Raw genomic sequence first — 144,179 nt, 5'->3', positions numbered from 1 at the left:
CGCTCTTAACCACTACACCACACTGGCTCTTTAAGATACCAGTATCTTAAAGTTAACTAACTAAAATATGTGAAATTGTTTTAATTTTAATTTAATAATTAAATTGTTTTAATTATTTTCATGTTTGAAATGGTTTCCTGTAGGCTTCTTTGGTCACCATTGCTGCTTCCATTGTTAAATCGCTTTCAGGTGTTCCTTAGGAAGCGATTCATAAACGGGACGAGGGTAAGGAAGGGGCTACATTGGGACGTGTTGCACACACCACTGCCGTGTCCTGTCTTTGCCTCTGAGCCCGCAAAGTGCCCTCTTGGCATAAATTGCATTCCTTGGTGTGAGTCCTCTTATGCCACAAAGAACCCTTTGAAGGCAAATGTGCCAGTTTCCAAATATTCGATGCATCCGAGTATTCGGTGCAAATAATTCAATAAACCGAGAGCTCCTGATCTGGACTTCCATTTACACACACACACACACAGAGAGAGAGAGAGAGAGAGAGAGAGAGAGAGAGAGAGAGAGAGAGAGAGAGAGCTCGAATTCCTGTTCTCTTTTGAAGCCCCAATGAGAACATGCTGCAAAAATTCAAAGACATCTCAGTGTTCGCCCTCTGAAAAGCACACACACACACACACAATCCCTCCACACAAGGGTCCTTCCACCTCTTCGGGAAGTCGCTCTCTTGGCTCCCGGCTAACAGAGACCGTCATGGGAACTGTTCCTACAGCAGACTAGGTAAACAAACGGATATAGAACAGATTTACTCTGCAGAACAGCTGGGAAGGAAAGCTGTAACACCAGCCGCCGTGTTGCCATTTACACAAAAATAGCCAATTCGGAACCTCCTGAGCAGCTCACGGGCTCCTGTGAGTTGCTGGCATGAGTTTTTTTTTTAAAAAAAACCCAGAATGCATGCTTATGGCGCTTCTCATTTTAACTCAACTACTGTCTGAGCCACAGAGAGTCATATCTCAAAGTGAAAGCATATAGGGGCATAGGATGCTGTCAGATCCTTGGTCCATCTAGCACAGTACTTGTCTACACTGACTGGCAGTGATTCGCCAGGGTTTGGGGCTGGAGGTTTCTCCCAACCGCTACGTGGAGGTGTTGGGCGTTGAACCTGGGAAATCCTGCTTGCCGTCTACGTGCTCAGTCCCTGAGCCACGTCACGGCCCTTAAATAATAATAATGAGGTCCTGGCCCTCATGGTTCTGAACAAAGGGCTGATTTAAATAGGCAGACGGGGAGCTGTATTGTTGAAATTGATTGGCAGCAGCACACCCCACCTGCTCTGTCACAACCCTGCCTATTTCCAGGAGAGACAGTGTGGTAGGCTGGTTCAAACATTGGAGCAGGACCTGGGAGACAAGGGTTCAAATCTCCACTTGTGCAAAAAAACTCGCTGTGTAATAATAATAATAATAATAATAATAATAATAATAATAATTTATTTTTTATACCCCTCCCATCTGGCTGGGTTTCCCCAGCCACTCTGGGCGGCTCCCAACAGAATATTTAAAACACGATAAAAACATCAAAAATTAAAAACTTCCCTAAACAGGGCTGCCTTCAGATGTCTTCTAAAAGTCAGATAGTTGTTTATTTCCTTGACATCTGGTGGGAGGACGTTCCACAGGGAGGGGGCCACTACCGAGAAGGCCCTCTGCCTGGTTCCCTGTAACCTCACTTCTCGCAGTGAGGGAACCGCCAGAAGGCTCTCATAGCTGGACCTCATTGTCCAGGCTGAACGATGGGGGTGGAGACGATCCTTAGATCTGCCATTGCCTCTCAGCCTTACCTACCACCCAAGGGATGTCGTGGGATTTAAATGAGAAGGGGGAGAACCAAATACATCAGCTTGAGTTCCTCAGAGAATTAATTAATTAATTAATTAATTAAATAGGCTAAGCTACTACCTCACCTTACCCCATGAAACCTCTGGCAGGAGAGAAACCAAGCCTTATGAGGAACGGTTGAAGGAGCTGAGCATGCTTAGCCTGGAAAAGAGGAGACTGAGAGGAGATATGGTAGCCATCTTCAAAGATCTCAAGGGCTGTCACACGGAAGATGGAACAAACTTGGACTGGAGGGTAGGACTTGAACCAGTGGCTTCAAGTTACAAGAAAGCAGATTCTGACTCAACATCAGGAAGAATTTGCAGACAGTAAGAGCTGTTCGACGGCAGAATGGTCTCCCTCTGGAAGTGGTGGGATCTCCTTCCTTGGAGATGTTTAAGCAGAAGTCGGATGGCCATCTCTTCACGGAGGTTTCTGCATTGGAATATACAACCATTGGCTCCCTTCCAAGTCTACAATTCCATTATTCTACGACTCTCGCAATGCAGGATACTGCAGCTTTAAAAGGCTGGCAACGTAGATTGCTATATTGTATATTTTATTACATTGCATGGCACTACGTCTTAGAGCCGGGCTGTCCAATGTAAGGTCCACTTCACAGGCGCACGGGAGCCTGTTTTTGCACAGCGCAAGCCCACACGGTGCGACTCTAAGGTGCATGGAAACATGATGCGAAAGCATGATAGGGGCTGACTATCGCTGCTCTTTTCCACGCTGCAATTGCAGATGAAGGGAAGTGGGGGCTGAGGCAGTGGTATTTTGGGAGAAGGGGAGCATTAGGGACCAGAAAATATTCGTCAGGGGAAAGGAATTTTTCTTTTATTTTTAGATTGCCTGCCTCTTTTGGTTCTTCAAGCCATCCATGCTCATTACATGCATAAAGACATATTTTAAAAGAAGATTTGCTCGTCCGTCTGCCCCCTTTGAGTCCAGCTGCCCCTTCTCTTCACAACGCATCTGAGAGATGCACCAACCATACATTTAAATGCTGATTCAGTTGTACTTCTTGAACCTTCCACGTTACTTCGAGGCCTTTGAACGTTGTTTTAAAGTGCTGCTTATCGCTTTATTTGAGAACTTTATTCCCTTCACTCCCATAATTTAATTTTGAAATAAAGTTAAAAATTAAGGCAAAACGAATACAGAAAGTCATATTTTGAAATCATTTTTCGACAGTTTCAAAGTGGCTCCAGGGACGGTGTGTGTGTGATGCACAGATGCTAGCCAGCCAACCCTGTGCACAGTTGATTTCTGATGTCAAAATGCAAATGGTTTTGGCCTGAGCTTGATGCTGGAGATCATTTTGAGCAAGACAAGGCGAGTTTGCTGACACAGAACCCCCCTCCCCCCCACTCAAAATGATGTACTGTATTTTCCCCTGTATAAGACAACATTTTTTGCTAAAAAAATAAATAATTAGTCAAAAATTGCGGGTTGGATGGTGAATGCACTTGGGTTCCGATTTAGCCAACTTCCTTCAAAAAAACTGAACAACTTTGGGCAACATCTTCCTTAAAAAGCTCAGAGTTGTTCTGTTTGATGTTTAAAATATTGATTTCTTAATATTTTGGGGGTTTAAAAATATAGGGGTCATCTTATACATGGGAGTGTCTTTTACACGGAAAAACACGGTACATTCACTCTTGGAACTGCCACGCAAATCTAGAGCTGGTTGGTTTGGAGGGATCCAATCCATGACGAATCCCGTGCAAATCCTCTTAGCTCCCAGTCTGCCATCAAGAGCAGCAGGAATAAGATGGTGCCACCACAATGATTGTACATTGGTACCTTGGCGTGCTGGTCCTGGGGGGGGGGGGTTACTGTGTGGCGTGGTCTAAGTCCAGTCCTAGGTTGAGGGTATGGAGGCTGTCCATCAGGGGCGAAGCGAGGTCCAAAGCGAGGAGTCGAGCGTGGTCAGGAACTCTGGCAGGAGAGCAGGACAGGGTGCAGGCAGGAACAGGTTACCAATGATGTTGCTCCCGCAGCCTGGGATTGGGCTGGCTGGCTTTTATCTGCCCCAAGGCATAGGGCAGCCCTGGTCCACAGGTGACTTGCCTCTCCTGGCCTGAAGGCGAGCACTCCTCCTGGGAGAACTTAGTTCCCTCCGCCTCTCAGCTCAGGAGAGGCCGGAGGGTTACTAGACCCAGAGGCAACCTCACCTTCCCCCTGACAGGGCTGAGAGTGGAGCACCTGCAGGCAATGGGTCCTTCACCCCCTCAGGAGCCAGAGCGGATTCAGCTGGTGTCTGCTCCTGAGGATCTGGCACAGGTGAGGGCACTTCAGGTTCAAGCCGCAGCCCCGGCTCAGCCGGCCCTGAAGGCGGGGACTCCTGTGCAGGCTGGGATTCCTCAGGTTCAGCCTCTGAATCCGATTCCCAGGCCATCACACTTGGTTCTCGAACGTAATCTGTTCCAGAAGTCCGTTTGACTTCCAAAAAGTTCGAAAATCAAGGCACGGTTTCCGTTTGGTTGCAGGAGCTTCCTGCACTCAAGCAGAAGTTGCATCGGATGTTCGCCTTCTGGAAAACGTTTGAAAACCACTTCTGGGTTTTTGGTGTTTGGGAGCCAAAACATACGAGTACCAAGGCGTGACTGTATTGGCTGACCGCGACATGCACACTGAATTGATGTGCTTGCTGCTTGGAAAAACCTGGCCAGGTGTCACGGCCTGTCCCATATAAGGAAGGCACACGTCTGATAGTTAACTCTTTATTATCAAAAGAAACACAGCAGCTTCCACGGTGCTCCAAATACACATGCCCATACACTTCCCACCTCTAGGCAGGTATCCATAGGTCTGGGTCAGTTGCAACAACAGGGAGACCCCATCCCTCTTCCCGCTTACAAACCCTCCTCTGATAGGTTGTGCGCCCATAACCTGAGACTTCTCCTGCACGGAAGTCACTGCTGTTCCACTTCGAGCCCCCCTGGTTCAGCGGGGCAGGGAAAGGTGGAGAGTCTACTGACCCACCTGTCAGCTGAACAGCCTCTTTTTCTTCCACCACTGGAGGACCTTGCTGTGTCCATGCCTTCTGCCTTGCACCCCATAAATCACTGGTCCCTTCTCCTTGGTCACTCACCTGGTCCTCTGCCTCCACCACAAGCTCTCCTGAGAATTGCCCATGACATCAGGCAACACTTCCATATCGGGAAAAGTGAGGATCACTCAGAGGAGGGGTGAAGGTGAGCAGCCCGTGGCTCTCCAGGTCCTTGACTCCAACTCCCATCATCCCGGACCATTGGCTAGGCTAGCTGGGGCTGATGGGAGCTGGAGTCCAGCAAGAGTTGCAGGGCAGCAGGTTCCTCAGTCCTGTGCTAGAGAAATTGGGAAATGATGCCAGCTGGGAACTGAACCAAGGAGACCTGCCCCAGAACTTAGTGGAAGGTGGAATGCCATGACTGGGAAGTCATGACTTCTTTTGCTTTGGGGGGGATGGGACGGATTGTGTCCCAGTGCAAGAAATGTATATTACTGGTATATAGTATGCTAATTTCTACACACATGTCTCTGGTCTTCATTCAAGCAAGTAAGAGGCAGGACCAGGTGCTGAGAATCCAGCTAATCAGAAACACAGATGGAGGGTGCAAAGCAGGGTTCATGAGAGGGGTGGCCCAGGGATGGGAGGTGGTGTGAGTACTGAGGGTCAGATGGGGGAGGTTTGGAGGGCTGTATTTGCCTTGCAGGAACCACCCCGTGCACTGGACCATGGTAGAAAACAGTGGTTTTTTTGTAGAAAAATAGGTACTGGTAGGCACCATGAAGTTGTTACAGAGGTGCCAGAACAGTGTATGGTTGAGTACCCCCTGAAGAAAAGCATTGCCTAATCTTAACCCTGACCCTAGCTCTAATCCTAATGCTAACCCTAACCTTAAACAGACTTCCAAACCTAACCCAACCTTAGCCTGAAACGTAGGTGTAACACAAACACAAACACAAACACTAACCCTAAACCCAATCCTAAAGCTAAGCCTAAACCTAGGCCTAACCCCACCTCCAAACCTAACTGTAACCCTGCCCCTGCCCCTGCCCCTGCCCATAACCCTAACTCAACCCTATAACCCTAACCCTAGCCCTAGCACTAAATCCAACTCTAACCTTAACCCTGAACACAACCCTAACCCTAACCCTACCTCCAACCCTTGCCCTAAGCCTTGTCCTAGCTCTAGATCTAGCCCTAATCACTTTGGTCAAAACTAAAGAAAGGAAGAAAAGAAGCTCAACAGCTTTTCCAGAAAAATCTCAATAACTTTTCAGTCCAGATTTTTACTTTTTGAAATATGGCAAACCTACCCTGAGAGTCATCTAGTCCAACCCAATGTGGGGCTTGAACCCACAAACTTGAGATTAGGAGTCTCATGCTCTACCAACCGAGCTATCCCAGCTAAATCTAGCACCCTGTTCTCACAGTGGCCAACTAGATATCTCTAGGAAGTCCATGAGCAGGACCTGAGCAGGACCTCGCCCCACCTGTGAGCCCCAGCCAGCGGTATTGAGAGAGGTAGCACGCCATCACCATAGCTGGGAGCTGTTGATAGTCTTGTCCTCCGCAAGCTCTGATCTTGGGACGCGAGGGCAGCCTGGGCTGCCCCAGCTGTTGTGGGCTGAGTTTCTTTGAAATGAAATATTCTTGGCGCTGCGGTTAATAGCCGTCATGTTTCTTTTGTTCCTCTGAGCCGACGATACTCTTGTCACTCCCAAGTCTGAGGGAGACAACCGAGGCACAAGCTATTCTTAGTTGCTGTGCACCCTGTTATCAGAGTGGGTGGGACGTGTCCCCATATCTTAGGGGAACTGACAAATTCCTGGGTTTGGTGAGAGAACCCAAAGGATGGGGGGGAGAAGAGACAGAGCGTGATTGACACAGCAGAATGTTCTCGTCGCAAGCATTGGGATCTCCCAGCAAAGCATTTTGCGCTAAGATGATATCAGGTCCTGGGATGGATCTGCAGCTGTGGCATGCTTGTTAGCTGGGAAGAGGGAATATGAAAACACCATGACAGTCTATGCCAGCTTCCAGACTACAGCTCCCATCAGCCCCAGCCAGCAAGGGAGCTTGTATAGAAAGTAGCTGTCATGCATTGGTTGGACGCAGAGAAATGGTGGGAGGAGCCAGCTGGGGAACTCCCAAGGGAAGAAGGTTTAGAGCCTAGGGATTGGTGGCCTTCGTTCTTCTTCTACTTTGGCGATCGCTTGTAGCCGCGTAAGATTGTCTTTCATGAACACGGTTTTGACAGTGAGTCCGTAGGTGACCGTGGAGGCCAATACTGCATCCACATGTCCTTCCACAGTGGGGACATAAGTTTCCGGGCAGGAGTTGATCACGTTGAGGGTTTGCCAAATGTGCCTTCTTCTTAGCTCGTTTCTCTCTCGCAGGCCAAGGTTTCCCAACTGTCAGTGTTTATACTACATTTTTAAGATTTTCCTTGAGTGAGTCTTTAATAATAATACAGTGGTACCTCAGGTTACATACGCTTCAGGTTACAGACTCTGCTATCCCAGAAATAGTGCTTCAGGTTAAGAACTTTGCTTCAGGATGAGAACAGAAATTGTGCTCCGGTGGTGCGGCGGCAGCAGGAGGCCCCATTAGCTAAAGTGGTGCTTCAGGTTAAAAACAGTTTCAGGATAAGAACAGACCTCCAGAACGAATTAAGTACTTAACCCGAGGTACCACTGTAATAATTTGTTTATACCCCGCCCATCTGGCTGGGTTTCCCCAGCCACTCTGGGTGGCTCCCAACTAATATTAAAAATAGAATCAAACATTACAAACTTCCCTAAACAGGGCTGCCTTCAGATGTCTTCTAAAAACCTCTTTTGTTTACCACTAACATTACACTTTCCATTTTAAAGTTTGGAATAGGGTAGTTGCTTTGGAAAACTATAATCAGGCATCAGAACAACCTCACCAGTCCAATGAAGTTGATGTTGAAGAATCATTGCTTTGACACTGGTGATCTTTGCTTCTTCCAGTACACTGACATTAGTTTGCCTGTCTTCCCAAGTGATACGTAAAAATTTTCAGAGATACCATTGATGGAGTCCTTCGAGGAGTTGGAGATGGTGTTTATAAGTGCTGCATTGGTGGTGGGATGGTGGTGGGCGGTCAGAGGGAGAAGACTGGAAAGAGGAGGTGTGGGAAGCTGAAGAGGTAACAAGGCTTAGTGAGCTGGGAGAGTCTGTGGCAGAGAGAAGTCCAGAATCAGAGGCAGAAGCTGGAGAAGGAGAGTGCGAAGAGGGAGGCCAAGAGGCAGAGATGATCCAGGTTGGGGAAGAGTCATGGGTGTCTCCCCCTCCTGCTTAGATTAATCTCCCCTGTCACTAGTCTCCCAGAACCAGAAGAGGCATTAAGTGATAGGAGCAAAGGCAGGCATGCAGGCAGAGTCTCAGATTGCTTGGGGAAAACCCTGAAGAGGAGAGGTCTTAGTAAACTGTGGGGAGGTGGGGCCCTTCAGTCTTGCCAACTGCTTCATAAGCGCAAGACCTACCAAATAAGAGTTGCTATTCTCCTTGTGCCTGGCACTCCTGTGCAGATCATGTTTTCCCTACTAAAGAGTTAATTCCACTTGCTTTTGTGTGATTGGCTGCTGGCTCGCTCCTGGCAGTATCTATTTGTGCTTTTACCTTGTATTTTGTATCTCTGCCCTGAGATGTTTTGATAGAGGGCAGTACAGTGGTACCTCGGGTTAAGTACTTAATTCGTTCCAGAGGTCTGTTCTTAACCTGAAATTGTTCTTAACCTGAAGCACCACTTTAGCTAATGGGGCCTGCTGCTGCCACGGCACCCCTGGAGCATGATTTCTGTTCTCATCCTGAAGCAAAGTTCTTAACCCGAGGTGATATTTCTGGGTTAGCGGAGTCTGTAACCTGAAGCGTATGTAACCTGAAGCATATGTAACCCGAGGTACCACTGTATAGAAATCTTATTTATTTATTAGATTGTGAACATCTGATGTTCCCTTTGCTTTTGCCTCCAGCATGTGGCCTCTGAAAGGCTGCCCAGAAGGAAGTCTGGCCCTTGGTCAGGAAAAGGTTTCCTACCGCTGCTTCTAAGGTAGAGATGTGTGTCAGTGCTCGGACGGGGGGGGGGAGGGGGGAGGGTGATGGCAGGGAACGGCAGAGGAACATTTAGAGGAGCTCCAGGTTTGAAGGGCTCCTGGCTCAAAGGCGCTTTGGCGGGCCTTTCCCTCTGTTTAGTGGACCTTTTTGGCTTACATGGTTGTGTGTTTGAGGGCTGCCATTTTAATGGTAGCACCAATGTGTCCTAAAGAGTGTTGGGCCACTGGGAGCTGTCCAAGGTTGCCAGGTGCTGATCCCCAGAATTGTTCAGGGACGGAGATAAGCTTGCTGGTGTTTACTGGTTTCTGCTACCTGAGATACGAAAACCTTAAGGCTTTCTGTAGCATGCCTAAATGACGATAAGTGCCTAACATACAATAAGTAGAAATTACTTGAAAGTACCAAATGGGCTTAGGATTATAGTAAGAATAAATTGTAAAATATTATGGATTTGGATAGTTATGAAAAGAAAAGAACATTGTAAATTAAAGGAATATAATTTGATTAGAAAGAAGATATTGGAAAGATGTTAAAAACGTGTTTCAATGAAATTCAGTAAGGAGGGAGTCGAGGAAGTTAGCTAATAATGAAAATTAAATTAGGTTTTAAAGTATTAAGTAATTATATGTTTGTTTTTGTTGTTTTCCGTTTTAGTATTGTAATGTTGTTTTTTCTTTTCTATTTGTGTGTTTTATTTCTTATAAATTTGGAAAATGTAATTAAAAAAATTGAAAATAAAAATGACGATGGTGCCGATCATCCAGGTTGAGACCAGGCAATGATAATGCGTCTAGTTTGTGCGTCCAGGAGTTATCCCTCTGTGCTTAGATCATTGGACCCGCTAGCCAGCACTGCTTTGCATCACCAAAAATGAAGCCCTTCTGAGCGTTCCACCTTCAAGGTTTTCTACAACGGTCACCTTGGAAACAGCTGTCATTTCATCTTTATCAGAGCAATTGATGAAGGAGGAAGCAGAAATGTTCTGCCACGTAAACAAACAAACAAACAAACAAAACTCCTCTGCTCTGTTAAACACAGCAACTTATTTATTTATTTGTTTGTGGTGGCGTAGAAATCCTGAAGCATTGATGAGTTAGATGCATTCCCAGCTGAGTATTGCAACTTTGCATACCTTGTGGAATGTTTTTTTCCTAGAGTGGCCCTAAGGTTCCCTGGGATCTGTTGCCTTCTACCGTTCACCTTGATCTTTTGGCCTTCAGAGCTGTTTTCGATTCTCTTTGGAGCTGAGCCCCCGCCCCCTTTCCTCCTGAAATTTTGGCTGCTTGTCAGCTTGTCATTCAATCAACACCTTCGAAGGTGTGATCTTCCACATCTGCCCCCCTAAAAGAGATGATTAGTGATCTGTCAGTTGCTGCAGAAGAATTATGCAGCATCTGTTGAGGAAAACCCATTGGTGGAAAAGAGAAAGGAAAGGAAAGAAATCAAATGCAAAATTGCCAAGAGAATCACTCCATGTTGTTGTTTTTCTGGTTCTTCTTCTGTGCTTTCTTGCTTTTTAAAAATAATAATAAAAATAAGTCTAGGATTAGGATGAATAGAATCAAGTGGTGACAGAAACAGAAATGAAATACACAACACATACAAAAACCTCAACAACAAAAGTACTGTTAATCTTTCTGACAAATGTTAAAAATCAGCATGTGAGTTTCTTTTGGTGACTCGAGTGCCTAGAGTCGGCTGGGGTCCAAAAGATGATCCATGGCAATTTGGGTTTTCTCTGGATTGATGTTCGTTCCAGTTTAGCACTAATGGGAGGGTTTTTCATGATGGGAAAGGAGCAGGTCTTGGGCCCATTCCTAAAAAGCAAGGGTCAAGTGGAAAACTGCTTACACCTATGCTTTCTAGGTATAGGAGAAACAGAAGTGTGGATGAGCTCTGTATCTCACAGGTACTAGCCAATAGGCACCTTCCAGATGTTGTTTGACTCCCAACTCACATCAGTCCCAGCCACATGGCCAATGTTCCACCGATGATGGGAGTTTTAGTCCAACAACAACCAAGAGCTCTAAAGGCAACTATTCCAGGTTCAAGATTTGAGAACCTGCAATCCTGTCTTTTTAGAGCTCTCCCCTGGATAGAAAAAGGCTATATTTGTATTGAATTTGACAAGACTGCGGTCAAATGGGACCCCACAGCTCTTAAAATAGCACATCTTTCTTCACGTTGCCCTATAATTCCCAGACCTAACTAACACCTTGGTCCGCGGTTGGAGAAAACAACCAGCTTTGTCCTCTTAATACTGCAAAGTGCTTTGTTTTATTACTACTCAGAGATGTGCCTAAACCCACCCTTTTATATCTAATTTGTTTGGAATGACAGGCATGTTCCAACTAAAAAAATAATAATTCTGCAGGGTGATATAACTTGTTTTATTATGCAGGAATTTGCCGTTTGAGGGAGGAGTGGGGGAGGGTGAATAGGGAAGAAAGACAGAAGAAAAACACTTAATTAGGCCTGTATCTTAAAGAACTAAATTTGATCTTCCAGTAGGGGAAAAAATTACAGGTTAAAGTGAAGATTATATGCTCTGTACAGGGACCACGCTCGTTTTTATAGTTGCTCCTTCAAAGCTTTGATGGAAATTCTTCCTTTGCTAGAAAAAGGGGGGGGGGGTTGAGAATCTTTTTAAACATAAGAATACTCTTAAAGAGAAGCTGGTAGGTTTTAATTTACTACTTGGGGGCTTCTTCATTCAGGAAATGGAAGTATTTGGAAGAAGGGTCACTTAAGGCCCGTATGATCATTTTCAGTCCCTACGTTGGGGCCAGTTCCGAGTTTGACAGGGCTGTGGCCAAAGCAGAATATGGTGGGGTCCCTTCTCTGGGCTTACCTGGCACGGAAGGGGGCAGTACCCCAGTCAGAGCTGGGTTTAAAGGTAAAGGGACCCCTGACCGTTAGGTCCAGTCGCGGACGACTCTGGGGTTGCGGCGCTCATCTCACTTTACTGGCCGAGGGAGCCGGCGTACAGCTTCTGGGTCATGTGGCCAGCATGACTAAGCCGCTTCTGGCAAAACCAGAGCAGCACACAGAAATGCTGTTTACCTTCCCGCCGGAGCGGTACCTATTTATCTACTTGCACTTTGATGTGCTTTTGAACTGCTAGGTTGGCAGGAGCAGGGACCGAGCAACGGGAGCTCACCCCGTCGCGGGGATTCGAACCGCCAACCTTCTGATCGGCAAGTCCTAGGCTCTGTGGTTTCGACCACAATCCACCACAATTTCTCAGAGAAACCGCACTTGGGCATTGTGGGAAATTGCAGCTAGATCCAGCTCCCTGGGGCTACTTGGGAGCGTCAGGCCAGAAAAAAATAATATTAAGGTGCCTAGTGGCGGGCACTTGCCAAGGTGATGAGGCCAAGGGTACCAGAGGCTAATGCATCTCTGATGCTCTCTGTCTTACCCCAGCAGCTGGCTTTCATGTCCCCCCTCTCCTAGCTCTTCCTGATGTTCATCTCCCTTTCTTGCTCTTCCTAGAATCATAGAATCATAGAATCATAGAGTTGGAAGAGACCACAAGGGCCATCAAGTCCAACCCCCTGCCAAGCAGGAAACACCATCAGAGCACTCCTGACATATGGTTGTCAAGCCTCTGCTTAAAGACCTCCAAAGTAGGAGACTCCACCACACTCCTTGGCAGCAAATTCCACTGTCAAACAGCTCTTACTGTCAGGAAGTTCTTCCTAATGTTTAGGTGGAATCTTCTTTCTTGTAGTTTGGATCCATTGCTCTGTGTCCGCTTCTCTGGAGCAGCAGAAAACAACCTTTCTCCCTCCTCTATGTGACATCCTTTTATATATTTGAACATGGCTATCATATCACCCCTTAACCTCCTCTTCTCCAGGCTAAACATGCCCAGCTCCCTTAGCCGTTCCTCATAAGGCATCGTTTCCAGGCCTTTGACCATTTTGGTTGCCCTCCTCTGGACACGTTCCAGTTTGTCAGTTCCTCCCCTACTCCATCCAAGTGCCATTTCCCTCTCCCTTGTACAAAAGATTTGCAAGCATTCTGGCCATCCCATAGCAGACCCTGTGGCCATCCAGATGTTGTTGGATTCCCAACTCCCATCAGCAGGACCAGCAGGGCCAGTTGTCAGAGCTGAGCTCTAGAACAAGCACATCTAGAGGGTCATACGTTGCCCATCCCAGGCTGCCCATTCCAGTTGGATGCAGGAAAGCTCTGAATTTATGGTCAGTGTTCAGAGTTCTTCTTCTTCTTCTTCTTCTTCTTCTTCTTCTTCTTCTTCTTCTTCACAGTCATACCTTGGTTTTCAAACAGCTTAGTTCTCGAACGCTTTGGCTCTTGAATGCCGCAAACCTGGAATTGACTATTTTTGGAAGCTGAACATCTGGCGCAGCTTCCGATTGAGTGCAGGAAGCTCCTACAGCCAATCAGAAGCTGTGCCTTGGTTTTTGAACATTTTCGGAAGTCGAATGGACTTCCGGAACGGATTCCATTCAAGAACCAAGGTGCGACTATTTTGTGTTTCTATTTGTAAGTTGCCCTGAGATTTCACACATGTGTTGGACCGTCCAGCTGTAACCTGCTCCTTTATCAGTCTTCAGTCAACTTTTATATCTCACTTATTTTCTTTATTTACAGAGTTCCTTAAAAACATGTAGTGTGTTCATTGTCCCAAGGATCCTGCCACCACAGACAAAGACATCTGGGAAAGAGCAATATTTTTAAAATAATTACATTTTCAGTGAAGGTATGTGTACAATATTACTACTACTACTACTAAATTAATTAAATTTGTATAGCACTCTTCATCTGTAAATCTCAGGGCAGTTCACAAGACAAAAACAACACAATATTGATTCCAATAGGATGATAACTGGTAGAAATCAGCAAAGACTGATATTGCAGCCAGCAATATAATTATTGGTTGCTGTTTTCAAAAAGACAAACTCAAAGACATAACAAAGAACAAACTTCGGAAAGAAATATTAAAAAAAGAACAGGAAGGAAAAACAACTTCAATTGTTTGAAATTTTATTTTATTAAATTCAAGTGTCCATCATGGATGCTTTAGCTGAGATTCCTGCATTGCAGGGAGGTCAATGACCCTTGGAGTCCCTTCTTGCTCTATGATTCAGTGATTCTACATCCCTCCCCGCCTCCCAAAGGAGCCCAGGGCGGCGAAAAAACATATGATTAAACAATAAAAGTATCGTAAGAACACCTTTAAAACTATTCTAATGCAGATGCTGACCGGGTAAGATCTCACCTTGAAAGGACTTGTTGAAATAGGAACATGGCAAATAATTTCTAATTGTATGCCTTACAGAAGTCCTTATGGAATCTGCAGCAGCATCAGCAAAAGTCCTTCCAACGGGAAATTATTCATTACATTTTCGACCACAAAAGCCGCATTTTAAGAATTTTGCAGAAGCTGTTTTCAGGGACAACCACTTCCTGATGGGGAGATAGTTGTCTTTTAACAGAATAGCAAAAAGATTAATTATTGACTTGGGGGGGTGGGGGGAAGCGGGGGGAACACAGGAGGGAAGAAAACCATTTATCTCGCTTCTCCTTTTATTACCTCCCTTCCAGCCTGTTTCTTCTGTTCTTTTCTTTCTTTTAATTGCTCATTTGTGGCTTTTACAAGTTGTCTTTCAGGTGAAACAAAGTAATGCCGTGTTACATTCCATGCGTGTAGGGGCTTAGCTGCTGTTTAATTGCGTGTTCAACCCTGTAATTAAGAAGCAAATGGAAGACGCGGTGCCCTGGAACGGCAGAAATTCTAGGTTGCTTGGCAAAGCGCTTGGGCTGAGTGTGCAAACACACGGCCTAGAAGTCTATGCATGCATGTGTGTGCATTTCTATATCTATATCTCTTCTGATGCTAGAGAAGAAAATCACATATCCCAGCCTCAACATCCCCATCTTCTCCTGGACTCTGCTGCCACCGAAATACCTGGCAAGCACCGGCGTTTCCTGTCTCCTTTGAGCCGAGAGCCCTCAGGGTTCTGGCAAGGTCTCCAGAGAAAGAATGTGTAGCACAAGATGGGGGAGAGGCTTATTGTCCTCAGGATTGTGGTTGGACTTCAAGAGCCATTAAGCCAGCCACCATGACCAGAGGATGTTGTCGTCTAACTTTCCCGCCAGGGACAGAAGGATCTGTCAGTTTCAGGTTTCTCAGTTCCTTGGTTTCCTATCCTTAAATTCGGTTCTCCACATTTCTGCAGCAATTTGCATTTTTTAAAAGAAACCTCATGAAAATTCACCAGCATTTTAGTGCAAATTTCGTTATTCACGGTTCTGACCAATGCGCACATTTTAGCAAGCAAGTTACCTTAATTTAACACATTTTCATTTGCCTCTAATATGTGCATACAGTGGTACCTCTACTTACGAACGCGATCCGTTTCGGGGTGCCGTTCGCACCCTGAAAAGTCCATAAGTAGAGCGCCGCTACTGAGTGTGCGCGAAGTGTGATAGAGTGCTTCTGCGCATGTGCAAAGTGTGCAGATCACTTCTGTGTACGCGTGCGTGGTGAACCTGGAAGTAAACATTTGCGTAACCTGAAAAGCCTCAATGTGAAGCAAACGTAACATGAGGTATGACTGTGTTTGCAAACATTGGTTGGCTGAAGAACCGCATCACAAAATTCAGATATGGACACATTTCAAAGGATGTCTGTGGTTCAGTTCTCATCCTGTTTCAAAAAGCGTTTTGCATTCAATGCAAACTGCATTCAATTTCTCCTCCACCCCTGCTTCCCACCCTGACATAGCTGAAAGGGACAATGGCAGCTGATTATTCTGCCTGGCCATAAGCTCAGCTGAGTAATTATATCTCCAAGGAGGCTTTGATGAGGCTTGGAGACATGTCTGTCAGATGACATTGCCAGGAATGGTAAGGGATGATGATCTGGCTTGAAACAACTGTTCGGAGGACTTGAATTGGGTGATTTGGACCAGAATGCATTCGCCACGGGGGAAATGAATGGCCTTGATTGGCCGGCAGGGCTGGCCCACCCCGAGGCAAGGTGAGGTGGCAGGATCCGCAAGAGCAACTGATCTGGCCTCTGAGAAATTGCCCTCCAGAGTGGTCTCTCGGTAAATAAAAGGCACTGGTGGTCTTCACCTACCAGGGAGGAAATGTCAGGAGCTTCCCTCTGGGGTCTCCTTGGCTCTGCACTCACCTGGCGTGGTCTAAAGCAGGCCCCTCCCCGTCCACGGTCTTTGAGTCCCACTTCAACCACCAGTGCAGACACTGCAGAACTAGATGAGTCAGTGGTGCGATTCAGTATAAGCATCTTACGTTCCTGTTTCATGGTGGATGCTTTCTCTTTCTCACAAGCCATGTGTCCTCTCTGGAGAGAAAATAATAATCAGGCACACGAAAAATGCTTCCATTAAAGTATTTTCAGATACTGCAAAAGCTTCCCTGTTTGAACCAGGCTGCAGTCGCAAAAGCAGCAACTGTTAGCAAAAACCCATTGTCTGTTGTTTAATAAATGATGAGGCATTGAGGCTCATCATTAAGTGTCTCCAAGTAAATCGATACTTGGGGCGGACACAGAATTTCATACCATTTCAAAATCTGGCCTTCAGTCTCTCATCTGTGTAGAGGAGAGAACAGAGTACTTTGAAGGCCCCAGCATTGCAGTTTTGCTTAAGAGAACGAAAGAATTCCATGCACAATTTGTCAAGATCTCAAAACTGGAAGCGAAATTCAAAGACGTCTGGTTTCTGAAACGTTGACCTCAAAAGTCCCAATATGCAGTGTTATACATTCATTGTAAGTCCATTTAGTGTCCGGTTGTTGTTGTTGTTGTTGTTGTTGTTGTTGTTGTTGTTGTGTTTATCGGTTGTTGAATATGAAATTCAAGCGGTTAGAGTTTCAGCAAGAGTTGTTAAATACTAAAAAAGCACTATTGGATTTTGACTGTCAAAAACTAACTACTCATAACGCTGTGAACTGCCCGGAAACTTCGAATGAAAGGTGGCATACAAATTTTAATAATAATAATAATAATAATAATATCTCAAGAGCTTAAAACTTTGCACAGGCTGCCCAAATGAGACTAGGGTAAGTTCAAAGTTCTTGTATTAATTTCTGCTCAGGCAACTGGAGTCCTCTCCCCATACACCTCTTAAATCTATTTTGGGGTTCCCAACCTTCATTCTGTTCATGCAACAACTCTGTTGAACCTAAGGCCCTTAATAACTTGGGTCAGGATACTTTAAGGACCACCTGATTCCTTACATACCCACCTGACTGCTGAGGCCTTTGGGAGGGTCATAGTAGTCGCCATGGCTGAAACACATGACTCATATCCACCAGTTTTCCAGCAAAGGAATGCGTGCAAAAATTCATATACTAGGGCAGGGGTCTGCAACCCGCGGCTCCGGAACCGCACGTGGCTCTTTTACACCTTTGCCACGGCTCCAGGGCGGATACTAGCGAGGGGAGGAGGCGCATTGTGCGCCCCGACACTCCCCACTGTGGCGGGCGCTGTACTGGCTGTGACGTCACATAGGGCGGTGCGTGCGTTAGTCATGCACTGTCCCGACGTCACCTTCCCGCCCGCCCGCTACATTGTAAGGGGCATGTACGCTGGTCACTGCATTGAAAGGGGGCATGTACGCTGGTCACTGTTTTGAAGGGGAGTGAAGAACACACACAAAGGTAACTTGTTAATTTAACGTTTATTTCTATGAGGAGGAGTAATTCTGAGGGGTCAAACAAAGAAATAATTTTAAAAAGTGACAAAAAAGTTATTTTTATAATGACGAATTTTGCGGCTCCCAGTTTTTTTTCCTTCGGAAATGGGTCCAAGTGGCTCTTTTTGTCTTAAAGGTTGCAGACCCCTGTACTAGGGCAAAGCATGCATAAAAATGCCTATATCCATGTAATGGCATACCCCCCCAAAAATTCATTATATTAGGAAAGATTGCTTTGCAAAAATGTGAATATTCAGAGAAGCTCACACCAAAATGCTGATGAATTTTCACGAGGTCTTAAAAATATATATGGCAAAGTGATGTGGAAACATGGAGAACTGAACGGAAGACCGGAAAAATGTGCTCTGGGCGGGGGGCTTGGGGGGGGGGAGCACTATAGGAGACATTTGAGGAATCTGAGCATTTTAATGGAAACGATAGGAAGGAACAGGGGAAGCCAGTCCCCGTTACCATGACGACTGTGTTTTTTTGTTACTGAGCATGCAAACAAACAACTGCTTAAGCATTATATGTATGATCTTGTCTTTGGATATAAAATACCGGTGGCTCCAGGGCTCAACTATTTTACACACCCTCCCTTTTTTTGGCGGCGGGGGGTGGGTGGGTTAAAAGAAATGTGTACGTGTTCTAGCTATGAATGCCTCTGTCTTACTTACTCTGGCTGTTTTCCAGTGTGGCATAATGCTCGCTAAAGGAAAAGTGTACAGCCTGACCCTGGGAGCTGGTCTTTCAGCAGACAGTCCATCCCCTTGCCCAGGGCAGGAATTTTGCAACACAGGGTTCAAAAATGATGGGATTGGGTATGGTGGAGGCTTTCATGGGCACAGGAGGCTCCCAGATCAGAGCATAAGACATGCCCCACGGGATCAGGCCCACACCATGTGACCTTTTCTGTAGTAGCTCCCTTTTTAATATTAATTTTATTAGTTTTTTTAATAATAATAATTTTTAAAAACAAAATTCCTTCACATACATTATTCACTTATGTTTTTCTTTTTGACTTCCCACCCCTCCCACGCCGATGTTTATATTCTTATCCTTAAATCCTGCACTATACTTGTTACTAACACCCCCAACTCCATCTTAACATCATTCCCCCCGCTCCGCTCATATCTCAAATCCTGCACGAGATTTCATGTCACTAAAATATTTTGACAGATCCCCAAAAGGCCTCTCCCGTTTTCCATAAACAGTTCATCATTTCAGTCTCTTGGTTTTACAGTCAATTTCGCCATTTCAATATAAATCCATTAATTTGATAAGCTGTTCTTGGGTTGAAGTCTCTTCCTTTTTCCATTTCTGCACATATAAGACCTGGCTGCGGTTGTTGCATAGATAAAAAAGATTAGTCAACCTCTTTGGAACCTCTGTCCCAATTATTGCTTGCAGAAAGACTTCAAGTTTTTTGGGAGAATCACCAATCTGAATACCTTTTCTGTAGTAGCTCCCTGTCTATAAAATGCTTTCCCCAAGGAGGTAACAATTTTATTATCATTCTGGAACCCTTTTTGTTTCCTTGGACATTTGGACACTGCATGTTTTTACTGCATGTTTTTACTCATTTCATATGCTTCTGTATTATTACTCTTGTACTTTATTGCTGGTATAAATGACTCAGGGACTTTTGTTCTGGGCAGTGACACGTAAATTCTGTAAACCAAAATTGACCTAGACTTATAAAAGTGAGAGATAGTCAGGGTTGTCTGCTTCAAATGTGGTAGGGCTATAAAAGTGCCCATTGGCCATTGCTGATCTAGGTAAAGGTAAAGGGCCCCCTGACCATTAGGTCCAGTTGTGACTGACTCTGGGGTTGCGGCGCTCATCTCACTTTATTGGCAGAGCGAGCCGGCATACAGCTTCCGGGTCATGTGACCAGCATAACTAAGCCGCTTCTGGTTAACCAGAGCAGCGCACGGAAACGCCGTTTACCTTCCTGCCAGAGTGGTACCTATTTATCTACTTGCACTTTGACGTGTTTTCGAACTGCTAGGTTGGCAGGAGCAGGGATTGAGCAATGGGAGCTCACCCCGTTGCGGGGATTCAAACCGCCGACCTTCTGATCGGCAAGTCCTAGGCTCTGTGGTTTAACCCACAGCGCCGCCCGCGTCCCTATTGCTGATCTAGACTAAGACTAATTCCTAATTCCCCCCACTCCACCCGCAACACACATTGCAATAGTCCCACTCTCTCTTCCCCACCCAAATACGCTTGCTCGTGGCTGCCGTAAAATTCAGGAGCAAGCATTTTGCAGCCAAAGGAAAACGACACTGAGGAAAATCAAAGGCAAGTTGACCTTGCGTTAGATCTGTCCGCTGTTAATTCCTGCAGCAGTCTGCAGGGCTATGGGAGCAGAAGCATAGGAAGTCAGCTGAAAATGCACAGGGGGATGGCATTGTCACATAAAGTTCTACTGAGAATTGATTCACCCTGAAGTCTTGGAGGGCAGCTCACTGCGTTCAACTCACTTTTCAGCCTTTGCGCCAGAATGACCAACCTGCCACACCCGTCTTTCTCAACCTCAGGTCCCCAGATGTTCTGGAGCTACAGCACCCATCACCCCTGATCCCTGACCATGCTCGCTAGGAATGATGGGAACTGTAGTCCAACAACATATGAGGACCCGAGATTGAGAAAGGCTGGTTTAGATCGTCTCCAGATTGTAGGGTTCACTTTGGTGCAGGAGACTATTTATTTATTTACTGCATTTAGGTCGCAACTGTTTCTCCAAGGCGGCATGCATGGTTCTCCCCTTCCTCTGATAATCCCCAAAGCAACCCTGTGAGGTTAGGCTGAGAGGCAGCAATTGGCCCGGGGTTAGGTTTTGTGGCCAAGTGGGGATTGGGACCTTGGTCTCCCAGGTGCTGGTGATGTGATGAATGAATGAATGAATGAATGAATGAATAATATGTAGATGTGAAAACACCCCACAAGCAGATCAGGATGAATGCTCATGGTTGTATAACTGACCCATAAATACATCAAAACAAATAATCAATAAAGACCAGAAATAATCTAACCTCCACACACAAAAGCTTTGGGTGTGGAAAGTTATTAGTTTTGAGTGGGGTTGTTGAGTGAGGGGCAGGCAGAGGGGTTATTGGTTTGTTTGGCTCTTGTTCTTGCTTTTATTATGCATTTTGTGTTTTTATCTTGTATTTTTATGCTACGAACTGCCCTTAGATCTAGGGGAGAATGGCAGTATCCTACTAATACTACTATTAACTTTGTGCAAGCAAATCAGGATGAGTGCTAATAAACAGGTGATTTGGAAGAACCCTGAGAAGGCACAGATCATTTCACATTTATCTGCTCCCCAAGCACAGCAAAGGGCTGTGTGCCCCCAAAATTCCACCATTCCCATGGGCTCAAGATGTAGAATTCGGCCCATCAATCACCTGGTCGATTCTGAAAGCCTGTCTCCAAAGTACGTTGCTGCAACTGATGATCAGCTCCCCGATGGTGACAGCGACCTCCTTTGACTGGTGCCAATCACCCGATGTCATGATGACACCGGGTGACTGACAGGTGGGTGGTCCTGCCCACCTATCAGAGTTGGCTGGGGTGGGCGATTTAGGAATCCGGATACGGTTCCCCACGCCTGACCTACACGAAGCCCTCGGCGTGGCTCGCTGTGCCTGGGCAGGCTCTCCTGCCCACAGTGCTAACTCAGGACAGAAGATAGATTGACACCAGATTCCGACCTTCCCTCGCTGCTTCCCTTCCCCATCCAGCGCTGGGCAAATGCCACTGGGGGGATCACTCGGTCCAGGAGGCAGCTGGTTTTCTGCTGCAGGGTGGGGTTACACAACCTTCACTGGCACTGGCACAATGCTGCAAAACATTCCCATGCCAGATATTTGATCTCGGTATAACAGAAGCATTCGCTGGGAGCAATTGCTGCTTTTTACTAGCAGGTCTTTTACTTGTGTGCAAGGGCCCATCATCTGGCAGAAGAAATGGTTGAAATGCTCTCTCTCTCTGTGTGTGTGTGTGTGTGTGTGTGAGAGAGAGAGAGAGAGAGAGATGTGTGCAGGAGCCCAACAGCTTCTTTGATTCAACACTTCCAGCCAGGAAGGAGGAGGAGGAGGGGAAGGCTCAGCTTGGACGATCAAAATGGCTGCCTCGCCATCTCAACGCAGCCCCACAAAGATGAGCGTGACAGACATTCCTCCCTCTCCTGTCCTCCCCCCATGTGAGGGGCTCTGCTTTCCAGCTCTCCCCTCTCCTGGTGAGCTCACTTAATAATGCATAACCTGGAGCCGAGGCAGCTCAATCCGCTAGCCCAATAATAACACAGACCGCGTCCCTGCCATCAGGAGTCGGGTTACTGTCATTTGGGAATCCAACAGATGGAAACTCTGGGATTCTTTCCATGTCATTGCCGCTTTGGAGGTCTCCCACTATAGTAAATTACAAGCATGTCATAATCCCAGCGTAAGAGGTCTGGGGAGGGGGCTGGGGCAAAGGGAATAGATCATCTTGATGAGCTATAGCCGGCTGCCTTGCCAGAGCCCAGGGTGTGGTTGGAAAGCAAGCGTTGCAGCAAACCTTGCAGAATAATAGAATTGCAGTGTTGGAAGGGACCACGAGGACTATCTAGTCCAGCCCCCTCCAATGCGGGAATCTTCCACCCAACATGGGGCTCAAACCCACAACCCTGAGATTGAAGAGTCCTGTGCCCTGCCAACTGAGCTATCCTACTGCAGAAGCTAAGCAGGTCTGAGAGGGGTCAGTGCTCCAAGAAGAGGCCACCTGGAGACTTTAAGGCCGTGGTTCCCAATGTGGGGTATATGCCCCACAGGAGGGCGATTTGATTTTTTTTGGGGGGGGGGCAATACAAGAATGAGTTATTAACAGTTCTGATGTTAACATATGAGAGTGCTGGAGGTGAAATAGTTAAATAGGTACCCAATCAGAACCCAGGGGGTGGAGTCAGAGGGACTATAAAACCAGCTCTGGGAGGGGCGAAGGGAAGAGTTTGTTGGGAGTTGGGTGGTTGGTTGGGGTGGGAGTGAATTGGGATAGATTCTGCGGGTAGGTTGAGTTAGTGTAGCGAAATAAGCTGAGTCAGGAACAGTTAGGGGCTAGGAAGACAAGTAAATATCTGAGAGGTGGTTTAGTGAGTGAGAGCAGGTAGCGGACGTTATAGGTCTGGATAGGCAACCCATGAATGTAATTGACTGATACCATTTATGAAACCACTTGCTTGTCAAACTGCAATAAATAAACAGAAGTTTATGTTTCGATTTGACCCTGACTAGACTCAGTATTGTCCCAGGTAGGGCCTGGGTGGTGGCAGCATGAAATTAAGGGGTGGCACAGGGATCAATAGACGGTGAAACGTCCGGGGACCCTGTGTGATCGCCACAACAGTGAATAGCCTTTTAGGCTTCCTCCACGCGAATAATTCACTTTTTGAATAATAAGAACTATATGTCACAGGGGGGCTTCAGGATTTTAGAGATGCTTAGGTGGGGCATGGCCAAAAAAAGGTTGGGAACCACTGCTCTAAGGGCACCATGGAAGAGCTGTGTTAAATATATAAGAGAGACCTGCACAGTGTGTGGTATTTCAGGCCAGTTTACACCCCCAGGACCAAGCCATTCCATTTCCCATCACACCCAGCTTTCCAGTTCGTTGTCTTTAATCAGTCAGATTTTCATGGCCCCTGAGCTTCATGGCCCCTGAGTCAGTCACCATTGGGCTTTGGGGGGCAGCATCTGGTTGGCGCTGTGGGTTAAACCACAGAGCCTAGGGCTTGCTGATCAGAAGGTTGGTGGTTCGAATCCCCACGATGGGGTGAGCTCCCGTTGCTCTGTCCCAGCTCCTGCCAACCTAGCAGTCTGAAAGCACGTCAAAGTGCAAGTAGATAAATAGGTACCGCTCCGGCGGGAAGGTAAACGGCGTTTCCGTGCACTGCTACGCCGGCTCCCTCAGCCAGTAAAGCGAGATGAGCACCACAACCCCAGAGTCGGCCACAACTGGACCTAATGGTCAGCAGTCCCTTTACCTTACCTTTATCTGGTTGGCCACTGTGAGAAGAGGGTGATGGGCAAGGTGGACCACTGGCCTGATGCAACAGGCTCTGATGTTTTTATGTTAGGGAAAGTTAACTGGCTACATGGGGCGATATTGTGGGTTGAGTTGCAACCTGTTGCAGGTATTCCCTCCTCTTGAGATTTCCTTCTCTCTTTTGGAAGCTTTGGAAATGGAGTCCAGAAGGACGTACATGTGGCACCCACCATCCGCAGGTGAAACAGTTTGCAACTGGAGAGAGGGTATTTTGCGCTGTGGCACCACAATTTATAGCTCAGCTGGTAGAGCATGAGATTCTTCATCTCAAGGTTGTGGGTTTCAGCCCCATGTCGAGCGAAGAGATTCCTGCATTGCAGGGAGTCTAGATGACCTGCGTGGTGCCTTCTAATGCTACAGTTCTATGATTCTAACTAGTGAATGCCCTTTCCTGGTGCTAATTTTGGGTTTTTTATATCATCTATCTATCATCTATCTATCTATCTATCTATCTATCTATCTATCTATCTATCTATAGTGGAACCTTGGGTTGTGGACGTAATCCGTGATGGAGGCATGTCCGCAACCCGCAGCGTTTGCAAGCTGAAGCACCGCGTTTGCACCGGCGCCAGCGCAATTTGGCGCTCCTCCACCCCATCTTTAGCCCGGACACTGAGATCCAGCGCCGAGGGCCTTCTGGTGGTTCCCTCATTGCGAGAAGTGAGGTTACAGGGAACCAGACAGAGGGCCTTCTTGGTAGTGGCACCCGCCCTGTGGATCGTCCTCCCTTCAGATGTGAAGGAAATTTGTTATTTTACTTGTTCATTTATAAGATTTCTTACCTGCCCTTCACCAAAGGTCCCAGGGCAGGTCACAACTAGGAATGGACAGATCTCTCCATGTCCTCCACCACGTTTCTCATTTTTCCAGTCTTAAGAATCTATTCTGCACATTTGTGCAGCGATCTGTGGATTCCACCCTCAAAATCCTCACAAGCATTTAAATGTGGCTTCCTCCCAATAAACACATTTTTGGATGAAGTTCTGAGCAATATACACATATTCGCAACACAATTTTCTCATGAAAATTTACCAGTATTTTTGCGCGTTATTGTCACGAATAGATGAGTTCTATGCACAATTTCACCCCAACACAGAGCTTTCCAAATTTTTCACGTTGGTGACACACTTTTTAGACATGCATTCACGTGACACACCTACACACTGCAGCCGACACACGTGTTTGGAAAGCTCTGCCCTAACATATGAAATTTTCTACACACTCGTTTGTTGAAGAACTGCAAAATTTTGATAAGTGTGAATTTCAAAGGATTGCTGGGCTTTAGTTCATATATGGATTTGAGAACTGTGAATTAGGTCGCTTCTCATTATAGTGCAAACAAAATTGGATTTCTGCCCCATCCCCAGTTACAACATAATTACATAAAGGGATCAAAGAGCAAAATATAGAAAAACAAATAAAACAGCTCTGGCGAGAACAGAACAGCGTAAATTCAGCTAAAGTGGTGGGTTCCACAAAGCAGAATACCATAATTGCCAAAGCCCAGGGAACAAAGGTGCTAGCTGCAGCTCTATAGGGAAGCCCCCCTGCAAAATAGGGAGTTTCCTTGATAAATAGGGAGAGTGGGTGTGCAGGATATCGCTAATAGATGGCCATCCACTGGTTGTCTGTTTGTTACAATAACAAATTCTAGGTGATGGTACCTGTCAGGGAACTGACATCGGAGCTAGAGGCGGAGGGAAGGCTCTCAAATGATGCTGGAGAAGGGCCCAGCAGGGAGAGAGGCAGCTCCGCAGATGGGGAAGCAAATCAGCGCAACACCAGGGATATAGAGGGGCTGATGGGGGAATCGGCGAGAGGGCTCCAGGACTCTTCACCGGACACCAGCGGGGAGAGCACGGGTCCTCCACTACCCACACCCTCCCTGCGCAGAAGACTTCCGCGCAGAGAGAGTAGGAGGAGACTGGGTGTCAAACAACTTTTATGTTGGAAAAGATTTAAGAAACACCCACTGATGGATTCTGCTAGCGACTGAAGCAGCCACGAAGTGAAGGGCTGCCCAGACTGAAAGGATTAGCAAGGCAACAAAGCCTGGAGAGGCAACTTACGCACGAGCAACCCATACACATTACAGTACCGTTAATACATAAAGCCCTTGACAGATTGCAATCAATTTAGTTGAAAAACTGCCTTACTCCATATGTGCTCACTAGACAACTTTGATCTGCAGAATTAGCAGTTATTATATTTGTTCTGCACTTGTAAGAAATCAATCTTGTAGCATGTCAACATTGAAGCTTCGGAACTCCCTGCTTATTGACACCCGCAGGCAGATGGCGTCACTATAATCCTGCAAAGAAGCATTTTTGATCAGGCAAACCTATCCAGAAATGCAGAAGTCTAAATGTGTTCTAATCTGTTTTGTTTTTTACAATCCATTTAACATTTCAAAATTTGACTTCCTTCCCCCCTCTTTCTGCGGCTCCTTAAATTTATTTTTTAATATCTTCTGCATATCCAAATTCATTTAACTTGCTCATTTAATTATCTACTGTAAAAATATACTCTTCTACAACTGCAGGTTATGAACAACAATCCTGCTAATGTTTTTATCTGTTTACAACTTATCTGTAAATATTCAATAAACCATTTCCATGGATTGTAAAACTAATGAAATGTATAAATTTGAAAAGTATAAATAAAAAAGTAATCTGTTGTGTTGTTTTTTAGCTCATTGCTTTACTTTGTAAACTTTCTGAGGAGTTCTTTTTAACATAATTTTATGTTTTGTTTCTTCAGGCTGCTTAGAGGGCCTCTTTTCACAATCAAGCGGCATATATTTTTGTTAACTAAATAAAATGTTTGCTTGCTTGTTTTAAAAGGGGGAGGAAATCTCATCCCCAGTTCCTGCACTGATCTGGTGCCTCTGCCGGGACTTTGCTGTGGCCAAAGAGCTTCAGCCAGCCTTCGCTTCTGCTCTGTCAGGTGGTAGAATTACACCGGATGCCAGGATCTCGGCAGGCCCCTGGCTCCTAGCCTTTTTATCCCTCTGGGGCCATGCTTCATCTTTTGTGACCCTCCAGGGATCTGGAGCATCGCAGATGGGAGCCGGCACCTGTTCCCTCGTGTCTCTACTTTGCCGTGTCCAGTGCACAGTTGACGGCTCTCCGTGCAGCTGAGCACAAGGGAAAAGCCACAGCAGCCACACCAAATATGTCACGGCTGGTCGCTTTGGGTGCAGGATAGAGACAAGGGGACTTAAGGGAGGAGATAAAGAGCCCGTCGGGAGGCAAGCCTTTAAACCTGCCACCCAACTTTTGGCCCTAAAATAACTCCTTGCTGACCATTTATAGTTTAGATTGATGGTGGGGGAATGCGAGGATTATTAGATAAGGCCTCGTCCACCCCTAGGACAGTTATAAGCGTGCTCTGGGAAGAGGATCAGGTTAGCCACTGTATAAATGCCCGGGCAGATTGGCAGAGGTGTCGCGAGAGCACCCGCATGAGTGGAATTCCAAGGCACATCCTGCTTTAAGGCTGACATTTCAAGGGGAAGCAGAAAGATAGTCTCTCCGGAAACCTGTGTCTACTTGAAACATGCCTCTCTCTGTGTGTGTGTTAATGTACAAGTCGTAACACAAAGCAGTGCCAGCTAAGCAGCTCACCAAAACCTGGATCAGAATAGCGTTCATTGTGTCAGTCCATAGACTGGAGCAGAAAGCTCACCGGGATCAACGTTGTGTACCAGGCCGATGCCGTCCCTACCATTAGGCACAATGATTTGCTGTGATTTGGGGTCGTCTTTCATGTTTAGTGAGCTGGATGGTGCAATTAACGAGGGCTGTCGCGGCGGAGCAGGGAGTTTCAAACCTCCTGTTTTACCTCAGTTAAACACACGGCCATTTTGCCCTCCCCGTTCTCTCCGCCCCAGAAATGAAACCAAGTTGATCGAGGGACAGCCCAGAATCTGAGAAGGGTGGGGTTAGGGTGATCGAAGGGAGTTTTTGTTTTAATTGCAGATAATTAATTAGAAATTAGAAATTAGAAATACTTCTAATAAAGTATAATAATAATAATAATAATAATAATAATAATAATAATAATAATAATAATATCTGCCCAGAATGCCCTGTAAATTGAAAGCAACAACACAGCAAGCGAAAAGTTGGCCTAGGACCTTTCTATATGGACACAAGCTGCATCCACAAACAGTTGCCAAGGACTCACAGCTGCTGCTGCTGAAGCTACAGCTGCCGGGACATCCTTTACTAGCGCTCTGATGTGTCCTGGGCAGCTGGCAGTGTGGTTGTCCACAATTGCTCACCGCAAGGCACTGAGGGCAGATTCTCCAAGTGTCCCTATTTTCCAGGGACAGTCCTGGATTTACAGAAGCCGCCCCGGTTTCTGGTTTGATCCCAGAATGTCCCAGGGGTAAAGGGACCCCTGACCATTAGGTCCAGTCGTGGCCGACTCTGGGGTTGCAGCGTTCATCTCGCTTTACTGGCCGAGGGAGCTGGCGTACACCTTCCGGGTCATGTGGCCAGCATGACTAAGCCACTTCTGGCGAACCAGAGCAGCACACAGAAATGCCGTTTACCTTCCCACCGGAGCGGTACCTATTTATCTACTTGCACTTTGACGTGCTTCCAACTGCTAGGTTGGCAGGAGCAGGGACCGAGCAACAGGAGCTCACCCCATCGCAGGGATTCGAACCGCTGACCTTCTGATCAGCAAGTCCTAGGCTCTGTGGTTTAACCCACAGCGCCACCCGCGTCCCTCTGCTCTTCCTTAGGACGTCCCTATTTTCACTGGAGAAATGTTGGAGGGAATGGAGTCATTTGACCCCTGAGACGTGGAGATAAGTAACTATACAACCTTTAGAAGACATCTGAAGGCAGCCCTGTATAGGGATGTTTTGTAACATTCAATGGCTGGTGTACAACAACAACAACAATTATTATTACAGTCATACCTCATGTTACATTCACTTCATGTTACGTTCTTTCAGGTTACGTCCCACGGTGACCCAGAAGTACTGGAAAGGGTTACCTCTGGGTTTTGCCGCTCGCCCATGCGCAGAAGTGCAAAATGACGTCACACGCATGCGCAGAAGTGGCAAATCGCAACCCGCGCATGCACAGATGCGCCACCGCAGGTTGCATCCTTTTCATGTTGCGAACGGGCCTCCGTAATGGATCCTGTTCGTAACGAGAGGCACCACTGTATTATTATTAAATAAGACGTGCAATTATGCTAGTGAGCAGAGGAACATAAGCCGAGCTTTGCTGGATTAAGCTGGTGGCCTCCTTATTCTTACAGTGGCTCGTCCAATGTCTCTGTGTGCCTCCCTTATCCTCAACACAGCCCTCCCTCTCTCCTGCATACACTTGAGTCGATCTCCAAGCCTGAGTTAAACTACCTCATGCAGAGCGAGGAAGCCAGATGGGTATGAGGGACGTGCACACAGACCTCTAGCCTTGACCTCCCTGATGACCTGATTTGCCGTTTGTGCAGCAGAGATGCTGGCGGTGCTGAAAGAAGGGAAGGAGCTAAACCGAGCCCTACTGCAAGTCCTCCATGCATGGCTGTTGCCCAAGCACCAGGGGTTGAAGCTTCTAGACCTCCAAATCGTCTAGGGCTATAGCTCAGTGGAAGAGCATCTGCCTCTCATGCAGAACGTCCCAGGTTCAATCCTCGGCGTCTCCAGGTAGGGCTTGGAGAGAGCCCTGCATGAACCCCTGGAGAGCTGCTGTCAGTCAGTGTGGACAATACTGAACTAGATGGGCCCTATCTTCCCAATGATGCTGGGTGATATTTCTATCTATTGTACCTCTTGGCTTCCAGAGTGGGTTAAGAACATAAGAACATAAGATCAGCCTCCTGAGTCATAGAATCATAGAATCATAGAGTTGGAATAGACCACAAGGGCTATCGAGTCCAACCCCCTGCCAAGCAGGAAACACCATCAGAGCACTCCTGACATATGGTTGTCAAGCCTCTGCTTAAAGACCTCCAAAGTAGGAGACTCCACCACACTCCTTGGCAGCAAATTCCACTGTCAAACAGCTCTTACTGTCAGGAAGTTCTTCCTAATGTTTAGGTGGAATCTTCTTTCTTGTAGTTTGGATCCATTGCTCCGTGTCCGCTTCTCTGGAGCAGCAGAAAACAACCTTTCTCCCTCCTCTATGTGACATCCTTTTATATATTTGAACATGGCTATCATATCACCCCTTAACCTCCTCTTCTCCAGGCTAAACATGCCCAGCTCCCTTAGCCGTTCCTCATAAGGCATCGTTTCCAGGCCTTTGACCATTTTGGTTGCCCTCCTCTGGACACGTTCCAGTTTGTCAGTGTCCTTCTTGAACTGTGGTGCCCAGAACTGGACACAGTACTCCAGGTGAGGTCTGACCAGAGCAGAATACAGTGGCACTATTACTTCCCTTGATCTAGATGCTATACTCCTATTGATGCATCCCAGAGTCAGGCCAATGGTCCGTGTAGTCTAGCATCCTGTTCTCACAGTGGCCAACCAGGTACCTATTTGGGAAGCTTGCAAGAAAGTGCCATTCAGATGTGCTGAGAGAGCACAGTTGCATTGACTTCCACCAATCCCACAACACCTCCTTTACCTCTCATGGTGTCTTCCTGTTTTCCTTATCGTCTCTATCCTAACATCTGGATATAAATCCCTCTTTCTTATCCGGAACGGTCCGGATGGTCCAGAATGAAGTCAATGTTTGTTTTTCTTTCTAGTGTTTATATTATTAACTTGTAAGATATGGATTGGGGACGCGGGTGGCGCTGTGGGTTAAACCACAAAGCCTAGGTCTTGCCGATCAGAAGGTCGGCGGCTCGAATCCCCGCGACGGGGTGAGCTCCTGTTGCTCGGTCCCTGCTCCTGCCAACCTAGCAGTTCAAAAGCACGTCAAAGTGCTTCCTCCTGGGCATAGTCGGTCAATTGGTGCCAAAGAAGGATAGAACTTTTTTTATGTACGCTACAACAGCAGCAAGAATACTCACTGCAAAGTATTGGTAGACACAAGATTTACCCACTCTGGAAGAATGGCAGATGAAGCTGATGGACTATATGGAACTGGCAGAAATGACTGGCAGAATCCGAGACCAGGGAGAAGAGTCGGTGGAAGAAGATTGGAAGAAATTTAAAGACTATCTACAGAAATATTGTAAAATTAATGAATGTTAGAATGATGTTGGATAGAAATTAAGTGGTTTCCAGGTGTAATGCTTTAAGGGAATATGAAAAATGGGTTGTTAATAGGGAAAAATCTAATGTTACTATTTTAAGACCAAAGATTAGGATAAACAAAGAGGGTAAGGATTTGCTGAGCCAACAAATTGAATTGGAATACAAAAAAGGGAGGTATGAGGAGGTCCGGGAAACAAGCTAAGGAAAATAAGTAAAAGAAAAATGGAGTGGTTTTTAATCATTTTTATTTTGTATTTTTTTTCTTTTTCATTTTGTATTGTAATATCTTAAAAAAATCTTAATAAATATCTTATATAAAAAAAACAAAAGCACATCAAAGTGCAAGTAGATCAATAGGTACCACTCTGGCAGGAAGGTAAACGGCATTTCCGTGTGCTGCTATGGTTTGCCAGAAGCGGCTTAGTCATGCTGGCCACATGACCTGGAAGCTGTACGCCGGCTCCCTCGGCCAATAAAGCGAGATGAGCACCGCAACCCCAGAGTCGGCCATGACTGGACCTAATGGTCAGGGGTCCTTTTACCTTTACCTTTAAGATATGGATTTGGTTTTTTTGTATGTTGATTTTTGTGTTTTGTCTACAGTGGTACCTCGAGTTACATATGCTTCAGGTTACATACGCTTCAGGTTACAGACTCCGCTAACCCAGAAATAGTGCTTCAGGTTGAGAACTTTGCTTCAGGATAAGAACGGAAATCGTGCTCCGGTGGTGCGGCGGCAGCAGGAGGCCCCATTAGCTAAAGTGGTGCTTCAGGTTAAGAACAGTTTCAGGTTAAGAACGGACCTCCAAAACGAATTAAGTACGTAACCAGAGGTACCACTGTATTGTTATTTTTCGCATTGTTGCTGTTTTGTGGAAGATACTAATAAAATTTAATAAATAAATAAATAAATAAATAAATAAATAAATAAATAAATAATGAAAGAGAGAGAGCACAGTTGCTGGGGCTGATGGTGGCCCTAAACATCCCAATATTCACCTGCTTCCAACCACCCTCCTGCTAACTCAAGCGGGATTCCCCACCCGCAGGTCCAGCCTCCTTGGCCCCCTCTGTTCCGAACACACATCCAGGAAGTTGGCGCATATTCTGAGCACTGGATCGCAGCAACGTGCTGAAGCGAGCAACTGGCACAACCTCCTTTGCTTATTTATTTAGGCGCATTAGGGGTTATCCAGGGTAGACTCTGTTACAGAAGAGGGAAGAAAACAAGCCTTCATTTGCCCAGCAGGGAAGCCGTAGCCCTCAGGAGACCAGTAAGCATAGCAGCACCTCAACGCAGGAGACTGGTGGCATGGCAGCACGAATACACAGGAGGCCGGGGAGCAGGAGGAGCTTCACAGAGGAGCTGAACACTTCAGTGACCCTGGAACAGAGGACACAGGTGGGGCACAGGATGTTCTCGCAAGGCCAGGGCTGATCTGCTTAGATCAGCATCCCCTGAACCTCTGATAGGCTTGGCACATTAGATGCAAACATTTTAAAATCCCAGATGGCTGCTCTCTCTCTCTGCCTCTTTTTAAGAGAAAAAGGAGCCAGGGTGTGTGTGGATTTACAGCAGTGAAACAGCAGGGGTGAGTGTCCTTAACCCATTTCCCTCCCATCGCTTTTCTACTGCAACTCTCCCTCTCTGCTCCTGAGACTCCTTCCCCATAGTAGGAAATGCAAACGGAGGTTTCCCTTGAAGCACATTTTGTTTTCTGAATTGCAATAGGCAAAGAGAGTTACTGCACACGACTCTTCCATCCCAAAAGTTTTGGTGTTGGCAGAAGACATTTTGCTGCCCAAAGCGATGCCTCCCTGCCACTCCAGTTTTGAAAAACATTGCCACTCCCATGAGCTTCTAAGCAAATCCTTTACACTAATGCCAGGGAACCAATGTGGGACCCTTCAGATATTTTGGACTACAAATCCCATCTGCCCCAACAAATATTACCAGCGGTCAGGGATGATGGAAGTTGTAGTCCAGAAACATCTGGAGGGCCAAAGGTTCCCCATCCCTGCCTTATGTTCTTGCGTTCTTCACTCATGTCTTCTTTTTTTGCACCAGCTGAAGATGTTCTGTTCAAATGAAACCTTGGCTGGATCTGGTTTAGTGCTACATCTATTTTTGGGTACCAGGCCTGCTGGCCTGGCCCCGGGACCGGGACCACCCAGGGCCACGCACACCATGGGTACAAGGGTGTCTGACATCAGCACACCTGATGTCGGCACCCCCTGTGGCGTGCTGATGTCACGCACACGTGCCAGCAGGCATGCAATGGCCTGGGCAGAGACATCAGCTTGCCAACAAAGGTCCGTATAGTTAAAGCTATGGTTTTCCCAGTAGTGATGTATGGAAGTGAGAGCTGGACCATAAAGAAGGCTGATCGCCGAAGAATTGATGCTTTGGAATTATGGTGCTGGAAGAGACTCTTGAGAGTCCTATGGACTGCAAGAAGATCCAACCTATCCATTCTTAAGGAAATCAGCCCTGAGTACTCACTGGAAGGACAGATCCTGAAGCTGAGGCTCCAATACTTTGGCCACCTCATGAGATGAGAAGACTCTCTGGAAAAGAGCCTGATGTTGGGAAAGATGGAGGGCACAAGGAGAAGGGGACGACAGAGGACGAGATGGTTGGATGGTGTTTGCGAAGCTACCAGCATGAGTTTGACCAAACTGCGGGAGGCAGTGGAAGACAGGAGTGCCTGGTGTGCTCTGGTCCATGGGGTCACGAAGAGTCGGACACGACTAAACGACTAAACAACAACAACAGCGACCAGGCACACACTCCCACGGCCTCCTTCATTGGAGCCTGGCCCCTCACGCCCAGCGGCAGCTCTGCTCTCAGGTCGGGGCTTTTGCTGCAAAGGGGAAACATGACTTCCCTTCTGACTAAGAGGAGTGGCAGAGGCAACTATGACATTTTGCAAAATTAAGCATTCATTCCTCAGGTACCCTCCCATCGTTTTGTTCCTTGCACGGTTCATTTCCCGTCTCCATCCCGCTTCCATTCTAAGGCCAACGCAGCAGCCAATCAGCAGGCAGCCATCCAGGGAGGGAACAGAACGAACAGGCTTGTATGTTTCAGGCCGAGGTTTCATTCTCCTGCGGGATGCTTTCTGCAGAGTCTATCCAAGGAGGGAAGAGGAATGGAATGTGTGATGACAGCAGCCTGCAGAGAGGCTGTCGGCAGCCATCTAAGTCAAAGGCTGTCATGAGAGCCGTGGGTCTCTGGCCTTCCCGATGAGCTAAAGCTGGTATTCAAAAATGGGAGCCCCAGTAGAGGGGATATTTTCAGAGTGTGCGTCTTGATAAATGCACAGAAGCTGGAATTGAGCCAGAGGAGGACATGAGCCCTGTGGCTTTTCAAGTCTGACATCTTGGGCAGCCAGATGTTAGTGGTCCTCTGGCTGGGGCGGGACGATATGGGATTGAGGGGGCAACTCCCATCTCTTGCGGGGGTGCAATTAGTGCCAGAACCGTCCGTTAAGAGTTTGGGAGTAATCTTCGATACCTCCCTCTCCATGGAGGCGCAGATTGCAGCTATAACAAAGGCGGCATTTTTTCATCTCCGCCAAGCTAAGCAGTTGGCTCCTTACCTCTCTCGCCCTGACCTAGCCACTGTGATCCACGCGACGGTCACCTCCAGACTGGATTATTGTAACTCGCTCTACGTGGGGCTGCCCCTGAGACTGACCCAGAAACTCCAGCGGGTGCAGAATGCCGCAGCGAGACTCCTTATGGGGTCTTCGCTGCGGGATCACATTCCTCCGGTGCTATACCAGCTGCACTGGCTCCCAGTGGAGTACAGGATCAGGTTTAAGGTGCTGGTTTTAACCTTCAAAGCCCTATACGGCCTAGGACCCTCGTACCTACGGGACCGCCTCTCCTGGTATGCCCCACAGAGGAACTTACGGTCCTCAAATAAAAACATCTTGAAGGTCCCAGGCCACAGAGAGGTTAGGCTGGCCTCAACTAGAGCCAGGGCTTTTTCGGCTGTGGCTCTGATCTGGTGGAACGCTCTGTCAGAAGAGATAAGGGCCCTGCAGGACTTGACATCTTTCCGCAGGGCCTGCAAGACAGAGCTGTTCCACCAGGCCTTTGGTCAGGGCACAGCCTGACTCCCTCCTTTGGCAATCTTTACAATACTTTAGTTTATGGTTGCCATCAATTTTGATTTTAATTAATTCTTATGATGTTTTTATAGTGTTGCACTATTTTAGTGTTGTTAGCCGCCCTGAGCCCGGCTTCGGCTGGGGAGGGCGGGATATAAATAAAATTTATTATTATTATTAGTGCAATAGACCTCTCTTGCTGCTGCTTCCCAGCCAGTGGTTTTCAGAGACAGGCTGCGTCCAATCATGGAGGTAGGATATAAAGTAGCAGCTGCTGACAGCCTTATTCTCCATGAATTTGTCTAATCGCCCTTTAAAGGACTGCTGTAAAGCATCTGCTGGAGGAGACTCTTGAGAGTCCCACGGACTGCAAGAAGATCAAACCTCTCCATTCTTAAGGAAATCAGCCCTGAGTGCTCAATGGAAGGATGGATCCTGAAGCTGAGACTCCAATACTCATGAGAAGAGAAGACTCCGTGGGAAAGACCCTGATGTTGGGAAAGATGGAGGGCACAAGGAGAAGGGGATGACAGAGGACGAGATGGTTGGATAGTGTTCTCAAAGCTACAAACATGAGTTTGACCAAACTGCGGGAGACAGTGGAAGACAGGAGTGCCTGGCGTGCTCTGGTCCATGGGGTCACAAAGAGTCAGACACGACTAAGCAACTAAACAACAAAAAGCACCTGCAAATGCAGTGGTAGAGCCAAACTGGTGCTCTTGCTGGTTCCTTTACCCCCCCCCCCCATGCATCCCTCCTCCCTCCTCATGGAAAGCAACAGCAACCCACCTGCTGGGAAACTGCCACAGCAAACCCACCTCACTTGGCAAGCTACTTCCAGAATCATTCCTGGGTGCCTTTGGTCTGCAGCTCAAAGCAAACCTTCTCTTCTCCTGATTGCCTGTTTTCAGATATTATAGATGTCGATATGCTCCTTCTCCTCTAAAGGAAGCCCAAAGACCTAAGTGTTTACAATGTAAGAGGAGTCTGCTGGATCAGGCCCATGGCCCATGTAGTCCAGCATCCTGTTCTCACAGTGGCCAACCAGAAACCCCCGAGCAGGGCCAGAGCACAAGGCATTCTCCTCTGCTGTGGTTTCCAGAAACTCATATTCAGAAGGAGGCAGATCATAGCCATAATGGCTAATAGTCACAGAGCCTTCTCCTCCATGCCCCCCCCCCCCAATTCTCTTTTAAAGATGTCCAAGTTGGTAGCCATCACTGCCACCAGCCATTAAACTAAAGTAAAGGCAAAGGACTCCTGGATGGTTAAGTCCAGTCAAAGGAGACTATGGGGTTGCGACGCTTATCTCGCTTTTCAGGCTGAGGGAGCCAGTGTTTGTGCACAGACAGCTTTCCAAGTCATGTGGCCAGCAGGACTAAACCGCTTCTGGAACAGAACAGAACAGAACACCATGATGGAAACCAGAGCGTGCGGAAACGCCGTTTACCTTCCTGCCACAGTGCTACCTATTTATCTACTTGCACTGGCGTGATTTCGAACTTCGAGGTTGGCAGGAGCTGGGGCAGAACAATGGGAGTTCACTCCATCACGGGGATTCGAACCAACAACCTTCTGATCAGCAAGCCCAAGAGGCTCCGTGGTTTAGACCACAACGCGAAGAAGGGCTCTTATTTTATCTGTCCACAGTGCTCCTGCATTCAGCTTCATTGCGTGTCCACGAGATCTGGGGTTATGAGAGCTGGAGAAAAACCTTTCCTCTAGCCACTTTCTCCATGCCAAGAATAATTTTACAAACTCCTGCCATGTCTCCTCCTACCCACCTCTGAACATAGAAGCCCCAAACATTGCAACCCTTCCTCATCCCTCTCTCCCTGGAATGTCTCGTTGTTCCCAAAGTTGGGCAACTGTTTCCTCCCCATCCTCCCTTTCCTCCTGGTGATTGTGGGGAATTTATGAAATACCAGGAGAAAGTTAATTAAAGGAGTCAGCCGCTGGCACATGGTGGACGTACCAAGCACACACCAAAAGGTAAAGGAGGCCCAATGGGAGCCTGCCTCTTGTAATCCCGCTGAAATGAGATAACCGTCCTCCCTGTTCGCTTAGCTTCATTCTTCTTCTCTAGCACACAAGCTGCCACTACACGGCATTCCTCCCTGGGCAAGCGTGCCTGGTCTGGTCTAGCCCAGGAAGCACTGGGGCAGAGCTGTTCTTTTCTGGAATGCTAACCAGTCTGCCTGATAGATGTGCACAATTCCCTTGAGCTCTTACCTGCTGCCATGCCTCCATGAAGAGATCTTATCTCGTTTATTATAGCCAGCATTCACTCTTGCGAGTGGTATTCGGGTATGTAGCAGGGTTTCAAGCAGAGAGAAAGGGCTTGCTATTTCTCTCTTCTTTTTAAAGGGGTGGGGGTGGGGAATAGCCCTGTTATATTCTTTCTTGTATTTCTTTTTGCCAATCCAATTTTGTGCAAAGAAAGAGGAAAATTCTTGGAACAGGAGTTCCAGCTGCTTAGATTCTTCTCGTCTTCCCTTCCCACTTGGTTCTGGGAGGGAGCTAGAAAAGTCTGAAAAGGCGCATTCCCAGTGTTTGGTGAGAAAAAGCAAAAATGCCTCAAGAGCTAAAGGCTGGTTTGTTTTAATTAAACTTTCTCCCAGTAGCTCAGAAATATTCCATGTCAGCAGAAGACACACTGAGACAATTTCTATATATGAAGGAGGCCCCCTGTTGATATTAGGTAAAGGGACCCCTGACCATTAGGTCCAGTCATGGCCATTCTGGGGTTGCGGTGCTCATCTCGCTTTATTGGCCGAGGGAACCGGCGTACAGCTTCCGGATCATGTGGCCAGCATGACTAAGCCACTTCTGGCAAACCAGAGCAGCGCACGGAAACGCCGTTTACCTTCCCGCTGGAGCGGTACCTATTTATCTACTTGCACTTCATGCTTTCAAACTGCTAGGTTGGCAGGAGCAGGGACCAAGCAACAGGAGCTCACCCTGTTGTGGGGATTCGAACCACCGACCTTCTGATCTGCAAGTCCTAGGCTCTGTGGTTTAACCCACAGCGCCACCCGTGTCCCTTAGCCTGTTGATATCCCTTCACCGCAAAACACCCACACAAAATCATGCTGCATCAATGAGGTAAAGAGCTGTCAATTTTGACCGCTCTCCGTTTCTGACGTTTCCAATCTTCAATTCTGTTCTCCGAATTTCAGAAAGCGAAATCACATTCAGAAAGCGAATATTCAGAAATTTGCTTTCAGAGAAAGTGAATTAGGTTGGTTCACCTTTAAATGGAAACTGAATCCTAATTTTCACCCATTCCTCTTTGCCTCTTCTTGTAGGGGCAACTGTCAAAGGCACATTGAAGTACTATCGGAACAATGCTTCTTGTGATCCTGGGTATCTTTGGAAGAAATCCATTATTTTTAGGAATGTGTGTCCTTCCAAGGTATGTCCCCGATCTTGGCTCTGAATGGCACAGAGGATGCCCATATTCCTTCAAGTACTTAAAAGCACACAAACACATCAAAGAGTTGAAAGTGCTCCAGATGTGTTACTGGAGTGGAATAAAAGAAATGCATGGTTTTTCATTGTGATAACTAGGCTTGGGTCAGGCTTGGTGCATTTGCCTCCTATGGGATAAAGGGAAGAAGAGGCCGCCATTTTGCCAGGGGAGAGTCATTTCAGATCTAGGTCCAGTTACCCACAGTGATCAACATGTCCCCACTAAGGCCAATGGCTGATGCATTTTTTTAAAAAAGTATTTGAAAGAAGTGTGTGCTGATCCATCAGTTCCTATCCACCCTTTAGCTCATGTAGACCTTTAAAGAAAACAACCATACCAGTGTCCTATCGTTCAGCCTGGACACTGAGGTCCACCTCCAAGGAGAGCCAGTGTGGTGTAGTGGTTAAGAGCGGTAGTCACGTAATCTGGGAAACCGGGTTCGTGTCTCCGCTCCTCCACATGCAGCTGCTGGGTGACCTTGGGCCAGTCACACTTCTGTGAAGTCTCTCAGCCCCACTCACCTCACAGAGTGTTTGTTGTGGGGGAGGAAGGGAAAGGAGAATGTTAGCCGCTTTGAGACTCCTGAAGGGGAGTGAAAGGCGGGATATAAAATCCAAACTCTTCTTCTTCTTCTTCTTCTTCAAGGGTCTTCTGGCGGTTCCTTCATTGCAAAATGTGAAGCTACAGGAACCAGATAGAGGGCCTTCTAAGAAGTGCCACTCTCCTGTGAAATGCCCTCCCAGCAGATGTCAAGGAAACAAACAGCTATATGACTTTTAGAAGACATCTGAAGCCCTATATAGGGAAGGTTTTTTTTTTAATGTTTGGTGTTTTATTGTGTTTTTCATATTCTGTTGGGAGCTGCCCAGAGTGGCTGGGGCAATCTGGTCAGATGGGTGGCATATAAATAATAACCTTCTTATTCAGCACCCTTCCTCCCCTAGGAGTGAAATTGAACAGGCCAAAACTTCGTTGCAAACCAGCTTGTGTTTTTCTGAGCTCTATGAAATTTGTCTGGATCTATATAACCTTAAAAAGCAACCGGTTATCTTGGTTGGTGTCACTTTGAGAATTAAGCAAGCAATGGGTCTCGGAGCATCGCAACTCCCCGCCAGAAAGTTTGTAAGAACATGAAAACGTAAGAAGAATCTACTGGATCAGGCCAATGGGTCATCTTGTTCTCACAGTGGCCGACCAGACGCCTGTGGGAAACCCTCAGGCAGAGTCTGGGCAGAAGAGCCCTCTCACTGCCTGTGACATCCAGAACCTGGCATGGAGGAGGAGGAGGAGGAGGAGGAGGAGGAGGAGGAGGAGGAGAAGAAGAAGAAGAAGAAGAAGAAGAAGAAGAAGAAGAAGAAGAAGAAGAGTAGTAGTAGTAGTAGTAGTAGTAGTAGTAGTAGTAGTAGTTTGGATTTCATATGCCGCTTTATCACTACCCAAAGGAGTCTCAAAGCGGCTACCATTCTCCTTCCCCTTCCTCCCCCACAACAAACACTCTGTGGGAGGTGAGTGGGGCTGGGAGACTTCACAGAAGTGTGACTGGCCCAAGGTCACCCAGCAGCTGCATGTGGAGGAGCGGGGAAGCGAACCCGGTTCACCAGATTACGAGTCTGCCACTCTTAACCACTACACCACACCGGCCTCCGACAGTGGAGGCAGACCCTCTACACTTCTCCTCCATGAAACCTTCCAATCCTCTTTTAAAGGCATCCGAGTTGGGGGCCATCACTGCCTCCCGGGGTGAGCAAGTTCCGCAGTTCAACAATGCTGTGTGAGGAAGTATCCCCCGTTCTGTAAGTGGCAGGTTTTCGTTCTGCCTCCTCTCTCCCTTCCTAGGCCCTCTATTGCATTTGTGTGATGATATAACAGAGAGTTCGGGAGGACATTCTGCTGGGGCAATGGTCCTGGGTGCATTTTTTGGTGGTGGTGGGCTGATGCTGCCCTGCCAGCCTTGTTTGGCAAGGTTGGGATCGAAGGGCACATGTCTGTTGTGTCCTTCTCACACTGCCCTGCCAGGCCTGAGCCAATTCCCAGCCTTGCAGAGAAGCTGGGGCATGGCGCCGCTCTGGGGGCGTTGGCGGCAAGGGCAGGGCTCGTGCGGCAGGCTCCGTTCACCCTCCACACCCCACTCCCCTGGTGTGTGCACCTGCCCCGGGCACCAGCAAACCACGCTACGCCACTAGTGGCATGGAAGCGCCACAATGAAGTCACTTTAGAAAAAAAAAGTATATGGGTTATATAGGCCCACTCCAGCGAGGCTAGGTATGGGGGTGTGCTTTGTGTTACGCAGAACCCTTTTCTTGTATACCCAGCACAAAATCCATCCGTTTTCTTTGTGGGTTAAGCAACCTGCTGGAAGGGTGGGCCTCCCCCTCCGCTCTAGGTTTCTTTTAGATATTAAAGCTATTGTAAGCGAAATATTTCACACTCCGTTCCAAAGGCAGACTTAGACAGGGAGCAGGATATGCTGTGGGGTATCTCCACAGCCACACTCTGCAGAGTTGCCTTCCCAGTTCCTTTCCAAGGGATGATCTTGGCAGCAGATCATACAGTTCGATGTAAACTGTGTCCATTGTTAACTTGGCCTAACATTCTTCGTGGCTGGAACAACATTCCCCCCCCCCAGCGCCTTGAGCCGAATTGTTGCTGAATCCCCTGAAGTCTTGTCGGCTATTTTTATTTAGCTATTCTTCCCACACCCCTCTTTTTTCATATTCACCGAAACAAAATAAAGGGTTTTCCTTTCTCAACCTAGCTTTGGACTGAGGGAAAATGAAAAGGCTGTTTAATGTCTAGTAGAGCTGATTGTGATAAAAGGATTTGTTTTTGTTTTTGTTACGCTTAGAAATAATTCAGAGTAACCGGCTGAATTTCCTGGATGCCCGGAAAAGTAAGTCCAGACTCTTGCATTGTTTGTAGATTGATATCTAAGGCCCTGGAGTACGACGATATTTTCCCCCGACACTCCTAGAAGCCAGAAGACATGTTAGATTGTGCAGGCATAGTAATAGAAGGCCAACAGGTGGATGTTGGATTCTAAATGCAGTCCTCAAAGGAGGAAAGGAAGACACCCTGAACTAATTTGGCAAAATATACCCAATCATGATGGATGTGATCCCACTTTGAACATTTCCTCAGGGGTTGCCATTCAAAAAAGGAACAGCCCACCATAGTAACTGGATGTGGACTCAACACTGGAAAAAAGGGATGCGGGTGGCGCTGTGGGTTAAACCACAGAACCTAGGACTTGCCGATCAGAAGGCCGGCAGTTCGAATCCCCACGACGGGGTGAGCTCCTGTTGCTCGGTCCCTGCTCCTGCCAACCTAGCAGTTCGAAAGCACGTCAAAGTGTAAGTAGATAAATAGGTACCACTCCAGTGGGAAGGTAAAGGGTGTTTCCTTGCGCTGCTCTGATTCGCCAGAAGCGGCTTAGTCATGACCCGGAAGCTGTATGCCGGCTCCCTCGGCCAATAAAGCGAGATGAGCGCCGCAACCCCAGAGTCGGCCACGACTGGACCTAACGGTCAGGGGTCCCTTTACCTTACAACACTGGAAGGCTAAGGTAGCCTATTCTGTTTGCCCTTCAACTTGAAATGCTCTGCCCTCTTCAGAGGTCCTCTTCAATTCCCGTTGCCCGCTCTGCTGGGACTCATTTTCCTCCATCAGCACTAATCCATAATAAATGAAGAGCAGTATAATTGGTTGTAAAGTGGAGCCTCCTAAAAGCTTAATGGGGATGGTTTTGTGGGGAACTGAGCATCATCATTTGTAATCTTGCTACACACACACACACACACACACACACACACACACACACACACGGGTTCCGTTCCAAGCGTTCCATGTATATGCAAAAATGCATACACTAGAACCGCGCCCCTCATATGAGCATCCTTATCTTTCTGCAGCTGGCGCACCAAGTGGTCCTGGACCCCCAAGCGAGGCCCGCTCAGTGCATGGGCTCTGGGATGCTCTTGGGAGATTTCACAGAGCCCTCCAAATTCCCATGAGATCCAGGCTTCCAGAGCCGGTGTTCTGAGTGGGCCTTGTCAGGTAAGAGAAGCAGAGTGATTAAAAACTCTTCCCACACTGGGAAAACCCAGAGCAAAAAGAGAGCGCTCTTAAGCTCTCTGCCTTGTGCACATTTTAACTGGTGCAATTTCAGACGGCTGGACTTCAACTGCACAAGTTAAACGAGCGCTAAGATGCTATCATATTCATATTCATATGCATGCGCAAACGCAACATCTACAACTTGAGCTGGGGAACACTTCATCCCATCCTAACTGCTGAGTCAGTTCCTCAAAACTTACTGAGTGGGTATGTTTGCAAATTCCATACTGTATATATCAGGGGCAGTGAGTGCTATGATCTCCAGATGTTGATGGATTCCAAACCCATTGTCCCCGTGGCCAATGGGTGGGGATGATGGGAGTTCTATTTCAGCAACATCGGGAGAGCACCTCATTGGCTGCCCCTGCAACATAGCAATGGAAAGGTTGCTTCTGTAGATTGATGTCCTCAGGAGCCCACCCTGAGGTCCACCTGCAGCTCCAGCCCCCAGCTAGAAGGAAGTCTGTAACTGAAGGCAGAATCGCCAATAGGAGCTAGAAGAGATTGTTGTCCACAAAATATGCACCTAATTGTGCTGTGCCCAGGTCAAGGCCAGCTCAAAACATTCTGCTACTTGAATAAGTTTCAACCACTCTGCATTGCCCAGGCAATCCCAGAATGGGGATTTGGGGGGGGGGCAGAGATACCACCCACTTTGCACTTAAAGGGAAGTTACCTAATCCTCACTTTCCAGAGCAAGATGTAAACTGTAGTGTCCTTCAAAAAAACCACACTTCTCCGATTTTGCAATGCAGTTCTCCAGCCAAGTAATGTGTACAAATACACACACACACACACTGCAGAAAAGTGTCTATAAAATGCATATTAGTGAAAATAATATAACAAATGCATTATGTTAGGGAAAATTGCATTGCAATAATGTGTTGGTTATATACATGCAATTTTGCTTATTAATAGAAGTTCTAATGAAAATGCTGATTTGATTTTTTTTTTGAGAATTCCTTTTAAAGAAAATGTAGAAATGTAGTCCCCCTCCTCCACGAACTCATCCAATCCTCTTTTAAAGGCATCTGGGATGGTGGCCATGACTGTTTCCTTTGATAGCAAGTTTTATAGCTTTAAATATGTGCTGCATGAAGGAATTTATCTGCCCCGAATCTTCCAACATTCAGCTTCACAGGATGTCCCCTTTTCTGGTGTTTGAGGGAGAAAAACCTTTCTCTATTCACTTTCTCCATGCCACGTATCATTTTAGGAACTTCTATCATGTCAGCTTTTACTCACATTTTCTATAAACCATGATGTCCCAAACGCTGCAACCTTCCTCCATAGGGGAGTCTCACTCCATCCTCTGGATCACTTCGTTTGCCCTTTTCCAAACCTTCTCCAACTCTGCCAGATCCCCAAACAGCCCAAGGGGGCTGAATCAGAGGCACCTTCCCAAACTTGGGTCCCCAGCTGCTTTTCAGACTACAATTCCCATCATCGCTGACCACTGGTTCTGCTAGCTAGGCATGATGGGAGTTGTAGTCCAAAAACAACTGGAGACCCTGCTTTACACCACACCACTGCAGGACTTTACACTTATCTGAAGCTCCCTCTTCTTATACGTGACACTGAAGTAATGTGCTATTTTGCCAACTGACCTGCCACCCCATCAACCTGTCACCCGCATTCTATTAAGGCCATCTTCCAGAAGGAGTGGATCTAGAAGATCCTTCTCCAACTACCACTCCTTGATAGATCCCAAGTAAACCACTGAGAAGGCAGCATCTTTGAAGAGCACGTCATTGTACCCGGGGTAGGGAACTTGTGGTATTCTAGATGTCTGGGGTCTCTCTAGCCCCAGCAAGCATGGAAAGCAGTCATGAATGATGTGACCTGTAGTTCAACATCTGGAAGACCAGATGTCTCCATGTTTGGCGACCAACTGCTAATTTCAACATGCAAGTCATTCCTCCCTTAAGGCAAAAAAATTGTGCCTTTGGCATCTGTACACAGCACACAGGTCCAAATAATCATGTATGGTCTGCAGCAACAGCCTGGAAAGTTACATCCTACAGCAGAAGGGGCAGAAGCCAGAGATTATCCTCTGTGTGTGTGTGCTTAACTGACAATGTCTACATAGGACCTTTGCTATTACTTGCCTGTTGCCTCCTATGCTTCTCTTCTTTCTGGCCTACTTGCATGCCTTTGCACTCTACCGTTCCTGGCCCAGATTCCACCCTAAACTCAAATCTTGCCAGGACTTGCCTGCAAAATGCCAAGGGAGAGAAAAAAGGAAGTGGCTGCTTGCAAGCTGCAACAGAAAAATCCATTTTGTATCCAGAATACAACCCTAAAAGCCCAGTCCAAAGATTCTGCAAAGGGTTGGACCCTGCTGGCTTTTGAAGAGTGTTCACAGGATTCCTCCATTAGGAAACGGATCTCCAGGCCCACAGCACAGAAGCTAGAGACCCTCTGAAGGTGGGGGGTGGAATGGGGGAAGACATGGAAATCCAAGAGGTTCACAACACCCCAAGAATCCTCTTATAAAAGCAGGCCAGCTCCCTCAGATTCATTCTGCAGCAGGAGAGTCTCACTCAAGTATTATTTGATCTCCCGAGGGTTAATTATCCTGGTTGGTGATAGAACACAAACAAACACAGAAAACGGCAAATGGCCAAAAGAACTACAGGCTGCATAAATTGGTGCTGGAACATCAGAGGCGTTTGGTGAGTGAAAGGGTTGCAAATAATAATAATAATAATAATAATAATAATAATAATAATAATGGCAGTGCCAGCCCAAAGTTCTGCATGATCAGATATTAGGAGGTGCAGATTGAATTCCCCTCCTTCAGAATCCACTGTTGACACACTTTGGGTGGATTAAGTCAAGAACAGTTCCCCCCCTCAAGTGATTTACAGTTACAAGCACCTGTGCATTCAAGTCTTTTTGGGACTGAGCATTTGAATTGAGTTGCTATTAGCACGGCCAGCTCGACATCTTGCTTTCCAAATCTGAACAACCACAGGATCCAAGGGACTAGGAAAGCAGAAAGCACTGGAGAAGCAGTTTGAAATGTTACACCAGTGAAACCATTTTACTAGGTTTTGGAAGGCAGTGGCACTGCTATACAAGGGCAACAATTGATGGTGTTTTTTTTTAAAAAAAGGTTCCCATTCAAAGTTGCATTAGATTTTTTTTTTTTGGGGGGGTAGAGTAATAACCAATGAGAAGGGAGACATTGGGATGATAGTCCCAAAACCATTTTGAACATTTAAAGAGCCAAGTAAGGGGGAACAAAAGTGTCAACTGGCAACATTTGTTATAAAATGCTTTAATAAATAGTTTTCTTCCGAAAGCTATCGAAGAACATGTCAAACAAAATGTACTGCACAGAAGTTCCTGCAAATTCCCGCATTCATGTACTGTATAAAATAAAAGTGGATTCAAAAAAACATTCAGGGTTACATTGAGTGGCCAAAACGTTGAGAGAGAAACATCAATTTTCTTTGCAATGATAGGATAGCTAAGTAACGTAGGGTTAAGTTTTCCCAGTAATTAAAATAAAGATATAGCTCATTTCTTTAATAATAAAGCTTTTTTTCTTTTTTAAAAAAAACATCATTAACAACCACCCCACAAATAATGCACAAGCCTTCCGTTATGAATAACCATTTCTTGCAAGGCATTCCACCTTCTGAGATGGAAACAGGCATTTTGACAGATGTTGTGCCGTGACCCCCGTTGGAGACATCTTGGCAGGACTGGCCAGGAGAAGGAGGAGGAGGAATGGGATGAGAGGGCAGAACGGGGGTTCCCAGGGAGGGGCTGGTCTAGGAATTGGGGAAAAGAGCAGGCTAGGAGAGAGGCGGCCTTGCCTTGGTGACAGCAGATAACCCTGGCTGTCACAGGGAGCAGTCTGACTTGCCTCCTGCTGCTGTCTCTTGCCAGGGAAGCACTGCTTGCCTCCCGGGAGAGGGCTGAGACGAGAAGGGACAGCGAGCTGGCCATGCCAGCTGTGTCACCGAGGACACGGCAACATCTGCAGCAGCAGACTCAGCCTTCTTGCGAGAGTCCCCACTTGCTTGCCCAGACCCAAGGCTTGTGAAAACAACTGCATGGATGACTGGCCCGGTCTCCAAAAGCGGAGCCTAGGGTGTGGTTCAAGTGTTGGGGCCTATTAGCTTACACCTAGCCATGCAGCTTAGAGCTCTGTAGCAGTGGCAGGGGAAGCCAATCAGGCACCTGGGACAGGACGCACCACGGAGCCGCCGGAGTCTGCCTGCCTCCTCCCACTCAGCCGCCCTACAGCTGGGGGGAGGCAGCGGGAGGACCGTTTGGGGAGCGCTGAGCCTGTGGGTGCCCAAGCCACTGTGTCTCTCCCAAGAGAGACACGTGGCTCCTGGCCCAGAAGTGGAAGCAACAAGAACTCCCCACACTGGAAGATTGGCAAGTAAAGATGGTCGAATACGTGGAGCTGGCGAAGCTGACAGGGAAGATTCGGAATCGCTGTGATGATTTGTTCCAAAAGGACTGGGGCAAATTTATACGCTATATGAAAGAAAATTGCAAACAGTTTTGAATACGTTTGTAGGTTTAAGTTGAAATGTTTGGTAATGGGAAATTAAGGCGCTGATTTACTTATAAGTAGGTGATCGTTAAAAACATTGATTTAAGGTAAAAAAGTGAATTTAGGAATGTGGAGAAATTGGTAATGAGATATGGAAGTCTGTTAGAGGGAAGGAAGGAGGTCGGTGCTTTATTTAAGCAACGTCGTAAGTTATTTTTTGATACTGAAATGTAATAAAATATGGAAAACTTAATAAAAATTATATTTTAAAAAAAGAGACATGCGTGGCTTGGGCGCGCTGCAGGCCCCATGGTGAGTGCCACCTGGCATTTTGTCACCCCTCCCTCAGTGGTGATACCCGGGGCGGCCAACACCTACTGCATCCCCCTTCCTCTTCCTCTGCCCCTGCTCTGCAGTGACTTCTGAATCATGCAACCTGATCTAAGCTCGGGCGCTGCAGTGAATTCTGGAACAAAGCCGTTAATAATAACCAAGCCAAGAGTCCAGGTATGTGGAAGCCTGGGCATCACGGGGTCAAGAAGAGGAGTCCTGCGGACATCTAATTAATACACAAAAGGTGTGGCACGATGTGCTACAGGTTTCCCAACCCCCACCAGTAGCAGCCAATGAAGTGGAGCAGAGGCAGGGAAACTCAACGCGGTGGGGGCATTGTCATGTCAAAACATTCCGCATCGTTAGTTGCTATCAAAAGAAAGAGGGAGACAAAAGAGGTGCCAGGACTGCTGTTTTGGTGTCAGCGTTGGGATCTGCCAAAATGCCTGGCTCCAATCTGAGTTTGCCAGCCTTGTTCCACAGAGGTGAATAAGCAAAACAGAAACAAGAAATGAGAAAAAAATATATTGTTCCCTTCATTAGGCCTGTATTTAAAAAAAAAAAAAAATGCAAAAAAGCAATACCACATGTAAGACATTCACGAAAGAAAGAAAAATATTGCCCTGTTTTTATACTGTACAGTATACTTACTCTGCGTTCTTGAGATGGGAGGAAACAGTCTGGATTTATTTACATGTGAAATGATGGTGATACATTGGAAAAGTACAAAAAAAGTGATCAACAGATTCCCAACATTGATTGCATTAACATCACTTCCTAATATGGACATAATACCAAAATAAGTTTTATTTGTATTCTTTTTTCATTTTTTTTTAGAAACTGCCATAAAACTTCCCTTTCTGTGACATAAATTAAAAAGGAATGACGTTTTAAAAAAAGACCAAAAATATTTTAAGTTATTAACTCAAATATACAGAAATGATTCATTTAAATATGTACATATTTACAAAAACACACTCTCGTAATCTGAAAATAAACTGTTGTCAGTCTTGAGGATACCAAATATAGTATCCTCTTGTAGTAAACCTAGATGGGCATGGCAGTCTTTGACAGTTGCTATAGAAAAAGGAAGTTGAAATTTCAAGGCACTTGATGCGTGCTTCAATACTGCAATCCTAAGGTAATTAAAACAAATTTACATAGTCAAATTAAAAAGGCCACTTTTTCCAACCACAGTTTGAAAGATCTCTATAGGATTTTTTTGTTCCAAAAAAATAAGGCATTTTTTTTTGGGTGGGGGGAAACTTGCAGAACTTAAGTGCAGGGAGTGGTTTCTAAGTATGGATTCAAAAGAACAGTTCATGTGAGGGTTTTTTTACCCCTTAAGTCCAGTAACTTCCTCAACCAGGAGGTTTTTAAGCTACTGTTACAACAGGTAAAAAGAAACACGTTCTGTAAACAGTGTAGAGTCTTGGGTGATAAACTTTTATGAAATCGAAAATACAAACTTCCCTCCTCTGCCAACACAGCAAGTGTTCTCCACGTAAAGTTTACAAAAATAGCAACTATCAAAGATTACTCTATCATCTGACAGTCATTGAATAATTTATACAAGGCTAAAAGAAACAAAATAAAGTTTTTATCATTTTAACTTTTTTTTATTCAAAATAAAGTAACTATGAACATTTGACTCCAGACAATTAAGTCCTTGGTGCAAAGCGGAGACGCCAATTTCTCCAACTCTGTTCAACGTTGACAGCGCGGATATGGTCCGAACAAAGATTTAGTCTCTTCCGCCTTCAAGGTTTGCTGTGTTCACATTTTTTACAGATCTGTTGTCCATTTTGGTTGTCTGAAGAGATTTCTTAATAGGACTATTCTCTAAGGAGTCCATTGCCTTTGCTGACAAAGGCTTAGAGTGTTTGTGAGAGAGGAATTTGTCCATTTCCATGACCTCTCTCTCTTCTTCCTCCTCCTCCTCCTCATACTCTGTGTACTCCTCTACTCCGTCGTAAGTTCTTTTTTGAGGAGCTATAAAATTTTTGGGTTCATAATGAATGCCTTTGCGGTTGCAAGGTCTCTCAATAGGATTCCATATGGGATTCAGAGGCGCCCATTGGTTATTTGCAGCCTCTTCTATGGATGGGCGATTTCTCTCTCTCTCTTTTCTTCTCTTTCGCGTCCACCACACACAGATAATTATACAGGTTAACCACACAATGCTAAAAACTACACAAAGGATTGGAACCAGGTAATCTAGAAAACATAAGCCAAACATACAGCTTAGTGAGCAACTGCTAAGCGAGACAGAATTGAAGGCATGTGCAAATAAAGTCTCCAAGAGGCGTGATAAATACCTGCTCCAAGGGGACATTAACAATCTAGCTGTTGTTCGACTGAAGTCTCATTCCACACTTCCTCTTGTCCTGTTGCTTTCTCCCAGGGGGAAAGCACTCTTTAGTGCTCAATTGGAGCAAAAAACCGGCAATTTGGGTTTTCTCTACATTGACTGTTTGCTCCGATTCAGAGCAGGTTTTCCCTGAGAAAGAAGCAGGCCAAGGGGGAAACTGCTCGGATCTGGACCCATGCTTTCAAGGCACAGGACGAATAGGAGTGTGGACGATCTCTGAGGTTTCTGGTTTTTTCTTTAAGTTTTGCCCATTTTGGTCCTCCAAAAGCATTGTGTGGAAAACAGAAAGCAACAGTGCAAACCCCTTGTCCCTACAGCTGTCCCATGTGGAACTTGCTTCCACGTAAAGCGCAATATGCCCAAGCAATGGTATCTGTTAGCGAGTAGGAAATAGAAGTGACATGGACGTAAAAACAACCACCCCTCAATAGCCAGCCTAGACTTCAACACTATTTTTTCTTTAAAAAGGGGGGGGGGAGAGGAAAGGCCAAATATGGTAGGTATCAATTCTGTTAGTATTTCAATTACAGTTGTATCTTGGTTTTCAAACAGCTTAGTTCTCAAACTAAGCTGGCTCCCAAACACAGCAAACCTGGAAGTGACTGTTCCAGTTTGCGAACTATTTTTGGAAGCCGAACGTCCGACGGGGCTTCTGCTAGGCTGCAGGAGCTGCCTGCAGCCAATCAGAAGCCGCACTTTAGTTTCCGAACGTTTTGAAAATCGAACAGACTTCTGGAATGGATTCCGTTCGACTTCCAAGGTACGTCTGTACCAGTCAGCCACATTTGGCACAGCTAGCAAGAATAATCTTGCAGAGTTATGCAGGCCCTCTTCTGAATCACACGGCCCTTGTTCCAGAAAGGGGAGCGGGCTGAAATTGCATCTAACACTGCTCACTGCATGAATAAAAGTGAAGCATAATGGTATGCGTTATGATTCTTTATTGGTCTACCTTGCCCTCACCCCTTACACAATGCAGCCACTCAATTTGAGGTAGAAAACCAGCTGGAGGGGGGAGAGTGGTGCTTCTTAAACCCTGCACCAATTTCCTGCTGATAATCTCCCCCCTCAGCTAATTTTACCCCAATAGGGAAAAGACACAGGTATCTTTTTCCTAGTGGAGGTAAAAATAGCCTCCAGGAAACTATTTTTAGCGTGCGGGGGGTGGGGGTGGGACGGGGACCATTCAAGAGGCTCCTCCCCACTGGCCTTCCATTTCAAAGTTGCAACCTCAGCAGCTGCATTGTGTAAAAACGGAACAAAAACCGTCTCACAAAAGCCTCGTGGAATGGCATGCGATGCACAGCTTAACTCTTGAGTTATGCCATCAAATAACCCAACACTTAAGACGCACACAACTCACCTGATGAAGAATTCCCAACCACTATGGTCTCTATTTTGACTTCAGTTACTGCCAGCATAACTGTACTGTTTTGTCGCTTTGTAATGGTGTTTACTATAGTGTTGGCTGCATTCTGAATAAGGCTGTTATCGGTCTCCTCTTGATGCGAGATGAAAGACTGGGAACAGAGAAGACAGACAGGAAACTTAAGTATTTTTTTAAAAAATAGCCATGTTACGTTATATTTAGGGGAACAGACTCAAGTCTGAGAACCTGAGAATCCCACTTTGCTGCTAAAGGATGAGTGCTGGTTTGACGCCAGAATAGAAATATTATGCTAGCATTGTGCGCCCTGTCCATTAAGAGCAGTATGGGTAAGTTACACATGACAAACTTCCGTGTTACTTACACCTCTGAGCTAAACTTAGTCATCGTTTGGAGGCTTTTAAGGTATCCAACTAGGCATCTACACTAATGATATGATCTGTTATATATAACTGTGCGCTTTCCAGTTTGCATCATAGCACAGAGTATTCTTTAGTTGCAGATGTAGAAGAGCAGCTAAGAATATCTGGCCAATACTACACCTTTTGGCGTGAGGACCTCTTTGCCTTGCCCTAATAACAAGGAAGGTGACAGCTAACAGCCTTCCGCCCTTAGGGAATCCAAGTTCATTCCCCTCTTCCAAGCTGAACTCACCTTACCTTTCTGCCAGAGCCATCAGAGGCAATTTCATGGTGACTTCACTAACCAATTTTTAAACAGAAGCAGTGCAGCAGGGAAGTCTACAACCAAACTCTGAACTGCACAATTGTAGGTAACTGTTTATTTCCTAGGCAATTCATGTTGCAAGTAGAAAGAAACCAAGTTTAGGAAGGCAACCTCTAGCTTGCTCATGTGTATCTCCTATAATCGTTGCTCTTCCCTTCTCCAACCTATGAAGGCACTAAGGGCTGACAGAGACAAGCAGGATCCGTTATTTTCTGACCAGCTCCATGTATTGAGAGAGCCAACTATGTAGCTTTCCCAATGAGCCTACCAACTACTCATCAAATCCTGAAACAGATGTGGCACGAGAGATGCGTGCTTGGCTATCCCATCTGGTTTTTGTTTGTTGAAAACAGCTGTGGTGTGTATGTGTGTCAGAGCAGTTTTACCGGGGGAAGGGAGTAATTGAAGATATTCCCTTGTGCAAATTCCCCACAAGCTACTATTAATCCCACAAAAGCGGGGTTGGGGGAAGAAACAGAGGCTCACACAGTTTCCTCACCCTATGGCTAATTCTTTACAGGAAGGGTTAAATACTTTCTTTCCTGGCACCACTGCCGCAATAAAAAAACCGGAGACTTCCACACCTGATTTTAAGTGTCTTTCTCGCTTGCGTGTGTGCGTGCATACACACACACGCAAACAAAATAGGATCTCCTCCATCAACAGCAGTCTTTGGTCCTAAGTCACTTTCCACTTTCAGAGGAACAGCGAGGACATAGAGCTGTGTTTGTAATCGTAACTGCTTTGCCACACGGAAAACAACGGGCCAGGATTTGTTACATTACTTGAAATGTTTTCCTTCTAAATAAAGAAAAGGTAGCAGCCTCTCTCTCAATTCACGCTTGACTCCAGCATTATATATATTTTATTATGTTTGTATATTTGTTGGAAGCAGCCTGGAGTAGCTAAGGCAGATGCACGAGGTACAAATAACCACCACTAACAACACACAAAACATGTATCCCATTGTTCCACCACCAAAAGAGGCATACACAGTAGCTTAAATGTTACAATCAGTAAAACAATCCATAAAACAATTTGATGGCAGTTAAGAAAAGCAGCAGAGTGCTAGGAGTCACCCACACTTTTGCTTGACCCATATTGTGTAACCAATTAACCCCCCCCCCAAAGGTCTGAGAGCTTTCCTTGTTTTGCCTTGCAAAAATCAGGTCGTACCTGCTGAATCAGATCGTATCATATGTGTGTAAAATTGGAAGAGATTTTGCTTTAAGAAAGCTTCAGTTCAGCAGGTCAGATGGGATTTTTGCAAGGCACAGCTATGATGAGAAAAGCTCTTGTACCCGGGGAACTGATTGGTATACAATCTGATCAAGATATGGGTTAAAAGTATGGATGAGCTCTTGGGCTGAAGACAAATCTCAAGTACTTCTCTTCATTCTCTGATGCTTTTTTGTTTTGCTCAAGCAGTTGTCTTAGTGTAACCAGCAATGTTACAATGGAGTTCTGAAGCTGGCTCTGTACAGGGTAGCAGCAAAAGATCGCTTAGTGGAATGCTTTAATTTTTTTGTATAGTGGCTACCAGGTTAAACCCAGTCTTTCCCTGGCTTCTACCTATCCAAGACATCCATTGCCCTCTTCCATAATTGCATTAACTGTGAACTGAAGGCCTTCTGCTCCTCTGTCTCTCACCCAAGGAAGGTCTCAACCCTATTCTCCCTCTGCCTCAAGCACTCACAAATCCAACCCTTCTGCTCTTGTCATTATGCCAGTTTCTTTGATAGATTTGGCCGCATTTCAACAATGCATCTCAACATCTGTTTAGCTTTCGAATAGTTGTCATCTGAATTGACTATTGGTATTTTATTTTTTTTAAGTGATGAAACCTTGTAATGATGTTTTGTTTCAGTGTATACTGCCTTGATATATTTTATGATATGGTGGTACAGAAATATTTTAATAAGTAAGTAAGTAAGTTAAGTAAGTAAGTAAAGTCTTCAACTGGTTTCCTGATGAAGCTCATGGTAACTAGCTCAGGGTCTTGAGTCTTTCTGACACCTGCTTTCATCAAAGCTACTACAAACAACACATTTTTAACACTTAGAAAGAAGTTTAATACTTACAATAGCAACTTCCACAGCGTTTTCTATGGAGTACGATAGATCACACAACACCAGTAGCATTCTCTCACTAGAAACGGACCTAGTGGCTGGTAAATATCTGATTTCTGAGCAAATATTTTCAACAGTAGTACCCTGTGAGAAAGAAACAAGACCAACTCTTCTAGAAAACCAGAGTATAAAAATTAAAGTACACACTAATTTCAGAACAATTTATAAATGATAAATTGATATAAGAGTAAAGTAGAAAAAAGGCTCGCTCCAAATCTCCCAGTGTCATTCGATGGACAGGCACACAAACAGGGGGCTTAAAACATTAGAAGTACTGCTCCAATGTTCAGCATTCTCACTGGACTGTTTTGTATTCTCTTGGAGCATTCTGGGAAGATAGGAAGGGAACTGAAGTTTACCTTAAATCACAGGTGGTATTAATGAAGACCTGAACAAAAGGAATGGGGGGGGGGGTTCACCTCCCAGGATGACCTCCCTCCCCCACAGAATTTATTCTCAAGGCTGGGAGGAAACAATCTGACACTACAAATGTGTTTGTCTTGTGAATTCATAGGTAGAAAAGGTAAAGCACAACACCGGCTTACTTTACAGGTAAATCCAATGTGAAATGGTCTTTTGGTTACTTATAAAGTAACCTCAACTCCAAACTGCTGCACTGACTGATGACGGTGATGGATGGGAAAGTATAAAGGGCAGTAATAAATAATTTCTATGGACTGGCATGCAAAGCTTTCCTAAAGTTGTGCTCACTCTTTGGGATTGCTGCATTTCCTTTTCACTAGGAGCAGGAGGAATGGAAGCCCACTGAAGATGCCACTGGCAAGTCAGAGGACACCCAACATTCTCAACATCCTGCAGAAGACTCCATGGTGCAGATAAGGGCCTAACAAGCAAGGCAAGTTTTGAAAGACTGGAAAGCTGGTGGCTTGTTTAAAAGACACTTTAAAAAGCAAACACAGGAAAAAGTCCAAGGTCCACAACACCTGTACCTAGCCTTCACAAAACTGGCTTGCGTCCTTGGATCATTCTGAAAGCCCTACACTGCAATCTATCACTGATGTTCGTTCTTTGGGGCAGTGCACTGAAACGCATTAGAGCATTTAAAACAAACAATTCACACCTTTCTTTAAATCCAAAGCTAACTCAAACCAAGACACAGGAGTCTCAATGGATTATCCTCGGAGGAAGCCAGCTGCACCCTAATCTGCACCCATGCAAAGCCTTTATTTCAGAACTAACTAGTGCTGAGTAATTCTGGTGCCTAGAAGCAGCACTTTCCCTTCTCTGCTCAGTGGAGCTCAAAGGGGAAAGGGCTCAGCGGTACAGGAAATGCTTTGCACGCAGAAAGTCCTTAGGTTCAATCCCTGGGAAAGGTTGTTATCTGAAAACCGAGAAAGCCTGGGCCAGTCAGTTATTAGCCCACTGGATGGACCAATGGGTCTAACTCAGTCTAAGGTACCTTCTTATGGATCACTCAGCTGAACTTCATGGCAGATGTCTGAAAAACCGGGGCAGTTGGAAGTGATAAAGAAGCACATTTTTCAAGCAAGATTTCTAGGTTTCAACGTTGTGCATTGCTTAGAAACTCTGTCAAGATGTTCGTAAGACTTTGAATTCTCACCTGGGGTACTTTGTCTCTGTTAAAAATCAGAGTGATTCTTGCACAGCTGTTGTCCAAGTAACCCGAATTGGGGGGACACTTGATGTTGACAGGAAGAGGTTCTGATTCACTGCATTCCCCCCAGTTAGCACAAGGCGGTTGGAAACATTTCGTGTACATTTTCTCTTGGCATTCTTGACCTCTGGAGCATTGGTGACTAGCATGGTCCCCATGTTTGTTCAACAAACAAGATTTTCTCCCACACCACACCTAGAATGTAGCAGAGGGGATTTTTAGCGTGTAACAATGGACAATCATGAAAATGAGGGTTGTAGTAGCTTGTAGTTCAAACAAGGAGGCTTCTCTTCTAGCTAATCCAAGCCACAGAAGATTTTGGAGACTGTAATGGTCATCTCCTATCTCAGGTGATTATTACAAAGCACAGAGACTTGCACTTCTAGGCTCAGCAATACCACTGATTTCTTTACATTGTGCATACAATCATTACAGGGATTATTCCACTGCAGAGGTCAGCAAACTTACCACGCCTCGGGCCGGTGTCTCCAGCGCCGATTGTGCGGCGGGCTGGAGAGCGGGAGAGTGCATGCCCATACGCATGCACACACACCATTTTCAGCGCACTTCTGGGTCGGAGGAGCACTAGAAATAGCTTGTGGAAGACTCCCTGAGTGAGTGCTTGAGGGCCCTGCTCTTGCCACCTACCATCTGGCTTGGGGCGGGGCCTTTGGCCTCATAAGGACTGTGTGCTGCTTGCAGCCTGCTGCCCAGGAAGACTCCCTGAGTGAGTGCTTGAGGGCCCTGCTCTTGCCACCTACCATCTGGCTTGGGGCGGGGCCTGGGGCCTCACAAGGACTGCGTGCTGCTTGCGGCCTGCTGCCCAGGAGGACTCCCTGAGTGAGTGCTTGAGGGCCCTGCTCTTGCCACTTACCATCTGGCTTGGGGCAGGGCCTGGGGCCTCATAAGGACTGTGTGCTGCTTGCAGCCTGCTGCCCAGGAAGACTCCCTGAGTGAGTGCTTGAGGGCCCTGCTCTTGCCACCTACCATCTGGCTTGGGGCGGGGCCTGGGGCCTCACAAGGACTGTGTGCTGCTTGCGGCCTGCTGCCCAGGAAGACTCCCTGAGTGAGTGCTTGAGGGCCCTGCTCTTGCCACTTACCACCTGGCCTGGGGCGGGGCCTGGGGCCTCATAAGGACTGTGTGCTGCTTGCGGCCTGCTGCCCAGGAAGACTCCCTGAGTGAGTGCTTGAGGGCCCTGCTCTTGCCACCTACCATCTGGCTTGGGGCGGGGCCTGGGGCCTCACAAGGACTGCGTGCTGCTTGCGGCCTGCTGCCCAGGAGGACTCCCCTGAGTGAGTGCTTGAGGGCCCTGCTCTTGCCACTTACCACCTGGCCTGGGGCGGGGCCTGGGGCCTCACAAGGACTGCGTGCTGCTTGCGGCCTGCTGCCCAGGAAGACTCCCTGAGTGAGTGCTTGAGGGCCCTGCTCTTGCCACCTACCATCTGGCTTGGGGCGGGGCCTGGGGCCTCACAAGGACTGTGTGCTGCTTGCTGCCTGCTGCCCAGGAGGACTCCCTGAGTGAGTGCTTGAGGGCCCTGCTCTTGCCACCTACCATCTGGCTTGGGGCGGGGCCTTTGGCCTCATAAGGACTGTGTGCTGCTTGCAGCCTGCTGCCCAGGAAGACTCCCTGAGTGAGTGCTTGAGGGCCCTGCTCTTGCCACTTACCATCTGGCTTGGGGCAGGGCCTGGGGCCTCATAAGGACTGTGTGCTGCTTGCGGCCTGCTGCCCAGGAAGACTCCCTGAGTGAGTGCTTGAGGGCCCTGCTCTTGCCACTTACCATCTGGCCTGGGGCGGGGCCTGGGGCCTCATAAGGACTGTGTGCTGCTTGCGGCCTGCTGCCCAGGAAGGCTCCCTGAGTGAGTGCTTGAGGGCCCTGCTCCTCCCTGCCACTTACCACCTGGCCCAGGGCGGGGCCTGACAGGCCTCACTAGGACAGTTGTTACTGCCGGAGAGGCACAGAGTGTTTTTAAAATGTTTTATAAAATTTTTTTTCTGGATTTTTTGTATGTGGGGGGTGGGGGTGGGATTGATGTTTGGTTGGGCTTGGGGAATTATTATTTTTTTATTTTGATGTTTTTGTAATTTTTATATTTTTTGTTTGTATTGTTGTATTGGTTTTGTTTGTTTGTTTAAGGTGTTATTTTGTTTTTAGGGGGAGGGGTCAGGGCTGCCGGGGAGTGGGCCCCAGCCCACAAAATGGCTGGGGCATGTTCCACAGGGGGGGATGCACTGGGACAACCGATCTCAGTGATCACGGGTAGGAGGAGGAGTTACGCTAAGACCAGACCATGTCATTACAGAGGAGGCAGGTTTAGTCGTTGTCTGAGGACTATCCCTGCCTCCGGGTCTGGTCCTGTCCGGACGGATACTAGAATCAGCAAGGGATACCCACATAGCCTGAAGGTGCTGCTGTGCAATGCCAGGTCAATGATTCAGAAGACCACTGCCATCCATGACTTGATCATGGATGGAGGATTTGACCTGGCATGTGTAACAGAGACTTGGTTGGATGAAGCAGATGGGCCTGTTCTTGCCGCTGCTTGTCCACCAGGTTTCTCTTACGCACAGCAACCCAGGTCATGTGGGCGGGGAGGGGGGGTTGCAGTGATTTTTAGGAAGTCATTAGTTTGCACCAGGCGTCCTATTGGGAAGACCCAGTTTTCTGAGTGCATGTTCTGGAAGTTGGGCAATAGGGGCAGTACAGGATTCCTTTTGGTGTACCGACCTCCCCGCTGCGCCAAGGATTCCCTGCCCGAGCTGCTTCAGGTCGTGGCGGATGTTCTCCTGGAGACACCTAGCTTGGTCGTCCTAGGGGATTTTAACATCCATGCCGACACGACCTTACAAGGGGCCGCTCGGGACTTCGTGGAAAGCATGGCCTCCATGGGGCTGTCCCTGAATAAGTCTGGCCCAACCCATAGCCGTGGACATGCCTTGGACCTGGTGTTTACCTCTATGGATGTTGGTGATCTGACACTAAGTAAAAGCGAAACGAAAGAAGTGCCATGGTCAGATCACTTCCTGGTGCAACTGGACTTCTCTGCGACCCATCCCCTCTGCAGGGAGGTGGGACCAATTCGGATGGTCCGCCCCCGCCACTTAATGGATCCAAATGGTTTCCAGAGAGTGGTAGGGGATGCTTTATCCCATGTTGATGGCCTTTCAGCTGATTCCCTGGTGGCCCGCTGGAATGTGGAGTTAACCAGGGCTATTGACTGTTTGGCTCCGAAGCGCCCTCTCCGATTGCATGGAGCCCGGACAGCCCCGTGGTTTTCCACGGATCTGAGGGCAATGAAACAATCGTTGAGACGGCTAGAGCGCCGGTGGCGGAGAACTCATTCCGAATCTGACCGGACACAGGTTAGAGCTCAACGTCGAGCCTACCAAGTGGCGATAGCGACGGCGAAGAAGAATTTCTTCACCGCCTCTATTGCATCTGCAGAAAACAGCAGCAGGAGACTTTTTCAGGTGGTTCACAATTTAGCGGAACCACCTGCAACATCGGGGCCCAGTACGGGCCACATGTTCTCCTGCAATGATTTTGCAAAGTTTTTTGCAGATAAAACCGCTCAGATTCGGGAAGAAGTAGACTCCACCGTGGGAGCAGGGCCGGGGCGGGAGAGTGCAAGAGTTCTGTCTGGTCAAGTTGAGTGGGATCAATTCCAATCTGTTGCCTCCGAGGATGTGGACAGGCTGCTTGGACGAGTGAAACCAACCACCTGTCTCCTGGATCCTTGCCCATCCTGGCTAATAAAAGCAAGCCGGGAAGGGCTGGGCGATGGGCTTCGTGGGGTGGTGAATGCTTCCCTCCGTGAGGGGGCCTTCCCAGACCCGCTGAAAGAGGCGGTTATTAAACCGCTTCTTAAAAAACCATCTCTAGATGCGGCCACGATGGCCAACTATCGCCCAGTCTCAAATCTTCCATTCCTGGGCAAGGTGATTGAGCGAGCGGTTGCCGAACAACTCCAGGCACGCCTGGAAGAAGCGGACCATTTGGATCCCTTCCAGTCGGGATTCAGGCCTCATCATGGGACTGAAACTGCCTTGGTCGCACTGGTTGATGATCTCCGGCGGGCTAGGGACAAAGGTGAGAGCTGTTTCCTAGTTCTGCTGGATCTCTCAGCGGCGTTCGATACCATCGACCATAGCATCCTTCTGGACCGTCTTGAGGGGCTGGGAGCTGGGGGCACTGTTATACAGTGGTTCCGCTCCTTCCTCCTGGGCCGTGTTCAGAAAGTGGTGGTGGGGGATGAGTGTTCAGACCCCTGGGCTCTCACTTGTGGGGTGCCTCAGGGTTCTGTCCTCTCCCCCATGCTTTTCAACATCTACATGCGGCCGCTGGGAGAGATCATCAGGAGGTTTGGGCTGGGTGTTCATCAGTATGCGGATGATACCCAGCTCTACCTCTCTTTTAAATCAGAACCAGTGAAGGCGGTGAAGGTCCTGTGTGAGTGTCTGGAGGCGGTTGGAGGATGGATGGCGGCTAACAGATTGAGGTTGAATCCTGACAAGACAGAAGTACTGTTCTTGGGGGACAGAAGGCGGGCAGGTGTGGAGGATTCCCTGGTCCTGAATGGGGTAACTGTGCCCCTGAAGGACCAGGTGCGCAGCCTGGGAGTCATTTTGGACTCACAGCTGTCCATGGAGGCACAGGTCAAATCTGTGTCCAGGGCAGCTGTTTACCAGCTCCATCTGGTACGTAGGCTGAGACCCTATCTGCCTGCGGACTGTCTCGCGAGAGTGGTGCATGCTCTGGTTATCTCCCGCTTGGACTACTGCAATGCACTCTACGTGGGGCTACCTTTGAAGGTGACTCGGAAACTACAACTAATCCAGAATGCGGCAGCTAGACTGGTGACTGGGAGCGGCCGCCGAGACCATATAACACCGGTCTTGAAAGACCTGCATTGGCTCCCAGTACGTTTCCGAGCACAATTCAAAGTGTTGGTGCTGACCTTTAAAGCCCTAAACGGCCTCGGTCCAGTATACCTGAAGGAGCGTCTCCACCCCCATCATTCTGCCCGGACGCTGAGGTCCAGCGCCGAGGGCCTTCTGGCGGTTCCCTCATTGCGAGAAGCAAAGCTACAGGGAACCAGGCAGAGGGCCTTCTCGGTAGTGGCGCCCGCCCTGTGGAACACCCTTCCAGCAGATGTCAAGGCGATAAACAACTACCTGACATTCAGGAGACATCTTAAGGCAGCCCTGTTCAGGGAAGTTTTTAACGTGTGATATTTTATTGTATTTTTGGTTTTTATGGAAGCCGCCCAGAGTGGCTGGGGAGGCCCAGCCAGATGGGCGGGGTATAAATAATAAATTATTATTATTATTATTATTATTGTGCGCAGGCCTCCTCCAACCCGTATGTGCACCGAAAATAATGCTTGCACATGTGCAAATAACGCCTGCGCATGCGCACAAGCTAATTCCGGTGCTCCTCCAACCCGGAAGTGGGCAGCCGCGCAGCACAGCACTGGTAAGAGCGGGTGGCGGGGGTCGCCGCGGGCCCAATAAACGAGCCTTATCCGGCACGGGGGCCTTAGTTTGGAGACCCCTGTTCCACTGTCTCTTGAGCAAGACGGATGTCAAGCCTAAGTTATAATAAGCATTAAGTGCATTAAGTGAATATCAGGTGAAACTTGGAGGGAGCAAATTAGCAAATTAATGAAGCTGACACGTGAGTGCGGTGAGGGTTGAAAAGTTTGAAGTAATAGGGAATTTAAATGATTTAGCATTCAACTTCATGTAACTACCTTAGTGCAGTCAATGTGGCCATCCAGGCAGTGGCAGTTGTTGCATTCTTGATCCCATCTGCTGCCATGGGGGAAGGATGTTCCTTTAAGCCAGCAAGACTTTCCAAATCCTATCACTTGGGGGGGCGGGGAGAGAAAGAACAGGGAATAGTTTTCATTTTAAGTATTGGATCAAGCCAAAAGAGAATACCAAGTTCACCTTAAAGGTAAAGGTAAAGGTACCCCTGCCGGTACGGGCCAGTCTTGACAGACTCTAGGGTTGTGTACTCATCTCACTCTATAGGTCGGGAGCCAGCGCTGTCCGCAGACACTTCCGGGTCACGTGGCCAGCGTGACAAGCTGCATCTGGCGAGCCAGCACAGCACACGGAACGCCGTTTACCTTCCCGCTAGTAAGCGGTCCCTATTTATCTACTTGCACCCGGGGGTGCTTTCGAACTGCTAGGTTGGCAGGCGCTGGGACCGAGCAACGGGAGCGCACCCCGCCGCGGGGATTTGAACTGCCGACCATGCGATCAGCAAGTCCTAGTCGCTGAGGTTTTACCCACAGCACCACCCGCGTCCCTGTAAGTTCACCTTACAGATAAGCTATAACACATGCCGCTGTGCAAGACACTGCGAAATAGCATTTGATATTTATTGCTCTCAGTTTAAAGCATTAAGTTACCTTCTTGGCATCTAGTTCCAGCTCTCCCAGGGGGGCAAATGCACCTGTAGCCATTTATTTCATCAATACATGTAGAACCGTATGCACATGGAGAGGACTGGCATTCATCAATATCTGAAAGGGAAGAAAACAAGTGTTTTAATACAATGCTCTATGTACAAACTGTTTACAATTTTGAAGCACAGTTCAGCCCAACCAGACATCTGTATAAAGTTGTAAACAGGCTTTATACAGTATTACAGTATGCTAAAAAGTAAGAAGACTCATCTGTAGAAGCATTAGTCAGTATCATGTGTAACCTGTGGCTGTGCACTGAAAATGCCCCCAAATAATTCTGTTTGCATTTTCCTGTACTAACTAACATTTATGTCCCAATGATCTAGCAACACTGCTGAGCATTCCAGGAATTAAGATGTTCTACTGGAGTTGTACTGCCACTAAAAGATTCAGGATAGGTTAAACCATTTTTAGTATGCATTCTTACTAGAGGAAGATATCAGAACATTACTATTTCTTTCAAGCAGCATATATTTAGCATGTGAAATGCATGTAAAGATATACTTCAAGGGGCAAGTCCTATTAAAAAAAATACCAATGCTTTGTTTATGGATACTGTCTAAGGAAAGGTTTCACTAAGGGCTGGGGTGTACAGCTTAAATACAATTTACGCCAAATCACTGTTAGTTGCATTTCTCAAATGAAGAAAGGAATTCTGTCCCAAAACAAAGCGGTCACCATTCTTTACAAGTTAAGGGTCAGGATCTGTGAATAATTCAGTTAGCTTCTGCTTCATTATTTGGGATACAGATGACGAATGCTTAATGCATCGAAACTCAAATGCAACGAAGAGTTCAGGTCAACGGCACGACCTTCTCGGTCCTTTCCTTACGCAGGTACTTACTAATTCTGCAGTCTGGACCAGCAAACCCAGGTGCACATTCACAACGAAACCAATTCACACCATCAACACAGATGCCTCCATTGTAACTGTAAAAATAATAAACCTATCATTGCAATGAAGGCTGTCAGGGCAGTTTCACAAGCCAAGAGATAAGAACCTTTGGGTTTATGTACATAATGGCCTGTTCAAATGCAAATTTCTTTTATTTGTATCAACAGACATTGTCTCACTATTCAGTCATGCAGGATTCAAGGTGCTTAGTTAATTCATAATGTACGCCCATTTAATAAACCATCTGCATTGTCTTAACTTCTCCAATTAAACATTGTTAATTAAATAATCAGTGGCACAGAGGAGGGGGTCTATTCCCATTAAGAGAAGCAGCATATTAAGGATGGCATTGAATAAGTTTTCATTCAAACCCCATATTTTCTAATAAAACGGAAAGACAATGGGACAGACATGCTTTAAAGAATACAAGGAGCAATATAGAATAATTCTTAGACCAATTGCTTTTTAAGCAAAGACACAGCTTTAGAAATGTGTACTCATTCCAAAGCTAACATGACATTTTAAAATCCACTTGCTTTCATTACATTTAGATTACTGCATCAAAAAAGGTTGCCATGTTCCAGGTTCCTATGACTGCAGAACTTCTGAATGCAGTTATAGCAGGTTCCAGAAACTCTACAACCATCACGAGCTGAGAACAAGACTTGTAAGCTTTGCAACATGTAGACAAAGTACAGTACACCAAAGTCTGAATTATTATACACAGGGCAGGAATACTGAAAGACAAAGAGGCACTGGAGAACTGTGCTGTTCAATAAGCAGATAGCAATCAGCTTTCCTGAGATTGTGGAAGGAACAATGTACTTTTAAAAAAGACTGGATAAGGACTATAAAGAAGGGATAGAAATTATTTCTCTGAATAATTTGAAGGCTGCTTCGCACGTTACAAGAGGAAAGCGTGTGTTGCCTTTGCATCCTCAACACGCATCCTTTTGGTAATATTTGACTGGAAAGAGTGGAGACGCAAACGCATCAAAATTTCACATATGAAGTAAGCACTGGTCAGTTGCGGCTCACTCCCAGGAACATTCCCTAGATGTCTGTACTGTTTCGCTTCAAGACAAGCATGACAGAGATAGGAGGACAACACTCTGTGGAAATCAATGTAGTAAGTCGCCCGAGCAGAGAAGTTCTGATGATGCGCCTTGGCTCTCAGGAGAAATTTTATGTGCATTTTACATCCAATTTCCCCTTATAGAGTCTCAGGGGAAATTGAACATAAAGTTACCTGAGACCAACAGCATATTGTCAAGACCAACTACTCCCAGGTGGGCTTTCTACATTGATTTCAAAGTGAGAAGCGAGAGGAGCCCCGTGTGCTAGCTAGCCACCCTTAGGAAGTTGAAATTACCTTTTTTAAAAACAGCGAAAGCTGACGACAGACAAGCAGCTGTCAGGCCACCTCATGTGCAAATCTGCAGGAGGCTAGGAATCTAGCAAGTGTGGGTTTCAGAGTAAGCACCTGCCCTAATTGGTCTGGGCAGATGGGGTAGGGTGTGTCCGCTTTGGAGATACAGCTTTCTGGATTCTCTCCTCATCCCTAACATTTGCAAGGCAGCTTTTAAGAGGATGGGCAGGTGGTTCTTTACACTTAAGGGTCAACTAGCCACTCATATATGCTGCTGGGAAGTACTGCTGATTGGGTCAGACTGGATACTGAGCTAGCTAGCCTTTGAGACTTCTTCCAGAGCAGGCAGCTTTCTACCCTCATCTGAAATGGTATGAACTATTTTTTGAAGCCAGATATGTCGAAGATCTTCTATCTGTAGCACACTGTCTCACTGATGACAATTATGGGTATGCATGTATGTAAACCTTTACAACTTGGCTTCTAAAAATGTGGGGCAGAACAATGTTCAACCAGATGGCAGAGGTCCCTTTCAGCCCTTCAAATGCAAGGATTTAGTCAAAATGGGCACAGGAATCTTTTGTATACACTGTGTCCTCAAATGCTCAATTACAAAACCATTGGTATTATTTTCATGTCAATATCCATTAAGGTTAACACGTATGCGCTTTCTGCTTTGTTACCGTCTTCCCACTTTAAACTCCTACTCTTGACACAAATGCCAAATACCTATAACTGAATGAGCCTAATAGCTTTAGTGTGGTTTTTCAATTTTTTTTTTTTTTAGGCTAATTTCATAGAACTTTTCAAACTACAAATCTCATATTACCACTACGGAGCAGAAACCAGGCTCCATAGGAGAATACGTATTGGCAGAGCTGCCAGTTAGCAAAGAAATACAGGAAGTTCATAGGAAAGACCAGCACAATAGTTTAGAGTATAGGGCTTAAGTAGCCTTGATTAACAGGATCATCCGCATTCAGCTATTGTACTAGGACATTTTGAAAAAAGAATGATCATGAGTACTTACCATGGATGTGGATTGCAGTCGTTAATATCTGAACAAAGAAAATTAAACTGAATCAGTGCATTGAATTATGTACACAGTATAAAAACTGCACCTTGATCTAGCAGGTCTATGTACACACAGTTTTCTTGCATGCCACCCATATAAATTTATTGGCTTATTTAGAAACTATAGAGTTTTAAAACAGAATCCCTGGTCTGTAATAAACAACAACAACAACAAATAATAGTAATAGTAGTAGTAGTAGTAATACTAATACTACTACTAATAATAATATTTCTACCCTGCCCCTCTGGCTGGGTTTCCCCAGCCACTCGGGCCGCTTTCAACAGAACATTAAAAACAGAATAAAACTTCAAACATTAAAAACGTTAAACAGTGATTTGTTAAAAGTAAAACTAAACTCAGAAGTCTTCCTGTCATATGTAGAAGGAGAAGATGGACTTTACAGAAGGAAAATGGGAGAGCATGCAACCCCAAGGTTTTTCCTGGGCTCCTAGAAGCTTTCTGAGTACCACTAAACCATGGTTTTCTGTTGTGTGTGACCAATGTCATTACATGGCTCTCATCACATGACAGCGCTATGGAAATGTCACATGACTGTTGCAGGTATAGGTGGCACACAAACATCAGTTACCGACCTCAAAAATGACACATTTTAGACCGTAAAGGCACCACTTCAACTCTTAAATGTGGCTATCAGCAGTACAGGAGAACTGTATGGTAAGGCCCATCAAAATATAATGAGGGAAAACAAATGTACTTTTAAGAGAAGGGATGGGACCTCTGAATTCATTTCTCAAGATATGCTGAGCAAGTACCAGCTTTTATGTCATTTCCCACTATATAAGGCTATGTGCGTAAACCACACCTTGTAGAAGTAATCTGGGCTGGATCCCATATTTAGAACTTTGGGTTTGTAATTTGTGTAATGACCACTTAACACAAGGCAATATTTGAATTAAGGATTCCTTTCCTTGCTTTCAACTAGATTCCACTTCCCACTGACCTTTCGACTACACAGCTAAATTCCAGATTGATGTGTGTTGAGGAAACTTCCTCTCCTATCTAATCAACTTGCAAAGTGCGTAAGGAAACAGTTTAAACGGCTCTCGAATAGTTGCAAGAAGTCATTTCCAGGTACCACAGACTGCTCCCTCACATGGAGCCACTACCAGAACAGCCTCCCTCCCTCTCCTAGCCAGCTGTTTTAGGCATAAATAAATGGTAGCTCCATGCACTATAAACAGTGGCGAGGGCTAACAACTTAACCAAGACAGAGGCAATTAAATGTAATTTCAATGCAGGGTTGAAGTTTTTGACTAGGTATAACGTTTTGTGCATGTTCCGACTTGAGCCACAAACTCAAACTGTGCCACACCTAAGCAAATCAGCATATCGGCATGCTAGTTAAAATCTCCCAAGGTAGTACTAAGGAAAATATTCCGACATGATTTATATAGGTCAGTCTCAAAAGCTGGTGATATGCAGGACTCCCAATTATAAGCAATAATGAACTTTCTGGATATTTTGAACAAGAGCTATTATTACTATTAGTAGTAGCAGCAGTAGTAGTAGTATACTGCCCTTCATTCAAAGATCACAGGGCAGTTCATAACATAAAAATACAAAGTGAGAACACAAAATACATAACAAAACAAAAACACAAACAAACCAAATAACCCCTCCCCCCAAAACCCCCACTTTTAAAAGGTCAGAGAATCAGCCCAAGGCCTGGTTATAAAGAAATGCTTTCGCTTGGTGCCTAAAAATATGTACCAAAGCTACCAGGCGAGCCTCCCTGGGGAGAGCATTCCACAAACGTGGAGCCACCACAGAAAAGGCCGGTTCTCATGTTGTCATCCTCCGGACCTCTCATAGAGGAAGGACACAAAGAAGGGCCTCAGATGATTATTGCAGGGTCCAGGTTGGTCAGTGGGGGAGGGGGTTTTGAGGTCCTTGAGATACCGCAGTCCATTTAGGGCTTTATCTGTAAAAGCCACTCACTCGCCGGATCGCCACCTTGTTGTGGTGAGTAGGCTTGCATGTTCCCATGATCCTTGTGAGTGAAGCCAAGTGTCAGTCTTGACACAAAAGAGGAAAACACTTACTCTGTGTGCACGTACGCCCTTCCCAACCTTCTTTACAAATGCAAGAAAAGGAATCTCCACTGCCAACACAGGTTCCACCATTTAAACAAGGGTTAGGAAGGCAGCTGCTGTTCTTAGCTTTAATGTTAAAAAAAAGAAAGGAAAGGAAATTAAAAATATGAAAGCGTTCAGCCAAAAGTCCTAGTACTGCATCAATCTTATGAAACGTATTTTAATCCCACCTTTTAGTTTTTAGACCCCAATGCTGGTTACAACAGTAATCGATACAATAGTCAATAACCTAACACTACAATTGTCAGCAAAAGCCTGCCAAAATGAAATGAGCTTTTGTAGGTTATTTAAAAGCCAGTATCAAAAAAAGGCAGGTGAGCCTCCCCCCCAGGGAGAATTCTGTAGTCTGGGCACTGCCCTCCTTGGCACCAACAAACCATACTTCTGACTGCATGTGTGTGTGCTATGTTTCAGTCCAACCCCCTGCAATGGAAGAATATGTAGCGATCCCTTATGGGCATTGAACCTGCAACCTTATATACAGTGGTACCTCGGTTTACAAACAGCCCTGTTTATGAACTACTCGGTTTACGAACTCCGCAAAACCGAAGTAGTGTTCCGGTTAGTAAACATTACCTCCGTTTACGAACGGAAGCCAACGGTGGAAGGGCACCAGCGGCGGGAGGCCTCATTAGGGAAAGTGCACCTCGGTTTCAGAACGGCTTCGGTTTAAGACCGGACTTCAGGAATGGATTAAGTTCGTAAACCGAGGTACCACTGTATTCTAAATGTGTCAACGATAGCTTGATGTTGCCAAAATATATTTTTACCCATATCTGTTCAGAGAAATGACGGTTCCTCCCACAGCTCTGGCTTCAAAATGGTTCTAGAGTAGCCAAGTTGAAGAAAACCATTTCTACTTCTTCTCCTGTGCAGTTATAGTCAAAACTGCCTGTGATTTTTGTGACGGAAGAGAGCTCGCTAAGCAAAAGCAAGACTAGTAAAGGGTTCCCGTTTACTATTATGTTCTAACCATGTTTTCCCCTGATCACTAATGAGATTGGGGAAGGGGGGAAAAAGCACAGGCTGTTTATAGTTAGCTTCCTGAGCAAAGCAGACGTACATCCAATCTGAATATATTACTGAGCAGATTAAGCACTTACCAATGTTGCAAGTGCTTCCTTTCCATTCTGGAGGACAAGAACACCGAAAAGTATCCCCGTCGTCGTAACACGTTCCTCCATTTGTGCAAGTATTCGCGTCACACTGGTACTCACCTAAAAAGCCATGAAAACAATTTAAGCAGCTGATCGCATGTCTAAGTTTTTTTGTATTTTTTTTTTTTTTTTTTTGCTTTAGGAACCAGAGACGAATGTTTTGTTAGAGCCAGATACACTACTATGGAATCTTACAAGCCAAAATGTTTAGAGCTTATTCTTTAGGGTGTTTGTTTTATGCACTGGAACAACTCAGGGGGTTCCAGGATGGCATGGAGCTAACAAACCTAAATGAGTAGATATATATATAAATGATTCACTCATCCGTGGAAGTAATTGCTCCAAAAGACAGTTTGAAATTAGTTTTAATTTCATAAAATTATGCCACAAGCATTGGGCAGAGCTGCAGTTTTCATTTTGATATGACAGGATTCCAAACTTTCTTTCTTCAGCTTCAATATAGTGTGCCAATTTTTTTATTTTTTTTAACTTAGTGGTTTCATTTGGGGAAAAGCAGACAGTGATTGGACTTGTTTCTACATGACTCTCTTCATCAAATCCCTTTCTGCAGTTCTTTAGAGTCCCTTCAAAGCTACTTCAGTTACTTTACAATACTTTCCTCTTTTAACTTCTGGGTTTGAGCTGAACTATACCATCTAAAGCACACTTACTTGAATGGCATGTTTTGCCTTTCCAGCCACTTGTACATTCACAATAGAAGTCATTCTCTAAATCAATGCATCGGCCTCCATTGTGACACGGATTTGGCAAGCAGTCATTGAAATCTGAAAAATTCCAAGGGAAGAAGTACTTTAGCAAAAGAGGCAGAAATTATTTTTTGAAAAGAATACCAAAAGAGAGATGCCTATCTCAGTAACATGGCTTGTGCAGGAGCAATTAGAAACTGTTTTCAGTATTAAATGACCTACGAAGCCAAGATGAGATTAATAGAATCATGGAACTGCAGAGCTGGACGGGAGTGTCATCTAGCCCAAACCCCTGCAATCCAGCAATCACTTGCCCAACGTGGGGCTCAAACCCACAACCCTGAGATTAAGACTCTCAGTATTTATATAGTACTATAGTTTAATCAGAAGGCAAATCCTACTTTAAACCATAGACTAGGCTCTTTTGACTCCTGGGCACCAAACCAGAAAGTCTTTTGAATCAAATCACCATTTGAAATCTCAGCACCTTACATCACCCCCTTTTCCCAACCCTGCTAATTCTATGGGAGGACCACAGCTCAGTAAGACAAGTGTTTGCTTCACATCCAGAACCCCTGCCCTTTCCAGATAAAGCATCTCATGCTGTAGAGCTGGAAAAGGAAACTGTGCCTGACACAGGAGACAGGCAATGCCAGGAAGCCAACACTGGGCAACATGGATTAGTAATCTGATTCGGTATAAAGGCAGCTTCTTCATGTACTCCATAAAGAATCTGATCAGTTTGGTCTAGACACAACACTTTATAGTGTTTAAAGTGGAACAATAAAAATTAGGTCCCAGACTTCTGCTCAAACGGTAAGTAATTTATATGCTCCAGAATGAATTGTTTATGGTGTCATAACATATTGTTTAATTAACAGAAGTCAAATCATTCTGATATAAAGGACAGTTCATATTTAGAAAGATACAAATGGTACTGTTAGCACTTAGGAGATGTTTTCTCTGAATTCACCTTTTCTATTTTGAGAGCTATCAAACAAGATCACAGAGACAAACTCTTCTTAAGAATTATAGTCTGGATAAGTAGAGCCACCTTCCTCTTTCTTTAGGGGTGTGTGTGCTTTTAAATTAGGCATGCACTCTGGAACGCTTGGTCAGATGAAAAAGACGTTTACCTGAGTTTAAGGCTATAATCTTAAATTTATTTTCCTGAAATAAGCTCCAGGAAACTTATGAGTAAAACTTGGGCTGCAGGTAGGGGTCAGTATCCTGGTTAGGCACGGACAAGGTTGTCACTTTTGGCTTCTCAAGGTTTCTCACTTTTCCAATCTTAAATTCAGTTCTCCAGTCAACATTCATCAGTATTTTAGTGTGCCTTTTGCCTACTGTACACATTTTTATATTTAATGTTCCCTGATATACACATTATGCAAGCAATTAATCCTAATGCATTTTTGTTATTTCCACCCACATATTTTTTAAATTTATTTTTACAATTAACAAAATTTACACACCACTTGTTTGTAGTAAAATGCATTTTATGCACCTACCCTAAACTATGAATTTTTGCACAGATTATCTGATTGCAGAACTGCAGTGTGTAAAATGTGGAGAAGTGTGAATTCTGAAGGAGAGCTGTACTTCAGCTTGCATTTTTAGGACATGTGAATTAAGTAGATTTGCATTAAAATGTGAACCAAAACAACATTCTGCCTCATCCCTACTCATGACTACTTCTGCTATTTAAACAGTTAGTTGTACTCACTTATATCGCACAGTTTTCCTTCCCAGCCTGTCTGGCAGAAGCACCTAAAATCGTTAACTTCATCTATGCAGGTCCCACCATTTTTGCATGGATTTCCAAGGCAGTCATTGATATCTAAGGAAGACAATGCACAATCACCACTGGAACCATTTTATTTGGTGTGACAAGCCACCACAAGAGTGTTCATCTATTGAGGAAAGTCATGATTGCTTCAGCTGGAAAAGGTGTGTCAGCTTGTAGAACAGAGATGGGAATAATTTTTAGGTACCAGGAGCTCAACTGGAGAAAGGTGTGAAGTTGTGGATAAGGGAACAGAGAACACAATTAAAGGAAAAGGATGCTTCTGCGCATATGCTCAGTCCAGAATTTTTTCAATGCCAGAACTAACCTCCAAGTTCTGCCACACAAAACTCCAGTCCTCTCCAAACTTTGTTTCAGCTGGTTTTGGGGGAGTTGCTATTTTTAAACATTTGAAAGCTGGAAACCCTTGCTAGTCCACTACAAATCTCCCCAAGATCTTACTGTAGATTATGATCTACCTTCTGCCTAATACACTTTTTGAGAGTGGTGGCCAAATAGAACCAATGTTTGACTACAAGATGCCTTCCGTGTGAATGTAACAGGCGGTTGTTTTGCTATGAACTGCTGAAATGGTACCCAGGCGTGTTTTAAAGAAATAGAAACAACCACCCAGCGAACCATGGCATTTGACTAATTATCCAATCAGTCTTCAAGAATTCAGGAGGAAGTAGCTGCCATTTAATATTTGCACCACAGTGATGTTTGTCTGTGGTATGACACCTGCCTTTTTCCTGTTCATAGAAACGGTCTGCCATGATCAAGCTTTGAATCTTGAACCAATGACCTAGGAATGAAATCCTTTAAATCCCATTAGGAGCCTAAGCTCTCACTCTAAATGGTTTCAAAATAAATGTGTTTCTAAAGCGGTACACCTCCCTGAGATCTTTTGATAAAGGGTGGCATATAAGTTGAAATAACAACAGCAGCAACAACAATGTACATACCAGCTTAGTTTTTAATAAAATATTTTTTTCCGCTGCCACTTACTTTCATGACAGTATGTTCCAGTAAAGCCCTTCTCGCAGGCACAAGTAAAATTGCCTCCTGGTTGACTGACACATTGTCCATGGGGTCCACATACACTGGAGGAAATTAATCGGACGCCTTTCCGGGTAGCATTTGTGAAGACCTCTATTGTACAGCTGTCTATTACTAAGAATAAGACATATGGCTTTTAAGTAAAAGAAAACAAATCCTGCATACAGTCCGCCTTCCAATGCAGCTTTTTCACCTGCAGCGCACAGCATTTCATTAAACTAAGTCTTCCTAATATTTAGTAGGCATATTTAGAATGCTCTAAGAAACTTCATTCACAAGCAGATTGGAGAGCTGGGCCTACAAGGGTACATTAAAAGAAGGCAATGTTTCCCCCCTTTCATTTAATTTTCCATAAGAAGGATGGCACATTCTAGTTTTTGTACCTTGTTCTATTTTCCTTCCTAGAGTTTTAGTTTTACTGCTAAAATCAAACTGTATTGCTTGCGTTTACATTTTTAAGCTAGCAAGACTTGTCACACTAATTAAGAAAAAAAGCAATTTAACCAACGGCCACCTTTCCTGCAAGATGTCCATTTTTATACCGCTTCTACGGTAGGTACTTAGCTACTACCAAGTAAACAGGTTTACAGGACAAATATACCTTTACACGAATTATTTTTGCAGTGATCCTTAAGGTGAGAGCAGTTCTTTCCATCATAGTCATCGGAGCAAGCACAATAATAGTCTTCTCGCAGATCATAACATTTAGCTCCATTCTGGCAAGGGCTAGGCTTGCAGAGATCAATGTCAAGCTGCAAAAGGTTTAAGACAACACGGGTTAACATTCCTAAAGTATGCCAACACATAACGTTGCATGTTAAAATTCTTGCAGTTACTTCAGTCTTTACAAATTGGTTGCACACACTTATAAGGGATGTAGCTTTCCAGTAACAAAAGCATTTTCCAGTCCAAATCAAGTTTTTGTTTACACCAGAAGCATAAATTACAGAGTGTCACTTTTGCTAAGACGAGAAGGTGTATTGCTACGTTAAGAATGACTTCTCCCCCCCCCCCGTATTATGCAAAATGCAATATACAGATAGGGATTACATGTATCATTTTCAGAGAATCACCCAACAATTTTTCTCCCCTGGGCTGGCATCTTCTCTGCAAGATGGGAATATGTTTGAAAAGCATGTGCCGACACAGCCGTTGGGAGAATTTAGCAGGGGATTCAGATTGTAGGGAGAGAAAAAAGGCTCGCTCTTCTAATTCTGTGTGTACATTTAAGCAAGGTGGTTTAAAGCTGATTTGTTACTATTATGGTGATGAAAAGGGACAAACTTAAACAAGCCTTGCACCATGTAAGCATTTACAAAGACAAATCCTTTTAAGGAAATTATTAATCTTAATACAGTATTCTTGTACCAACTGCATTTACTTTAAGCACCATCTACCTGTCAGCAAGGCAGACATAGAAAAAGCATGGCACCTATCTGATAAAAGTTCCTAGATTTGAAATATGGACGAAAACTTTCAATGAAATATACAATTCTATTATTCTATGTCCACCTGAAAAGTCCTTTTGCAGACAGCAGAAGTTGTCCCTGACCTACTCTTGATTTAGAACTATCTTTCTCAGAACTATCACATATCATTTTCGGAATATGAAAGAGGGGAAATTCAACACTCCCTAGTGGGGAATATTGCAAGGGCATTTGTATCCTTTTAATGAAAAATTTATTTTCCTGCAGCGAAACCCAAACATGGAGCAGTTAGTTATTCCCCCAGGATATGATAAGCTACACTATTTATCTCTGGAACGTATCACAATAGAATATACTTGTCCAAACACATTAGAAAATTCACACAGCAGTATGAATGCACACAAATTGGCCACGTTAAATTTGGAATCTGATTTCTAGCCCATATGAAAGTTTAGCATTTATGAATGTGGCAGGCACATAGTGTAAAAATCAGACCCCTATAAAAAAATCATCACATTGATATTTTCAGTAACTAATAGATGCTTATTCCAAATATATTATGACCTTAGCTACTGGGGTTTTACTGCAGAAGTTTGTCTGTTTACATGGGACAGTAAAGTGAACAGCTGAGTGGCAATTATCTAATTGCACAGCCATGGGTTGCTCGGGCTTAAATTATAACAGGACTCTTTCCAGAATTCAATCCATCAAAGCTATTAAGAAGGCCAAGGGATCCTTCACCTCACAGAGATCTCCTGAGAAGCCTTGAGGACAGAGACAGCGGAATCCATTCACCAAGTTCTCACAACGCCCTGCATTTTGACATGGGTTGCTCATGCATTCATCAACTTCTGTTTCGCAGTTCTTTCCTATGAAACCAGGGGGGCACATGCAGTGGTAACCATTCACGACATCCTACGGGAAACAAAAGATCAAAAGGAGAGCACTTATGTCAGAAGGTACTGGGAACAGACTTTCGTATCACTTTCTTCAAATAAAATCAAACTAGAATCCCAGAACCACAAATTTTCATTTCATTTTTTTTTTTAACAAGAGAGGCAAGATTCATCTGGATTAACAACAAAGTTATGCTTTAGTACAGAACGAGTGGCTCCTAAGCCCATTCTCCCACAGCTTTTAATCTCTTTCTTTCTCTTTGGTGATTACTCATAGCCAAGTAAAATTGTCCTCCATGAATATGGTGCTAACTATGAGTCTTCAAGTGACTGTGGAGGCCAATTCTGGATCCACACATCCTTCCACAGTAGGGACATAGGTTTCCGGGAGGGAGTTGATAAAGGTGAGGGTTTGCCAAATATGCCTTCCTCTTAGCACGTTTCTCCCTTTTGCCTTTGGTAGAGGCTATTCTCCAATAGAGATTTAATCTAGACCCATGGGGGCTACCTGCTTCCTTTGAGCCTGCTGGATGTTCACATCTCCACACTGTGAAAAGTGACTGTTTATAGGCCTACATTCTACCTCTTGCCTTTTAACAAACTGATGAGCCGCTGCTAGCTTTCATTTTTTATAACTATGTCCTCAGGAGAAGGCAGCTTGCAGTGCATCCAAAAAACTGCACCTATGAAATGGCTACATTCATTACATATCCAAATTGGTTATCCCTGCAAATCACATAAGGTGTTTTCTTTTACCAAACCTATGCTCACTTTTAAACCCCCTAGCACAGCTATTCTGGTTAAAAGTGAAAAAGCTAAGTTTTAAAATCATGTTTACTATTCCAGGATAAATTCCTAGAACCTTTTTAAAAGAAAGAAAGTAAGTTGCTTTCCAACCCTGTAGTACAGAGACTGATGACACAGAGAAACATACCAGAGTAAGTAGCTCAGCAGTTTCATGTTTGAATTTTTAGAATTCTTGGACAAATGCCACCTAGTACTACTAACTTAATCAGTTGGCTCCAAAGCCATCCTATGAACGTTTCAGAGGAACAGTTCTTCCCGTTTGCCATTCAAAATGCTAACATGTGGACCGTACTTCAAATGTTCATGATTATTCTAAGAATCATTTAACAGCAGCATTCCTACCTAATCTTAGTACCATAAAGTCAACAGTCTTTTTTTTTTTTTAACAGAAAGGGAAGGGGTGAGTGTGGACAGAGTTCTACCCAACTGCTCTTGAAAGAAACAAGCCTGCACCAAAATAGTAGGCACATACGGTTCAACAACTACTCAGGTACAACCCACCAAATTTAGACATTTGTCCATTTGATTTCAATGGAAGGGATATGAATTGCTCCTACTGAAATCAATTGTGCTTCAAAAGCACTCAGGTTGGCTACATTGTATCCCATTTATTTAGATTGTTTGTGGCTTTTATCCCTTCATCAGCATAATTTCCAATTTCCCAAAAAAGAAAGATGCGTGTATGGGATGTGAAGAACAACATGCAGCATGATACAAGGTCCTCCTCAGTAACGCGGGATGGAATTTTTCCTCATTTTGCAAGTTCTTTAGCAACAACGAATGGATGCTAACTGCAAATTATGATATAAAACAAGCTTGGCATCTGAAAAAATTCTCATGCAAATTATCCAGAAAACCCACGTCACTGCCCTCAAATATGGTTTTGTGTAGGCTGGCTTGATTTACTCTTTAAACTAGCAATGCACACGCAACTTAAAATATATTGTGATAATCAATGCAAGGCTAAATGCTGCCAGAAGAAAAACAGCTCAAATATATTGCAGACCTCCCAAACACTCAAACTGTTCCTGAGGAGCTGTTAGAGTGGGGAGAAGAGGAGAGTGGGGAATTACAGGGAAACAACCCCTGGAGGGTGAGGGGCAGTTCCAAGTCTGACAACCAGTGTTACCTGCTCTGCCTCATTCAGATGCGGAGCTAAGCTAAACCATGGCCTGGCAAAGATGAGCCAACGTGTGGGCTTCCAGAGGGGAGATCATGGTCACTTAGCTCCTCCTCCAGTTGTTCTGCTGCTGCACTGAGTGAAACTATGGGTTGTCTTAGTGCAGGCATGGCCAAACTTGGCCCTCCAGCTGTTTTGGGACTACAGTTCCCATTATCCCTGACCACTGGTCCTGATAGCTAGGGGTGATGGGAGTTGTAGTCCCAAAACAGCTGAAGGGCCAAGTTTGGCCATGCCTGTCTTAGTGTGAACCCAGGCTCATGGCTTAAATCTCTCATGCAAACCATGAACTGTAAGCCCATAGGATAAACCTTGGTTATAGCTTGTGGTTTGTCTGGGGGAGTGAAACCAGGAATCTGGGTTAAGGCAACACTTCAGACCAAACCATGGCTTCACTCAGCACAGCAGCAGAATTGGAGAAGCAAAGCTGTTGCAATTTTCTTTCCAGGAGCCAGCACACCTGCTCATTCACAGTAGTAATAATAGTAATATTTTTATTATTTGCACCCCACCCATCTGACTTGGCTGCCCCAGTCACTTTGATCGACTTCCAGCATATAACTAAACCTTCATATGGCTTAGCGCATGCTTCCTCAACCTTGGCCCTCCAGATGTTTTGAGACTACAATTTCCATCTTCCCTGACCACTGGGTCCTGCTAGCTAGTGATCATGGGAGTTGTAAGCCAAAAACATCTGGAGGGCCGAAGTTGAGGAAGCCTGGATTAACATGTGAACTGGGCCATAGGTTGAATTTTAAGGAGCAGCAGCTCCAGAGCACCTCAAAACAAGAAAACAAAACAAATGCATTTAATCTTACCTTACAAGTTCCTCCATTTTGACACTGCCCATGACAATCATTAATATCTAGGGATAAAATACAAATGAGATTAAAAATAAAAAAGACTGGAACTCAATTGCAACGAATAGACTGAAGATGAGTTAGCAACGTCTGTTCATTCTTAATAAGCAATCTGAAGTCTTCCAGAGGCAAGGAAATACAAGCTGTATGGGTGATGAAGGTTTGAATACCAGGCAATATTCAAGCAAAAACGTCAAGTTAGTCTTCCCGAGACCAGAATACTGAAGCTATTCCCCAAGTTAGTTCATTCCACAACTCAAACGTTAAGGCTTTAGATGCAAGGAAACATCTGCTAAGGGAGTCACCATACATGGTTCTTTGAAAGGCTTTAAAGATATCTTTATCATTTCTAAAGATGTCTTAAATTAGGAATTAGGAAGATTTTGATCTATTCTATAAATAAAAGCTATTTTAGGGTCAGATATATATATATATATATACGCAAGATTAAATACTGACTGATGTGACAATTTACTCCTTTCCATCCTGGAATGCAGTCACAGTAATATCCACCAATAAGATTTTTGCAAGAATGAGCATTAAGACAGGGTTTCCCTTCACACTCATTAGCATCTGTGAAAGAAGAGAAAGAAAAGCAGGGAGTGAAGAACAAACCCAGAAATAGACTGCCCTTGCACCAAAGCAGAGCCTCCAAAATATCAGCTACATGTCACGGTGACATGTTTGCTGATATTTTCAACATGCATGCTGCATAATTTTCACTATAAAGCAAGCACCAATGATTATAAGCTTCAGATTTTTGTGGTTCTATTAAACTCCAGTTATACAGCTAAGAGAGATTATCTGAACAGGCCAGCTCCCCAAGTCTTTGAGCAAAAGCATAATAAATACTAGTTTGGGGAACTGTGAGCAATGACGGCTACCGTAGGAGTTTTTCCAGGTGTGGAGAATATGTAAATGATATCCAGCATCGACAACGCCTAGGAATTTTTCCAGGTGTGGAGAATATGTAAATGATATCCAGCATCGACAACGCCTAGGAATTTGTAGACAATGCCTAGGAATTTATAGAAGTGGTAGGAAATGCAGCAGATTGGAAGAATGAAACTGGAAATCTGCCATGTTGGTTACCACGAGGGCCCAGCAGCCTCTACTTGAGCACCCATTGACTTGTCCCCCTGCTGTCCTTGCCCATTTCCTGTGACTTCCCTCGTGGTTTGATGGGTCTTGGGCACAATACAATCCAGGTTGGGGGAGTGCTTAATGGTGGACTGTGCCCAAGGAGTGACGGACAGGTCTAGCCTGCCCACTCATCTTCAGAGACTACTTAAATTCTTCTGCATAGCCCTGAGGCATGCATGTAGTACAGGAAAAAATATTTTGGGTCAAGCAACGTGCAGGAATAAGGGAGCAGTCGATAAGCACACACCCCGAGGCAACAGGAGCCAAGTGTAGTAGCTTAACAGTGCAAGCATGCCCTAATTTTAGCCACCCTAGGAGTTAAATCCACCACTATTATCATGCTGAAGACAATGTTGCTCAAGTTTGCAGCAAGTGAGGGAAGGATGCTTTTCAGAATGCAACATTGTCTGTTCCTGCACTCAAGAGGCATTTAAAAGCATCACACATTCTGATTCTCACAAGATTAACTCAGAAGTAGCTAAAACATCAAAGGAAGCATTTATACAAAATGACTCAGAAGCAGCTAAAACATCAAAGAAACCATTTGCACAAAATGACAACAATATACTTACAATAATGAACGTGACTAATTTTAAAGATAGCTTACAGTCTTGACTTACCAAGCTGGCAGGTTGCCCCAATCCACTGCTGTGGACATATGCATTCAAACCCATTAATGCGATCAACACAAGTTCCACCACTAGCACATGGGTTAGAGGCACACTCATCAATATCTGGGGAGGAAAAGAATGGTCTGAGACAACCATACATGTTGTTTTCGATGCAGATAAATGGGCATAACCATAACTCTTTAGGAAAAGGCTATCAAATCTCATGGACAGTTTGGAAATCACCAAGCTCTGATGTGTTTATGCTCAAGTGGTCCCCATCAGGAAGTGATCAGCCCTCTTTAAGATCCTAAAGCAGTTCCACTGCAGTGCAACTCATAAACAGACACGTTTTAAACCTTCCACGATATTAAGCGTGAGAACTCTAAGAACAATCCTGATTCTTTTTTAAAAAAGAAAGGCAACCAGCTCTCATTCACTAACCATTTGCTTAAGTGTAAATATATCTTTACAATTTCTGGTATTAATCAAGGCATGTCCAAAGTCCATTTTGGGGCCTAATCCGGCCCACCAGAGTTTAATCCAGCCCCTGTGGCAGTTTATTTCCTGGGGTAAAATTAAAATCCAATAAAAAGCTCAACAACTTCAATCCTAAAAAAAGGTCAAGAACTTCTTTGGTCGGCCCTCACGCATGTTCACTTCATCAAATCTGGCCCTCTTTGAAAAAAGTTTGGACACCCCTGTAATACACTCTCCGTTTGCCCCTAAGTTAGTTCACTATTTAATTCAACATCTATTGGCACGCTGGCTATAAATGATAAAAAAGTTTTAGCAAACTCTGCAAGATGAAGAAGCCTGAGAGTACACAGCAGCACAACACAAGATGCTTGGCACTCTTGCCATTGGATGCTTCCACTGGAACTGAACAAATGGAGCTGCTAACCTGGTTATAGCACCTTGTTTGTGTAGTGGCTAAACACCAAAGCGATGCAGTTCTTGCCTGGTTTAGAAACAGGGTGTTTCCTGATTCTGTGAAAAAGCTAAGAACGTAACTACATTCCTGTCACTTCTATGCTTCCAGGAGTCACATTTGGGATACCCACCATGCTCATGGCAGCAACAAAATTTATTACAGAACCCTTGCTGAAAGAAGGTTTGATCCTTCTCATCAGTAATTCCTCACCATATGCCTTTGAGGGCAAAGTATTACATCAAGGAATAGTGATGCAAGCCCTCAACAGAAACAGAAAAACACAACTCGCCACTACTGATTATTTTGCTACCCACCACCTCCAAAAATATACCACTCTCCTTCCGCACCTCCTAGCAAATGTGCTGCTGCATGAAAAAATCAAAGAGTTTGCTTTTTGCCTCAACTTTCAAGAGAGTTCTGTTGTTTTGATCCTATACATGTGTAATCCTAAATGTGGTGCTGCAGAGGCCACAAGGAAAAGGATAACAGCCCCCAGATAACACTTGAACTGAAAGTTACTTTGCCAGGAACTTTTTGATTATAAGCATGTTAGCAAGGCTCTTAAGCACTTGCACTCATTAGGTGCTGTGCAATGCTCGATTAACTATTAATCTGCTACATCAACCAATTAAGCTTCTGACTGACCAAGAAAGGCATTAATAACTGGACAACCACAAAAAAATTCTAAAAACTACAATGGCAGCCAACATCTTAAGTAGCCTCTGCCCTTCTCACATATGATAGAATAAATGCTATTTCTAAGATGGTGCCGCCTATGATACATACATGGACGCATGACTAAAGATGTAGAAGATGTTCTCCTACAGATGTGTGGCTTTATTATGCAGATTTGATCCATCGACTGACAAACTCATACAACTAAGATTTTATTAGCTAAGTGAGAATCCTGTTATTGTATCAAAGTGGAAGTGCGATTTCAATTCACTCAATGAACATTTATTTGCTATAGTTACAAGCGCCTAAGAGGAGCGTTTGCATAATCAGTTTGTTTCATGTGCACATACAAGCCATAATACATCTGAAACCAAGCTGTACCTACCAATAGCACACGTTGGTCCACTCCAGCCTGCTGGGCACTGGCATTTGAAGCCTGATGAAATTTCGTGGCAAACTCCACCATTAGCGCAGGGATTTGATACACAAGCATGCTCAGCTAATAAGAAAAGAAAATTATCCTCAGTACCCAAATCCAGGTTTAAACACTTTTATTTCCAAGTATGTAACAAAGGCCTTGTCCTTCCTTCACAAGAGCCTTTTGCCATCTTCCCAAGTTTACTGGAAGCTCTATCTGGAATACTTTTACAGACTCTGAAATTTGTCTGCTTCTGCACTTGAACTAGAACATCCTTACGCAACACAAAGGGCTTACTCAGATTCCTAATCCTGGTTTGGCATAAGCAGAAGCTTTTGGTGCATGCACTCCTAGGCTCTCCTCACTCATGGGTAGCGATTCCCTACTTCTGACCCTACTTTGCCTATCCATATGAAACAACAAACTGTGGTTTGCATCAAACAAGCACTGGGGATTGGGGAGAGGAAGAAGAGGAGGGAACAAAGCTCCTCAAGGCTTGTTCATATCTAAAGGGCCCAGAGTCTTGTCAATCTGCACACAAGTTTGGTATTTAGCCATCTGAAGAAAACCGATTTTAGATTAGTCATCAAGGGTGACAAATAATGACAAAATCACCAACAACTATGTTTCATTTAATCATGAAAGGTATATGGAGGAACATTCTTGTCATCGTAGAAAGTTGAACAACAACAACAACAAGACATGCAATTGTTTGTCAGTACCAATTTCACAGTTCTTTCCAGAGTAACCATCTTGGCAAGCACAGCTGTATTCGTCTGGTTCCGTATTCATGCAGGTTCCACCATTCACACATGGGTGATGATTTCCGCAGTAGTTTAAATCTAGACAGAGGGCAAAGGTGGAGTCGGGTTATTTGACACAAGAAGATGCAGAACTACTACGTGGAGAGCTTTCAAGAGAAGGGTAGAGGCAGGCAGAGTATCTTTAACACCCATACACCTGTGCCCACTTTCCCCCTTTAATTCATTTTGACTTCGTATCAGTCACTGGGTATATTGCCATCTCAACCAACATCTGTGATGTAAAGACAAGATAAAGCAAATCTCTTAGGAATAAATGCATTACACTCACACTGGCCTGGTTTGCACATCACACTAAATCAAACCATGGCTTAGGGTGAGCCTGAAGGATCCAGAAGAGGACATCACAGCCGCTTTGCTCCTTCCTGGCTGTTTTGGTGCTGTGGTACACTGAACTAAGCCATGGTTTGGGCTTAGCATGTTGTCCTGACTCTGGCTTGTGGTTTAGCTTTCTGGACAATCCACAAGCTGTAAACCATAGGGACAACCTTGGTTAGAGTTTGTGGCTTGTCTGGAGAAAGCTAAACCGCGTAGCTGGGCCTGGATGACACAGTAAGCCAAATCATGGGTTAGTTCACTGTTGGTGTGGCAGCAAAACAACTGGGGAGGAGCAAAGTGGATGCATTTCTTCTCTGGGAGCCCACGTGCTCATGTTAAGCCATGGTTAGGGATGGCGTGACATGCAAACCATGCAAGGGCAAGCTTGCAAATGGCAAAACCTGCCTGCTTGCTTAAATGCAATAGGCAAGTGCCACCAGAGAGTTAGAAGACAGATGCTCTCTGTAGTGAGCACATGCTTGGCAAAAAACAATCGATATCAGGTTACTAGTTAGTAATGAGATTTAAATTTTAACTATGAATGGAAGTTCAGTACCTTTGTTGCAGAGCAGACCACCCCAGTTGGTTTCACATTTGCATTCCCAGGGGACGTTGCAACTCCCATGAGCACAGCCTGGGTAGGGGACACACGCATCGCAGAACTGCCCTTCCCAACCATAATTACACCTAGACATAAGTGCATGTTAAATGTTAGCAACGTGATGCTTAATTATCTATAATACACATATTCAGAGCACTGCATTTATTATTTAAAGCAGGCTAATTGTTCCACATGTAACAGAATACTGGAGTATTATTGTGTTCCCCTGTCAGAATGCGCATCTCATGATGTGATAGCCATACTATACAAGGATTAAAAAAAACAACCTGGCAGTTCCCAGGTGAATAAAGGACTTCTGCCCAGAACTTCCATATACAAAAGAAATATAGCTCCACTGCAGCAGAAACAACTGACAAGGCGGAATTTGTTTTAGGCATAACCAAGAGCAGCTTATTTGTACCAAGATGTGTGATTCGTTTTTTAGACCCAGAAATGGCCCAAAATGAAAAGCTCTCCAAGTTGCCGTTATGATGCTCAAACTCCATTTATTTCAATGGCATTTCGATAGACTGTGTCAGATTTGCTGTAATCCCAAGCATACTTATTGCTTAATACATCCCATCAGTTTCAATGAGGCTTACATGTGCATAGGACTGTAAAGTTAATCTGTCTTCACAATGCTCTTTAAGCTTACAGCAGCGTCCCTGCTTACTTGCAGTAAGTTACAAGATAGTCAAACCCCAGGGCTCATTTGAGAGGTCTAAAAATGGCTTAGGCCAACCAGTCACAAAACAGGAGTACAAGGGCAGAGCAGTAAAAAAAAATGGAGGCAGATGGAAGCAGAGATTGGCTTAATCAACTGGAAATTACTGGCTTGTAGCAGGTAGTTCAGCTTTCCTCAAGCTATATACAGTTATTGGTTCTGGAGGTACTGATTTTATGAATCTGAGTAGATAAGGCTTTCTGCTTTATGTTTTTCTTCCTCATCACATGCTCCGCAAAGCATTTTTACCCATCTCCTCTCATTTCTTCTCGCAATCTCCTTTTGCACTAAAACCGGAAGCTTGGGAGGCTGGCATAGGGTAACAGGTATTTGCTGTCCCTTTTACATTCAATTCTTGCTCTTATGAAACTCCCATCTCTTACCCACTTCCTCTCTATTTCCATTTTATTATTACCATTACTCTTGGAGCTGCTGCTAGACAGTCTAATCCAAAAGCTACTGAATGACGAGGGGATGGGCTGCATCTGAAAGCGAGCAGACACACTAGCAGTCCCTGGCCCAGTTTTGAGCACTGCCGGTCTTGGGAATACTTGGTTCATTACAGCTTGCTTTTCTTATTGGTCAAAAAACCATTGACTCCCTCTACAAGAGCTTGAGCACAGCAATAACTCAATCACAAAACAGAAAATGAAGGTGACATGGAACCCCTTCCAACGAAATGATCTGCCCATGAAGAGCCGTTGGAAAGAATGGAATGATGGAGGGCAGTTGTGGAGCTACATGTGGGGCACAGAGAGTCCCATGAGGATTTGCTCCTGCCCGCTTAGGTTGTGTATGGCTGCTAAGCAGGCAACTTTTCATTTCTGTCTCCAGCTTTCCTTCCCTTCCCCCCACCTGTCACCAGGGCTGTAGCTAGGGGGGTGGAGAGGTGGGCCACCTCCAGGGGCGCAAGCGTTGGGGGGGGTGGTAGCGCAAAACTGTCGAAAAATATGTCCATAGATATAAATATCCATTATTGCCTCATAAGAAATGGTTTTATATAGAGGGTACATTGAATGGGTGGAGGGGGGGAGTTGGAGGAGAGGAGGAAAGAAGAGCTAATTTGTCCATGCTAGGGGGAGCAATCTGGACGCTTCTGCCAGGGGCGCAGCTCTGTCTTTCATTCCGTTTCTTGCTGTAGCTCCTATTTAATTCATTTCCTTTTTGCTTCTGCCATGTTCTTCCCTTCCTCCTTCCTTTATCTTACAGGGTTTTTTCTTTTCTATGCTTGCCTCTCCCTATCACGTGTTCTACTGCCCTTTCTGCTTTAGCCTCCCTCTCCCCGAAAGACCCAATGAACACACTGCCTCTTGGCTAACATGCAACTTTTGCTATGAGCAGGAGCTTTTCAAGACCAGTCTTCTCGCCTCATTTGCTCCCTTTTCCTCCCACCACCCCAAAACATGTATCTTCAAGTTTTTCTTTCTGGCTTTTTTTTTTTAAAACCCTCTTTTCATCCTGAAGTTTTTTTCTGTGCATCTCCTGGGATTTCCAAACACTCCTCCTCCTGCAAGTCTGCCAATGTCACTCCTCTTGTGCAGGGGTAGTGCTGCTTTGGCTATATGTAAACAACAGCATTCCCCCCCCCCCCAAACTGGAAATGATTACAAGAATGATTGCATGAATGGAATGAGAAAATACTGCATGGGTCTATCCCACAAAGCACAGTTGGCTTTGAAACGTGGAAGGCAAATGGAACATTATGAAGCCACGTGGGAGGAGTCATGGAGGAATCTCATTTCTTTGGGGAACAGTCTTTCCATCTAAGAAACAGGTATTGTTACCAGGAACTTACCCGGTGGCAGTATAAAGTTAAAGGCCCAGTACAACAAAGCAAACCAGAGAGAGGTTCATTTACATTCATTTTGTTTACCTACATGCAAACCAGCTACCTGCACATGGAAAAGGCTTATGGTTTAACTGCCGAATTTCTGCAGGAACCAAATAAATAAGCCTGTGACTATACACAGTATCCACATTTTCCATGCTCCCTTACCATGCAAGTTGTAAAGATCTAGTTGATTTTGTGCTGCACTATCAACATGTTTCAAGGGACAGCGAGTTCATTTGGATAATTAAAGAGTTTTGGTAAACAGGGGTTGCTAGGTGCTTAAACGACAAAAGCTCCTGCTGTATTAGCGCGGCATGCGTCCTTGCGACTACAATCTAGAACAGCAAGGGATCCTTGCGAAGGTTTTCCTCAAATGTGGGTGGGTGGGGGAGGCAGGCATATAATTGGGCGCCTCATAAACCTAAACAACAAAGCACGGGTTTTCCCAAAGTGCAACCTCCCACAGAGACTGCTGAAAGGGGAGAATGAAGCTGCATGTTCTTGACTGCTGAGGCTGAAGGCTTCAGGTGCAAGGTGAACTGGCACAGTGAATGGAGGGAGGGAAGCCAGGCAAATATGCCTTGTGAGGTTTCTACGCCCAGGAACTGAAGACCTAGGGTATCATTTCAAGAATTTAAACCACTGAGCCTAGGGCTTGCCGATTGGAAGGTCGGCAGTTCAAATCCCTGCAACGGAGTGAGCTCCCGTTGCTTGGTCCCAGCTCCTAGCAGTTTGAAAGCACGCCAGTGAAAGTAGATAAATAGGTACCTCTCCGGCGGGAAGGTAAACGGCATTTCCGTGCGCTGCTCTGGTTCGCCAGAAGTGGCTTAGTCATGCTGGCTACATGACCCGGAAAAACTGTCTGCGGACAAACGTTGGCTCCCTCAGCCAGTATAGTGAGATGAGCGCCGCAACCCCAGAGTTGTTCACAACTGGACTTAGGGGTCCTTTACATTTACCTTTTTAGCCCTAGGTGGAATGTCTCTTCCCCTTGCACCTTCCCTCCCTTGATGAAAGAATTGTAGAGTTGGAAAGGACCCTGAGGACCACCAAGTTCAACCCCCTGCAATGTGGGAATATGCAGCCGTCCCAGACGGGGACCAAACCTGCAACCTTGGCGTTTGATCAGTGCGAATGGGGTGCTAAAACAGCCTCTCCCTCACTATTCATTTGTCCTTGCCATTGCTGCCCTTCTGAACAAAGAGTAAGGCAGAGGCTCTTTTAACACCATATTCCCCCAGTGTCCCTAACCTTCTTGGCTCAAACCACCCAGATAAGCCAGGAACCCCATTCCACCTGGCCTGTGAGACAATCCCCGGCGCCTTGTGACAGTGTGATTGCGCATGTGGAGCTATTTTCCTGGAGTTGCTACAGGCTTTGCAAGAGCAGTAGTGTCAGGAACACCAGAATTCGAAAGTAACCAACTTTTGCATGCTGCAACATCAGGAGATGAGTTATGGGAATTGTTTTCAGGGATGCCAACAGGATTTCCTAGGCCAGTTAGGCTGTGTGCGGATTGGGACCTCCACAAATCCCCACCAAGAACTGCTGCTTACGTACATGTATTAACTTAGCCTAGTCTATCTCACAGGACAGTTACAACGATAAAAAGGGGGAGAATATGGTAATATACGCGACCCTGAGCTACTGGGAGGAAGAACGAAACACAAATATATGATGCCATGAATGTAAAGAAAAACAAACAAGCACAAAGCTAGAAAAGCAACCCCTCTAGCTTTAACTATAAGATTTCATAGTCCTGATATTTACCACAAAACACCCCCTTCCAAAAAAGTTTGCCAACCCTGATAAATAACAAGCCAAAAATAATCTAAATAAGTGCAATTTCACCATTTTGGTGTCTGAACTAGAAACTCCCAGCTTGGCCTATCTCAGAGGGTTGTTGTGAAGATAAAAAAAGGAGGGGGAGTAATGGACACAATCTTGAGCTGTCCTTCCTATCCCCTTATACAACCCTTTTGTCAGCGTGTATGTCAGTATCTAAATTTTCTATCAAAGCAAATGCCAGAAACCCTTCACACTTTTTATCTATTAACCTTGCAGATTTTTGACACTTCACAAGGTATAAAGTGAAATTGGAAAAGGGTTGGAAGTTTGTGCTGCTGGTCTGGCGCCAACGTGCAGAGAATTTCAAAACTGCTCAGGAGACTCCCACCTGCTACTCTTTTTCTGCCCACACATCAGAAAGGAAACATCTGTAAATAATGCAAGAGGACGTTAGGGGAAATGGGAATTTGTGTTTCTCTCCCCATCCACCCACTCTCCTCAATGCCTTCAAAGATACTCCTCACAATGATGTTCCAGAATCAAAAACAAGTAATTGCCACTATGCAAATATGCCCGTGGGCCAGGGAGTCTTTGATTCAAATTTCATGTCAGCCATAATCTCAGTTAAGTAACTTTGACCAAGCTATTGTCTCTGCCTCGGCCCACCGTCTCTAATATTATTTGCATACTCAAATAATGGAAAGTTAGGCACTGAAATATGTAACTGAAATGCGGATAAAGATACACATTAATACAGCTGAAAATTAAGAGATAGGATATAATTAAAGTGGGATATTTCAGTTTATTTCACCACTACAGCAGATTCGGTATACTGTCACGCATCCCACAATATTCCACAACAGCCCACTTCTATGCTAATTTATATATTAGGAGGGGGATGCGGAAACAACTATCTCCCTGGTTTTTTAGCTTCATAACATCAGAACTGGTTCAGTTTAATGCCATTACTTTAATTTAGAAAGCATTTGGCTAAATAAGGGTTCTTGTTATCCAGACATGCTGCTGCTTCACAAAAATGCATTTTCTCAACCTAGTTCGATTATCAAAAGGAAGTAAAAACACATATTGCTGCCCCTGTGGCTGATACGCTAACCAAGAAAGCAGTAAGCGCATAATATATATCACAACTTTTAAGAAGCAGCTAGTTTTGAACATAAACACCTGCAGAGCTTGCATCCTACAGTACATTCTGGGGTGGGGGCTCCAGGTTTTGAGAGGACTGGTGCCTTGTCTTCCTAAAATCAGAAGCCCAAGAGCCACCTGTAATTTTAAAGGTCCCACAGTTCTCCAACATAGCACAGCTTGTGGGCATTGTGGGAAATTTAAAATCACAGGCAACTCACAAAACCAAAGTTGGAAGTGGGGATGGAAAAGGCAAGGTCCAATCCAGAGAAGGCATCAGCACCAATGGGCCCTTGGTAGCTACCAAATTTTGCCACTGCACGTGATCCTACTGCAAGAAAAGACTTGGCTTCCTATTACAATGTTGTACCAGTAAAAATGATTGCCTAACCAAAGGAACGCAGTGTTGACAAGTCAAAAGGTTATGTACAGCAAGCTGATTAGTTGTCACATCTATAAAGGAAGGATAAATTGAAGGTTTCCTGCCTAACAGGAAGTATGGTCATATTCAGCATGAATAGAAGCTGGAAGAGCTTAATTTCATTTCTGTATGTGAAATTGTTCAGGAATTACTACACATCCCCAGAACCTGCTGAAAAATTAAAATGTTCACAGGGAAAATTAAGAGGATGCCTGAACAGAACAGTTCTTCATCATGACTGAAACTAAGAAAGGGGAAAGAAAAATGGGAGTCTGAGCTCACTGCAGCTTTAATTCGCTGCTGCATTAATAGGACTGTTCTGTGATTGGCTACATAAAAACTGCTACTGCAAAATGTTTATTACGAACCTTATTATGAAGAATTAAAAGAGTAACGTCTGTATCACCAAGGCACCACAAATACAGTGTCACACAAATTCCCCTTTGCCTCTGAAAAGCCCCAAACTATTTTGCCAGTGGCCGTAAAAAACAATTGAACTTTGGTGCATGCGTGTGTGTGTGAAACATAGCCACCTATTCATGAATTCAAGAGCTTTCTTCACCATACAATTATAATATGTTGATTTTCTGCATAATATTCCCTTAGGAATCATTTAAGAGCTCTGACTAAGCAGGATTCTTCAACATCCCCATTCAAAGATCAGAACGGATATACCAGAGTTCCATTCAAAACATTTCAGAAGCAGAACGAACCCAAGGATTTCTGAAGAGAAGCCACTTCAGCATAAAACAGCTCTCCAGATGTGGCTGAACTACAACTCCCATCTTCCCCGACCACTGGCCATGATGGTGGATTCTCAATGGCAGCTGGAGTCCAACAACATCTGGAGCGCCACAGAGTCCCCATCTCTAGCATAAAATAAGAGCCATAATGCATTCAATAGGATGGAGGCTAAACGAGAAAAAACTACGAAATACACAACACCGCTGGTGGACCTGTAAAGTACACAACTGCATACGATGCACATTATCTTTTTTTAAAGCACTGCCATGGCCATCAGCCTAATGAAAGCAAACTCCTACACATATGCTTGCACTGGAAAATTTAGGTAAAACGTTTAAGACAGGAAAGGACTAGTGGAGATGTGTGTGCATATCTTAATTTCAGAAGCCAAGTGCATCATAGGAAGGGGTAAACACACACCCAATTCAAAACATATCACCGCCACTGCTATTGAGTTAGGGCTTATCTACATTTACTCTTGTCCTGTTTCCTATGGATTGATGTTTGCTCCGATTTAGCACTAAAGAGTAGGTTTTCCCTGGGAAAGGAACAGGGCAAGGGGGAAACCGCCTGGGCTTGTGCCTACAAAGCACAGAACAAGCAGAAGTGTGGACAAGCCTTTAGTGACATGCAGACTATGGTGCTGGTTGTTGTTATTTAGTTGTTTAGTCGTGTCCGACTCTTTGTGACCCCATGGACCAGACCACGCCAGGCACTCCTGTCTTCCACAGTTTGGTCAAACTCATGTTTGTAGCTTCGAGAGCATTGTCCAACCATCTCGTCCTCTGTCGTCACCTTCTCCTTGTGCCCTCCATCTTTCCCAACACCAGGGTCTTTCCAGGGAGTCTTCTCTTCTCATGAGGTGGCCAAAGTATTGGAGCCTCAGCTTCAGGACCTGTCCTTCCAGTGAGCACTCAGGGCTGATTTCCTTCAGAATGGATAGGTTTGATTTTCTTGCAGCCCATGGGACTCTCAAGAGTCTCCTCCAGCACCATAATTCCAAAGCATCAATTCTTCAGTGATCAGCCTTCTTTATGGTCCAGCTCTCACTTCCATACATCACTACTGGGAAAACCATAGCTTTAACTATACAGACCTTCGTTGGCAAGGTGATGTCTCTGCTTTTTAAGATGCTGTCTAGGTTTGTCATTGCTTTTCTCCCAAGAAGCAGGCATCTTTTAATTTCGTTACTGCTGTCACCATCTGCAGTGATCATGGAGCCCAATAAAGTAAAATCTCTAACTGCCTCCATTTCTTCCCCTTCTATTTGCCAGGAGGTAATGGGACCAGTGGCCATTAACCTTTTTTGATGTTGAGCTTCAGACCATATTTTGTGCTCTCCTCTTTCACCCTCATTAAAAGGTTATTTAATTCCTCCTCACTTTCTGCCATCAAGGTTGTGTCATCTGCATATCTGAGGTTGCTGATTATTTCTTCCAGCGCTGCCTTGTCATGGCGAAGGGGCTTGAATAACTCAGAGAAGCTATGAGCTATGCCGTGCAGGGCCACCAAGACGGACAGGTCATAGTGGAGAGTTTTGACCAAATGTGATCCACCTGGAGTAGGAACTGGCAAGCTACTCCAGTATCCCTGCCAAGAAAACTCCATGGACAAAGACAACAGACGGTGCTAGTACAAGGCTGTAATTCAGTAGCTGAGCACCTACTTTGAGTACAGAAAGTCCATGTTCTATCCTTGGCATCTTCTGGTCAGACCACAAAAGACCCACCTGTAACCCTAAAGAGTCACTACCAACCAGAACAGACTAACTGCTAGACAACAGTGAGCTAGATGTACCCGTACTATGACTTGGATTAAGGCACTCATGTTCCTAATCGCCATTAGTCAACTCAGACTAACTACCCTAAGGAGGTATGTAGTTTTGTGCTGGAAGCTCAAAGCAGGTAGTGTCATTACACTGAACGGTTAGTGTAATGGCACCAGCCCATTTTCAGCTGCCAACAGTCAGTAATAACAACTCCATGTAACTGAACACATTTAAGCAAACAAATGTAATTCAGTATGTTACTGTAACACCCAGGCTCTCCTGCCACACACATTCAGCTGATCATGGAGACAGTCACTTTGCTTGCTAGAAATGTGAGCAATAGGGTTCAGAATTGCCTGTTCTTGGAGACAGGCTGCCATACTTTCCAGAACAGGTAAAATGGAAAAAGGAGACCAAAATAATTACCACACCTCTCAGATTATTTCGACTATAAAATAAAAACACACTTTGGGTTTGCTGCTATATGCATTTTTTTAAAGCACCAGTTTTGGAAATCTAGGGTCAAATTAAAAAGCAGGACATAACATATCTGAAATAAAAAGATCAACCTTAAGAAGTCAATAGCCTGGTTTGCATGTTAAAGCCAGCCATGGTTTATTGCACTATGGCTTGTTTTATAATCCAAATCATGTCCAGCACCTTAAATATGGCCTGTGTACTAACAACAAACCATAACCTGAAGCCATAGTCTGTTTTTGAAGCTTTAATTAGTCTGACATTATATGCCAGAAATCCATTAAGCTACAATGGGACAAGGCAAGAACATCTGGAAAACAAACCAAGCATTCATGAAACAAGCCATGGGCTGAACATCTTATGGTTGTTTAACAAACCATGGCTTGGAGTTGTGTGTGAACCAGACCAATATACCAAATCTTAGAAGGTTTGCTTAGCCACTACATCTTTCTCACAAGAGCATAAGGTAAGATTTAAGAAAATACACCCCCCAAACCCAAATCTGCGTATATACTTACTTGCATTCCCCAGGTACAGTGCAGCCCCCATGGACTAAATTACATCCTTGTTTGCATACAGCTATCAAAGAAAGAGGGTTAAACATCAGTGAATGCCAACACTTTAGAAAATTTAGTTAAATGGCTTCATTTTGAACACTGCATTTTCTTCATGAAACAAACCTCAATAACACACCTATCAAGCATTTTAACTACTTCTCAGCATCTCCTGAATATGAAAGCTGTTTTCTCCAGGCAGGAGAGATACAGAAGTTCTATTTCAGACACAACAAGAAGTGCAGAGGGAAAGGAAGCACAACTAGACACTTGTGCTTCCTGTTCCTCTACAGGAGTTTCATGTCTAAAGTGGCATTTATCTCTGTTCTTATACAGCCAAGAACACTTTCTAATTCTGGAAAGATACATATTCAGTGATATAAGAACTCCTACGAACTATTATATATTGAAGCTCTGCAGCTTTTAAAATATGCATAGCTCTAAAAAAAAAACATCAACCAGAACTGTCTACACAAAAATCCATTCCATAAGTATCTCAAGTTGCTGCACCACAGTCAGACTTCAGGCTGTCCCCTCAGATTAAGCTTGTAGAGCAATCCAGCCTCTCATTTGACCATCAGTTTACATGTTCACGTTGTTAAAGCTGAGGCTGAAATATGTTGAAAGGAGAATGTCTTTGGATAAAAAAACCCAACACCCAGCTACAACCAGGGTATGTGAAAAATACAAAGTGATTATCGGTGGTACACCAAGGGGAGTGAAGTTACCTTGCAAGCTGCCTTGAGCATTTTTTAAATTGAAAGGTGAGATAAAAATACAGCGGTACCTTGGTTCTCAAACTTAATCCGTTCCAGGAGTTTGTTCAACTCCCAAAACTGTTCGTAAACCAAGGAGCGGCTTCTGATTGCTGCAGGAGCTTCCTGCACTCAAGCAGAAGCTGTGTCAGACCTTTGGCTTCCAAAAAATGTTCGCAAACTGGAACACTCACTTCTGGGTTTTAGGTGTTCGGGAGCCAAGCCGTTCGAATACCAAGGTACCACTGTATTCAATAAATGGCTTAATGAAGGCAGATGGTGGGCATGCGAAGAACTCAAGAGAAGGACTGCATGCAGCCAAAACTCCGGGATTCTTTGCCTATCTAGGAGTTTCAGATTTGGTGGAGAACACTGAATGAACATGAAAGTTGATCTCTGCTTCATGGTTCAGTGTAAGAGCACACGGCAAGCATGCAGACCTTCCCAGGTTTCATTCCAGGCATTTCCAGTTTAAAACGATATAAGACTGTAGGGTCAGATGAGTCCTCCAAGAGCTTGGAGAGTCATTATCGGAGAAGACAATTGTAAACTAGTTCAGCTTTTGCCAACCAGGCACCCTCCAGATGTTTTGGGCTACAACTTCTGTAAGCATAGCCAGCACTACTGATGGGAGATGCAGTCCAAAACATCTGGAAGGTGTCAGGCTGGTCTAGAGAAATCCATGGTCTGTCTATGTATGCAGCAAACTTGGGCCTTTTAAACATTATTATACAATGTTCTGTGGCATGATCAGGTCATGAACAAAGAATCAAGACTTTTAAGATACAAGCGTAATATTCAGTTTTAAGAATGAGTAGTGTGGTACCTTGTTTACATTCGTCACCCATCCAGCCTTCCATACAAGCTTTATTTCCATTTTGGTCACATGTGTAGTGGCCCACGAAATCATCACGAGGGCCACAAAATTTATTGCACTGGGGGCCATAGTAGTTTTCATCACATTTAACTCGTATTTGTGCTTCAAAATGAACAACATGACCATTCAACTGAAGGGCTTTCCAACGATCTTCTGGGTTGATCATACCAGCAAATGGCACTCTGTCAATTAACAGTTCTTCATCTGGAAAACAAAGAGAGAGCTCAGTATTCAAAGTGTGCATATCCATTCTGACAGAGTATCTCCTATCATAGGGACAAAATGGTCAGCATAAGTCAACTTGTGGCTTGTTCACAGGACTCTGCACCAGGAGGTGTTGACTCTGAATGGTGATTTGCACAATCATCAACAACATTAACAAATCAACAATCCTGATCCTGCTATGTTGCTGCTGCTAAACTGAACTAAATATGATACCACTGTGTGATCCCCCCCATGAGAATTCAAAGCACAGGGCTCCAGGACAGATGAGACATGCTGGGATAGCTCAGTTGATAGAAAATGAGACTCTTATTTTCATGGTCATGGGTTCAAGCCCTGTGTTGGGCAAAAGACTCCTGCATTGCAAGGGGTTGGACTAGATGACTCTCCCGGTTGCTTCCAATTCTATAGTTCTATGATGCTTTGATTTTTAACCCCTCTATACACACACAGCACAGTCTCTATCCAGTTCACCTCCTGCCCTCCATACTAACTTTTAAAACAAAACTAAATGCATGCACACAAGGGCTAAATGCATTTAACAATGTCACAGCTATAGTTTAGCCTTTACGTTTGCGGTCCTCCGGGGTTTACTTACATTAAAGGGAAAATACCAGAGGCATGAATAAGTTGGTACATTCCTGTAGCCAGTTTCTCAGAAGTACACCCACTTGAGAATACACAGCTAGCCTCTGCTAGAGTTGAACTCAAATTTCATCTCAAACTATTTTAGATTGTTTGGGGGAAGGGAGGAGAGGAAATTCTCTCCCATATGCAAGAAGAGGCATGTTGTTCACTACAAAGGGCCAGCTTAAAAATGTACCATGAACCAGGAAGCTGCAGCTAGTTTGGACAGTGTCAGAGAGAAGGGAATCCTGAAATCAAAAATGCAGAGGAGCAGCAGTGAGGAAGTCTCTGTGTTGCTCTCTCAGATACGCAGTAAACACAAAATCTAAGAACAATGGCTTACAGCGAGCAAGCTTTCCCCCGCTTTTTAAAACCCTGTAAAATATCCACTGTACTAAGACATGCTCTTGCAACTCCAAACTGCAGGATTCCTGCATGTTCCAGTATAGGAGGGCTAATTCCAGTTTGCCCTTCTCTTGTTGCATTGGCATTTTGCCCTTCAACCCACCCAGCACCTGTGCAAGCAGAGAAGGGAAGCTAGAATTAGCCCTTTGTATGCAAGGCAAAAGGCAGCATCGTTGCTACTCAGTACAGTACAGCTTAGCAGGGTTCTCACCAGGCCTTCTGCATATACCTCCTGAATACATATTAGGGTACTACTCCCTTCAGCAAGGGTGCTTCCAGATGGGCTTTGTTGTAGAGCTGGCACTTCTCATACATGCTTGTTTTTTTGAAGGTTCGCATAAGGCTATCATCAAAATCCCAGCTCATACCTTTATTATTAATAACCCATCCTTCACCCTAACCTCCCAGGGTGCGTCACCATCATCTAAGCACGGTATTGAAAACAGTTCAAAACAACTTCCAATCACATCTGTAGCCAGATGTATAACTAATAAAGGGATGGGTGCAGGAGCCTGCGTGGAAACTGCCTTGCCTGAAGTTGAAACCAGATGACTGCAGGTACTGCATAGTTCAAGCTTTTAAGTGCAGTACTCTGATATGCATTATGGTCCCATTCATTTAATATTTATTGGGTATGTTACTCAGCATCCTGTTTGCCAGAACCTCATTTGTTACAAGTGCTTTGCTGGAGGGAGGATTTCTATGAGTTTGTGAGCACAGAGATGTAGGCAGCCACCTAGACATTACTGGGGAAACTAGCCGTTAAGAGCAAACACTGGGTTTTCAAAGGAAATGAGGGGTAAATGGTCATTTTAAGGGAGAATCCTTACCCTTTCTCCTGCCTGGCGATTTCTTATTGCACATAATTTCATAGCTCTGAAACTGGAAACCTGTGCAGCTTGAATGGGCAGGAAAGAAGGAGCCTTGGGGGAGAATCAGCAGGTGCTGAATTGCACGGGGGTGACTGGGAGGTGCTCTCTCTCTCTCACACACACACGCACACGCACGCGCGCGCACACACACACACACACACACACACACACAGCCTGGCATACGCTGCTGCTACCCTTCATTTTTGCTTACATCCTACCCATCACCCTGCTTCCGGCTCTAATGATACATGACTAGGCACTGGTAATTAACTTCTCCCCACGTAGAGGTATCCACCAGGCTTCTGCTAATGAATCTTGGCTAGGACACAGGTGCCCATAACTTACCCCACCCCCCACCCCCATTCACAACTGTCAGTGTCCTATGCCTCCCACACCTTGGACCGCTTAAGCTTTGCTTCAAGAGCTCAGATTCAGAAACTGCATGTGCCAATTTGGTAGAAAACAAAGGAAGCACTTATTTGCTCTGGCTAGGAACATTCACTGATAGCCGTCTGTCTTGGGAGACAATGGAGGAGTGTGCCTTTGGAGGTGAGGAACAACTGGCATTATATAATTTTCCCCCTTACACCTTCTGGGTTGTTTTAAGCCCACAAGTCACCATTGACTATTAAGCCACAGGCTTTGTTCATAGACAACAAGCTAACTTTTGACGGATCAGTAGCTGTTTTGCTAACGTTGGTTCTTGATATTAAGCGGGTGATTGCTGCAGTTCCCCAAAGGCCAGCAGTAGAGGAACAAGTTACTCATTCACACCCCAAGCACACAAATATGATAACTTGCCCGATAAAGAACCGTGGTCATAAATCAGGTGCACAGCCAACTAAAGATGCACTGCTTTGTCTTCAATGGGATGATCACCTCCATATTAAAAACCCCAGGTTTCCCATTGCTACATAAGTGCCCTCACTAAAAATGATTTATTAACCAGCATTGTTTTACAGGGAAAGCCGTATGCTGTTTTAGTAGTATAAGCCAAAATTCGGAAAGAGACTGGAGGCAACAGGTTGTCTACAGCAAGCCATTTCTCTGAATACTACTTTTTCAGAAACTACTGAGCCAGCCTTAACAAAAATGTATTGAGTGGAATTCAACGTTATGCTATTACAAAGATTCTTTTTGCACATGCTTGAAGCTTGATTATTACCCTCCCCACCCCACCCCGCCTGCTGTTCTGGGTATTCTCCTGATGCCCACCCCCACCCCGAGCCAGTCTGGAAGGAAGGGCATGCAGAATAGCCTCACTGTGTAAGTGGACGCCCTTTTGCAGGGTTTATACTGGTGGGATTTGTTAGGTGAAATCCCATTTACATTGTACATTGACCAAGATATACACCTTGTAAGCTGGCATGCAATTAAGGAAAAGCTGGTAGAGAAGAATCACCACACAATTTAGGAAATTTGGCGGGCTTTACCAGCAGGCACGCTATAACCATGGTTCTTTAGGTATAAAACCAGGACTCCTAAGAAATACACACAGTTTTTCTAGAAGAGATGCATTCTCCTATTTTGATCCTTTCCAAGGTACAAGAAGTCAATGACAAACAGCACAGAAACATCCAAGCAGTGGCAGGGGTTTCAATTTAATGCTAACAAAGTAAAGTGAACCATAGTATTGCAGAACCAGGATCAATCAGATTAGCAGTTTCCAAACCGGATCAGCTATTTTTCTGCTGCTTAATATTTAGATAAATATATGCATCAACCAGATTTTCCTTGTCCTGAGCCATAATTTTTAGCAGGCAAAGAATAATTTAAGGAAAAACACCTCTCGGCAAATTTCCTATTTTCAGATATTTGAAGGCGTCGCTAGTGTTGACTCACAGAAGATGTTATGAGTCCCAAATGTCTCTAGGTATATGTCCAACAGATAATGAATCTATACACCAATGAAACCGATGCAGTGAGGCCCATAACCAAAGCACCAGGGGAAAGGATGTTTCAGAATCTACTTTCGTTTCTCCACACACTTATGGAATCATACATTGATTATACAATACAGGCCAGACTGAATAAATCTAAAGGCAACACAGCATGCGTTAACTGACACCTTGTCTTCAGCCCCAACCAGTATTCCCAGGATAACTTTCAATTACAAAAATTAGGCAAATAATCAGCCCCACACAAAATGTCATTCTCATTATCTACCAAGCTGCAAGCTTGAAAGCAACAGCTGCTCTTCGCAGTGTTAGAAACTGAGATATGAAAGCTAGAGCCCAGGTTATGGGTGCAACAATGGAATGTCTAGGCGCACTTCTTTAATAACAAGAATACAAAGCTGAAAATGAATGAACTGCAGCTAAAATATTATGTTCATTTTTTATATGGTCTAGTCCTTCCCCTGTCCACCCCTCTAATATTCTTAAGAGAGTCTCTTTTAAGAATCCAGTCTTCAGAGAGTAACTGGAAGTGCGGAGGCAGAAAAAGCTCCTCCTTTCCTTCCACTCTGCAGTTTTAATCTGAAAACTTAGGCACTGTACTGCCCAGAGCTCAGAAGCTGCTCACGCTAATGAAATTACCAGTGGCAAAATGTGCCTAGAACAATGGGAATTTCGAACACTGGCTCTTAGAATCGAAGAGTCATAGAAACGTTGAGTTAGAAGGGATCCCAAGGGTCATCTAGTCCAACCCCTTGCAAATGTGTTAGAGAACACATTTCCAGTTATAGTGGAAGCATATTGATGCATTCATAAGTGCTGTAGCTTAATCTGTAATGGCATCCTCACTTCATATGCTATCTAACTGGCCACCCCAAGCTTTTTAAAAATGGCGTGCAGCAGTTTTTCCTACTTTTTTCCGTTTCATAATGTTAAAGTTTTAATGATATACTCACCAGCTTTTGTCTCATTATCCCAATCCCAGGCTTCTATTATTAACGTGAACGATCTCTGAAACAAAAACACAAATTAATTACTGGAGAGGAACAAAATAAATTATTTTGTTGGCAGGAATCTGATTTGGTCGAAGCATCTATTGTTTTCACAAATGTTATTTTGCTTCTTTCAACAACATACAAGTCATTTGTGCAAGGAAAGCTTCAAAAGGCAATCATCGAGAATCTCACATACCGTAAAGCAAGTTTTAAGTATTGATATGTGTAGTAACCAAATTTATTGTACTTTAGAAACCCAAGTCACATATGGTCAAAAAGACTATTAAAGGAAAGCTATTTAAAACTGCAACCATGTAGGAGATAATACCTTGATGGGGCAACCCAGTCAGATGGGCAGGGTACAAATAAATTAAATTAAATTATTATTAATTATTATTATTATTACTACGAGGGCAGTGGCTAACCTGTGACCATCCAGATGTTATTGGTGACAGATTATGGGAGTTGTCCACCAACATCTAGAGAGCCACAGGTCAGCCACTTTCTAACTTGAAACAGAAAATTTCCCAATTCAAATTTTCCCATAAAGCGCATACCACTTGTTTCAACTTTGCTGGGGGGGGGGAGAGGGACGTGGGTGGCACTGTGGTCTAAACCACTGAGCCTCTTGGGCTTGCAGATCGTAAGGTCGGCAGTTTGAGTTGCTCTATCCCAGCTCCTGCCAACCTAGCAGTTTGAAAGCACACCAGTGCAAGTAGATAAATAGGTACCGCTGCGGCTGGAAGGTAAACGGCGCTTCTGTGCGCTCTGGCACTCATCACGGTGTCCCATTGTGCCAGAAGCGGTTTAGTTACGCTGGCCACATGACCTGGAAAACTGTCTGTGGACAAACGCCGGCTCCCTCGGCCTGAAGCAAGATGAGCACCACACCTCATAGTCAAGTTTGACTGGACTTAACCGTCCAGGGGTCCTTTGCCTTTACCATGTCTAGGTGGGCTGGTCATGTCCAGGATATGCTACATTGGAAGCCCATATATGTTGTTAATCGAGCTCCTCTCAATGAAAAGTGGGAGGGAAGCTGAGCAAATACAGCCCCCCCAAATCTTCACCCAATTTGTGGGGAATCATTTTGCTAAATATTCACCAGATAGAATTTCTTGGGGGTGAGGCTCATCATTAGTAGCGACATCAGCACAACCCTTGCTTCTTTCCCAATGTTTTACTTTTTGCTGCCATTGCAGGAATTGTGTTGGTAACTGGGCCTACATTTTCTATCCTTCATAATGTCCCAGACCAAGTATCATCTTGGGGGCATTGTGGATTAAAAAGTGGCAGGTTCCATAAAGAATAATGGAGAATTTCTAACAACATGTCTCTCCTTTTCACACTAGATAAACACAAATAATGCAAATATTCGGTTTTGCCAATAATTAATGCACACAACTATTCATTCACGGCATGAATTATCCACGTGAAGTCATTTCAAAGTTGCTCATAAGAAAGTCTTCACACATAATGGGACCTAGGAGTTTTAGCGTAACAGTTTCCTTTAGTGACAGCAGCCTCAAGCAAGGTATTTATCTCGATGGTGCCACTGGTATTCACCTGAAAGGTGTTTCTAAGGAGGAACTAAGACACTACCAAGCAATTATGTATTGCTTGAAGGCAATATAAATAAATAAATGCCATAACTCCTAATCGCTTCTTGGTTGCCTCTTTCCCGGAATGGGGTATTAATATCACGGCTGACATGGACATAGCTGGTTTAGCACCTGGGTTGCTGTGCTATTTGAACAGATCCTGCGAGCAGCAATCCCTCCCAGCTGGTGCAAAGGGAGAAAACCCAGAGAGAGAGAGAGAGAGAGAAGACCGAGTGCATGGAATTGGGTTCCTACTTGTAATCACAAAGTTGAACTCAAAAGCTAGGTCAGAGATACAGTACAGTGGTGCCTCGCAAGACGAAAAGAATCCGTTCCGCGAGTCTCTTCGTCTTGCGGTTTTTTCGTCTTGCGAAGCAAGCCCATTAGCGGCTTAGCGCTATTAGCGGCTTAGTGGATCAGCTGATAAGCGGTTTAGCGGCTCAGCTGATAAGCGGCTTAGCGGATCAGCTGTTAAGCGGCTTAGCAGATCAGCTGATAAGCGGCTTAGCGGCTTGGGAAAAAGGGGGGGGGAGGAAAAAATCCCCGCAGGAACTCGCAAGACATTTTCGTCTTGCGAAGCAAGCCAATAGGAAATTCGTTTTGCGAAGCACCTCCAAAATGGAAAACCCTTTCATCTAGCGGGTTTTCCGTCTTGCGAGGCATTCGTCTTGTGGGGCACCACTGTAAACCGGAACTCAGTCTAACTTTAAACCTGCTCCCCTTGAACCCAAACTGAACCCTATCCGCATACCAAAGCTGGCAACCATGCAAAGTAAGGCATTATGTAACAAGTGCTCAGAAGATTTGTTTGGGGACAACCGTATAGAAATAGAGACCTGCTCTATCAAGTTTCTGCATTTACCTTGATCCTAGGCTGTACTTTTTAAAAAAGGGGGGTACTCAAGGGTACACAGTACCAGCATCACTCTTTGTCATTTAGAAGTGTGGCACTTATTGTAACAACTTCATGGTGAGTACCAGCACCTATCTTTCCTAGAAGAAGAAGAAAGCATTTTCTTTTCTTACAGGAGGACAGAAGGAGGGAAATGTAGAATTTAGCACATGTTTTGGGCTAAAGTTTTGTTTCAAATAAATTGAGTGACCGGGGTTTGGGTCAGAAATGTCTGGGTGGATTACATTACTTTTCAGAGTATACTTGTAACTGGTCCTTTCCTCGTTCCTTTGGACTGTCTGGAGTCCAGCTTTGCTTTCTGTTTTTCCATAATTCTCTGTAACTTCTGAAGTGGAATTAACACCTCTTCCCCTATGGGATCAAGTGAGAGCTCCAAATGAAGACAGAACATGCATTTTCATGAGGAAGATATGAATGAACCCCTGCTTTATGTGTTAAAACAGAAGCATAAAAACAGGAAGCACAAGTTCATTTGCACTTTCCGTTTCCCTCAATTGTTCAACGTCTGAAGCCACTCATATTCTGTGTCCTCAGTAGTCAAACATGACCGGATATGAGGATGTAACATGTGTAATATCTGAGTTACATATTCACAGTTGTCTTAGTTGGTGCAATAAAAATTTTAGTGATGCAATGTTATGAATCAGAGGGGATAAACCAGTTTAAGAGTTAGTGTCCAAGCCAAAATCAAACTGGGAGACAGTGCGGATAGACATGTGCCCTAATTTTTCATGCTTTGACTGTTGGAAAAAGTAGGTGCGCACATGTCTCTGTGTGATCTAAACAACAATGTAATAGTTTCCAGAGAAATAAAAGAATGGATTCCAATATTTTTATTTCTGGGGTGCGGGGGAGGAAGAATGATTTAGGAAAACTTTTAATTTAAGGCTGAACATTTAAGAGGCTAACATTTAGAATACTTTTTTTGTTGGCAAGCGTAGTTGAATACTGTATTAGTTTATTCAAAAGATTAGAAAATTCCATTTGCAAAACTAAAAATATATTATTAGCTTTAGTTCTGTGGGGCAAAACAGTGTTTGCTTCAAAACATGGTGCTCATACAACATAACGTGCATTGCAACAGCACATTCATAACTCACTGAAAAATGTTCTGCGCACAGTAAACAATGCCCCCCCCCCCGAAAGCATATATGCACTGTCAACTGTTAAAACAGAAAAACATTTTACAACACCTGATCAATTTTAGGGGCATTTTCCAGCAAGATTGACATTAACAATCTTGTGCTACACTAGAAAAGCACACAGCTGAGTTACATATTTCTTGAACTGGGAATATATAAAAGCATTCCCAGAGCATGTAAGCACAGCACATCACATCACAACACAACACAATACAACATATGCTTATAAAATGAAGACATTGTTGGGATACTGCCAGGGAGACAAAGGTCATCAAGCCCCATGCCATCTCCGGACGATCCAGCGATCTCTCGTAGAAACGCAGTATCAGTTAATTAGCGACATGAGCCCCAGAAATAGCTTCCCACATTCCAGAGCTCTTGCACGCTCTATCAGCAGAGTTCGCACAGCGAAAGATGCACGCAGGAGAGCATTATTTACAATTTTATTCAGCGTTGGTCAGAACAAAGAAAAACATGACTGCCTGCGTTGATGTCTCAGGCACAGAGAGAAAACGAAAGCATATACAAACAGAAACTTCCTGTGAGCAGGAAATACGTAGGCTGTGACTCACAACAGCCTGTCCCCTTTTTTAAGGTGGAACGGAAATATCCTAACAGACATATGACCCAAAGCCTGGTTTGTTCACTGAGGACTGTTCTGCTTAAGTAAACTATGGTGTCTTGTTCAGTCTTGAAGTTTCCCCCAAATCATATCAGAACTTCTTTTTATGCTCCAGTTACCTTAATGCAGAGATTTGGCTATTGTGAGTTTATTGGATTTCAAAGGAGCCAGCGCTTCATTTCACTTTACAGTGCCTGTTGAGTATTTTAATATTTGCTCTTTGTATATACAAATATGTTAAGCTGTTACCTGGAGGACAACTCCAGAACAAATAAAGGCATTCTTGGCTGTCAAGCAATTTTAGATAGTTTTCATCAGGGTTCAGACTTCAAGAGCAATCTCCTTATACACACATGGTATGCATAAAAGGGAACTAGGCCCAGGTATTATTCTGAAAGTTCATTAACCGAAAGTTCACTAGGAACAAGTAGATCAAGATGAATTCGGTAAAGCAGATATGCTTTCCAGAAATGAAAGATTGCGTTATTCATTCATTCATTTATTTTATTAAAAAATTATAGACTTTTTCATGAAAAGTATCAGAGCGGTTTATAACAAAATGCATAGAACCATACAGTAAAAACAGAAAAAGTTAAAAACAAAAGTTTTCAGCTAGCATAGGCATTAAAAGGCAATTACAGTTGCAGGCTGACCCCCCTACAGAAACACTGATTTTAGTTTACAAAGGCAAGAAACTGCACACTGCAGTCTCTCAAGTCCTTTCTGATCAGATCCCAAGGTATCAGAATCAATCATAGTGTCTAAAAGTTTGATGGTACCTATAACAAAACGGTTGGAATGCTAGGCCATTTTGGATTGATTTCCCCAGTGGTTTTTTTCTCTTTAAAAAACTGAACCCATAGGTTTTCCAAACCCCCAATACTAATTTTGTTTAAAGTACACCATGTTCAATTTATGCACTGTATAAATCCATAAAAATGTTCAAAATGCTGAGATGAGCTGAACTAAAGTATGTGATTTAAAAAAAAATCAATTAAGTGCACTTACAGTTGTTTAAATGCTATATTCAAACAAACTAAAAGCTAATATGTATCTTTTTAAAGACACAAGACAAATGCAGCAGCAGCAGCAACGTATATGCTTCCCTGCACTGCTTAAAATTTAAGCAAAACAAATGCTTAGAAAACGGATACATCATGCATAACTTTTGGGGTGTGTTAAGCACAACTAAAAACAACAACACCTGTGTGCTTCATAGGGATAATCTGCAAGCCTGTGTGAAAACCGCACAATTTGACTGGTACTGCAACCAGCCATTCGTTTATGAAGAAGCATTTTTATAAATTTCCCCCAGAAAAATATATTTTTTCCCCATCCTACATCCCTGATTCCACCCATTAATGACTAGCATCCAACCTTGATCACCACATCAAAGTGTCAGGGAAAACAGCAATGTCGGCATAAATACTTCTCTATTAGTAACGCCAAAGCAATATCGGCATCACCAGGGAAGCAGCAAAATTTGCTTAATTTTTCCAGGTAATCACTAGTCCCTGCCCTGAGACGTCATTTAGAGGATGAGCTTGAGAGTGTCACATACTGCTTCCTAGCACACTTTATGTCTGTGACATTGCTCCATCAATGGCACCCACTTTGAACACACCATACAGTGTGGCCCAGAATCATATCAAAGCTTCAAGCTAAATACACCAGTGGATTCGCTGAAACACAGCTGTTGAGACGGCCAGAACTGCAGTTGTAGACTTCCGGGTTGGCGCCATCGCCGAATGGCGGACTCCCCCCGAGCTCCGGAGGGAGTCTGCTCGGCAGGGGCTGGGTCCTACCGCGCCGGCGACGCGGGGACCCTTAAAAACCACGGGCACGGAGCCCGTGGACATGGGGACTCGGCTGGTACCGTCAGCGCCCTCCCGACTCGTGAAGGAGCCTTTTTAAAGGCTACGGATCGGGTGCCGGGGAGCGGCGTGGTACTGTGAGTCTATCGCTTCCCCTGCCGAGCGCAGCCGCATGCCATTCGTCGGAGAGCGCTGGCTTCTTCCATTTGAAATTCGGTCATTTAACAACAACCCGTGAGTAATTGGGTAATCGGGTATAAAAGGAGGAAAAAAAGGAATTTTTTTTCGGATTCGGCACGAGCGGGGGGGGGGATCTAAAAAGGAAGTCAGTCCCCTCCCTGATTGTAAACATGCTAAAACAAGGACTGAGAAACCAAGATCGATTCAGAAGTTTATTGCTGACAAAAATATCAACTCCACGATGGGATACTACAAGAATTGTGCTGGAGGAGAAAAGTCGAGGGTGAGAGGGAAAAGGCAACCCCCCCCCCTGGGAACCGGGGCGATTCGGAGAACCTGGCGGAGAGAGATGGAGAGTTTGACAGCTGTCAAAGTAGCTGTCAAATCTTGAGAATACAAAGAGGACTTTGTTACAAGTATTTTGCTGGTTAATTTTGATACAATTGGACATAAATATGGATACAAAATGTCGGGGGGGAAAAGAAACAACAACTTGACTTTTGGATTAGAGGACACAAAGTTACTGCAACCCCCCTAGAGGGGCTTTGGGACATTACAAGTGGCGTATGTGGAAAACTACTCTGGGATGTGTACTGGTCTTAGCTTCTGGGAAAGTAGCAAAACTGAAATATTGTTTTGTCTACAGAGGTGACAACACAATAGAATCTTTCTATTGAAGCAAGGAAGGAACTGGACGTAAGTTTCTGTTCCTGAATAACAAACCTCTGTAGAGATACTAGATTTCAGAATAAGAATGGTTTTGCAGCTGAACAAGATAGAAACCTGAGAAAGTGAGAAACAAAAGAACAAAGGACCAACTACGCCACGGAAAGAACAATGGGAGGAGCAAAAATGACCAAGGGAAATTAAAGGCCTCTATTAGACTGGATTTTTGAAATTAAACATTATAAAAACAAGCAAATTTAAAGAAAACCGGCAAGATGGATTGAGAAAAATTTGGCTGTGGACTTGAGACCTCCAGGCCGACAACATACAGACTGATGGACATGGGGAATCCAAACCGGGGAAGGGAGGGGGAATTCTAGAATCCAAAGGCTATGTAACCAACTTTTGGAATCTTCTTCTATCTTCTATCTTTTATCTTTTTATATAACTTTGGTATTTTGATTTGACATGTTTTGGAAAAAAAGGGGGAATTCGTGGAAGGAAACGGGGTAGATCTTGGGGGGAAAATCTTTGTTCTATTTTGTTAAAGATGAGGAGTGATGTTAAGGTTGTAATTTAAACTGGCTAATAGGTACAACATATTAGGTTTAAATTGGGAACAAGAACTTGTGGAACCAACGTAGGGAAAGGGGAATACAGCCGGGAGGGGAAGGAGGGAGTCCCAGAAAGAAGGTTACGAAAATAAGGGTTTAAAATTGGTCTTTCTTTTTCTTTCTTTTCCCTATCTTTTCTATTTTTTCTATTCTGTTATTATTGAAAATTTTAATAAATATGATTATTAAAAAAAAGAACTGCAGTTGTAGCACTGCACTTTCCCTATCAAAGTGCGGAAACATGGGGAATTGCTTTGCACCAACATCAGACTCATCAGAGCTCAGTATCGCCTGCACTGTCTGGCAGAGGCTCTCCAGAGTTTCAGACAGGAGGTGCTGGAGACTGAACCTGGAATCCTCTGCATGATAGCAGATACTCCGCCACTGAGGGATGGCCCTCCTGAGTGCACATCTGCTTCAATAGTCACCTGTGCTGATCCTGTCGGCAGGTATGTGCACTATCAGGCTGACTCTTGACACTGTTTGCTGCATTGGTGCAATGGAGCTTGGGTGAAGGCTGCTGCTCCGGCTAGACATCGCCAATGGCTCCAGAGGTGAATAACTAGCTAGTGACTATTAAGGACAGGCACCCCCAAACTCGGCCCTCCAGATGTTTTGGGACTACAATTCCCATCATCCATGACCACTGGGTCCTATTACCTAGGGATGATGGGAGTTGTAGTCCCAAAACATCTCGAGGGCCAAGTTTGGAGATGCCTGATTAAGGACTAGCAGGCAGGAAGTGAACAAGGAGCAATACTGGTTTGCCCAGCCCAGATTTGTTAAATTTGGCTCCCAATTGCTGGCATGTCCCCCCTTCTTCTCTCTGCTTTCCAAGGCCAGCCACTCCCAAACTCATACACCTATATCCAATGTAACGCCGATCTACTTTACAGGGTGTCCATAACAATCAAGATTTGTGAAACATGTTGAACATTCAGAAGTATTGCATCAAACGGGTGGATTCGGGTCAAGGTTTTTGAGCTTTTTTTAGGATGGAAACCCCTGTTTTTCGGGGTTCAGGTCAAAGTTTTTGAGCTTTCTTTTAGGGGAGCAAAAGTTGATGAGCTTCTTTGGGGGGCAGTGATCTACTGGTGATCTACCACAGATGTCCAATGATCTACCCGTAGATCACAATCTGTTGGACATGCCTACTCTACAACATCTGACGCACACCTCCCGCCGCAGCCTTACCAAACCTGGGTAAGTGAGGTGCTGGGCTTTGGGAAGGAGATATGAGGGCTCTGACGGAGTCCTTCCAAAAGCCTAGTTAGCACTTTCCCAGCTTTGGGAAAGAGATGGGAGGGCTCTAGGAAAGCCAATGAAAGGGCTAGGGAGGGCATCATATTTAGCCCTCGCTCCCCCCTGGATGACAAAGCATTGTGTGGCCTACAGGTTCCGTGTCTACCGTGGCCCACTTGGTATGAAAAGTTGGACCATCCTAAGTGAGAGTGTCTGACTAGGACTTGGAAGACCAGAGTTCAAATCCCCCCCCCCCAACTCAGCCATGAAACTCACTGGGCAACACTGAGCCAGTCACTTAGCCTCCCAACCTAACCTGCCTCAAGACGTTGTTGTTGTTGCTGTTGTTAAATGAAGAGAGGGAGAATGGTGTATACCATCTTGAACTCCTTGGAGAAGGTGGGGTATAAATATAACAAACAAAAACCCGCAACAAGGAACAGGGGGGTGCATATGTCCTTTAGCAGCACACTACAGACTTATTTGTGACAGGCTTGTTGAGAACAGCAGGCTACCTCAGCAAGTTAGATCACTACATAGCTCCATCTTAAGGAGGGCAGCTCTATGAAAGTACAGTGGTACCTCTGGATGCGAGCACCGTTCGTATCCTGAAGCGAATGCAACCCGTATCTGTGCGTGTCGCGATTCGCTGCTTCCGCGCATGACGTCATTTTGAACGTCTGCGCATGCGGTGAAACCCGGAAGTAACACGCTCTGTTACTTCCGGGTCGCCACAGAGCGTAACCTGAAAACGCTCAAGCTGAAGCACATTTAACCCGAGGTATGACTGTACACACATGGTTCTCCTTGGTCTTTCTCGCTTCAGAGCCAACAACCCTAAAGGAGGGCGAAGAGTTATAAACAAGGCAACACTATGAGGGCAGTACATGCGGTTTTATTTGTCCCTTCCCTCTCCTGCTGTGGAGATTGGCACAACTGTTATAGTAGCATGGGGGAGGGGAGGAAGAATGGCACGGGTGCAGGCAACTGGCGGCCGTCCGGAGTAGTTGGCTGAGCTAATTTAAGATGCCACAGATTGTACTGGTTACTAAATCCTCCCTGCCTCACACACTAACAACCAGCCTTCTCAGGTTTCACTATAAATATCTGGTATTTTTTTAATGGGGAAACTCGCTTCACAGAGGTAACAGTTCAGTGTGCCATGGACAAGTTGTTTTCCAAGTCCAGGAAAGGTTCCTCCATCATAGAACTTTAACTTAAAGCGTGATACTGAAGTCTGAACAGACAGAAGCATCAAGTTTTTAAGTGGTTCTGACTGACAAGGTCATGGTGAGGCATCAAGGCTGCTTTTTCATTTGAAACAGCAATAAGATCTGTACAAATGTACAACTTCAACCCACTGTTGTTGCCTCCCAAGGCTTATTACAAAGTTACCGAGGAGACAGATGCATTCACATTTATTCTCCCACCAGTATTTATGAAGATGTGAAAAGTAAACTATTGCTCCGAGTTTTATTTTTGCTTCCATAAAAAGAAGGAAAAAGCTTGGGTCACCTCATGCTTCCCTGCATTGGAAAAGGATATTGTTGCCTGGAAAAGGGAATTCTACCCATTTTCAATTCTACCAAGCATGACAGCATATGCACAATATGCACAAGGCAATCATACTGGTGGCCAGAGGCAAATGCCACAGCTGATGAATATTACCAAGAATAAATGGCAAGTAGGTTTAAAAAAACAACAAACCCTAACATTAAGATTCTTCTTTTGCTGCATTACCAGAGTTCACCAAAACATGCACTTCGCAAATCTGTTTGTGTACATGGTGCTGAGCACTATCAATACTGAATTTGCACGCACACATCCCTAGCCCTGTACAAAAGCGGGGAATATCAAGGATAGCTTTGCATATGCTTGTCTTTTTTAAAAAGTAGTGGCGGGGGGGGCAGGGAAAACCCCCGCAGAAGTCACTACATGTGCCCATAAGCTCCTGCTGCCAAGCAATGCCATCCACTACAGACCCAACGCAATCGGAGACAGCTGTGTCACAAGTACAAATAACCCAAAGCAGACAACTCAAGTAGGTGAGGTAAGTCAGTAAGGGATGGCCACATCTGTTCGTTTTTGCTTCTGATTATTTCAATCTTAAATACAGTTTTCCACATCAGTTTATTATTTTCCCCCACCTAATTTTTAATTTCTAACACACACATTCTTTGCAAAGCTACTCCTCCCCAGGAGGGCTAGCCATTTTTTGCCCCAGGTGAAGCCTCCAGAGGGGCGCCATTGGGGCTTTCAGCCAGTGTGCGTGTGTGTGTGTGTGTGTGTGTGTGTGTACGCAAATGCACTTTGGGAGTGACAACTGGGTCTTTGACCCGGGTGAAATAAAGCCTAGTTTCGCTTTAACACCCCCCCCCCTATTATTACACCTTTTTGTATGTTCCCTAAAATATGCATTTTTGTACATATTACTTGGCTGGAAAACTGCACTGCAAATAATTTTGGTGAACGGAGAACAATTCTGGTGAATGGCTGTTTCAGCTAGCTTATTGTTTTAAACAGAAATGACGCTGACTTTCCTTCCCATTCCTGTAAGTCACAAAATAAAGGGTTTTTATATATGTACATATATAACACAGCTGTAGTCCCACTGCCATGTGGTAGTAGAAAGCACTAGTGAGCAGACCATCCCATAATGGATTCCTTCCTATTAAATCTTATTTGGAGGCCCATTTTGAACAGGACCTATACAGAATCAAAGAGACCTCTAGAACTCATTGTGCTCCTCATATCATGCGATGCAGTCCAGAGCAGTGGCCACAAACTTGGTACCCTCCAGATTTTACAGACTACAAAGCCATCGTCCTTGATCATGGGACTATATGTTGGCTACTCCTGCTAAAACAGATAACTCTTTATACCAAGCCCCCAAATTAGCATTAACAGAATCCTCCCTGCAGTCTTTTTTCATGATAGCTTCCAGAAAAAGGATACCCTCCATATACTTGCATGGAGGTGGGCCTCAATCTCATGTATAAATGGCTAAACATCATGATGGCTACCAGGTTCAGATAAAGAATGTCTTTGAATTGCTGGAAACCAAAAGTGGGAGATAACTATTGTCTGAGGAATGTATGGAATTCACTGACTAAACGTCTTGCGGATTCTACCTATACCTTGTCAGACATATGGAAAATATGGCAAAGCTGACTCAGCAATAGGGGTTCTACAGATGTTAAGACTCGTTAGTTTACAGAACTTGCTACTAGAGATTTAACACAGACAATTTCAGATTATAAACTTTCCCCTCCTTCTACAGAAGTGACAGTTATAGAGAGGGGTACAACATATGGCTCCTCTTTGTAGTTCTTAATTATTGAAATAATCACCGTTCTCACTTCCTAATTCTAGTTATATTTTCAGCCTTCTCTGAAATACATTGCAAACTAAGCTTCAAGAATATTCCTCTTTTCCTTTTTTAAAAAAGGAAGACCTTAAAAAGTTAAGGCTGTATATGTTAGAAAACAAAGTGTTATAGTGATGAATGGGAGGAAAGCCTTCTTTCAGATAAAAAAGTGAAGATCTAAAAGGAGAAAGCAACACAATTCGAAACTTTCACTGTTAAAACATAATCTCTGTAATACCAACTTTTACAACACAATAGCAATTCAGCTTCAAGCTACTCAAAACCATAAAAATGTAAATTTTAAGTTAGCTTCCAGAATGGCCACCAATGAAAACTCCTCTACACACCCTTTAACAATCTACACAATTCAAACTCTGCATAGTATACAAATATTACATTTAAAGCACTGTTCAAGCTGCCACCCAAAGCTCTTTATGATGTCAAACTTTGCAAAGTACACTTGGAGAGTTAATACAGTGGTGCCTCGCAAGACGAAATTAATTCGTTCCGCAAGTTTTTTCTTCTTGCGGGTTTTTCGTCTTGCCAAGCACGGTTTCCCATAGGAATGCATTGAAAATCAATTAATGCGTTCCTAGGGAAACCGCTTGCCAGGCTGGCGGTGCGGAGAAGGGCTTTTCTCCGCACCGCAAGCCTTCAGGACAGGTACGGGAACAGAGGGGAAGGCGCGCAGCGCTTTCCCTCTGTTCCCGGGGCTTGCGTGGGAGGAGGGTTTTTCCTCTCCACCGCCAACATTCAGAACAGCATTCTGAATGTTGGCGGTGGGAAGGAAAACCCTCCTCCCACCCCAAGTCTTCAGGAAAGCCATCCGATGCCGGGCGGCGGGAGAAGGTGTCCCCCCCGCATCGGAGCTTCGTCCCGATGCCGCACGGCGGGAGGAGGCGTTCCCCCTCCCCCGCCCGGGATCGCAGCTTCGTCCCGATGCCGCGCGGCGGGAGGAGGCGTTCCCCCTCCCCCGCCCGGGATCGCAGCTTCGTCCCGATGCCGCGCGGCGGGAGGAGGCGTTCCCCCTCCCCCGCCCGGGATCGGAGCTTCGTCCCGATGCCGCGCGGCGGGAGGAGGCGTTCCCCCTCCCCCGCCCGGGATCGGAGCTTCGTCCCGATGCCGCGCGGCGGGAGGAGGCGTTCCCCTCCCCCGCCCGGGATCGGAGCTTCGTCCCGATGCCGCGCGGCGGGAGGAGGCGTTCCCCCTCCCCCGCCCGGCATCGGAGCTTCGTCCCGATGCCGCGCGGCGGGAGGAGGCGTTCCCCCTCCCCCGCCCGGGATCGGAGCTTCGTCCCGATGCCGCGCGGCGGGAGGAGGCGTTCCCCCTCCCCCGCCCGGGATCGGAGCTTCGTTCCGATGCCGCGCGGCGGGAGGAGGCGTTCCCCCCCTGCCAGCATCGGAGCTTCGTTCCGAAGCCGGCGGCGGGAGGAGGTCCGAGGACAGTGGGGAAGACGCGCTGCGCTTCCCCGCTGTCCCTGAGATTTCCCTATGGGCTGTCGTCTTGCGAAGCAAGCCCATAGGGAAATTCGTTTTGCGAAGCGCCTCCAAAACGGAAAACCCTTTCGTCTAGCGGGTTTTCCGTCTTGCGAGGCGTTCGTCTTGCGGGGTACCACTGTATCAGTGAAAATGACATCACGTCTTCTGCCTGCATAAGCTGTTATAGCCAACATATTTAAAATGTTCAGGACTTGCATAGTAGCTAAAGTGGTTCTGATCAAAGCATCCTAAATCCACCATCTCAATATAAAGGACACCTGGGTCTCCAGCTAAACTCAGGAGCACTCCCCTGCTGCAGACCTGTTCCTTCCAGGCAAGTGCAACCCTGTCCAGGACTGGCAATCAATCTCCCCAGCTCCCTGACGTGCAACTTCAAGACATACTTGGCTATACAGGATATTACCTCAATGTAATGGCCCACATCCAGCCTATCAACGCCTCCAAGAACTGGTCTGACACCTCAGAATAGTGGATAATCCTTGCTGTAGCAGATCAGCTACAGAAATGACCTGCTTTTACTCTCTCTTTCCATTCCCTATTCTTCATTCTAAGAACAGTTTGGGACAATAATAGACAACTTTGCAAAGGAATATGGAGTTTTAACATTTGGTTATGCACAGTATTCAACTGTTGGCAGCAATTCCTTTGAATTCTAAATATATTTACAGTACCCCTAATGCTGGCCCTTTTCATTGGATGCTTGGAATAATGGCTTCCCGCAGCAGTGCATACATCTGAATTGGCATTAAGCCATCCCAGATCAAGTACAAATTCCAAAAGTGTAGCGGCTCTTGCAGCACTAGTTTGAGTCGTAAGACCAGCACTAATGAATGTACACAACCAGTGCTGCCGAATGGCTCAAAGGCGCAGGTGCCTAGGAACTTTGGTTCTGGTACCCAGGGAATTTTACCAGTCCTGACTGTAGTGGCCCCCTGCACAAATGCTTCCTTTGATCAAGGGCTCTACAAATGCGGTGGTCAGATGAGACTAAGCCTCCAGGCCCACTGACAGAAGCTCCAGTCCTGGATAGCAAACACAGCAGTAAACAAATCCCCTTCCCCTCTCATGAATTCTCCTAAAACTACACAGATTGGAGGCTGACCCTACTCCAAAGCTTCTCGACAGCTGACTTTCCATGACTCTTGCACCTGCCAGCTTTAGCAGTGATCACAAATAATGGCATGAAATATCCACACAAGACTGAAGCATACCTCAAACCACATTTTAGAATATTATACTGTAACGCAGAGCTAGGTCTCCCCAAGTGAGCATACATCTATCACACAGCCCTGGCCAAATACAGATTCCCCCCCCCCCCTGATGCTTACACTGGGAAGCATCCAACAAAGTCCACATTTTCATTATATTTTTCCCCACTCTTTGTACACGCTTATGTAATAATATACTCACCCACATTTACTGAAACATATACAGTTCAGATGGCCTAAGCCAGGAGGATAAGAGCCTGTTTAAAAAAACTACAATGCACTAGAATATAATGCAATGTTAGAATCAAGATCAAACCTTTCAGTGGTGGCACCCCAGCTTTAAAACTCCTGAGGTACAATTAGAACAAATGGCAGCTTTTCGCATCTGTTAAAAGACCTGCCTATTTACACAGGCATTGACTGTGTAAATTAATGTCAAATTTAATTGTTGTGCTTTATTATTTGGTTGCAAATTAAGTTCTTAACCCGAGGTACCACTGTACCCCCCCCCCCAATATTAATGCTTACTTTCATGGCTCCCATGTTGTGCTACTGATGAGCAGGGATTTTTAGAGTGAGTCCAGGCCTGTGGTAACACAACTGGCCTTTTAATCCACATGACTGATTCTGAAATGATTGGCTTGTTTTCATAATAATACGTTTACAAAATGAGGTACGAGAAGCATTTCTTAAAAAAGAAATTTAAAGCTCTTCTGTCTCTGCTCATCACACACACACACACACACACACACACACACACACCCCAATTCCAGAGTGGTTGACAACTAAAATTTTATATATGTACAGCAGAAAATTGTTCTGGAGGTCCGTTCTTAGCCTGAAGACTTTAGCTAATGGGGCCTCCCGCAGCCGCAACGTGATTTTCCTGAAGCAAAGTTCTTAACCCAAGGTACTATTTCTGGGTTAGCGGAGTCTGTAACCTGAAGCATCTGTAACCTGAAGCGTCTGTAACCTGAGGTACCACTGTATGTGGAATTGCTGGTTGTGGTTTCTAATTTCACAGAAGGGGAACCATAGAGCACTCATGAGACCAATCCCCCCCCCAAGTCATACCAGGCATAGCGTCTGTATCAGCTCACCACCCTGCAAGAAACTCACAAAAATATTCACAACACACAATACTGACCATTAAACCAAGGCGAGGGATTTGTATATCTATTATCAGAACTGCCATTTTTATACTTGTTTTGTTAGGTAACTGCTAGCAACATGAAGGAGTACAAGGACTATACGCTACCAGAAAAGTAACAATGGCACATCTAGTTGCTCAACCTTATTAACTTGTCATTAGAGCTGTTTTATATGTGAATGCTGTTCATACCTTCCAGGTAAGCGACATTGGCATCACAACATGCCGACATATCTGATCAGGGCTGACTACTTCCTCAGGTCTTGTCCACAACACCTAAACAGGAAAAACTGATTGCACCATCGTCTGGATCCACAGGATGCGGCCCCATTAACCTGAGCCTGAAGCAGTCACCTTAATGCAAATAAGTTTTTATAATTAGGACTGCAAGCCACAATGAGTGTCTCAAATGGATAGAATGGCATGCCACGAACGGTGTAAATAAATATGTAGTTGACATATATAGTACCATGTTAGGCCAGGAAGTTATTGACTTGCAGGGTATTCTACATGCTTCCAGCTACCAACCTGAATACACAAGCTTTGCATTGTCTATGGCAAACAGGGCTGTAGCTAGGGGAGGGGTGGTGAGGAGGGCCAAAATCGTCAAAAATATGTCCATAAATATGTCAATTAAAATATCCATTATTGCCTCATAAGAAAAGGTTTTAAATAGAGGGTGAATTGAATGGGTGGGGTGGGGGGTTGGAGGAGAGGCAGAAAGAAGAGCTAATTTGTCCGTGGCTAGGAGGGCGCAATCTGGATGCTTCAGCCAGGGGCACAACATCACCTAGCTACGGCTCTGATTGCAAAACTTTATTCTCCAGTTAATAGAACACAACACTGGCCAGGTTTAAAAATGCCTTGTGTGTTAGATTGTGTTGTGTGTCAAAATGCCTAACTGTGCAAGCCCATGTGGTTCATCGGAATGGCTCCCAACAAATATTCTAGAGAGATATTGAGCTACAAACTTAACCTCTGGCCTGAAACACGCGTGTGTCCACAGCAGAGCCATTTCTCTTTGCTAAGAGGTAACATCACCAAACAGACTACCAGGTTATTAGCATTCATGATTTTAAAGTTTGCGTAAGTTAGTATGTCCTGAGTCAGAAATTACAATGAACATATTTTGAAAGATACTCCTATGATAAATGGATAAATGCATCGTCAAAGATTAACATTTTGTTTTGGGGAATGAATCATCTCTGTTCAACTGAGCAAGATACCGGCGATGGAAGAGTGATTAATTGATGCTGCTGGTTTAATTCATGTTTGCACACAAGCAGTGAGTCTCTCAGTTATCAGAGAAGGGAGGAAACACAGTTTAGGGTGGGTGACATCTGAAGCCTCTTCCCAGTAAACCAATGAAGAGGCTACCCAATGCTGCTGAGAAAGCCTTGCTCATGTGCGACTCATTACAGTACACACATGTAAGTTGAAGAATGAAGGAGAAATTGTCCTGAATGTACAAGTTTTGCACTCTGAAGTGTGTAGAGAACCTTAGAGACAAACTGAACCACCATAAATTCTGTACTGGCTAGGAAAGGAAAGCAATTTATATCAAGGTTTCAGAAGTGGGGCTCCCCCCCCCCTTTTCAGACTTTATTAAATCTTGGCCAGAGATTATCACCAGCATCACTCTCACCTCCCAGACCCACAATAGGAAACCAGTTTGACAAACTGATTCCTGTGTAGTAAAACATGTGAGGGGAGGGGAGGACGACCAACTCTTTTCCTGTTAATAAAGTAGATCCACTTTTGAAGAAGGAAGTGCAACACAATAGTTTTCAGCTCTTCACAAGAAGTGTGAAGGATTGGAAAAAAAACATTTTTCCCCCATTAGAAAATATGGAAAAATTGGGGAACACTAGGGAGAAAACCCATATAAAGTATTTTCTCCTTTGGAATTAAACACTTTAAAAACAAGGTTTTATTCATCCAACATGCGCAGTATGAATATTTTACACACACAAGTCTTCAGAATTAGACAGTGATATAGGTCTTTTAATATTCATTTGGAATTGTTTCTGCTCGATACTAAAGGGGTGTCATATGCATTCCTGCATTCAAGGTAATTTGCATCCTCATCACATGACACCATTAGGAATCTGTGTATGGACAGAAGAACTCTCAGATGCCTCAAATACAGAATCAAGTTCAGTTCAGGTTACCTTGCTGTGTGTCCATCAAGAAAAGAAGAATTATACCACTTGTATATGTTATGCAAAGTAGAATAGGTTTTTTTAAATATCTGAAACCTTGGTCAGCATCTCCACCAACACCTGCTGCTTGAGGTTAACATGGATGATATACAGCTAATTTCTTCAAAACATCTGAGTCAGAAGAGACTGGGCATGGTCTAGATAGAAGGATGTCTGGATGCAGTTGTGGAATGGATGAGGACTAATAAACTGAGTTTTAAGCATGAGAAGGTGGAGGCCCCAGGATGTGTGTCCAGGAATTTTGCTCATCCTTGATAGGGTTTAATAACCCTCTGAAGTAACAGTTTCATACTCTGGGAGTGCTCCTGGAACCATGCGCTCCAGGGCTAGCAGCACCTTTTACAAGCTATGGCCATTCTTGGTCAGGCCATGATGATTCACGCACTAGTAATCTCAAGACTGAATTATTACCATGTGTTCTATATGTCTGGCTACCCTTGCACCTGGATCCTTGCACCTGGTTCAGTTGTTGCAGCTGGTACAAGACAGTTGATGGGGATAGATTACTGCCAGCACATAACTGTGGTGAATAAAAGCTTGTACTAGCTGCCCATATGTTACTAGGCCCTAAACAACTTGGGTCTATGATATCATAAAGACCACATGTTCCCTTATACTCTTGCCTGATCACTGAGATCTGAGTGGGAGTCTCTGTTGGTGGTCACCCTTGGCTCGGATGTGCGATTCCTAATTGCCAGAAGACAAACATTTAGTGTTGTAGGGCCCAAGTTTAGGGAAAGCTCTCCTGACTGAGATTAGATAGGGACCCTTCTTCCTTAACTTCAGGCACTTGACAAAGACTTCCCTTTCCAGGAAGCGTTTTAAGGTAATATCTGGTTTTTTAGATGATTTTTTTTTCTTTCACCCCCTGTATTTTATGTACACCACTTAGAAATGCTTATGCCTTAAATAACAAAACCATTAGTAAACCAAATGAACTGTTTGTGTGAGCACACACACAAGCCCACAATCTTCTTCACAATGTTTCCAAACAGAAACGCCAATCACACTGCATGCTCATATCTCATGCGCTCCTATCTTTGCAAAGAATTGTGACAAAAAACAGTGGGTCAGCTACTCAGATGATATAGAACCAGTGGTCATTCATTTAGCCTGAAATGGCTTATATAGCACTGACAATTTTTACAACATGTTTACAGTAAACAAAACCAATTAAACAAAATCCTTTAAGTTTACATATTGTCATCAGAACCTCAATACAAGTAATCTGATATGCTGGTGAGTAAGGCAATTTAAAAACAAGTGACAGTATTCCATCAGGCAACAGAAAGCAAGACACAGACACTGATGCAAAAGATGTCCACTTTAATTGGCCTCCCCTCTCCCTTGAATGATTTCCATTCTAGCTTGTCTATCTCTGCCCATCACTGCGCAGCCCTCGCTGGAATCTTTGTAGTGCCACATCACAAGCCTGCATTTGCATGAAGTCTGGGTAGGGAAGGGGCGCAAAACAGAAGGAAGGTTGCACAGTAGTAGTGGATGTGACATGGGAGGAAGAAGGGATGAACGCTGAGAGGAGGGAAATGGTGGTTTAAAACAACAAGAAGGGTTTGAATAGACTGGAATGAGAGGAACACTGAGGGGTGCTTTACAAGAAAATTGCAAGTAGAAATAGCAGAGGTAGGTACAATACAGAAGCCAACTCCAAAAAGCTAGCACAACAAACTCTAAACTCTCTTCTTGCTGTACTCAAACCTTGTTTTAAACCACATTTTTCTCTCAATGTTCCCCTCTGCTTGCTCTACTCAAACCTTAACAGCTGCCACCCCCTTTCCCTCTCAGTTCCCCCAAATATTATTTTACTACTGTTACTATGTATTGTCTTCAATATGAAGCTCCAGATTCAATTCAGTCATTTAAAACACAGGTTATTATTAACAAGCTAGCACCCCACATACAGTAGACTTGCAGCATGTGCACATTTAACTTGTGTGATCACAGCTTTACACACTCTTGGTGGCTGGCCAGCTGACATCGCACAGATTAAAAGCTCTGTATGCACCAAGTTTTCCCCTACAGAAAGAGCTTTTGAGCTCTCAGACTTGCTTACCAGGTTCTGGGAAGGTCTCCTGATGGAGCCTCCAGAGCCTATGCTTCCCAGAGCCTGGTAAGCAAGGTGGAGAGTTTAAATGGACAATTCCAGGGTTGCTCTGACTATTAACTGCTGAAGCAGGAGGGCTGTCAAGTAAGATTGTCTTCCATAAGCACGGTTTTAACAATGAGTCTGTAAGTGACTGTGGAGGCCAATTCTGGAACCACAATTCTGGTCTACATGTAAGAAGGGTTTCAAAAAAAAGGTGGTGGTGGTGAAGGCGGCATGGATATGGGAATGAAGATGAAAATGGGTCTACAGAATAGAAGGGAGAAGCTGGGAAGATTTCTTGATTGGGTGGACAATTCAGCAAGCAGTGTCTTGTCTGGAGGAAGAGTCCCCCACTATATAGAATAAGATTGTTAAGGGTGTCATCACCATGTAGTTCACATGTCTGCTGACAGGTGGCACTGCAAACTACAGTGTAATAACAGCTCACTGACCTCCCTGCCAACTTTCCAACAGCTACACCCCAGTGCTGCTTTGCCACTGCTAACACCCACCACTTTTCTTTTCCTCACCTTCACTGGGGTGTGTGTGTGTGTGTGTGTGTTGGCGAGCTGTGCAGTAGCAGGCAGTGCTATTATACTCATTGCAATTACACAATGTGAAAGCAATTTACAGTGGTGCCCCGCAAGACGAATGCCTCGCAAGACGAAAAACTCGCTAGACGAAAGGGTTTTGCGGTTTTAGAGCTGCTTCGCAAGATGAATTTCCCTATGGGCTTGCTTCGCAAGACGAAAACGTCTTGCGTTTTTTGCAAGTTTGTTTCCTTTTTCTTAACACCGTTAATACAGTTGCGACTTGACTTCGAGGAGCAACTCATAGAACGCGGTGTGGTAGCCTTTTTTGAGGTTTTTGGTGATTTTTGAAGCTTTTCCAAAACTTTTCCGACACCGTGCTTCGCAAGATGAAAAATTCGCTAGACGAAAAAACGCGCGGAATTAATTAATTTCGTCTTGCGAGGCACCACTGTATACTGACAAAACCCAGGGTTCCCTTGACTACAGAGTTATTGGGGAAAGGAGAGAATGGAGAAGAAAACACATATTCCAACATACAGTTCCATGCTTCCCTGCAGAGACTTCTGGAGATCAAAAGGTACTATTGGCTTATCAATATATACAGCAAATAAGCAGTGTTATAGTCTCAAGTGCCAGGTCTGACTAAGACCATATCCAGAATGTGTTATGCGAATAGTTGGTTCCTCACTGACAAAATGCTAGCCTTCCCCACAGTGTTCCTCATGGAAGAACCTTAGGGTGGAAAAGGCATTATCACCAAGACAAGATATTCCCAGAAGACCCTGTGTGCAACTGGGACAAGGCATTCATATACACACAGTGCGTCTCCCAAAGCAAATATTCATTCCAGGTTTGAGATGGGTTATCTCTAAGACAGCAAAGTATCATCATGCCTGGAGACGAATGAATTTTTTTTAAAGGACTTGGCATGTGAGGTCTAGAACTATATTTAAGCTACTCATTACATTTAGGGACTGTTGATTTGTTTTTCATTTTTCCAATCTTAAATTCAGCTCATTTTCACATAAGTTCAAGATTTAAAATGTGTTCATCATGAAAATTAACCAGCATTTTAGTGCTAATTTTGCCTAACCAACACACTTGTATTCATTTCCCCCAATACATCACATCTCTGTATATTATCTTTTACTGTATATTGTTTTATCTACACTGCACAATAGTACATACATTTTTGTACACAATTAGTTGGCTGGGTAATCATATTGTAAAATTAAGAGATGTGAATTTTGAAGGATGGATGTGTGAACTCAATAAAATTTCTCCCCCATTCCTAGCTACTTTACTAGGGACAAAAGTTCAGTGCCAGGCTTCATTCACTCCAGTTTTAATATACTGTAATGCTTTGCAGGACTGAAATAATGCCACATGTCATTCAAACAGTAATATATTCACAGAAGCACAGAACATTTGATAGTTCTTCAGTAGCAGCACAGCAGGACAGGGGATGAAACAATAGAGATCTACTGTTTCTGTAGCTAACAAATCTTGTTCTACAATTAAGTAAGATCATTTCAATCTAATGCCGCTGAGGCTTTTACCCACAGCGCCACCCGCGTCCCACCAATGCCTCCAACTAGGGCACCTTAAAAAAGGAAGCCATCTGTTACTGCCAATGTAAGTTACAGAACTATCCAGAATATTGAGTTACATGCATGCCATTTACTGTTACCATAAGCTGTTCTAACTTAGTTACATCTTCATTCAGAATGCAGAACTGAAATACCACATGCATGCATGTACAAAAGTATTAAAATACTGGCAAACTGCAAGTGTCAACATTTTACTCCTAGAACTAATAAATAAATAAATCTAGGCTCTAAAACATGTCTCAATAGTCCCTAAATTTAGTGGCTTATATTCGGGCCAATAAGGTAACCAGGATTCCTCATCCTCGGCCCTCCAGATGTTTTTGGCCTACAACTCCCATGATCCCTAGCTAGAAGGACCAATGGTCAGGGATGATGGGAATTGTAGTCTCAAAACATCTGGAGGGCCGAGGTTGAGGAAGCCTGCTCTAAACAGAAAGGACAAAAGATGACATTAACTGAGGGGATGGGAAACAATGGATAAGCAAGCAGATGGGACAAGTGAAGTCAGTAGTTTATTGGTATTTGGCAGGATGAAGTAAAGCCAGGATGAACCTCACAATAATTTAGAAGAGCTATGGGGCTGAATGTACATATTTCTAGATCACAGGGAATAAATTACAAGAGATGAAGATTAAGGCAACTTTGCACTTCCCACAGCAAGCCAAATTACATGTACACAGCTATGTCCCACAGCAGATGTGTGTCTTCCATTTGTTTGCTGCAGAAAAACACCAGTATGCATGCTGTAGTTTATCTTCTCACAGTCTGCTTTTCACAGGGATTTCTAGGCTTGGGCTCAGATGAACAAGAGTGTTATCAATCTGCAGGGCAAATACTTGGCTCCCTTTTAACCATATAATCTACCTAGCTGGTCTGTTGAAGTCATGGTTCAGTTGGACAGACTCTAAAGCTCACATTGATAAGCTCCACTGAAATCAGTGGGATTCTACAATATGCACAGAGCCACTAAATATCATTTTAATAGCATGCCTGAACATACTTTGGATTCCCCGTTTATTTTCCTCTACTGCCCCCCCCCCCAGTGATGGATCAGAGCAGCCCCCACTCACAGATCAAGACTATGGTGCAAGAGGAGAGAGGGAAGAAGACTGACTGTGCTCCATCCCATTTTCCAGCTGAAAGTCTTTCTTTTTCCAAAACTATCAGAAGGATCATTTCCAGCAGGCAAGTGGCATGTGCAGGATTGAGCACTGAGCATTATTGGAAAAAAGAAGACACTATTCCAGTTCTGTAGTTTCTGCATTAGCAGAAATTTAAAATTTTTAAATTTAGCATCTCATTTTCTAGCTCTTAACTCAAGATCTTTTCTTAGATTTTGCAAGTTATGTTATGAAAAACACAGTGCTGAACATTAAATACTAAGGCTCCAGAATCAGTATTAAGGAACAGAGGTTCCTATTTCAGAAAGATATGTAAAGCTACTTAAAACATGCAAAGCTAGGTGCGTGCTTAGATATGAAGCAAGCTATGAGCCAGCAAGAGAGCTAAAGTCTTCAGAGAGCAAGCTCATGCCTCTGGCCAGACAACACATAACTGGTTACTCTAGAGACTATTCATCAGTTTCTTAGCAACCTCCCCATGAAGCAAGCCTAAGTTTATAATTTAGTTATCAGTCCTCCAACATGATCTTTCCAGTTAAAAGAAGATTTCGTATTAACAGTTTTATTCACTGAGCCAAAGGCTCAAAAACACAGGTCTAGTTTAAACCAGTGTTACAATTAAACTGTCATTTAAGTATGAACACGCGGCATACATGCAGGAAGTACGAAATTGCCGGTGCTTCACTCATTCCCTACCCTTGCTGGGAAACAAGCCCTGGTTTGGCTTAGTGTTGTGTCCAAACCAGGCTTGTGATTTATTTCGTGGAAAGCTAATATGAGACTTTGGCCAATGACGGTCTGTTTGGAGATTCAGACAAAATGCTGAACTGGATTATAGCTCGTTTCCCAGTAGCAGTTGAGTGAAGCTTCCATAATTTCAGCAGTGTGCATGAACACACTGTACATTCACATTTAAAACATAGTTAACTATGGTGTTCCAAGTGATGTTTGAATGAGGTCAGGCTATTGCCAGCACCTATACCTAGAAGCTAGTAGGTCAGTAAAAAGGTTACAGAATTTTAATGATGAATCATACTAACAGGCACCTACAAACCCTTCAAAGCTTCAAAGTACATTCCTTTAGACGAGTTCATATTCCATTTCACTATTTATTATACATGTGCATACACAAACCCCAGGATAAGCTTTAGGCATGGGTAGTAGCAACAATGCAGTGAATATTTCATGGAAATATGACTAACCGTTAATGAATTGTCAAGCGACAGTGCAGCAACCTCTTTGCCACAGCAGCTTATTGAATGAGTGATATCTCTTCATATACAAGTGTACTATCCACATATACTGTGGTTTATGGGGTTAACTGCAAGCAGCTGACCAGAATCCAGCCACATTCACACGATCCATGACTCAACAAGAGCTATTTAGTTAGACACAGTAGATTCCCAACTTGGATACTGATGGCATACATTCAAATTAGATAGTAAAATATGTCACACATGCAGTCAGAGCAATACGTGCAATCAGAACTACTACCTGCCAAGTTCCAGGACAATGCAAGATTATGGGGAGGGGGGATAGTAAGTCAGACTCTGTGGACCCCTATAGATTTCAGCTAGCTAAGAATTAGTCAGAGCCTCAAAGCATACTTCATGGTCTTAGAACAGCTCCAAAATACAACCAACAGCAGAAAACAGGGTGAACATCTTTAAAACAATTAAAGTTCCAAGTCAGCAACCAAAACAAGGCTACAGGTTGAAAGTTTCATAGCTGAGACTATGAATATTTAAGGCAGATATTTACTAAAACAGAAACCAGAGGCCTTTCTCTTGGGCATTGTCGGCCAATTGGTGTCAAAGAAAGATAGAATTTTCTTTATGTATGCTACAACAGCAGCGAGAATACTTATCGCAAAGTATTGGAAGACACAAGATCTACCCACCCTGGAAGAATGGCAGATCAAAGTGATGGACTACATGACATTGGCTGAGATGACTGGCAGAATCTGTGATCGGGGAAAAGAGACGACGGAAGAAGAGTGGAAGAAATTTAAAATATATCTTAAGGACTATTATAAACTTGATGAATGCTAGAATGTCGAGGTTTTCAGAAAGAAAGGGTTACAGTAATATAAGATTAGATTAAAGAAAAGATTAACATGACAGAGGTTGGAAAGAAATATTTGGAAGTTGCTAAAAAACTATGAACATTGGGATGCAGAAAGGGGAGGTATGGGGAAGTCCGAGAAAAGAGGTTTATGAAAAATTTTTATGAAACTATGCGTGTTCGTATGTCTTTTTATGTGTGTGTTTGTTTAAAAAACTTTGTAAAACTAATAAAAATTTTATAAAAAAAAAAGATATTTACTAAAACAAGACACTGTAATTCAGGGGACCTGCTGGTAATGTTTTCTCCATGGTCTATATAGTAAGCAAGTTGAGAGAATAAATAAAAGTGTGGAAGGCAAGTTTTATTGCATGGTGTACATTAAAAACTCTGGGGGGGACCTCTTTCATAAACCAGTGAAGTTTATAATCCTACCCATACACAGATACTTTGATACTTAATTGGCCTCTGTACATCTACTGGAGAGAGTATATTAACAACAGTTCTAATCATTAAGAAGAAGAAAGCAAACAACATTCTAAATATGAGTGGCCATTAGATTCACGTAATAGTATTCCAATTAATTATTTCTACCCGAAGCGTCTGTTACAGTAATGCGCAATGCAAAGACAAAAGTGCTCAATGAGCTTTCTACTAGAAAAGTGTCTCTAGTAACTCGTTACCGGTAATTTGCAAACAAATTATGAGTCCAGGATTACTTGCCATAACATGTGCTACTTAGAACTTCAATTTTAACTTCATCCACTATTTTGGTGCCCATTCTAATTGGATCCTGTCTTGTTTTGTGTTCTGCTATTCTAAATACTAGAGTCATTTTCCAAACTTGAGTACAGCAGACTCATAACTTGTGCAGGCATTACGTTCTGGGGCACTGAGCATAAACCCCAAACCATGTCTACTCAGAACCCTGGAACCACCCTCACGTGACCATCCCTATCTTTCTGTAGCCGACACACTGAGCAGGCCATGCCTACCAAGCAAGGCGGGAATACCCATCATGGAAAGAGCTTTTAAGCTCTCTGCCATGCATGTATTTAATATGTGAGATGTCATCTGGCCAGCCACCAAGCACATAAAGTTGCAATTGTGCAAGTTAAATGCACACAAGTTGCAGGTCTATTGAATATCACTCTTCACACATCTTCAGATCATTTTGACCCTAGTCCTCCAATTTCTTCCACCTACATGATGCTGTCTTGTACTGTAGCACACCTTTGGTCCATCTAACTCTGTACTATCTACTCTGATAGCAACTCAGGTCTCAGGAAGTTTCTCCAGCTGCATTTCCAAAATCTAGAATGTGAAAGTGTGCGTTCTTTTCATCAATTTAACCCACCTTAAATTCCCAACCAATTTTAAATCATCACTGCTTCCTGGGGGAGTGAGTTCCATAGTTTGACTAAATGCTGCATGAAGCACTTTCTTTTACATATCTCATATCTTCTAACATTGAACTTCACTGGATATCCATGAATTTTAGTGTTGTGAGAAAGGGAGACTTCTCTCTCTCTCTCTCTCTCTCTCTCTCTCTCTCTTCCTTCACTTTCTCCATGTAATGCATAATTTTATAAACTTCTATCATGTTGCCTCATATTCGCTTTTTCTCTAAACTAAAAAGTCCCAAGCACTGCAACCTTTCTTCATAATGGAGTGGCTCAATTCCCTTGATCACTTTTAGTTGCCCTTTCATATGTTGAACCTTTCCCAACTCTCCAATATCCTTTTCGAGGTGAGACGACCAGAACTGCATACAGTACTCCAAATAGAAACACACCATAAATTTGTATAATGGCATTGCAATATTGGTGCATTGGCAATCCAAAGTCAAAATTTTGCTCAGAAAAGATCCACTGAAATTATTGAACATGATTAACTGAGGTCCTTTAATTTCAATAGTAAAACATTTGTTAAATACAACCCCTTGTCTTTGCCATCAACTCAACAGGTGGCCTTTGGCAAGTCACCGATGCTCTGTTAGTGTATGCACACATGTCTATTGTTGGGATTAATAATGGCCTACCCTACAAATATATATGCACTTTTAGTTCTCTCTACTGTTTACCCCTGCCTCTGTTTCTCTGTTGCATCTATTTTTAGACTGTAACCCCCCGGGGTAGTATAATGCCTTAAGGTGGCACTACATGAACATTATATAATGCAGAACAACTCAAACTGTTGCATGGATTTAAGACATATTTATATGGTGCAGTTTAATCTATTTAATTTACAGTAGCACAAAGTAGAAGTCAGAATGTCCAACTGAACCTGCTTTGTAGATAGTGTACTTCTGTATTCACTAAACTTTGCAAAGAAAAGCAGTTAGAAATCCAAACACTGGCCATAAAGCACACCTTTGATCTTACAGGAGTGCGGACATCAGACAACTTTTTTAAAAGATGTATTATAGAGAAATCTAACCATAACCATGGCAAGGCAAGTAAAGAAGCCAGAAATATCCAAATAGGGTATGGTCAGTAAAAACATCACACAACAGAAACCCAGTGTATATAGAGAAAAGGAGGAGATCTAAAAATGCAAATATGTTAACCCACCAGAGTCTAGATTCTTCGAGAACAAAACTGATGGCAAACAGTAACTTGTAAAGATGTAAAGAATACGGGTGCTTTTTTTTTTGCCACCCAAACTCAACAGGAAGCTTCCATCATCAATTCAGCATACAAACATAATGCCACACATTCCCATGTTATTATGTTCTTGAGTTTATGCAGGAAGCGGGGCATTGACTTCCTAGCACATCTCCATTTACAGGAAATGGGCACATTTGCATAAAATGACAAGTGAAGAACCTTGGTATGAATAGTGCTGCACACACTGCCTGACTGCTCCTCCTGTTTTGTTCCTCCTTTCACACAATCAGGTGAAGAAACAAGGAAGGCAACAGCTTCATGTTATGACTCAATCCAGGAGTGTGGCTTGCTTCTTCCCAAACATGCCAGGATTGCTAACTAAGTTCTGTTACAAATCTGGCATCTTAAAGTGAAACTATCCACCAACAACCAACAACAACAACAATAATTTATACCCCGCCCATCTGGGCGGCTCCCAACAAAATATTAAAATACAGTAATTCACCAATTATTAAACGCTTCCCTAAATTGCCTTCAGATGTTTTCTAAAAGTCAGATAGTTGTTTCTTTCTTTGACATCTGATGGGAGGGTGTTCCACACGGCAGGCACCACTACCGAGAAGGCCCTCTGCCTGGTTCCCTGCAACCTCACAGTGAGGGAACCGCCAGAAGGCCCTCGGCGCTGGACCTCGGTGGATGGGTAGAACGATGGGGGTGGAGACACTCCAGGTAGACTGGGCCGAGGCTGTTTGCGTGGCAATTCCTGCCCCTCCCACAGATGGAATAAAGACACCGGACACCAGAATTATGGTTAATGGGCGAAAAATGGCCACAACTTTATTGATTACAGGTATGAGCGGTATTGGCTTTAGGCACTGGCCCTATCCCTTAACCGGGAAGGGTTAAGCACCAACAGGGGGAGCCCCCGAGATGCACATCCCTAGGCGCTCCCCGAGGGGTTACGCTCGGGAGCGCGCTTTAGGCCCTAGCCTCCATAGGTTTCAGATGAGGCGACGCCCCCCGGAGTCCTTTAATGAACTACCCTTCAAGATTTTGGGGGAGGTGATGACGTTCCTCCCCCCCCAACTCATTTGCATAACAATACCCCTGCCAATGCCTAACCGCCCAAACCAAAGGTGTTGTGACGTTTTGCTACGAGGTAGGCGAAAAAACCAAGTTGCTTCTAAAATACAGCCAATTAGCCAAATGGAAAAACTCCTACCAGGCCCCTTGCGGCGACCAGCCGAAGCACATAGCAAAGTCCAAATGCAAACCTAGAGGGTGGGTGGGTGGGAAACCGCAGCAGCTGAAGGAAAGAAAAGGGGTGAGCCAGGGCTGCCCCGACCTTAAATGCCACCTAGTAAGCCCGCCTCTGCCGCCAGCCAATTGGCTGGCCCAGTGAGTGATGAATATTGATGAGGTAGGGAATCCTTGAGTCCCGCGGGGCCCCGCGAGAGTGTAGATGGGGGCGTGAGCCCGTAACCCCCCCTCCTTATGTTGGGAGTGGCTTTAGGGTACAATCTTAGGGTACTTTTGTGAAGAGAGGAATGATCAAACTGTGCTTGTACGTAGTATATAGCCTCTTAAGGTGCATGGCTAATAATAAAAAATTCATAAGTGAAAGCTTGTAATGATATGCTGGGTGATAGATTAGGCAAAGTCTGGTGGGAAGAACTAGCTGCACAAATGTAAGATGGAGGACACCTTGCTTGCCTGTAGTACATGTGAAAAGGATCTAGCGGTCTTAGACCACAAGCTGAACATGAGTTAACAGTATGATTGCAGCGGCAAAAAAAAGCTACTGCTATTCTAGGCTGCATCAACAGAAGTCTAGTGTTATGCTCAAGGGAAGACATAGTACTGCTCTATTCTGCCTTGGACAGACCTGGAATACTGTGTCCAGTTCTAGGCGCCACAATTTAAGGAGGATATTGACAAGCTGAAACATGTACAGAGGAGGGCGACCAAAATGATCAAGTGTCAGGAAACCAAGGAACAGTTGAGGAAATTGAGTAAGTTTAGTCTGGAGAAGAGGAGACTCATATGATAGCCATCTTCAAATATCTAAAGGGCTGTCACATGGAGGATGAAACAAGCTTGTTTTCTCTTGTTCTGGAGGAAAGGACTCAAACTAATGGATTCAATTTATAAGAAAGGATATTCCAACTAAACATCAGGAAGAACTTTCCAACGGTAAGAGACAATGGAACAGCTTCCCAATAGAGGCGGTGGACTCTCCTTCATTGGAAGTCTTTAAGTAGAGGTTGGATGATAATTATGCTGAGCTTTTAGGGTCCTTGAGGGTTCCATCAGACCCCAATGAGTATCTTTCAACAAAGCAGCCATACTTTCCCCCTCCATATGTAAATATCACTAGGTGTATATGTGGACAAGAAACGTCTATTCCATGCAAGAGAAGGAGCTTCAATGAATCTAGACGTAATGTTGATGTGCCCAACAAGCAGCCACAAATCTCAACCACAAACTAGAAGCTTTGTCTTCTGAAACTGCAGATGTGCAGGACCAGCTGTTGTTTCTCTATCTGGCAAAGATACTCTACACATGCTTGAACAAGTTCCAGGATTTCTGAATTGCCTTTGACCTGCCTAGAGCAGCCAGTTTTTGTTTATTGATACTGAATAACATTAAGTGACTTTAGCAGCCGGCTCCTTATACAACTTATGCTGATTTACTCAGATTCTTTTCATTATAATTTAGTATCTTAATGTGCGTTTCCATACTTCACCTTGCTTATGTACTAATGTCTCAAATGCTCATCATCGTGACCACTGACCTTTGCTCCTTCTTTCATCATTACCAGTACCACTTTATTTTAACGTGTTGATTTTCTGCACGTACACAATCCTACCTAGATCCTATGAAGTATCTTAGTAAGGTGTTGCAAATGTCTTCATACTCTTTTGACATAATTCAGCTTATTGGTGTATGCTTTTAAAAGTTACTACATTTTTCAAAAAACCTGAGAGCAGTACAAGGATGAGGGTTAAATCTCCCCTACACGTGTCCTTCAATGAAGACGCATCAGAAGACTCCTACTTGAAATCTAGGAACAAATGGGAAACTTCAGGGAGGAAATGAAGTAACTTCTGTGATACTGGAAGCCACTATCTAAGTTCAGCAAGAGGACACAAGCATAAACACCATACTGTTCCCACTTAAAAGGATGTCACTAGTGCCCATGTTGAGAATTGCAATTTATTTAATCCCTTCCTTTGTACTCCCAATCTTTCATTCCTATGCAGAAGAGTCAATTTTCTAATTTCTAGAACTACAATATAATTTCCAATTGCCACGTTACAATGAGGAGCTGACTGCTGCAACGAAAATGAAAACTTAGGAAAAGCTCAATTATCCCTACTTATTACTGGAAGGAGAGAACGTGTTCCTATTTTGAAAAGAAGCCACCAGGCTGCTAAAGAAATTTAGATGCTTACCTAAACAACCATCACCACCACATCCATCCAGGGAAAACATGCAAATCTGTTACTTAAACATGAGCTATTACTGAAAGAGTTCTGTGTTCAGATTCACACAACTCCAGTGGATCCTCAGTTACTCCAAGCTCCAACAAGAATTTTACTACGTGGATATGACTTGCAAAAGTCATATTTATAGACCATGTGTGTCATATTCTCATAGACCTGTGGTTCTCTCATACCAAGCCCTATCCATTTGCAAAGGTTATCTCTTATTAAGTGATCTTTGGAGATGGGTCATAGAAGAGTTAGGAACATGGAGCATTCATGCTCTTTCTCTTCACTGAAATTCATTATCTTCATTCTGATGGTTCTAAACATAAATGATAATGAATATGTGATCACACAAGGTAAGTTAAAGCCTCCAGATATTTTCAGTTTCTATGCACTTTTTGGGAATCTATAAGCTGTGAAGAATACACAAATGTGAAATTATAGTCTTAAAAAGGACTCAGTTTTGCTGGTGAAATCTGCTCTGTGATGCACAGAATACAAATGTTTATCTTCTTAATTTAAGGTCTTTTCAAAGAGCTGCATTAAAAGCAGTTTAAAATTGGGGGCTAAACAGCCCTATTATCTGTTTCCCCCTTGATTTCAAATAGAATATTTAGCAGCGCTGAAGCTGAAAAAGAACCGTCAACTTTCATTTAAGAGAATTGCTAAAGTGCATAGAAACTTGACATTTGGTTCCCATGTAGTTGAGACACATTAGACAAGCATGAAGACTGAGAAATCTAGCAGTTAAAGGACTCTGAACATAAAGTTTCTCACATAGTAGAAACCCCACCAAAGCATACCCGGCACAGGGTATTTGGTGAGGAAATACCACCTATTTGAATTTTCAAGGGAGAGAGAGATTGTAGCAGCTAGAAAAAGAGGGCAATGGTTTATAGAAGATTTGAAAAGGTAGTCAGTATGCAATCATAAGATTTTGTCATCAGATAAGTAAATAGAAAAAAGGGTTCACAGCTCAGACACCCTCCAACTGGTAATAACAGCCAGGAGAAAAATACTTTAGGAATAAAAAGGGAAGAATGAATACTATACTGTATAGCAGTGCCTGTGAGCCAAATTAGACCTAGCACAGGTCCCAATCTGGCCCATAATAAAGTTTTCCCCAAACCATGTCCACCTGCCCACACTTGATGTTAAACTGAAGCTGGCAATGCAAAGGATCTTCCTTTGCAGCCATGGCTCTATCATACCCACTAAGGAAAAATGTTAATTTGGGTGACCTGTCGTCATTGTGATACCATGTGACTGATAGGTGCCCACTTGTCTAAATGACCCAAGAGAGGTGAAGGAACCTAGGGGCTGGCTGTGCAGACCCAAACTATCCTATGGCCCATTTCTATTAATTGTAATGCAATGCATCTAGAAAGACTTGTCAAAAGAGTTATTACTCATCAGAATGAATGTACAAGGCAATCATGAATGGAAGGCCAAACAGAGGTTAAGTAAAAGCCATAAAAGACAGTAAATCCAATCTTAAGATTTTATCAGGAAAGATAGCGATAATTAATATTGCTGTACACAATACCAGTGAAGCTGTTTATAGTAGTACACAGAATATTGGTCTGCTTCATTCTGCACACTGGAGAAGGTTCCCCTTTTCACCCCACCATCCTCTCTCATGTCAAACTGCCTGACAACTTGTAAAATGCTACCTCCAGCTCCCTTTGCATCTCATGATGCTGCTGGCTTGAGTCATGTGGCTTTGTTAAAACGTATCCCTTGCCCCTTAGGCACCTCTGGCTTTGTGCCCCTTCATCTTTCCTGCACTCTGTTAGCATCACGTTAACCTGAGTCAGAGGATGTGTTCTATTGTATGGATGATCTAAGAGGAATGTGCAGGCTTGAAGAAACCTGTTAAATGGAACAAGACAACAAGCTCGTTTCTGACCTTTACAAGAGTAAGCCCTGGAATTTTACAGTAGTAAAAGCCAAGTGCTCCAAGGGTTCTCTTGAGCAACCCTTTACTTGTCCTTGAAAACAATACAAATGCTGGATGTATCCCTTGCAAAAAGGGTATCTAATGATAGGGGTAATTCAAATTATTAGTGATATATCAGACCCCCTGAATTATGAACACCAACTCAAATACAGATACCGGTAATACCAAATAGAACATGCCCTTAAGATTAAGAGGTTCCTCTCAATAGGGAAGAAAGGATGTTAAAAGCCAAATTACACAAAATAAAGGATAAACAACCCTAATTAAGTGCTGGTATCAGGCAGCATGTCATTTACTGGTTGCTATAGCAACTTTTATTCTAGTGAAATTTGTGAAGATCTTGACAGCATTTTTTTTTAAAAAATGCATTCCCTAGCAATTGAGGTCCAGAAATTCCCAGAAAACTCTTTGCCTGCCAAGTACGGAACTAACATAAAAGAAGATTGCATTGTTGCCATTCAGTAAAGTTCTGTGCCAACTATGAAACCAGAAGCCATATAGCTTTCAAACTATAAGCCATTTGCAGGACCATTAACTTCACTTGAAAGGTTTGTGAAAACCAAGAAACTAAAAAGCAACTAAAGCTTTGATTTTAGATCAAGTCACATTTAAGCTACATTTAAACCATAGTAAACCAACAGTGTGGTGTTCTAAGAGCCGGTTTTAGTCATTTGCTTATCTAACAGTTTGTCCGCAGTGTTTGTATAGTAGCTAATAAAGTGTCAATTAAAGTTAAAGCTTTTCAAGCAAGAAAACTTTAAACGAAGTTTAGGGCAATGAGCATGGAAGAGCGGTAATGAAAGGACAGCTGCATATACAAACCACACCTGACTCACTCTACCAGATTTCGACAGAATGTTCCCCAAGGTAGCAGTCTAAGCACTTCTAAAGAGATCAAGACGTTTCAACAGCTAAAGGCTTTGGATTTATGACAACAGAAAAAGAGCACACCATCACCGACAGTGCAACATAAAGAATGCTTACTTATGAATTCTGCTGAATCCATGGGATTTTTTAGGATTGCAACTTAAATGAAGGAAGAAGTTAGACCCCTCAAGGATCAGTATTGAGACATGTGCTTTTAAACTTACACATAAATTATCTAAAGTTAAAGCTGTACAGCAAGGCAGCCAAGGTGCCAACAGCACCGGATTGTGCAGGACTGTAAAACAGAAATGAATTGCAAGGAGCCAGGACTGCATCTGCCATCATCCCTGACTACTGGCCCTACTCACTAGGGCTGGTAGAAGTTCTAAGCACAACACTATCTGAAGAGCTGAGAGTTAACTGTTCTAGATGCATAACTTGGGAGCCGGACCCTGATGTATTATCCCTGAAGGAAGTGTCACTTGGGAACTTATCCTTAAGTAAATCTGCATGGAATGACAGCCTCAAACATTGCAAACACCTTTCAGACATAATAAAAGCCTTTTAGTAAGTCTACCGAGTTACTCACCTACAAATATAATGGCGTCTTGCCAACTTATACCCATGTAAATTATTTTGTAGCATACCAACAGCCTGGAGGACAGGAGAAGGAAAAGAAATGGCAAGCAATCTGCCTGGGTGAATGCACTATACTTTCCACAGGTGACCAGGCAAACGGTGATTTACAAGCCAGGATTAAAATAAAAACACACATGTGCTTTAGATTAACTGCGGAGGTTTTAGCATCAGAGCCGAGGGTAGGCTCTATCCAAGCTGAAGAAAGGGAATTTTCTGTAGCTGGCTGCACCATGCAAGAATTAAATGCTGTTCTATACCACTCTGTTGACTAGACCTACAACCATAAATGTAGCACTAGTCTCTTTGAAATCAAATAGGGGTAAGATCAAAGGGAAGAAGGTATACATCAAATGTTTAGGAATAAGTGTTTCTGCAACATTATGCACAAGGAAACAAAAGATCCAAAGGCAGTTTCAATATTTCTTATTGAATTACAAAGAAGATAGGGAACAAAACTCAGAAATCATACAAGAAGTACAGTAGCTGCAATAATACACCAATTTTTCCAGACTAGTCCAAAGAATTTGGGACTCTGGTATCTAAGAGGCTGCCTGTTCTATATTCATTTATCTGCAATAGCTGTAGTCATAGTCAACACAGACCAAGGGACAAACGTAACCTTAATGGCTAAATGTTAATATAAACAAACATAAGACACAAATATGGCAATACAATAACCAGTTGAGTTAAATGCTCTAAGGAACCCCCTAAACTGCTTAATAGTGGCGATCTGCTCCTGCAAGTTCTCCAGGAATTCAACAGCACTAGGGAAAGGTATTTCCTTTTCATACCAGCATTACAGAAGGTGACGAGGCTTGTGGTGCAGCCCAAGCTTTGGAAGAGAAATCCATGCCACTTAGTGCCCACTGGAAAGCACTGCAGGAGGTGAAAGCAGACCCCATGCCTTCTGTGCAGATCAGAAAATTTGGGAAGAGGAGCAACTGGGCTTGTTTCCATTTCAGTGGGGTTGAAACAGAAGCAACATGAGCCAGCACCTCTCCTCACCTGGATCACCTTGCAAATGAGGACTCAGGTTGGGGGCTGTTGGAGATCATGAATTAGGGTTATAGTTCTGTTAAAGTCCTCAAAAATACAGAGGAGGAACAAAGTTAAGATTAGGCAAACAAGACTTATTTTCACCACTTTGAAGTATTCAGGTACAAAGACACAACACTTCTCAACAACACACTTCTCTTTCAATGCTAAATTCATCCTAGCCCCGATGAGCATGACATCCTGTGGCACCTACATAATCAAAGTGTGCAGGTGCAAGAGAATGCAAATCACTTGCTCTACAAAAAGGCTATTCTGTCTATTTCCCAGGGTGCCTTAGGCTTCCACAAAGGCCATTCAGGGATTTCTGACTTGGATCAGTTGTTGCCCACTACTGAGCTTAATCTTCAGTGGGCTATTACAGGAGAGTAATGGTGCATTCTAAGGCACAAACACAGTTAATATGTACAGGATATCAGCAAGACAACAGGTATGCTTGGGTTCTGGGATATTTCTTTAGAATGTGCAGAAAGTAACTGCAGTGCAAAGGTATTCCATAGTAGAGCTGTAGAGGTATAGCTATCTTCCCGTTTACTGCTTATGAACAGTGTGGATAGGTGGAGCTGAGACTTAGGAAGATGATCTCAGAAATTCTTAAGCTATGCCTGTCTTACAACATGATGGGACTTTGCCGAGTGGGGAATAAGAAGCTTTATCGGTGGGATTATTTGCTTCCCCCACCCCTGGCTACATGAACTCCCCCATGAAAGGCATGAGGGGTACACATTCAGTCTCTAGACCGAACTACAGCTTCTTAAAATTTGTAAGGGCACGTATGGCACACAGTGCATTTGGCAATTCTACTAATGTAGCAGGCAACCTAACAGGTTTTCATCACATTCACCAAACCGTATTCAACAGAATAGAACTGCTATGACGAATACCATCTATTTTGGTTTATTAGAAACTGCAATACTCCTGGCAATGGAAGCGCTATCCCATATAAAGACCTGGATTTCCCACTAATTTGAAAACTGTACTCTTTGTTTTTAGCAATAATTGTGAAGATTCTGAATCGCTTTCTGTATCCTCTGCTGACAATATCAAGGCCAACCACAAGTCTTATTCAACAAGATACCCTTTAAAGAGAATGACTATGGCAATCAGACTAGCAATCCATAAAATGAATACCAGCAACAAATATTTGGGTAGGAGACGGATATCGGATGCGCTGCTCTCAATCAGCTCCACTGCATGTTTATCCAGAGGACTGCTACAAGACTGAGCAAGTTACTACATACACTCTGCTGAATACAGAAGGTGGCATGGCCTGTACTTGTTAGCGCTGAAACGACTCAACACACAATCCTTTCTTCAGATTTCTAAGCTCAGAGCCCGGCCCCTAACAAACAGCATTACTACTGGAATTTATATACCATCTTTCTTTTCAAGGGTGATATGATAGCCATGTTCAAATATATAAAAGGATGTCACATAGAGGAGGGAGAAAGGTTGTTTTCTGCTGCTCCAGAGAAGCGGACAGGGAGCAATGGATCCAAAGTAAACTATAAAGCCACTTGCAAAAATACAGCCACCCATAATTAAGATGCATAATAATGAGCATGTACAAGATACACAGTAAAACAACTTCATCAAAACTATAAAACATCCATCATTAAAACATATAATATGCCCATTAAAAGTTTAACCATTAAAACAGAAATTAGAACTATTAGAACACAGCTTGCCATCAAGTTTCTTCCACAACACTTAGTTGCCTAACTCCCACCCCCAGAGTCCGCAAAGCAAATTCTCTAAGTAACAGAACATACTTCTATCTAGAAGCATGAAAAAGATGTGTTCCAATATATACAAAACCATTGACCAGTCTGTCTTTGGGAGCTGGGCTTACTGCTAACAGTATGTACTATAAGAGTCCAGAGGAATCCATTCCAGAGCTCTTCTAAAGATCAACCAACATGTTTTAGACAACTTCTTTTCGTAGCACACAGGACACACCTTGTTCTATTACCTGCTATTGTGGAGTTGCGATGTCATCCCGTGGACACAGCAAGAGAAGACCAAACTACATGTCTACCAGTATTTCCATAGGTCTATTTGACTGACACATGTGCACACCAGCTGATGAGAAATGGACTATCACACAGCTGTTGAGAGGCTGAAAATGGCAATTAAAAAAACCCATACAGTTGCTGTGTACTTGATACGCACACTTTTTTGGGAAGACATAGTAAAACTCCGAGTCACACATGAACGTTTACTTATATTTTAGCCCCACTTTCCTTCAATCATGGAACCCAAGGTTGTGTAAATGTGGTATTGAGCAGATCCAAACCCTCATGAGCTTTCACATGGTCTGCCCATTTAGACCAGGTCGAGATTTAAAAAGGAACAAAATTTTATAAACACAAAATAAAGTATGCCAAACTTCAACCTCCAAAACTCTGGTAATTTAATGGCCAAAACGCCAAAGTTCATCGGATAAGAATAACCTCTCTTAATCACACATCGTGGCAATAATAGCAGCTGTTGGACTTGAGGATGTTTTCTGTCAGTCACAGGCCTCTGACAGGAAGAAACTGGGGTGTTTTTCTCTCCCCCCCCCCCGGCTGTGTGCATATGGATAAACTTAGAAGCAGATTCAATCCGGGCTTAAGATTCATAAAAGAGAGACCTGTAGCCTCAGACAAATTTTCAGGTGGCATCCTCCACCTGCCACCCAACATCTGAAGAAAGCGAGCTGCTCGCCGTCGTTTCGGACACAATTCACTCTGCACTTGCTCAGAGACTTGCATGTGACTAACCCACAGGGACGAACATCCTTAAGTCAGTCAGTAGCGTGTCAATGTCAACAGATTCACCCCAAGTTTACATCTGTAGGCCACCACACTGTGCCATGACTGCCTCACTAGGCGTGCGCCTCTCTGGTTGCTCCTATAAAAATAAATAAATCAGAAGGCAGGGGCAGTTGCATGTGGTTTTCATGTGGTTTTGGGCACGGAGGGATGCATTCTGAAAAGACCCCAAGTTGAGAAGAGGTGCCTTGCTCTCTCTCCACAGAATTCCTCCCTCAGAGAAGTGCGCCCTACTGCCACGACGCGCACTACTTGAACCCAGAGCCTGGGAGGGAGGGAGGGGCTGGCGGCTCCCTCTCGCGCCCTCCCCGCTCCAACGGTCGCTGCCGAGGCGCGCGCCAGGCGGGCGAGCCTTTCCCGCCCCGCCCCCGCCCTCCCCGCCAGGTCTGGTCCCAGGAGCCAAGCCGCTCGCGCCCTAAGCGAGCAGCAGCACGCGCGCCCCGCGCTTCCCCGTAGCCCGCGGCTAAAGCGCAGCTGCTTTGCACTGCGAAACCGCCGCCGCCTCTTTCCACGCCCTGCCGGCACACTTCTCTCCACACACACACGCACCCCCGCCCTATGTTCTCTAGGCATTGCACTGAGAGCGGGATGGTGTTGTGCACTTTATATATGCATGTATTCTATGTAATTGAACGGCACGAGCGCAAGGCTAGCCGCACGCGCCCCCTGCTGGAGAAGGTACCATTTCATTTTATTTTTATTTTGCAAATACACGCCCCATTTTGGGGGGGGGGACAGCGGGCGGGAATTGCTTACAGCATTCCCCCCCCTTTTTAAAAGAAAACAAAAATAATCAACGGGTTCGCAGCAGCAGCGCCTTGTGCCCCCAAACACCCAAGGGTATGGATCAAAGCCCGTGCAAGCCAAGCAGCACCTTCGCATCTACAGTACCCCCCCTCTCAGCCTCGGCCCCTCACACCTGGATCTTGCAAAGCGCGGGGAGGAGGCTGTCACGCAACGCACTTCCTCCTCCCCGCCGCTCGCAGTTGCTCCTATGAGGAGCAGGCACGCCCCTATGAGGAGATGCCTCTGGGTGTGCCCTTTCCCAGGTTTTTTTTATTAGGCAAAATCGCCCCCCCCCCACTTTCCATGCAACACGCTGCTAGGAGTTCATTATCCCCAACACCTGGGGCTCCCTGGAAAAAAATCTCTACTGCCCGATTCCCCCGCCCCCAGTAAATAACCAGCCATTTGCACCACCAGCTGCCACATCCTTGCAGATCCGCGCGGTGCAAGTCACTTGTCTGCTACTGTCTGTCGCTGCTCTGAGGAAGCCCTCCTGCAAATCCATAATATAAGCCTAGCGGCATCGGGGCTGCTCTCTCTCTCCCCCCACCCCAAGAAACAAACAACCGCTCCTCGTTTCTCCTTTCCGGGGGAGCAGCGGAGAGAAAACGATCAGTGCGCGCCTCTCGTCTGTCATTTAGAATAAAACGCCTCGCATTTTCCAAGCAATGAACCGCGATTCAAGTTGAGCCAGTCCCTGCCTGCACTTCGCATAAAACCACAGAGGGCGGAAGGAAAAGCACCTCAAGTTACAGAACTGCAGCTAGCCACAAAGGGAAGGTCATCCAAATAATTCTCCCCCCCCACACACACCATTCAGCGCATAGCCTATATACCGTGCACAAAACCACTTATGCCTATTGCTTAATGATGAGCAAATCTCCACACGCGCGCACATATATATATATATATACATATACTGTGTCTTTTTTAAAAAAGGAAAGTTGACCTACCGGCCACGCAAACTGAAAAGGGATAGCAATCCTGCCCATGTCGTGACTTTTCCCCTGATGAAAATTGCGGTTGTTGAGATAAAAAGTATTTCCACCGAGAACAGGAGTAGATCCGGAGCCGTAGCTGCATGCTCCAGTGGTCGTGATTTTGGCTTGATACTCCTTTAAGCAGACTTTCACGTAAGTGTCGCACTCGTCCCGCGCGCAGTCCGGGTTCTGGGGCTTTTTCATGCCATCACAACACTCCCCATTCAACAATTCTCCGTTTACATTCTTCACCGAGTTAATCTGCAGCTCGAAATAGCCCGTGGACTGGGACACCTAAAAATAAGGGAGAGGGAAGGAAGGGGAGGGGGGGGGGTGACAGACACATACAACCTCATTACTACAGTGTCTTGGGAAGAAAAAGTGCGCGGAGATTTACAAGCCAGCAGCCACTCCGGAGTTTCCTACGGCAAAGCAAGGCTTCCCGAAAAACTATTATAACTAGACGGTGCTATTAAAAGATGAGATCGAGAGCTATTGGGGGACGACGACGACAGGGTGCCGCAATTCCGGCTAGCTGTGGCAATAGAGAGAGGGGAAATATTCACAAGCCGTGCAAGGGAACTGCAGAATGTTCCCATTTGCAACTGAAATAAGCAACTCCCAAATAAAATGATTTGGGATTCATACAGACGTAAGGGAGACCAGCCGAGATATGCAAACCGGTTTTGTTTTCTGTTTAACAAAAAAAAAAAAAAAAAAGCAAGCGTTCCGCGGGTGGGCAGATTATAAATCATAATTGGAGGAGAGAGAAGAGGAGCGAAATTCTCCATGCAAACATTGCACACGGCAACTTTGCCTGCGCTCTTCCAAAGCAAACACGCCGGCTTGGAAGCGACGCGTTTGGAAAGGGAGGCTGGCCGAGATCTGCAGCAGAAGCCACGCTCTCCTCTCTCTCCTCTTCCCCTTAAGCGAGATCGGGCTTAAGTTTCGCAAAAAGGGTGCGCTCCAGATTGCCACTCTCTTAGGGGGGGGGGGAATATTATCCAAAAGGCAATCCCCGCTGCAACACAGGCGGCTGAAGAAGAAAGGTAAGGCGGGCGCTGCGATAAAGATCTTCTCTGCCCCCTTTCCCGCTGTTCCCTTTTATTTGCAAGACAGCAACCCCCCCCCCCAAAAAAAAATAGAGACCGCGTTGTTTTACCTGCACCCATAAAGTTAGGAGCAGCCACAGCCTAAGCGCCGCCGCGAGGAGAACCCAGTGCCGCCTGCCAGAATCCAGCATGCCTGCTACCCCGAGCTGAACGCCGTCGATCAGGGAAGACAATCCATCGACCGGCCGCTGCTCGGAGCATCGGCGGCGGGAAGGGCAGCAGGGCGGGCGCCGCGCGCAAGGTGGAGAGCTCCGGCCGGAGCCTGCAGATCGCCGCCGCTCCTTATCGCCAAAGCCCCGGGCTGACGGACGAGGCAGGGCAGATCCTGGCGGGCGCCTGGCGCGCTCCTGCAGCCGCAGCGGCAGCCAGAGGGAAGCGCGGGTCCGCCGGCAGCTCAGCCTCGCCACTGCGCTCGCTCCTCTGTGCGCCTCTGCTGCGCGAACAGCCAACAAGTAGGTGCCGGAGTGACAGCTTCATTGCCCATTAGACGGCGCCGCCACGGCCTTCATATTCATGAGGGGGAAGGGCCCGGGGAGGAGGAGGAGGAGGAGGCGGCGGGCGGGTGTGGCCATGCGGCTCCCGAAAGGGCTGGGCTAGCGAGCGAGCGGCAAGGCCGGGCCAAGGCGGGGACGCCGGAGCGTGCGCGCTTCCCAGCGAGCCGTCGGAGGCGCCGCAGCCGCCGACCTGCCGCTCGCCGTGCGCCCCGCGGCGGGCTGTTGCGCAAGCCACTTGTTGCGCGTGGGCCGGGCCCGACCCAGCACGTGCGCGGCTGCACGGGGGTGCGGATCGGGCGTGTGCCTTCTTGCGCCCGGCACGTCGGCTCGCGCCGCCGCCCGCGAACTAGGGAGCAAGAAGGGAAAGGGGCTGCCCTCTCTCTTTTTTTCTCATTTCTCGCGCGTGCAGGTAGAGCCTTTCGCGCTGATGGTTGCGTGGCGCGCGCAACGCGATCCTAAGCTTCTTTATACCTAACAAGGTGCCGTGGTCCCTTCGTTCACTCTAATATTTGTGCTGGCTGGGCCGCCCCCCCTCAAAAAAGTTGATGGGCATCGCGATTCAAATGGCATGTTTGAGCCACGTCTTGTGATCAATAATGTGCCCACCCCAATATTTTATTCAAGTTGGCACCCCTGCTCCAGAACTTATCTCGCAAGGGGCCTTAAGATCGGCTCCTGAACCAGGCGGTGGTCATCCATTTTTGGATCCGGGATCCCCTCTAAACTCCAGCGACCAACGTCTCGTTTCACTGTTGTTACTCTGAATTTTTTAAGTGTCGAGCCCTCGAAGAAGCAGCGGAACTCTCCCCGCAGGAAAAGTAGGAATCGGAAGAAAGGCCCTTGGTACAATAATAAAGCTTACTCCCAAGTAAGCATGCATCGGAGTATGGGCTTTATAGGGGGAATTAGGAATATCACACTGTGTCAAATAAGGTCAGTGGAGGAAGCCCACAAAGTATTTTAGAGCCCCATCAAACTGCAAAGTTTATCATTTTGGCAGAAGTACAGACACCTTTCCTAAGAGGGCCTTGGCCTAATAAATTAGAAAATGATCCTAATGAGACAGGAATGCCCCCCCCCACTTACCAAAGTGTAGCGACGTTTAGTGCATGGCCTGAGGTAACACTGACTTGCAGTGAGTAATAACCCAGTCCTAGTTTTGGGGGAGGGGGCTTGAGCAAGACACCCTCAATGGCCCCCCCTTGCTCAGTGAGCCCCCCCTCTCAGTGTTATGACTACCAGCTGCTTCCATCTGCCTGCTTGCCAGATGGAGCCAATGAGCAATTTGCTGGTGGTAGCAACCAGTATCCCTTTCTCACCTTCCTCATCTCCTCTGGCTAGAGAAGGAGAAAGATGGAACAGGCAGGTTGCAATGCAATGGCAAAGAGGAGGAGCGGGTGTGCTGGGGATATGGGTCCTTCTTTGCGCCAAACCCTTGATGCCAACTCTGGAGAGACATCCGTTGGTCCATCTCCCAAGTAACTCAATGCAGGTTTGTAGTCCTTTCGAAAAAGTGCGAAGGTGGAATACTCTAAACCAGAGTGAAAGTCTGGCTTGTGTTTAAGGAGGTAGGCTGTGTGATCAACCACTGGGAGTCTTCAGCACATACATTGTTCTCCTTGACTATTTGGGCACACAGATCCAGCAGGATTTGACCCTACCTTCTGTGGTGGACCACAAAAGTCCAAAAGAGCCATACAAATCAATTCTGTTTTAGGAGAGCTTATTTTACAGTTGAAGGGCCGCATTCCTTTCTAAGCAGCCTTCTGAGGGCCACATGCTAGAGGTGCGTAGGGGCCAGAGGCCAGATTGAGAAAGCAATGATAGAAGTCCCTTTGTACAGTAGGCGAATTTCTACAGGCACTGACACACTGGTCTGTATACTCCATGCACCTTAAGGCCTTTTAAGTCTCTTCCCAAGGCTGATGGTTACTGTAGTCCAAAACATCTGCCCTTGAGTCTCCAGTGTGCATTTATTTAGGGTAGCGGTCAACTAAGCTTTGATCAGAGTAGACCGACAGAAATGGAATGGTCTGAACTTAGTCATGCTCATTAATTTCAGTGGGTCTGCTCTTGAGTAGTCAAATGCCACCCACAGATGACATCTGCCCTTGCATGGCTCGAAGTGGCTTAGATAAAAACCGGAAGGTCTTAGCCAATCCAAGAAAAACAATGAGAGCCAAACAGATCTTGCTGGTTAGGGTAATCCAAAAATCAGGGCACAACCACCAAGAATTTCTTTCTCACGCATCCCTACCAATCATGCTTCAGCAATAGGTGGGTCACAGAGAAAGGGGTCTGCAGTACACCTTCAGGAGTGGGCAACCTGGTCCAAGAGGAGACGGTCTGTCAAGTGTCTTGCACCTGAGCCATTTATGGCAGGGTGAACAGAATGCAGGTCAGAATGGTAGGCTTTTTGCACGTAGACTGACAAGGCTTTTCCTCCTTAAATTAGGACCCCTCCAGATGTCCTTTCTATTCTGCATTCATGATAATGGGACGGTTACATGAGACCCCACTTCCAGTTTGCTTGAACTTGCAAGAGTTCCTGGGTGCGCATACTGTTTCGTTTCCCACCAGTGCGTGTCCTGTAACTCCTTGCCGAAATCCTGC

The 144,179-nt window shown here is 44.7% G+C and overlaps 1 protein-coding gene across 2 annotated transcripts; it reads right to left on the bottom strand.

The window, feature by feature from the left end:
• Nucleotides 1-45,830: 45,830 nt before the first annotated feature.
• JAG2 (jagged canonical Notch ligand 2) lies at nt 45,831-141,474 on the bottom strand. 2 transcript variants are annotated; one of them, XM_082216713.1, is made up of 26 exons: nt 141,123-141,474; nt 139,934-140,254; nt 99,049-99,103; nt 94,021-94,275; nt 92,404-92,464; nt 82,945-83,075; nt 81,972-82,091; nt 81,217-81,330; nt 79,235-79,348; nt 77,931-78,044; nt 77,430-77,476; nt 74,470-74,643; nt 72,903-73,053; nt 72,251-72,415; nt 71,183-71,296; nt 69,421-69,534; nt 68,696-68,809; nt 67,542-67,658; nt 65,434-65,461; nt 62,984-63,069; nt 62,083-62,196; nt 61,417-61,532; nt 55,611-55,859; nt 53,981-54,112; nt 51,150-51,306; nt 45,831-49,632 (listed from the first exon to the last, which is right to left on the bottom strand). In XM_082216713.1, exons 1-26 carry the CDS (start codon nt 141,201-141,203, stop codon nt 49,160-49,162), a joined length of 3,717 nt encoding a protein of 1,238 aa, XP_082072839.1. In that variant the 5' UTR covers nt 141,204-141,474; the 3' UTR covers nt 45,831-49,159. The 2 variants fall into 2 exon arrangements, with proteins under 2 accessions (XP_082072839.1, XP_082072840.1); XM_082216714.1 differs by lacking the exon at nt 77,931-78,044 and having other exon boundaries at nt 141,123-141,473.
• Nucleotides 141,475-144,179: the final 2,705 nt, after the last annotated feature.

Source organism: Podarcis vaucheri (genome assembly GCF_965113315.1).
Source record: "Podarcis vaucheri genome assembly, chromosome: 1".
NCBI lineage: Eukaryota > Metazoa > Chordata > Lepidosauria > Squamata > Lacertidae > Podarcis > Podarcis vaucheri.
This window is presented reverse-complemented; position numbering and strand designations above follow the sequence as displayed.

Coding starts and splice junctions, on each gene's coding strand:
- JAG2 (XM_082216713.1), bottom strand. CDS start 141,203: ATGCTGGATTCTGGCAGGCGGCACTGGGTTCTCCTCGCGGCGGCGCTT. Junction 78,045..79,234: donor TGGGGCAACCTGCCAGCTTG/GTAAGTCAAGAC, acceptor CTTCTTTCACAG/ATGCTAATGAGTGTGAAGGG. Junction 69,535..71,182: donor AGGAAAACTGTGCGATATAA/GTGAGTACAACT, acceptor GGAATTTTTCAG/ATTTCAATGACTGCTTGCCA.